General features: G+C 34.3%; 10 protein-coding genes, 1 long non-coding RNA gene and 2 pseudogenes across 23 annotated transcripts; 6 read left to right on the top strand and 7 right to left on the bottom strand.

Moving 5' to 3' along the window:
* The first annotated feature begins 10,857 nt into the window (after nt 1–10,857).
* LOC18109904 (receptor-like protein kinase HSL1) lies at nt 10,858–14,388 on the top strand. Its single transcript, XM_024604091.2, has 2 exons — nt 10,858–13,638; nt 13,763–14,388. The coding sequence occupies exons 1-2, from the start codon at nt 11,007–11,009 to the stop codon at nt 14,173–14,175; spliced, it is 3,045 nt and encodes a 1,014-aa protein (XP_024459859.1). The 5' UTR covers nt 10,858–11,006; the 3' UTR covers nt 14,176–14,388.
* A 248-nt stretch (nt 14,389–14,636) lies between these two features.
* On the bottom strand, nt 14,637–38,275 carry LOC7462286 (nuclear poly(A) polymerase 4). 13 transcript variants are annotated; one of them, XR_008059555.1, is made up of 14 exons: nt 37,886–38,275; nt 37,724–37,801; nt 37,486–37,593; nt 36,326–36,388; nt 36,092–36,253; nt 35,328–35,441; nt 35,183–35,245; nt 34,771–35,100; nt 34,515–34,679; nt 33,859–34,343; nt 16,200–16,751; nt 15,997–16,100; nt 15,330–15,376; nt 14,637–15,208 (listed from the first exon to the last, which is right to left on the bottom strand). XR_008059555.1 is itself a non-coding variant. In XM_052454084.1 (13 exons), the coding sequence occupies exons 1-11, from the start codon at nt 38,000–38,002 to the stop codon at nt 33,078–33,080; spliced, it is 2,367 nt and encodes a 788-aa protein (XP_052310044.1). In that variant the 5' UTR covers nt 38,003–38,274; the 3' UTR covers nt 14,637–15,208; nt 32,415–32,461; nt 33,076–33,077. The 13 variants fall into 13 exon arrangements, 4 of the variants coding, with proteins under 4 accessions (XP_052310044.1, XP_052310045.1, XP_024459861.2 ...); XR_008059553.1 differs by lacking the exons at nt 15,330–15,376; nt 15,997–16,100; nt 16,200–16,751 and adding exons at nt 32,415–32,461; nt 32,595–32,658; nt 33,076–33,179 and having other exon boundaries at nt 33,279–34,343; nt 37,886–38,274; XR_002982567.2 differs by lacking the exons at nt 14,637–15,208; nt 15,330–15,376; nt 15,997–16,100; nt 16,200–16,751 and adding exons at nt 31,776–32,293; nt 32,415–32,461; nt 32,595–32,658; nt 33,076–33,179 and having other exon boundaries at nt 33,279–34,343; nt 37,886–38,274.
* LOC7470732 (receptor-like protein kinase HSL1) lies at nt 27,928–31,503 on the top strand. The gene is given in 3 exon segments (XM_002309493.4): nt 27,928–30,391; nt 30,393–30,735; nt 30,860–31,503. Coding segments are annotated over 3 exon segments (3,048 nt in total). The 5' UTR covers nt 27,928–28,099; the 3' UTR covers nt 31,273–31,503.
* A 2,438-nt stretch (nt 38,276–40,713) lies between the features above and the next one.
* On the top strand, nt 40,714–42,841 carry LOC18100656 (endoribonuclease YBEY, chloroplastic-like; annotated as a pseudogene).
* A 5,335-nt stretch (nt 42,842–48,176) lies between these two features.
* LOC7462285 (profilin) lies at nt 48,177–50,221 on the bottom strand. Its single transcript, XM_002308555.4, has 4 exons — nt 49,964–50,221; nt 49,693–49,830; nt 48,488–48,630; nt 48,177–48,379 (listed from the first exon to the last, which is right to left on the bottom strand). The coding sequence occupies exons 1-3, from the start codon at nt 50,084–50,086 to the stop codon at nt 48,496–48,498; spliced, it is 396 nt and encodes a 131-aa protein (XP_002308591.1). The 5' UTR covers nt 50,087–50,221; the 3' UTR covers nt 48,177–48,379; nt 48,488–48,495.
* Nucleotides 50,222–60,676: 10,455 nt separating this feature from the next.
* LOC7470730 (ATP-dependent 6-phosphofructokinase 6-like) lies at nt 60,677–65,561 on the top strand (annotated as a pseudogene).
* Nucleotides 65,562–66,158: 597 nt separating this feature from the next.
* LOC7462284 (serine/threonine-protein kinase Aurora-2) lies at nt 66,159–69,088 on the bottom strand. The gene is made up of 9 exons (XM_002308554.4): nt 68,920–69,088; nt 68,614–68,730; nt 68,211–68,357; nt 68,027–68,122; nt 67,710–67,805; nt 67,511–67,607; nt 67,165–67,282; nt 66,752–66,824; nt 66,159–66,508 (listed from the first exon to the last, which is right to left on the bottom strand). Exons 1-9 carry the CDS (start codon nt 68,953–68,955, stop codon nt 66,407–66,409), a joined length of 882 nt encoding a protein of 293 aa, XP_002308590.1. The 5' UTR covers nt 68,956–69,088; the 3' UTR covers nt 66,159–66,406.
* Nucleotides 69,089–74,127: 5,039 nt separating this feature from the next.
* LOC7470729 (oleosin Ara h 15.0101) lies at nt 74,128–75,053 on the top strand. Its single transcript, XM_024602824.2, has one exon. The coding sequence runs from the start codon at nt 74,399–74,401 to the stop codon at nt 74,846–74,848; it is 450 nt and encodes a 149-aa protein (XP_024458592.1). The 5' UTR covers nt 74,128–74,398; the 3' UTR covers nt 74,849–75,053.
* A 368-nt stretch (nt 75,054–75,421) lies between these two features.
* LOC7462283 (uncharacterized) lies at nt 75,422–78,801 on the bottom strand. Its single transcript, XM_024602823.2, has 4 exons — nt 78,430–78,801; nt 78,210–78,338; nt 78,024–78,114; nt 75,422–76,207 (listed from the first exon to the last, which is right to left on the bottom strand). The coding sequence occupies exons 1-4, from the start codon at nt 78,652–78,654 to the stop codon at nt 76,038–76,040; spliced, it is 615 nt and encodes a 204-aa protein (XP_024458591.1). The 5' UTR covers nt 78,655–78,801; the 3' UTR covers nt 75,422–76,037.
* A 939-nt stretch (nt 78,802–79,740) lies between these two features.
* On the top strand, nt 79,741–81,752 carry LOC7470728 (uncharacterized). Its single transcript, XR_002982283.2, has 2 exons — nt 79,741–80,100; nt 80,682–81,752. It is a non-coding gene; the product is annotated as an uncharacterized LOC7470728 (long non-coding RNA).
* Nucleotides 81,753–82,442: 690 nt separating this feature from the next.
* On the bottom strand, nt 82,443–86,082 carry LOC7470727 (signal peptidase complex subunit 3B). Its single transcript, XM_002308552.4, has 6 exons — nt 85,721–86,082; nt 85,576–85,623; nt 83,892–83,954; nt 83,363–83,416; nt 83,022–83,108; nt 82,443–82,917 (listed from the first exon to the last, which is right to left on the bottom strand). The coding sequence occupies exons 1-6, from the start codon at nt 85,844–85,846 to the stop codon at nt 82,786–82,788; spliced, it is 510 nt and encodes a 169-aa protein (XP_002308588.1). The 5' UTR covers nt 85,847–86,082; the 3' UTR covers nt 82,443–82,785.
* Nucleotides 86,083–87,380: 1,298 nt separating this feature from the next.
* LOC7470726 (uncharacterized) lies at nt 87,381–102,303 on the bottom strand. Its single transcript, XM_024602821.2, has 22 exons — nt 101,236–102,303; nt 99,840–99,955; nt 98,553–98,761; nt 97,449–97,568; nt 95,814–95,942; nt 95,608–95,733; nt 94,816–94,871; nt 94,635–94,734; nt 94,430–94,547; nt 93,920–94,129; nt 93,255–93,588; nt 92,071–92,164; nt 91,539–91,647; nt 90,890–91,161; nt 90,596–90,723; nt 90,229–90,463; nt 89,702–89,890; nt 89,282–89,571; nt 88,532–88,748; nt 88,193–88,435; nt 87,939–88,027; nt 87,381–87,830 (listed from the first exon to the last, which is right to left on the bottom strand). Exons 1-22 carry the CDS (start codon nt 102,078–102,080, stop codon nt 87,683–87,685), a joined length of 4,377 nt encoding a protein of 1,458 aa, XP_024458589.1. The 5' UTR covers nt 102,081–102,303; the 3' UTR covers nt 87,381–87,682.
* Nucleotides 102,304–104,271: 1,968 nt separating this feature from the next.
* LOC7462282 (RNA polymerase sigma factor sigC) lies at nt 104,272–109,792 on the bottom strand. The gene is made up of 7 exons (XM_002308550.4): nt 109,437–109,792; nt 108,822–108,982; nt 108,131–108,700; nt 107,814–108,044; nt 105,566–105,706; nt 105,269–105,469; nt 104,272–105,025 (listed from the first exon to the last, which is right to left on the bottom strand). The coding sequence occupies exons 1-7, from the start codon at nt 109,528–109,530 to the stop codon at nt 104,744–104,746; spliced, it is 1,680 nt and encodes a 559-aa protein (XP_002308586.1). The 5' UTR covers nt 109,531–109,792; the 3' UTR covers nt 104,272–104,743.
* Nucleotides 109,793–120,627: the final 10,835 nt, after the last annotated feature.

Here is a 120,627-nt window from a genome sequence, read left to right as displayed (position 1 = left end):
ACATTTTAGTTATTTTTTTTTTTGATTTACGTGGGTGTCCGGGCCAGCTTGCGCGCACCACGACTAATCCCACAGCCCACTGAACACCCTGCAAATCCAGTGGGCATGTAAAGCACCGCGGGGGTGACAGGTGTGCATATGAGGACTCGAACCCAGGAGCAGCAGGAGGAGACAAGCCCCTCCTACCGCCAGGCCAAGACCCTCGGTGCGCATTTTAGTTATTTTTATGAAGATAGGTGAGTGTGCAGAGAGATGGGAACATGTCTATAAATAACACTGTAGAGAGGTCTCATTTTCAAGTTGAAGTCAAAATATCGTCCCAGGTTACCACTTGCTAAGGTAATTAGTCAACTTCATGCAAATTTCATAGTTTCTTGTTTTTATGCATGTACGTTTATTTAATTTCCTGTAGAAAACGTTCCTCTCCAAAGAGATAGGAGAAGTTAATTAGGCAACTAGAAGATGGTGAGTTTGGTAGATCAGGAATTTCAACACGAGTTATGTGAATTTGGCCTGTATCCCCACAAAGTTGCTGATGTAGATGACGATGGAAAACCCAGAAGAACTGGTATCGCTCTTCTCTCTCTCAAACACACAAGCATGTATTTATCTGCCAAAACTCAAGCCAGCTTGCAATTTTTGTACACTGGATCATGCCTGTATGCTATCAAACTCTGCATGCAAAAATTGTTTATATATATGATAATTTAGATGATATTTATGTAATCCCAGATGAATAAACGGGAGAAATCATGCTTAATATTTCTTCATTTTTTTATTAAAAGAGGTATTTTTTGGAAATAACACGTTGATGCTTACAAAGAGAGAGTAGATTTAGATCCAACATGCAGTGTGTGAATCTGGTTCCGATCCTCGCACCATTTCAGACGGGGAGGTGGATGATGATGGCAAACCAAGAAGAAACAGGTACTCCATCTCTCTATGTTTCTCTCCTTAATCAACTACAATTCTTGAATTTCACAATCTTCATGTTGTCATGCATATATGGTTGCTGTAATAATTACATGTGTAGCCTAGTCCACTTCTTGTAGTTGTCAAATGTCATTAACTAAGCAATGGACAAGCCATGCATATGTATTAGTTTGATGACAGCTACCTTCAATTTCCCCCCCCCCCCCCCCCTTTTTATCCAATATATACACACAACTCATTTCTATTTAAGAGAGAAAACAATTGGAGACTGGGATTCTTTGTTCTTCAACTTGTTATTGATGAAACCAGATCCAGTAATTGTTTTTTAAACCGACTCCACACATGAACCATATAATTTATTCATAAAAAAACAATATATAAAGCATTGTCTATGTAGCTCGAATTCATGCAGTGCGTCATGGTATTTAACGAGAGTGGTCTTAATACATTTATTTATTGTTTTTGATTCACGTGAAGTGTCTGGGTCAGCTTGCGCGTACCCCGACTAATCCCTACGAGTCCTGAAGTTAACGACCAGGTAAGACTCCAGTGGCCATCAATATTAGCAACCACAAGACTCGAACCTAAAATCATGGAAGAAGCAAATCTCTTGATCCTCATCTCTTATTATTGGACCACATACTAGTCTATTGCATATTTTTGTTTCAAGGAGAAGATGTCAAAATAGTTCAACTATTACATAACACAAAATCTTCTCCCATCATGTTATTTACAACATAACTCAGGTTAATCTATTTTAGTTTTTTTTTTTTAAATCAAATGATGTTGTTTATTTTTTTAAAATCAAATTAAATTTTGATAAGATCATGAATTGGCCTTCAAGTCAATCAGGTGAAACACTCTAAATTAACTTTTTTAAACTCAATCCGAGTACCGAATCAGGTCCGCTGAGTACCGAATCAGGCATCAGCTCGAGTTTTAGAACTACAGTCAAGATATTCTAGCTAAAACATAACTTCAATAACTCTAATGCGTGTGAAAACGCAGGGATAATGTGGACGGCAAGTGCCCATATAATAACAACAATTATAGGCTCCGGGGTTCTCTCACTAGCCTGGGGCATGGCCCAGCTTGGATGGATTGCTGGCATAGGCATTCTCTTAACCTTTTCAGTCATTACATATTACACCTCTAGTCTCTTGGCAGATTGTTATAGATTTCCAAAGCCTATATCTGGCAAGTGAAATAACACGTATATGGCCGCTGTCAATGCCTTTTTAGGTATGTTTTTTTTAGAGTATAATTAAAGGCACAATTTAAACTTCATGTAGATGTCATTAAAGTATTACATGACTTTTTATTTCAATAAATAGGTGAAAACATGTGCAAGGTTTGTGGGCTGTTCCAATTTCTCATTCTTAGTGGGGCAACAATTGGCTACACGATTACCGCATCTGTTAGCATGATGTGAGTAAACATTTTCTTTACATACATAATGATGTAAGCAAACATCTATACAAAATAGTTGATAGATATAACAATCTGTAAGCATATGCACAACAGCAGTGAAATGGCCCTTGATTTTAAAAAAAAAAAAATATATATATATATATATACTATAACTGAAAGGGCTCGGTATTTTACCGTAGAGTGAGTTACTGTGAATTGTGATTGATTTCACTGTGGATTGCATTGCTTTGAATCACTGTAGATTGTGAGTATTTTCACTATAGACTGTACTGTTTGGATTTGCTCTTTGCTGGGCTCTTTCAAAACGCATGGGAGTGGACACAGACATATTGCATTGTGGATGACATTGTAGCCATAGATTGTATTCACTGTGGATAGCACTGTAGCGCCCTGGGAAGCGTTTTTCTGCTATGTTTTTCGTCAAAAATTGCAGCTAAGGGAGTGTTGCCTTCTCTGCCAAAAATTGTTGGGTTTGGCTTGGCAACGGGACCCAACGCTGTTGGGTTTGGCTGCCAAGCCAAGCCTAAAACACTTCCAAAAAGAGCCAACAACGTTGGGTCCTGTTACCCAGCAGGACCCAATAGTGTTGGGTCTCGCTTAGCCAGACCCAAAATACTTCAAACAGGGACGGGGTCTGGCTGCCCAGCGAGACCCACCGATTTTGGGTCTAGCTGTGCAGCCATACCCAAGGATATTATTATTTATATTTTAAATATTTTAAATTTTATTATTATTAATTTTAAAAATATTACTATTTGTATTATAAATATTATTTTTTTATTATAATTAAAAGTATTAATATTAAAAATATTATTATGTATGTTATAAATGTTATTATTTTTAGTATAATGAAAAGCATTAATATCAAAAATATTATTATTTGTGCTATAAATAATATTATTTTTATTGTCATTAGTAGTATTAATACTAAAAATAGTATTATTCGTGTTATAAATATTATAAGCACTTGGGTCGGGCGAGTTTAATATTATTATTAATATTATAAATATTATTAAATTTGTAGGGATTAAAAACTATAAAAATTTAGGCCGGATAAGTTTATTATTATTATTAATATCATAAATATTATTAAATTCATTAATATTATTAATTTTGAAATAAATTTTATTACTGTAAAATATATATATATATATATATATATATTTGATTTGAAAGGTAAAATCAATTATTATTATTATTATTATTATTATTATTATTAACTTAGGCTGGCATGCCCTTCCAGACCCAAGAAACTTAGGGTTGTAAAGGGGTGCCTGACCCAAGTCGCTTGGGAGTAGCAGGGCAGCAGACCCAAGTCTTTTGGGTCTTGCAGCCCACCTTGGCCCAAGACACTTGGGTTAGGCGTCCTCACCTAACTCTAATGGGTTTAGGTTAAAGTCAGACCTAAAACTATTGGGTCTAACATTCGAGAGGGCCTAAAGGTGTTGGGCCTGAGCCTGTTGTTAAATCCAGACCCACTTAAACTTTAGTAAGTTTAATATTATTAAAAATATTATTATTTGTATTATAAATATTATTATTTTTATTTTTATTTTTATTATAATTAATATTATTAATATCATAATTAAGAAATTTAAAAAATATATCATTAATTTAAAAAAAATCATAGATTCGATTTGTAGGGTAAAATTATTATTATCATTAAATAATAATATTATCATTAATTATAACTAATATTAATAATTATATTAATAATAGTAAACACAACGTTCCTCTGCTGTGTTTTTGGTCAAGAATTGCGGCTGGTGGTGTTGTCTTCTCTGTCAAAAGCTGTTGGGTCTGGTTTTGTAGCTGCACCCAACGTTGTTGGATCTGACTGCCAAACCAAGCTCAAAACACTTCCAAAATGTGTCAATAGCGTTGGGTCTTGTTGCCCAGCAGAACCCAATAGTATTGAGTCTAGCTCAGCCAAACCCAAAACACTTTAAAAAGAGGTTGGGTCTTGCTGCCTAGCCAAACCAACAGATATTGGGTCTGGCTGGATAGCAGGATCCAATATTCTTAGGTCTGGCTACACAGTCATACCCAAAGATATTATTATTTGTATTATAAATATTTTAAATTTTATTATTATTAATATTAAAAATATTATTATTTATCTTATAAATATTTTTATTTTTATTATAATTAATGTTTTTAATATTAAAAATCTTATTATTTTTATTATAATTAATATTATTAATATCATAATTAAGAAATTTAATAAATATACCAGTAATTTTGAAAAACAACCATAGATTTAATTTGAAAGGTAAAATTATTATTATTATTATTATTAAATTTGAAGAAAAATATTATTACTGTCAAACAAAAACATAAGTTTTATTTGAAGGGATTAAAAACTATAAAAATTTAGGGCAGATAAGTTTAATATTATTATTAATATCATAAATATTAATAAATTTATTAAATTTGAAATAAATTTTATTACTATTGAAAAAAACATAGATTTGTTTTGAAGAGTAAAATCAATTATTATTATTTTTTTTATTAACTTGGGTCTGACTTGTCCTTCCTGAACCAAGAAGCTTGGGGCTGTAAAGGGGCGCCTGACGCTTGGGAGTGACAGGGAAGCAGACCCAAGTCCCTTGGGTGTTGCAGCCACACCCAACGCTCTTGGGTATTGGCTGCAATGTCAGACCCAAGATCGTTGGGTCTAGTTACAACTTCGGGCCCACCAGCTTTGGGTCTAGCTGCAACGCCGACCCCAGGCTCTTGGGTTTTAGATTTTTTTGTTATTTTTTATATAATAAAAAAAGTTGGCATGTGGCATAGTGCAAACATCTAACTAATAAGAACTATTAAAGGACACTCTTGTGTCACCTTATCAACATTATTTAAGTAGTGTTTGGCACTACGGTTGGAAAGTGCTTCTAAAAAAATTTGAAATTTTTTTTTGCTTTAAATTAATATGTTTTTGATGTTTTCATATCATTTTAATGTGCTGATGTCAAAAATAATTTTAAAAAAATATATTATTTTAATATGTTTTGGAATAAAAAACACTTTAAAAAACAACAGGTACCATATTCTGAAATACCTTTTAGGATAATTAAATTGTGCTACCATCAAAATTTGTAACAAGAGAATACCCTCTGGCACTTGGCAATAAGAAGTTGGATCGTAGCATTAACTTTTTAAGGCTGATAGTCATTTCCTATCTTCAATGTCATGCCTGCACTCTTTGGAGCCGTTGTATATTGGTATGCGAAGGAAAAAATTGGAAGGGTAAACTGAATCCATATTAATATTATTTTATATTAATAGGGTCATGAAAGTCATACCCTAACAATAACTATCAAAAGTTAATAACTCTTCTTAAATATGTATGTTAACGGTAACAAACAATAATTCAAGAAAAAGAAACGAATAAATAATAAAAAGAAGAAATAACTCTAGTTAGAAAACTCCTTGTAAATTCTCAAAATAAATTATTTTTACAAACAAGATACGCTTAAATAATGTAAAAAACATAATTCATTATTATTTAATATAATTACACTTAGAATAGTAATATAAGTTCTCGAGAACATATTTATCCTGTTTTGTCTTCAATTTTCTTGTTTTTTTTCCGACAACCTACAACAGTCTATTTCCCTAGGGAGATGTACATTGTTGAGGAAAAGATAAAACGGCTAAGCATCAAGTGATTGGGCTTCCGGTTTTTTAAAATTGGTTGGCTTCCCGGTGTCCATACTGCAGGCAGTGCGGCCGAGTGTCAGGGTCTCCGAGCCTCAGTCTTATCCTGTTTATTTTTATATTTTAAAAATATATTTTTTTTATTTAAAATTATTTTTGGGTACTTTCATATTGTTTTAATTTAAAAATATTTTTTTAATATATTTTCATTTAAGAAACAATTGATATCATATTTTTTTTTTTATTAAAAAGTAAGATGGAAACAATGATGACATCATCCGAACGTGTTTCACCTTTGCACTTCCTTTGCTTTGTTTGAAAGGGGAAAAGTCGTGATGGGAGCAATTATTATCTATATTGAATATTGACTTCGTGTATGGTGTGGTTGATGTGCATCAGAGAACGGTCCCAGCCAGCAACGAAGGAAAAATGTGTAGCTTTTGAAAATTTGAACTGCAATTTTCCCTGTCCTATTCTAAAAGGCATAGAAATTGGGCAAGCTAAATATCACTATCTTCTAGAAAGAAAGAAAGAAAGAAATTAGATGGGAGTGGTGAGTTTCAAGTCTTTTTTTTTCTTTCCATTTTCTACGTTCACATTCTGTTTTCTAAAGCAATCAAAATATATTTTCTTTCTTTGATGATGCATAATATGACTAAAATTGATCAAATAATCAGCTTACCTACCATCTAAAATTTAAAAAGTTTTGAGCTTTACTCATCCACCAGCATAATTTCTTTTTTTTTAATTAACGTGGGTATTCGGACCAGCTTGCACGCACCTTGACTAATCTAACGGTTCCTGAAATTAATGACCATGTAAGCCTCCAGTGACCCTGAGGTTTGTGGGACTCGAACTGATAACCTTTAAGAAGCAAACATAAAACCTGATCAGTTAAGTTATACCCTTCAAGATTCCACTAGCATAATCTTTAATAAGGCCTTCGTTTACCTAGAGGCTAGTGCAACACTCATAATCTAATTAACCTTCTAGCTAGCTAATTTAACCAAATTATTTTATTGATAGTATTCTTATTATAATAGATATGATTGATATTGGTTCAAAAATACTCTAAATGTTGTTTATTATATATATATATAAAAAAAAGACATGAAAATATTTCGCCAAACCTCATATTAGTTTCTTAACTATCAATCTTCTCAGTTGGGTCACCAAAATATTAGGCATTTTACAATTGAGCCCTGTCTATATTGTTAATGGTTTTCATGTAAATCACAATAAATAGGCTTTTTGGAGGAAAACTGAATGTTTTCTGTAATATATATATATATATACGGAACCTATCAAAATATGCATGATACATTAGGGATCCAATTGAAAAAATTAATAGTTTGGGTCCATTTTGAAAATCAGTTTACGAGGAATAATTTGAGGTTTGTCAATAATATTTTGGAAGACAAATGGCAATCCAAACAAGGTTTACAAGTTAATATATATAGCTTGTACAAACAACATCAATACTGTAACACAATTTAATGGTAAATTATTTCCTTGCTATCAAGATTTATAGGTCTTATCGTAAGTTTAAAGTGCATCCTCTTATATTCTGAAAAAATTAATAAATTCTGATGGATATTAATTCAAGATTTAAATTAAAAAATTAAAAAAAAACATATTTAACCACAAACCAACCCTTAAAAAAAATTCATCGGAAAAACACACAGCATGTGAAGTTGACTTTATGGGTCTCCATTCAAGCTTTTATAGTGAAAATGAAACGCCTTAAACCGCACGCAGACATCTAGATAAGCAAAGGTATAGGATTTTAAATTTCTACTAATTATTGGGGAATTCCCCTTTGGTTTAACATGCTGAATGATGATTGTTCCATTTTGTTTTGTTTTATTAAGGTCACTAACGACTATTATTATTATTATTTTTTTTTGGTGTCCGGACCAGTTTGTGTGCACCTCGACTAATTCCACGGGCCTTGAAGTTAATGACAATGTAAGCCTCTAGTGACCTTGAGATTTGTGAGACTCGAACTAGTGACTTCTAGAGAGCAAACTTAAAACCTGACTAGTGAGTTATACCCCTCATAATTTATTATTATTATTATTATTATACTGACACAGTGATCCAGCAAAAATCCACAAACAATATTAAAAAAAATTGTGACATATAAATGTAGACAAGAAACATGAACTGGTGTGCGTGTAATCAGGCGCATGATTTGAGATTACTTCTGATCAATATAGATGTCGTATTCCTTATAGCTAAACATGCATACCATCAAATTGAAACTCTTAGATTCAAGTACAAAAACCAGCTTGCATGTGGCAATTTCTACTTAAACAACTCTAGCATTCATTCAATAGTCTGGGGGATTTCTTTGACTTGAGATGTTTCTGTGGGCCGGGCAAGGCTACTGTCAGGCATTTGCGACTCTAATCTTATGACTTGTCCCCAGCCATTGTATCTGGAGGCTAGCGTAGACTCTTGCACTTAACAAAGTCAGTGGTAGAACACACCTAATTACCCATAAATCTAAATTCAATGGACTCAGAAAGCAAGGTCTAAAAAACATTTTACTGGCTCGGGCTACCATATATGAGCTAAATTTTTACCAAAATGTTTGGGCTCAGACATGATAGTTCATGTCTCGGTTTAATTCTTGTCAAAAAATCATCTCAACCCAATAGCTTAAACTGTTAATTGAGGTTCCAGGATATGATTTATATTATTCACATGTTCACATTACCTTATGCTTAATTTTTAACAAATAAATAGGGATGGTGAGATTCGAACTCATGACCACTAGATCATCAAGGCTTTGATACCATGTCAAAGAATCATCTTAACCCAATAGCTTAAACTGTTAGGTGAGGTTTCAGGATATGATTTATATTATTCTCTAACAACTTTTAAGCTCATGGGATAAAATCAAATTTCATTGCTATTAATTTCAGTTTTTAATTGGTGGGTCTATGCTTTCACTAATTTAGTGAGAGTTGAATCTAGAATGATTAAAATAGATTTTCTAGCTTAGGCATGGAAAATCTATCTTGGAAAAAATTAAAAAGAATTGCACCCATTAATATTCTACAGTGATAAAATATTATTCCCATAGAATGCCTCCTTATTCTTTCCTTCATTCATTAAGAAAATAACATACGGTCCAAGACATGGCCACCACCACCATTAAAGAGAGAGTGGATCTTTGCATCCTTCCAGATCACCTCAAGTGGAAAATAGATAGATACATCCAAAAGCAATACAATGATTTTTAATTTCAGAAGTTTGACCGAAGACTTCAATAAGAATAGTCAACATTGTACAACGAATCAAGGCCATTGAGTAAAGGAAACGCCAAGGCATGAACCTTCCTTCCTTCCCCGTCGCTGCCTCGTGCCTATTTTACGTCACCACACTAATCCATGTGTTGACCGGGGAACCCATCTGTGTACCAGCTCATTACAAAACTGCCCCTGAACATCTCAAGAACTACAGAATTATCCCTTGAGAATTTAAGTGTACCGCTGTAGTAATTACTAGTTAGTTAGAGCAGCTTGGTTAATTAGCTATCAGCCTCAGTCAACAAAGAACGGGATCTGGGGGGAGATTGTAACAAACACAAATACTATCTTCTTTGCAAAAGTTGTTACCTTTTACAACCTAATCCATGATAGTGCAAGGAAACCATGGGCTTTTCCTCCATTATCCGTGTGATCCACTTTTGTTTAGTGCGTGCGTGTTCATTTTGTACTGTAGTAGTTTTAAAAGTTCTTAAAACTACTTTTAGTTATAGTTTTTTTTTTTTAAAATATATTTGGTTAAAAATATTATGGGATAATTTTTTACAATGTAAAATAAATAAAAAATATATTATTTTAATTTTTATAAAATCAAGATTTAAAACGTAATTATATATAAAGTAAATATAAAAAATAGAAGTTATTTAACCAATTAAATAGTTTTTTTTATGGTAGAGCAAAAAGTAAAAACTACAACAACGATGTAAGCATTTGTTTATTCTTTTTATAATATTAATTTTTATTCCTTATTTTTACGATGAAAATTCTAATCATGTTAGTCTTGATGAATAATATTTTTTTAAAGAAATTGTACTCTAAAAGACAAAATAAGTTCGAGAAATGCAACAATGACACGACAATAAAAAATATTTTATAAAAGTTATTATACATGTTGTGTCTAAAGGGTTTTTAAATTTAAATAAAAGGAATTTTTTTTAGAGAAAATTCTAGGAAATTATCATGTAGATTTTTTAAAACTTTCATGATCTCATGGTATCATTCACTTTCCAAGTCCACTCAAAGACAAGTTATATATATAAACACGTCTTTTTATATCCTTCAAATTAACTTTCACTTTTGTTTTTTATTTTTAAAATGTTTTTCTAAAAATTAATTTTTTTATATTTTAAGATTATTATGAAAATATTAATATCAAAAATAAATTTTTTTTAAAAAAAAATTATTTTAATATATTTTTTAAAAATAACATTTTAAAAAATAACTGTTATTACAATACACAATACTAAATATGTAAAATGCAGGTGTTTTTTTAAATTAATTTCTGTTAGGAAAAACATTAAAATATAATTTCTTTTCATAATTTCTCTTATTTTTAATATCAAGCTATTAATATTATCAACAAAATATCTAAAAATATTAATTTAACATTTTCATACTAAATATAATTTTAAAACTATTTTAAAAGCACAGAGTATCAAATGACAAACGGGCACTTAATTTAAAATAATTGATCAGTGAAAGAACCACAAACTTTTACTAGTCGTTGACTCATCAAATCACTTTCAGTGGTGTATATGTAATTATTGTCTCTTTGAATGTCATTTCGCTCACCGGATTTATACCCAACATCTCCCCTCATCTTCCTTTGCCAAATGCCAACCACATTTCAAATCCTGCCGTTAAGCCTCGCCCTTCTCTTCCCGGCAAAATAAACCCAACCGGAAAAACCACCTGAAACCCTTCAGGATGTCCGAATTAACCATCCTATTTCTCAGAACTTCACCCCTCCTCTGCGTTCTAGTCCTACTTTCCCTGCCCTTCAGAGTAATTTCCCAAGATGCCAACACTGAAAAAACTATCCTTCTAAAACTGAGACAACAACTTGGCAATCCATCGTCCATTCAGTCCTGGAACACATCATCCTCGCCGTGCAATTGGACAGGGGTAACCTGTGGAGGCGATGGCTCGGTGTCTGAACTTCACCTTGGTGATAAAAACATCACAGAAACAATCCCAGCAACAGTTTGTGACCTGAAAAACCTGACATTTCTCGACATGAATTTCAACTACATTCCAGGAGGATTTCCAAAAGTTCTGTACAGTTGCACAAAGCTTCAGCACTTGGACCTGTCACAGAATTTTTTTGTCGGTCCAATACCTGATGATATTGATAAATTATCAGGTCTCAGGTATATAAACCTTGGAGGTAATAACTTCACAGGCAATATTCCACCACAGATAGGGAACCTGACAGAGTTGCAGACATTGCATCTGTTTCAGAATCAGTTCAACGGTACGTTTCCTAAGGAGATTAGTAAGCTTTCCAATCTTGAAGTGCTGGGATTGGCGTTTAATGAGTTTGTGCCCTCTTCAATTCCTGTGGAGTTCGGTCAGCTAAAGAAGTTGTGGTTTTTGTGGATGAGACAATCGAATTTGATTGGTGAAATACCGGAGAGCTTGACCAATCTTTCAAGTCTTGAGCACTTGGATTTAGCTATAAACGCTTTGGAAGGTAAGATTCCTGATGGGTTGTTTTCGTTGAAGAATTTGACTAATTTGTATCTCTTCCAGAATAACTTGTCTGGTGAGATACCTCAGAGAGTCGAAACGTTGAATTTGGTGGAGATTGATCTTGCAATGAACCAATTAAATGGTTCGATTCCAAAAGATTTTGGCAAGTTGAAGAAATTGCAATTTCTGAGTCTGTTAGACAATCACTTGTCCGGTGAGGTACCACCAAGTATAGGCCTTCTTCCTGCACTGACAACATTTAAGGTTTTTAGCAACAACTTGAGTGGAGCCTTGCCACCTAAAATGGGCCTTTCTTCAAAACTTGTAGAATTTGATGTTGCAGCCAATCAATTCAGTGGCCAACTGCCTGAGAATTTATGTGCTGGAGGTGTCTTGCTGGGTGCAGTTGCCTTCGAAAACAATCTCTCTGGGCGGGTGCCTCAATCTCTTGGAAATTGCAACAGTTTGCACACGATTCAACTTTACAGCAACAGCTTTTCAGGTGAGATACCTGCAGGTGTTTGGACAGCCTCCAATATGACTTACTTGATGTTAAGTGACAATTCCTTTTCGGGGGGACTTCCGAGCAAGCTGGCATGGAATTTGTCAAGGTTGGAACTCGGCAACAACAGATTTTCTGGTCCGATTCCTCCTGGAATCTCTAGCTGGGTGAACTTGGTTGATTTCAAGGCGAGCAACAATCTTCTTTCTGGTGAAATTCCTGTGGAAATAACGAGTCTGCCTCACCTTTCAAATCTTCTGCTTGATGGAAATCTATTTTCAGGTCAACTCCCATCCCAGATAATATCCTGGAAGTCATTGACTAGTTTAAATCTCTCAAGAAATGCACTTTCTGGCCAGATCCCAAAGGAGATTGGGTCTTTACCTGACCTGCTTTATTTAGATTTGTCTCAAAACCATTTTTCTGGTGAAATCCCTCTTGAATTTGACCAGTTGAAACTGGTTTCTCTGAACTTGTCCTCCAATCATCTATCTGGGAAAATCCCAGATCAGTTTGATAACCATGCCTATGATAACAGCTTCCTGAACAATTCTAATCTCTGTGCTGTTAATCCAATTCTAAACTTTCCAAATTGCTATGCTAAACTTCGCGACTCTAAAAAAATGCCCTCTAAAACTCTTGCCTTGATTCTGGCTCTTACTGTGACCATTTTTCTAGTCACTACGATAGTCACCTTGTTTATGGTTAGGGACTACCAAAGAAAGAAGGCAAAACGTGATCTGGCAGCATGGAAGCTGACCTCGTTCCAGAGATTGGACTTCACAGAAGCAAACGTTTTGGCAAGTTTGACAGAAAATAATCTGATTGGAAGTGGAGGATCGGGGAAGGTATACCGGGTGGCCATAAACCGTGCAGGTGACTACGTTGCTGTCAAGAGGATTTGGAATAATGAAAAAATGGATCACAATCTTGAAAAGGAATTTTTGGCAGAGGTTCAGATACTGGGAACAATTAGGCATGCAAACATAGTTAAATTATTGTGCTGTATTTCAAGTGAGAGCTCAAAGCTTCTTGTTTATGAGTTCATGGAGAACCAAAGCCTTGATAGATGGCTTCATGGGAGGAAGAGAAGTTCATCAATGGGAACAAGTTCAGTCCATAATTCTGTCTTGGATTGGCCCACAAGGTTCCAGATTGCCATTGGAGCTGCACGAGGCCTAAGCTACATGCATCATGACTGCTCCACTCCTATCATTCATCGAGACGTGAAGTCTAGTAATATCTTGTTGGATTCTGAATTGAAGGCAAGAATAGCAGATTTTGGACTGGCCAGAATATTGGCTAAGCAAGGAGAGGTTCATACCATGTCTGTTGTAGCAGGTTCTTTCGGTTATATGGCCCCTGGTAAGATCATTCAACAACTTCAATGTGCTTTATCAAGTATATTCACTGTTCATTTAATTCCAACTCAGAATTTTGAGATCACACCACACCATTTAAATCTATTTTTTCCTCATTTTTATGGCAGAGTATGCCTATACGACAAGGGTGAATGAAAAGATAGATGTCTATAGCTTTGGAGTTGTACTCCTGGAATTGGCGACTGGAAGAGAACCTAATAGTGGAGATGAGCATACCAGCCTTGCAGAGTGGGCATGGCAGCAGTTTGGACAGGGAAAGCCTGTTGTTGATTGCCTTGACCAGGAGATTAAGGAACCATGTTTCTTGCAAGAAATGACCACTGTATTCAACCTAGGACTCATTTGCACGCACTCCTCGCCATCCACCAGACCTTCTATGAAGGAGGTTTTGGAGATTCTGCGTCGAGTTTCTGCAGACAGTAATGGAGAGAAAAAGACAGGTGCCGAGCTTGATGTTGTTCCTCTTCTTGGAACAGTAACTTATCTTTCTGCCACAACGCAGCACGAGACGGCCAGATGATAATAGCAGCTTAGTTTACAGCCTATGAGTATCGTAGCTCTTCCTCTCTCTCTCTCTCTCTTTTTTGGTAATATAACGCAGCATAGTCAAGAAATAATACCCGGTCTCCTCTCTTCCCAGTCCGAAGCAGCCACTCGTTTCTGATGATTGTATTAAATTTGTTTCAGACCCTTAATTTTAGTGTCGAACGACTGCAAAACCGGATTCAATTTAGTGCAGCGAACCTTAAAAGAGTAGCTTGCTCATGGAGATATTAACTTGTTGGGTACTGGATAGTGAAACACTTCCACAACACTCCTGCACTATTTCAGACGGCAAGCCATCCACAACTCTAGAGACAGGATGGCCGTGCCTAAGCTGTTCTGCACTATCCCTCTCCACCAAACTGCAGAAAGATGCCTAAGGTTTCGCATGGAAAAAATTCCACCATTCGTCCACTTTAATGGGAGATAGATAGAGAGTACTAAAAAAGCATGTCCAGTCCAATGGGAGATGGAGAGGGATTACTAAATAAACTTACATACAAGAAGTCGAGTATACAGAGACAAAAAAACCTTGTATAAATCACAAAAACCAAGTTGATCTTGTTTGCAGTATAGTTGATTCCAAATAGACATTTCATTGGAAGGAAACTATCCTCGCCCACCTGGGGGGGGGGGGGGGGGGGGACTGCCTAAGTGAATTCCCCACGCCCACAAGGAAACAACAATTACAACTATAACAACGCACAAAGTCTTCAAAGCACCAGCATGCTCAACAGCTTCTTGGCACCAGGAAGTTTACAGCTTCTGCCAAACGCAGCAAAGGAACGCACACCCATAACTTGGCCAAACCACTGAGCTATTCACAGTTTAATTCATGGCTGACCTGTCCCAGTCCACAGGGTACTGCCAAACACACACCAAGAAACCCGCAACGAAAGCCAGCAATTAATGTTTAACTTACCAAGTTGCTGGTCCTTTCCTTTATAAATAGTGATTAAATTACAGTGTTCCCCCTAGCCCAATGCTACGCGGTTGACTTCAGACTCAACCTGCAAAGAGAGAGCCATGCAACCAACCAAACAGGACAGCATAAAGATACCATGATTAGCATGATGAAAATCAGGGTTTTAAAATGCATGCCTTATCATTGGCTTCTGCAAAGATTCTGACCTTGCACCATCTTGAGAATTTAAAACTTTCCCAATTGCAGTCTTCGGCTACATGATACAAAAGAAAGGCAAGGAGGTGGGTTAACTTCCTGACAAATATTGGAGAAAAAAAATCAAAGGAAGGGTTAATGTATCTGAGCCTTAGACATAAAACATGGTCAGGTTCTTAAGCACAATTACTGGAAACATAGCACTATAGTGGTGCAGGACCTGTCACCACACATGCACCAGTTGGGAGATACTCTGTGCAAAACAATTAGCATGGTAAGACTATTGAACAAGTATTAATTACTGAACCTTACAGAGTTACAGTAGTTGTACAAAAATGAAACCTAGAATATAAAAGAACAATTCAGACGTTTCAAATTCATCTGCTAATTTTGGATCTGCCAACAGTAAAGATCTCGTTGCGTGGAACCATTCAACATTAGGTCCTGATTTCCTACTGCAAGGATTACAAGGCTGGAGGTCTCTAACAAATTTCTGGAATCCAAATGCAAGATTCTCCACATAAAATTTTCATAAAAACAGAGTCATTGTCGCAATGACCCAGTTCCAAGGGAAGAGGAGGAAAGAAAGAGAAATGAACGGGCAACACAGTGAGTAAATGTCGAAAATTCTTTATTAGATAGTAATAGTAAAGTAAAACAGCAATTCAGAGTTTAAACCTCTAATTCTTCTGGCAAGCCATTCTGCAATACTACTCAGATCCGCTCACATTCAAACATCCACTTTCCAGAAGTGAATCCGCATCCACAGCACACACATTACCCTGCAAAGACCCCCACTCTCACTATTGCCGGAACTTCTAGTATTGCCACAACTATCCACAACAATCTTTAATCCAAAAACTTCAAATAGAATAACTCACCTCGTAGTTGAGGTTCTGAGAGCCAGAATGTGAACTTGTAACACTTTCAGCAAATTCTACGACAGCTGTCTGACTACATGGTTTGACAAGCTCTTGGTCAACCTCCATGCCTCGACTAGCACCCCCAACCCAATTTATCAGTTTCCTTGAAGATCCATTCTCCAAGAAATTTGACCCCAAATCCTCAATTATGTCATTCACACCAACCTTATGTTTTTCCCCAGTTTCAAAATTTGGCACTTCATGTGAACTGACCAGCTCCTGCTTTGTAATTGGATCAAACATCAATCCCATTGGCTCTGAGCCATTCATATGAGCAGCTGGTTCTAGCTCATTCCTAACTATTGGTGAATCATGTACATCCATTGAGGTCCGCTGATTTAAGGGTGACTCCTGATAGACAGTCACACCCAGCTGCTCTCTAACTGCCCACTAGTTGACCTAACCTCGGAGTTGCTAGCAACATCCTCGCAGTTGCTAACAATGTCCCCAATGGTTGGACGCCCTAATATAACCCCTTCACAGGAACTAGCCAGAGATGTCACACCAGACCTACCAGCACTACTAGAAGGAGAAACAGACTGCAGTCTTTGTGGGCTTGTACGGTTTAACTGGCTTCAAATTTGCCATTTCACAATCATTTTTCCGCTTAACATGTCTCTCAGCAGACCCAGACTGGGATCTTGCAACATCTTCACTAGTCCTGTTAGTCTGTTGGTTCATATGTCGTGATGGTCGGGAACGCTTGTACCCATCAGGGAAAACAAAGCCCGGAAGCTGTCTTCTACGAACATGAGAGACATAAATATCCATCCCTGCTTTCCAAGGCAAGTACATGTTTATATCTTGCCTAAACTCATCAACGGTTTCCCGTATATCAAATTGCTGGCCCTCCTGGCCAGTCACTCCCTCTTTCCTCTGCAAGCCCATGAAGAAAGCACAATGTGCGCATTGCTTGGACGGATCGATATACTCATTTGGATAAGGATGGCACTACAGCATCCCATCGGTGTCCCGCTCTATCTGAGAAATGTCACATGGAAAGGACAGCAAGTAAAGCAAGACAGCTGTCATACTTTGTTGGATCATCTTGTCTTCAAATAAGACAAATACTCACTACTACGTTAGAAAACATGGCAAAAATCTGAAAGGAGTATATCAGCAACAAGATTACAAGGTAAGATGCTTACCTTCAAGGTAAGTTGTCTAAGCCGAGACTCTACCCAGCCTTTCCAAGCTAGCAAATCAACAGCATCTGCTGCAACTATGTCAACTTGCAGGTAATTTTTGTATGCCTCAAAGAAAAGATAAGGCTCAAAAAGAGCACTCCACTGTGCCTTGTTCAGCTCAATCTCCTGCAAAGAGAACAAAGTGACAAGGCAACAAAGTATCAATAGTATAATGTAGGAAAGTAGAGGAAAATAGATTGCTACTTGTGCTCTCACCTCACATATCACGAAGAGTACTTGTAGACACATTATAGCTAGAATTCATTTAAGGATATGCAGGAGTTATTATTGGCATATGATGAAACCGGTCTCGAGGATTTTTGCGAGGATCCCACACAGGAAACCCAAGTGCATCTTCTTCTATTGAGCATAGCATCACAGGATTCGGCCAACGCCATTGTGTATAAACTCTGAAGAACCGAGAGACTAGCATACTAGGAATAGCATTAGGATAAAGCTGGCACACTCGGGCAACTAGAAGAGCCCAGCTTACTCCACCAAGGAAACCAGTAACCTAAACATTTTAGCATCAACTTCTTAAGGCTAACTGGGAGAACAACCTTTGTTGTGGTAGCAACTTTGCTTGCAATGGCATTGCCTTTCTTCAATGAAATACTTGCACTTCTTGGGGCAATTTCATATGGGCCCATGACAGTCTATTTCCCTGTGGAGATGCACATTGCCCAGAATAAGATTAAAAGGCTAAGCATAAGGGGGTTGGCCCTTCAGCTTTTGAACCTGGTCTGCATCTTTTTTTATATAGAACAGTTCAAAGGTAATTTTTAGTAACTACTCGTTTACTCTATTCTATACAAAGTAACTTCAAGTAACTATACATTCACTCTATTTAATTTTTTATTTTAAGGATGTTGCAGCATGTAGATTCTTTATATCATTTTTTTCACCACTCATGTTACTGTCAATTGCTCAAAATTGTTCAAGCCCACTTCTTTATTTTATTACTGTATTTTTTAGATGATATGTTATTTTATACAAGTCTGATCTTTAATCAAGTTTGGGTTATTTTTTCCGATCCAGATTTCATAAATTTTTGGTTAATTTTAGTGTATAACAATATAGTTTGCTTCATATCATACTCTTAGATTTTCCTAATGTTAAAAACAATATGCCTACGAAAAGCAACCCAGATACATATGTTGCGTGCTCTTTCTACATCAACATCAAAAGTGCTAGAGTGGAATTTTGTTTTTTTTTTTTGTGTTTTTTTTTTGGGCATTCCTTGAGGCTCTTTATATAATTGTGAGGTGTAGATTTGTGCTTTTTAATTCATCTACACATTAAGCATTAGAAGTAGCAGGGCCATTTGTTTTAATTTACCAATCTAACGTAGATTTAATTTTATAATTCAAAACACGAGGGAATTCAGTAGATTTTCAAGAATCTGGTTTGAGTGACCGTATAAAAATTTACATCTTTCTAAAGTTCTCACATTAAAATTTTCCACTTTATTTTCTGTTAATTATTAGGACACACTAAGATCATCCCCGCCTGAAATTGAAATGACGAAGAAGGTGACAAGATAGGTGGAGTAACTTTGACCACTTTCTACATGATTCGTGCTTTAAGCATTTGAAAAAAAATGCACTAGGAAACATGATAGGTGGATTTCACCCAAGGTGATTGACTTGACCTATATGTGCATTATGCTATGGGATGGAGGTTTTTTTTTTATTATTTTTGGAAGAAATTTGCTAACTTGATTATTATATTTTTATGGACAGTTACAAGTGAAGATGATAATTTCTCTCGAATCTAATGGATATCAACTTCAGAATGGGTGGATTTTTTTTTTTTAGATAATTATCTTATCTAATATATAATAGATATAATATGTATATTATCAAACTTTATAAACATAATATAAACTCGAAGATATATATATGGTAATAGAAATATAATTGAATAAATGAAATTTAATAAATTGGATATAAATATCTAATTTTTATACTTGATAGCTAACTGTGAATATCCATTATGATACTAGAATGGTATGAATATTGTAAATAATAAGTCACTCACAAAAAAAAAAATGTTTTTGTTCACCACTCTAAGGTACAAAACCGAACCATTCACAAAGAAGATACATAACTTCATAGGTTATCAAATGGCCAAGTCAAAGACTTTTAATTCAATTTTTTTACCAAAAGATCTCGATACATGGTCTGAATTATCATTATATATTTGGAACAACCCTCCAAGTATACAGAAGCACCAAAATGACATCATTGAGGCCCATAAATGACATTGATAAAAAAAAAAAAAACCTAGATAAATATTAACTAGCATATATTTTTTACTTTTTAAAAATACAAACGGACACTTATAAAGCTTAAAAACTAAAACAAACATAACTTTTTATAGAAAACTCTAAGGCATGCATGGTTGGTGAATATAAAAAGATCATATTCTGAACTTGAAACTCACGTATGATAATATTATTTTTCCATATAGTGAAGAGATGTAAATTCAGGCTCAAAGTTGGCCCATGGGCTATTAGTGAACATCATCAAGGACTTTATTCATTTGTATTACTAACCCAACATCAGTAGGACCATTAGAGGATACTCATGTGTCATGTTCTCCTAGTTGAAAAATACTCATCCTTAGGTCATATGTATTATAATCACCATAGTAAGAACCTAAGTCAGCCACATTAAAATTGTGTAAAATGTTTAGATGTGTGGGTAGCTCAATCTTGTAAATATTTTCATCAATCCATTTTAAATCCTTATACGGACCATCAACCCTAGATTTGAGCTTTGCAAACTTACCATATAGAAACCTTTCTTTGTCAAGATATACCCAAACCAGATCACCTTCTTTGAGCTCTACATATTAGCTTGAGCTTGATACTTCTAATTTTGCCTTTCAATCTTTACATGAACTTGTTCATGCAACTTTTTAAGCCAATTGGCCATTTCTTCAGCGTCACCACTAAAATTCTAGCTTTTTGGAAGAGAAATTAAGTCCAATGAACTCAGCAGATTCTGACCATATATAACTTAAAAAGGAATACAACCAGTACTTTGGCTGGTAAAATGGTTGTAAGAAAATTCAGCTTGTGGCGATGCAAGATCCTAGTCTCAAATATTCTTCTTCGCCAAACTTCTAAAAAGACTCCCCAAACTCCAACTAATGATTTTAGTTTATCTATCAGTTTGTGGATGATAAGTTGTTTTGAATTGAAGATGAGTTCCAAGTTTCCTCCAAAATATACACCAAAAATGACTCATAAACTTGGAATCTCGATCCGAAGTTATTGTTTTTTAGAATTCTACAAAGTATAACAATCTTCTTGAAGTATAAATCAGCAATATTAGTGGCATTAAGTGTTTTGCTACATGGAACAAAGTGTGTCATTTTTTAGAAAGGATCAACCACTACTACAACTGAATCTTTGTTCCTTGGACTTCTAGGCAAGCCTAACATAACATCCATATCGACATCTTCCCAATAAGCTTTAGCTATCAAAATTGGAGTGTATAAACTTGAATTATAACTATGTGATTTAACAATACGTCATGTCCTACAATATTATATAAACTTTGTAACATCTCTTTCCATCTTCGGTTAGAAAAAATTATCTTAGATCATAGTAAGTGTTTTGTCTCTCTTAAAGCGTCCATCAATTCCACCGTTGTAAACTTTAAAGAAAATGGCTTCCTTAAAAGAATCATGAGAAATACACAAAAGGTTTCCTTTGAAAAGATAACCCTTCAGCACAATAATATGCTTGGAAACACATCTTTTGCATTTATCCCATATCTTGTTAAAATAATCATCATGTTTGTAGAGATCTTTCAACACTTCAAAACCTGTCACTTCCATTTGCGTATTAGTCAATAACAAATATCTTCAATTTAAAGCATTAGCAACAACATTATGACTCCATATTTGTGCTTCATAGAGAAACTAAAAGTTTGTAGAAATTCAACTCATTGGGCATCTCTTCATAAGTTTCTACCAACTTGACATTGAGATGGTATGGATATCGCATAGTAACAAGTCACTCACACAAAGAAATATTTTCGCTCACCACTCTAAGGTGAAAAACCGAATAGATACAACCATGAGCAACGCACCACTCTAAAGATACAAATTAAAACACTATTTTAAAGATACTGAGTTAATGGATAAGCAACTACACACAAAAAAGATACAAAACTTGATAGTTTGCCAAAGGACTAAGTCAAAGACTCTCAATTCAAACTTTTTTTGCCAAAAGATCTCAATACATGGTATGAATCATCATTATATACTTGGAACAACCCTCCAAGTATAGGGAGGCACCAAAATGATATAATTGAAACCCAAATAAATGACCTTGATAGAAAATTAGACAAATATTAACTAGCATATATTTTTTACTTTTTAGAAACACAAACGGGCACTTAGGAAGCTTAAAAACTAAAACAAACATAACTTATTGTAGAAAACCTCTAGGTATGCATGGTTGGGCAATATGAAAAGATCACATTCTGAACTTGAAACCCATTTATGATAAGATTATTTTTCCATGTAGTGAAGAGATGCAAATTCGAGTTCAAAGTTAGCCCATGGGTTGACAATAAACATCATTACGGACTTTATTCATTTGCATTACCAAGTCAAACTCAAATAACCCAACATTAGTAGAACCATTAGAGAACACTCTTGTGTTACCATATCAGCCTTATTTAGTATAATTAAATCTTGTGCTATCATCAAAATTTGTAACAGGAGAATACCCTCTAACCCTTGGCAAATCAAAGTTAGATCGTAACATCAACTTTTTAAGGCTGATATGGAGAACAATGTTTGTGGTGTTAGCAACTATTATTTCCATGTCATTTCCTATCTTCAATGTCATGCTTGCACTTTTTGGAGCCATTGTATATTGGCATGTTAAGGAAAAAATTGGCTTTGGGTCACCTATGATGGTCAACCAAATCCATATATATTAAGGCCCCGTTTGTTTGCTGGAAAGTAGTTTTTTTTTTTTAAGTGAATTCCGGGAAAGTGAATTATTTTCTGATGTTTGGTAGTGTAATGGAAAATAAGTTGGAAAACATTTTCCAGTGTTTGGTTATGTCATGGAAAATGAGCTGAAAAATAACTTATTAATGTTTTATTTTTCTCAAGTGTATTAAAATAATGAGGAACAAATCTTACAAATCAAAAGGTTGAATGAGAATGAAATTGAAAAAAATATAATTTCATAAATTATCTCAAATAAAATAAATAATAATCAAAATAATAGAGATCAAATCTAAAAAAAAAAATTAAAATAATAATAATTAACATTTCATAAATTATTTCAAATAAAATAAATAACAATCAAAAGAATGAGTATCAAATTTGATAGATAAAAAATTTCAATAAAAAAATGATAAGAAAAAAGCAAATAACAATTATAAAAATGAGAACCGAAGTTAATATAAAAATTAAATTTTAAGAGATGAAATTGAAAAATAAATATTCAAAACAAAATATATATAGCAATCAAAAGTTTGAGGACCAAATTTGATATAATCAGCAAATAATATGATATTTTTAAATTTTTCACAACTTCTGGAAAGTGTTTTCGGTTTAAATTTTTCAGGAAAACACTTTCTTGGAAACCAAGCCAAATTTTTCTTTGACTGGAAAGTGTTTTCCATTGACCAACTTTTCTAATGGCAAACAAACATAGAAAAGTTTGGAAAGTGATTTTCCAGAAATCACTTTCCGGGAAATAAACATGGCTTAATATTATTTATATTAATAAGATAATATAAGGAAAAAGATGAAAGTTGCATCCTAACAATAACTGTCAAAAGTTAGTAACTTTTCATTTTTATAATTATGTATGTTAATGGTAACAGACAACAATACAAGAAAAAGAAACGAATAAAAAATAAAAAGAAGAAATAACTCTGGTAAGAAAACTCCTTGTCAATTCTCAAAAATTTATTTTTACAAACAAGATACACTTAAACAAGGTAAAAAGCATAATTCATTATTATTTAATATAATTATACTTGGAACTGTAATATAGTTTCTCGAGAACATATTTATCCTGTTTCCTCCTATTTCAATTTTCTTATTTTTTCAGACAGCCTACAACAGTCTATTTCTCTCGGGAGATGCATATTGTCGAGGAAAAGATAAAACGGCCAGGCATATCTCAAGTGATTGGGCTTTCAGTTTTTGAACTTGGTTGGCTTCCCGGTGTCAGGGTCTCGGAGCCTCTAATCCTTTCCTGCGACTATTTTTTTAAAAAATATATAGTTAAGGAAAAACTAAATTTTTTTTTATATTTTCAGATTATTTTGGTATGCTGATATTAAAAATAATATTTAAAAATAAAATAAAAATATTATTTTAATATATTTTTAAATAAAAAATACTTTTAAAAATAATTATTATTATATCCATAAAAAAGTAAGATAAAACAATAATGACATCATCCGAACGTGTTTCACCTTTGCACTTCCTTTGCTTTGCTTGAAAGGGGAAAGTCATGATGGGAGCAATTATTATCTATATTGAATATTGACTTCGTGTATGGTGTGGTTTGATGATGCAATTTTCCCTGTCCTATTCTAGAAGGCATAGAAAGTGGGCATGCTAACTAGTAAATATCACTATCTTCTAGAAAAGAAAGAAAAAAAATTAGATGGGAGTGGAGAGTTTCAAGTCTTTTTTTTTTTTTTTTTTTTCATTTTCTATGTTCACATTCTGTTTTCTAAAGCAATCAAAATATATTTTCTTTCTTTGGTGACGCAGAATATGACTAAAATTGATCAAATAATCAGCTTACCTATCATCTACAAGTTAAAAAGTTTGGACCTTTACTCATCCACCAGCATAACCCTTAATAAAGCCTTTGTTTACCTATAGATTAGTGCAATATCCATAATCCAATTAAACTTCTAGCTAGCTAATTTTACCATATTATTTTAATGATAGTATTCTTATTATAATAGATATGATCGATATTAGTTCAAAAATACTCTAAATATTGTTTATTAAAAAAAAAGAAAATTAGACATGAAAATGTTTCGCCAAACCTCATATTAGTCTTTAAACTATCAATCTTCTCAGTTGGATCACTAAAATATTAGACACTTCACAATTCAGTCTCGTCTATAATGTTAATGGTTTCCATGTAAATCACAATAAATAGGCTTTTGGGAGGAAAACTGAATGTTTTCTAGGAAAAAAAAAGTATTTATAAACGGAACCCTATTAAAATATGCATGATACATTAGGGATCCAATTGAAAATTTTAATAGTTTGGGTCCATTTTGAAAATCAGTTTACGAGGTATAATTTTAGGTTTGTCAAAAATATTTTGGAAGACATCTAGATAATTAAGCAAAGGTATAGGATTTTAAATTTCTACTAATTATTGGGGAATTCCCCTTTGGTTTAACATCCTGAATGATGATTGTTCCATTTTGTTTTATTTTATTAAGGTCACTAACGACTATTATTATTATTATTATTATTATTATTATTAGACTGACACAGTGATCCAGCAAAAATCCACAAATAATATTTTTTAAAAAATTGGGACATATATATGTAGACAAGAAACATGAACTACCATTTGAAACTCTTGGATTCAAGTACAAAAACCAGCTTGTAAACAACTCTAGCATTCATTCAATAGTTTGGGGGATTTCTATGACTTAAGATGTTTCTGTGGGCCGGGCAAGGCTACTGTCAGGCATTTGCGACTCTAATCTTATGACTTCTCCCCAGCCATTGTATCTGGAGGCTAGCATGTAGACTCCAGCACTTAACAAAGTCAGTGGTAGAACACAGCTAAATTTCATTATTAGATGACAATTTTTTTTTTTTTTTTGTTTCCGGACCAGTTTGCGTGCATCTCGACTAATTTCACGGGCCTTGAAGTTAATGACAATGTAAGCCTCCAGTGGCCTTGAGATTTATGAGACTCGAACTAGTGACTTCTAGAGAGCAAACTTAAAACCTGACTAGTGAGTTATACCCCTCATAATTTATTATTATTATTATTATTATTATTATTATTATTATACTGACACAGTGATCCAGCAAAAATCCACAAACAATATTAAAAAAAATTGTGACATATAAATGTAGACAAGAAACATGAACTGGTGTGCGTGTAATCAGGCGCATGATTTGAGATTACTTCTGATCAATATAGATGTCGTATTCCTTCTAGCTAAACATGCATACCATCAAATTGAAACTCTTAGATTCAAGTACAAAAACCAGCTTGCATGTGGCAATTTCTACTTAAACAACTCTAGCATTCATTCAATAGTCTGGGGGATTTCTTTGACTTGAGATGTTTCTGTGGGCCGGGCAAGGCTACTGTCAGGCATTTGCCACTCTAATCTTATGAGCTAAATTTTTACCAAAATGTTTGGGCTGGATGTTCGGGCTCGGACATGGTAGTCATGTCTCACCTTAACTTTTAAGCTCATGGGATAAAATCAATGTTAATTTTAATTTTTAATTGGTGGGTCTATGCTTTCACTAATTTAGTGAGAGCTCAATCTGGAATGATTAAAAAAAAAAAAAAAGATTTTCTAGCTTAGACATGGAAAATCTATCTTGGGAAAAATTAAAAAATTGCACCCATTAATATTCTACAGTGATAAAATATTATTCCCATAGAATGCCTCCATATTCTTTCCTTCATTCATTAAGAAAATAACATACGGTCCAAGACATGGCCCCACCACCACCATTAAAGAGAGAGTGGATCTTTGCATCCTTCCAGATCACCTCAAGTGGAAAATAGATAGATACATCCAAAAGCAATACAATGATTTTTAATTTCAGAAGTTTGACCGAAGACTTCAATAAGAATAGTCAACATTGTACAACGAATCAAGGCATGAACCTTCCTTCCTTCCCCGTCGCTGCCTCGTGCCTATTTTACGTCACCACACTAATCCATGTGTTGACCGGGGAACCCATCTGTGTACCAGCTCATTACAAAACTGCCCCTGAACATCTCAAGAACTACAGAATTATCCCTTGAGAATTTAAGTGTACCGCTGTAGTAATTACTAGTTAGTTAGAGCAGCTTGGTTAATTAGCTATCAGCCTCAGTCAACAAAGAACGGGATCTGGGGGGAGATTGTAAAGAACACAAATACTCTTACCTCTCCTTTACAAAGTTGTTACCTCTTACAACCTAATCCATGATAGTGCAAGGAAACCATGGGCTTTTCCTCCATTATCCGTGTGATCCACTTTTGATTAAGACACATGTTTTGTATTGTTGTAGTTTTTAAAAAATATTTTTAATTATTAAATTTGAAAAATATATATTTAATTGAAACGGTTGTGAGATAAATTTTAGATATAAAATAAATAAATTTTTTTATTATTTTAGCTTTTATAAAATTAAGATTTGAAACATAATTATATATTGAGTGAGTATGAAAGTACAGAACTTATTTAACTAATCAAATAAAAAAAATTTATGATTGAGTAAAAAATAAAAACTACAATATTAGTATTTTTAAAAAAAAAATATAAACTTTTATTATCCATTCTTCCTATGAAGATTCTAATAATCATGTTAGTCTTGATGGATAATATTTATCTGAAGAACTTGTATTCTAAAAGACAAAATAAGTTGGAGAAATTTCACAATGATACGACAATGACAAATATTTTATAAAAGTTATTATACATGTTGTGTCTCAAAGGGTTTTTAAATTTAAATAAAAGTAATTTTTTTTCTTAGAGAAAATTCTAGGAAATTATCATGTAGATTTTTTAGAACTTCTATTATCTCATAGTATCATTCACTTTTCAAGTCCACTCAAAGACAAGTTATATATATTTAAATTAACTTTCTTTTCTACATTTCAGCGAGTAATTAAATTCTCCATCACAAAAAAAAATCCATATTTAAATTGTCGTGGGCTGTATCTAGAAACAATGGCATGTTTATCATCATACTTTGAAGGTTACCATTTGCTCAATTGCTCATACCTAGTGGACTCAATTGCAATGGTTCTCTACGAAATCATTCATTTTTATTTTTGTATTGGAAAATATTAAAAAAAAAATAAAAATAATAATATTTTAATATTTTAAAATTGTTTTGAAGTGTTGATATCAAAAATAAATTTAAAAAATATATATTTTAAAGTAAAAAATATTTTAAAAAACAATTGTGATTATAATACTAAACACGAGCATCTAAAATGAATCATAACATAATACAGGTGTTTTTTTAAATTATTTTCTTATTGGAAAAACATTAAAATATAATTTTTTTTCAAAATTTCTATTATTTTTAATATTAAGTTATTAATATTATCAACAAAATATCTAAAAATATTAATTTAACATTTTCATACTAAATATAATTTAAAAACTATTTTAAAAGCATAGAGTATCAAATGACAAACGGGCACTTAATTTAAAGTAATTGATCAGTGAAAGAACCACAAACTTTTACTAGTCGTTGACTCATCAAATCACTTTCAGTGGTGCATATGTAATTATTGTCGCTGTGAATGTCATTTCGCTCACCGGATTTATACCCAACATCTCCCCTCATCTTCCTTTGCCAAATGCCAACCACATTTCAAATCCTGCCGTTAAGCCTCGCCCTTCTCTTCCCGGCAAAATAAACCCAACCGGAAAAACCACCTGAAACCCTTCAGGATGTCCGAATTAACCATCCTATTTCTCAGAACTTCACCCCTCCTCTGCGTTCTAGTCCTCCTACTTTCCCTGCCCTTCAGAGTAATTTCCCAAGATGCCAACACTGAAAAAACTATACTCCTAAAACTGAAACAACAACTTGGCAATCCACCGTCCATTCAGTCCTGGAACTCATCATCCTCGCCGTGCAATTGGACAGGGGTAACCTGTGGAGGCGATGGCTCGGTGTCTGAACTTCACCTTGGTGATAAAAACATCACAGAAACAATCCCAGCAACAGTTTGTGACCTGAAAAACCTGACATTTCTCGAAATGAATTTTAACCACATTCCAGGAGGATTTCCAAAAGTTCTGTACAGTTGCACAAAGCTTCAGCACTTGGACCTGTCACAGAATTTTTTTTTCGGTCCAATACCTGATGATATTGATAAATTATCAGGTCTCAGGTATATAAACCTTGGAGCTAATAACTTCACAGGCAATATTCCACCACAGATGGCCAACCTGACAGGGTTGCAGACATTGTTTCTGTATCAGAATCAGTTCAACGGTACGTTACCTAAGGAGATTAGTAAGCTTTCCAATCTTGAAGAGCTGGGATTGGCGATTAATGAGTTTGTGCCCTCTTCAATTCCTGTGGAGTTCGGTCAGCTAAAGAAGTTGAGGTATCTGTGGATGAGACTCGCGAATTTGATTGGTGAAATACCGGAGAGCTTGACCAATCTTTCAAGTCTTGAGCACTTGGATTTAGCTGAAAACGATTTGGAAGGTAAGATTCCTGATGGGTTGTTTTCGTTGAAGAATTTGACTTATTTGTATCTCTTCCAGAATAAGTTGTCTGGTGAGATACCTCAGAGAGTCGAAACGTTGAATTTGGTGGAGATTGATCTAGCAATGAACCAATTAAATGGTTCGATTCCAGAAGATTTTGGCAAGTTGAAGAAATTGCAACTTCTGAGTCTGTTTGACAATCACTTGTCCGGTGAGGTACCACCAAGTATAGGCCTTCTTCCTGCACTGACAGCATTTAAGGTTTTTAGCAACAACATGAGTGGAGCCTTGCCACCTAAAATGGGCCTTTATTCAAAACTTGTAGAATTTGATGTTGCAACCAATCAATTCAGTGGCCAACTGCCTGAGAATTTATGTGCTGGAGGTGTCTTGCTGGGTGCAGTTGCCTTTGAAAACAATCTCTCTGGGCGGGTGCCTCAGTCTCTTGGAAATTGCGACAGTTTGCTCACGGTTCAGCTTTACAGCAACAGCTTTTCAGGTGAGATACCTGCAGGTGTTTGGACAGCCTCCAATATGATTTACTTGATGTTAAGTGACAATTCCTTTTCGGGGGGACTTCCGAGCAAGCTGGCATGGAATTTGTCAAAGTTGGAACTCGGCAACAACAGATTTTCTGGTCCGATTCCTCCTGGAATCTCTAGCTGGGTGAACTTGGTTGATTTCAAGGCGAGCAACAATCTTCTTTCTGGCGAAATTCCTGTGGAAATAACGAGTCTGCCTCACCTTTCAAATCTTCTGCTTGATGGAAATCAATTTTCAGGTCAACTCCCATCCAAGATAATATCCTGGAAGTCATTGACTAGTTTAAATCTCTCAAGAAATGCACTTTCTGGCCAGATCCCAAAGGAGATCGGGTCTTTACCTGACCTGCTTTATTTAGATTTGTCTCAAAACCATTTTTCTGGTGAAATCCCTCTTGAATTTGACCAGTTGAAACTGGTTTCTCTGAACTTGTCCTCCAATCATCTATCTGGGAAAATCCCAGATCAGTTTGATAACCATGCCTATGATAACAGCTTCCTGAACAATTCTAATCTCTGTGCTGTTAATCCAATTCTAAACTTTCCAAATTGCTATGCTAAACTTCGCGACTCTAAAAAAATGCCCTCTAAAACTCTTGCCTTGATTCTGGCTCTTACTGTGACCATTTTTCTAGTCACTACGATAGTCACCTTGTTTATGGTTAGGGACTACCAAAGAAAGAAGGCAAAACGTGATCTGGCAGCATGGAAGCTGACCTCGTTCCAGAGATTGGACTTCACAGAAGCAAACGTTTTGGCAAGTTTGACAGAAAATAATCTGATTGGAAGTGGAGGATCGGGGAAGGTATACCGGGTGGCCATAAACCGTGCAGGTGACTACGTTGCTGTCAAGAGGATTTGGAATAATGAAACAATGGATCACAATCTTGAAAAGGAATTTTTGGCGGAGGTTCAGATACTGGGAACAATTAGGCATGCAAACATAGTTAAATTATTGTGCTGTATTTCAAGTGAGCAGCTCAAAGCTTCTTGTTTATGAGTTCATGGAGAACCAAAGCCTTGATAGATGGCTTCATGGGAGGAAGAGAAGTTCATCAATGGGAACAAGTTCAGTCCATAATTCTGTCTTGGATTGGCCCACAAGGTTCCAGATTGCCATTGGAGCTGCACGAGGCCTAAGCTACATGCATCATGACTGCTCCACTCCTATCATTCATCGAGACGTGAAGTCTAGTAATATCTTGTTGGATTCTGAATTGAAGGCAAGAATAGCAGATTTTGGACTGGCCAGAATATTGGCTAAGCAAGGAGAGGTTCATACCATGTCTGTTGTAGCAGGTTCTTTCGGTTATATGGCCCCTGGTAAGATCATTCAACAACTTCAATGTGCTTTATCAAGTATATTCACTGTTCATTTAATTCCAACTCAGAATTTTGAGATCACACCACACCATTTAAATCTATTTTTTCCTCATTTTTATGGCAGAGTATGCCTATACGACAAGGGTGAATGAAAAGATAGATGTCTATAGCTTTGGAGTTGTACTCCTGGAATTGGCGACTGGAAGAGAACCTAATAGTGGAGATGAGCATACCAGCCTTGCAGAGTGGGCATGGCAGCAGTTTGGACAGGGAAAGCCTGTTGTTGATTGCCTTGACCAGGAGATTAAGGAACCATGTTTCTTGCAAGAAATGACCACTGTATTCAACCTAGGACTCATTTGCACGCACTCCTCGCCATCCACCAGACCTTCTATGAAGGAGGTTTTGGAGATTCTGCGTCGAGCTTCTGCAGACAGTAATGGAGAGAAAAAGACAGGTGCCGAGCTTGATGTTGTTCCTCTTCTTGGAACAGTAACTTATCTTTCTGCCACAACGCAGCACGAGACGGCCAGATGATAATAGCAGCTTAGTTTACAGCCTATGAGTATCGTAGCTCTGCCTCTCTCTCTCTCTCTCTCTTTTGGTAATATAACGCAGCATAGTCAAGAAATAATACCCGGTCTCCTCTCTTCCCAGTCCGAAGCAGCCACTCGTTTCTGATGATTGTATTAAATTTGTTTCAGACCCTTAATTTTAGTGTCGAACGACTGCAAAACCGGATTCAATTTAGTGCAGCGAACCTTAAAAGACTAGCTTGCTCATGGAGATATTAACTTGTTGGGTACTGGATAGTGAAACACTTCCACAACACTCCTGCACTATTTCAGACGGCAAGCCATCCACAACTCTAGAGACAGGATGGCCGTGCCTAAGCTGTTCTGCACTATCCCTCTCCACCAAACTGCAGAAAGATGCCTAAGGTTTCACATGGAAAAAATTCCACCATTCGTCCACTTTAATGGGAGATAGATAGAGAGTACTAAAAAAGCATGTCCAGTCCAATGGGAGATGGAGAGGGATTACTAAATAAACTTACATACAAGAAGTCGAGTATACAAAGACAAAAATACCTTTACAAATCACACAACCAAGTTGATCTTGTTTGCAGTATAGTTGATTCCACATAGACATTTCATTGGAAGGAAACTATCCTCACCCACCTGGGGGGGAACTGCCTAAGTGAATTCCCCACGCCCACAAGGAAACAACAAATACAACTCTATAACAACGCACAAAGTCTTCAAAGCACCAGCATGCTCAACAGTTTCTTGGCACCAGGAAGTTTACAGCTTCTGCCAAACGCAGCAAAGGAACGCACACCCAAAACTTGGCCAAACCACTGAGCTATTGACAGTTTAATTCATGGCTGACCTGTCCCAGTCCACAAGGTAGTGCCGAACACACACCAAGAAACCCACAAAGAAAGCCAGCAATTAAAGTTTAACTTACCAAGTTGCTGGTCCTTTCCTTTATAAACAGTGATTACATAACAGTGTTCCCCCTTGCACAATGCTACGCGGTTGACTTCAGACTCAACCTGCAAAGAGAGAGCCATGCAACCAACCAAACAGGACAGCATAAAGATACCATGATTAACATGATGAAAATCAGGGTTTTAAAATGCATGCCTTATCATTGGCTTCTGCAAAGATTCTGACCTAGCACCATCTTGAGAATTTAAAACTTTCCCAATTGCAGTCTTCGGCTACATGATACAAAAGAAAGGCAAGGAGGTGGGTTAACTTCCTGACAAATATTGGAGAAAAAAAAATTAAAGGAAGGGTTAATGTATCTGAGCCTTAGACATAAAACATGGTCAGGTTCTTAAGCACAATTACTGGAAACATAGCACTTATAGTGGTGCAGGACCAGTCACCACACATGCACCAGTTGGGAGATACTCTGTGCAAAACAATTAGCATGGTAAGACTATTGAACAAGTATTAATTACAGAACCTTACAGTAGTTGTGCAAAGATGAAACCTAGAATATAAAAGAACAATTCAGACGTTTCAAATTCATCTGCTAATTTTGGATCTGCCAACAGTAAAGATCTCGTTGCATGGAACCATTCAACATTAGGTCCTGATTTCCTACTGCAAGGATTACAAGGCTGTAGGTCTCTAACAAATTTCTGGAATCCAAATGCATGATTCTCCACATAAAATTTTCATAAAGACAGAGCCATTGTCGCATTGACCCAGTTCCAAGGGAAGAGGAGGAAAGAAAGAGAAATGAACAGGCAACACAGTGAGTAAATGTAGAAAATTCTTTATTATATAGTAATAGTAAAGTACAGCAGCAATTCAGAGTTTAAACCTCTAATTCTTCTGGCAAGCTGTTCTGCAATAATACTCAGCTCCACTCACATTCAAACATCCACTTTCCAGAAGTGAATCCGCATCCACAGCACACACATTACCCTGCAAAGATCCCCACTCTCACTATTGCCGGAACTTCTAGTATTGCCACAACTATCCACAACAATCTTTAACCCAAAAACTTCAAACAGAATAACTCACCTCGTAGTTGAGGTTCTGAGAGCCAGAATGTGAACTTATAACACTTTCAGCAAATTCTACAACAGCTGTCTGACTACATGGTTTGACAAGTTCTTGGTCCACCTCCATGCCTCGACTAGCACCCCCAACCCAATTCATCAGTTTCCTTGAAGATCCATTCTCCAAGAAATTTGACCCCAAATCCTCAATGTTTTCATTCACGCCAACCTCATGTTTTTCCCCAGTTTCAAAATTTGGCACTTCATGTGAACTGACCACCTCCTGCTTTGTAATTCGATCAAACATCAATCCCATTGGCTCTGAGCCATTCATATGATCAGCTGGTTCTAGCTCATTCCTAACTATTGGTGAATCATGTACATCCATTGAGGTCTGCCGATTTGAGGGTGACTCCTGATAGACAGTCACACCCAGCTGCCTAGCATCCCCCAAATCACTTTTTTCACTCTCTAACTGCCAACTAGTTGACCTAACCTCGGAGTTGCTAGCAACATCCTCGCAGTTGCTAACAATGTCCCCAATGGTTGAACACCCTAATATAACCCCTTCACAGGAACTAGCCAGAGATGTCATACCAGACCTACCAGCACTACTAGAAGGAGAAACAGACTGCAGTCTTTGTGGGCTTGTAGACGCCCGTTTCTCTGGTTTAACTGGCTTCAAATCTGCCATTTCACAATCATTTTTCCGCTTAACATGTCTCTCAGCAGACCCAGACTGGGATCTTGCAACATCTTCACTAGTCCTGTTAGTCTGTTGGTTCACATGTCGTGATGGTCGAGAACGCTTGTACCCATCAGGGAAAACAAAGCCCGGAAGCTGTCTTCTACGAACATGAGAGACATATATATCCATCCCTGGTTTCCAAGGCAAGTACATGTTTATATCTTGCCTAAACTCATCAACCGTTCCCCGTATATCAAATTGCTGGCCCTCCTGGCCAGTCACTCCCTCTTTCCTCTGCAAACCCATGAAGAAAGCACAATGAGCGCATTGCTTGGACGGATCTATATACTCATTTGGATAAGGATGGCACTGCAGCATCCCATCAGTGTCCCGCTCTATCTGAGAAATGTCACATGGAAAGGACAGCAAGTAAAGCAAGACAGCTGTCATACTTTGTTGGATCATCTTGTTTTCAAGTAAGACAAACACTCACTACTACGTTAGAAAACATGGCTAAAAACTGAAAGGAGTATATCAGCTTGCAACAAGATTACAAGGTAAGATGCTTACCTTCAAGGTAAGTTGTCTAAGCCGAGACTCTACCCAGCCTTTCCAAGCTAGCAAATCAACAGCATCTGCTGCAACTATGTCAACTTGCAGGTAATTTTTGTATGCCTCAAAGAAAAGATAAGGCTCAAAAAGAGCACTCCACTGTTCCTTGTTCAGCTCAATCTTCTGCAAAGAGAACAAAGTGACAAAGCAACAAAGTATCAATAGTATAATGTAGGAAAGTATGAGGAAAATAGATTGCTACTTGTGCTCTCACCTCACATATCCTGTTACCACTTTGGAATTGCTCTGTCATAACACGAAGAGTACTTGTAGACACATTATAGCTAGAATTCATGCAAGGATATGCAGGAGTTATTATTGGCATATGATGAAACCGGTCTCGAGGATTTTTGCGAGGATCCCACACAGGAAACCCAAGTGCATCTTCTTCTATTGAGCATAGCATCACAGGATTCGGCCAACGCCATTGTGTATAAACTCTGAAGAACCGAGAGACTAGCATACTAGGAATAGCATTAGGATAAAGCTGGCACACTCGGGCAACTAGAAGAGCCCAGTTTACTCCACCAAGGAAACCAGTAACCTAAACATTTAAGGAGAAGATGAAAACCATAATTTAGTGTGAAATGGCAATTGGAATAACTCATCAAGATGCCCAATCTTACATTTGAATAAACACCGCGCCTTTTAGCCCAAAACTTCAGACATCTGAGTGTTGCCCGAAAGTGCTACAATTTTTTCAATGGTTAAAATGACTGTCAAATCACTGAAGCACTATAGTAAAATAAGTCAGAGAATACAATAAGTCACCTCAACATTTGGAACAAGTTTAAGAATTTGATCAGCAACCCTGCACCCATTTAGACTTCGAACAGTTTGCTCATCCACTTCGTAGAGCACAGACCCATTGGAGATGTCCAGGTCCTGTTGACAAGTTAGTTCCAGATCAAATTGAGCAAGCAACAATAATCAGTGCTTCGAATGTTAAAATGCATCAAATCATAGGCTTTGCTACCCCAAACTCATGACAGGAAAAATAATGCTAGAACTTGAAGCTGACAAGACCCAATCAGATAAGAAGCTTTAGACAAACCAACAATACACTCCAAAAGCTGATGATAGCGGCTATACAAGGCAAACCCATCCCCGCAATCCATGCAAAACAAGATTCTTACAAAATACATATAATAATCACCAAGCATATTTTACAAAAACCTACAAGACTGTCAAAAGTAGCTACTATTGGGCTAGAGTGGTAAAACAGGATGGGAGGAGCAGGTCTTAGAAAATTTTACCAAAACACGGAGAAGAGATTTTTTATGAGTTAAAGCTTAGCATTCTCAGTATTAAAGTGCATCTCAAATCACAAAAAGAAGAAACACTGGACTCCAGATTTGCTACTGAAGTTCATTATCAATGAGAGAAACAACACATGAGGAAAAAGAGGAAAGAGGGGGGGGGGCAAACCATACCAAGTGATAAATGTTAAAACTTTTCTGCATGTGCCACAATAAAATTAAAGAGCATAAGAAAATAATGCATAACATGGATATTTCAAAGACTAGGGAGCTTACTTCTGGAACAACCAAAAGGGATATACTTGCATAAAGAAGGTCAATTGATATTCCCTGGAATTTAAACTTCATAACCGGGACATGAGCATCTGGAACTGGCTGAAGTTCAGTAACTTCTTCCATCTCAGCCAGCTTATCATGCAAGACAATAAAGAAGTCTCCCTAAAAAACAACTTAGCATGTCAGTCAAAATACCATAGAACTAAAAGAAAATAAGCCACGTTTATGAGTCACCTCTCGATTCACATATGATGGTCCAACACACAAGGTGTCTATGTCAGCCCCAGGACCATGCACCTGTTAAAACAGTAATCATTGCCATAAATGCAACAGAAAATGTAATTAGATCACTAAAGTAACAAAAACATAAGATTACATCATATTCAGAAACAACAGCCTAACAATTCTAGTGTACTTTTGAATGATTTTTAAAAAGCCCACTTTGTTTCATCTGGGCAGACAAGCCAGCAGTATCCTTTCACCACAATATTAGCTAGAACTAAACTATAACAGCACAGAATGAGTGTTGGTTGCAACTAAAACCCCAAGGATTTAAGTGAAGCAGGACAAAGCAGTTGGGCACACAGCCACTGCTTTAGGTATTTTCTAAGGACACACTTGCAGCCAGGTGGCTCAAGCAAGACTATGAAAGGTTCTAGTGGGGACACCAGACCCGAGCCATTGTTTACGCACTCGTATGATCATAGACGATGGAGGGTAGCCCACACCATTGAGAGATTGGGCTTTAGCTTATGTTTTGGTTTAATTTATTTTAACTTTTAGTTGAGATTATTAATTAGACTTTATTTGTTGGGCTTGATTTAATTATTGTTGAGTATTTTATTTAGTAGGCTATAAGCCCAATTGCTTGTTCTAGTTAGGGTTTTAGTATTTATAAATATCATACTTTTCTAAATGTTAGGGAGTTTTTGATGAATTGAATGAAAATTGCAGAGTTGCATACTTTTCTAACTCCCATTCTTCCCTTTTCTGGCTTTTTATTCTCTTTATTTGCTTTTAATTCTTAGCTTCTTTCTCTAAAGCTTCTCTCTTTCCTGCTTTAATTCTTTTTTATCATTGTTCCACATCAGGTTCGTGCTTGGAATAATAGGCCAGCTTAAAGCTATAAGTATAACATCATATTGAATCATTGAATTAGCAAGAAAACAATTTTCCTAGGTTCATTACCGCTTCCATACATTAACAAACATAAAAGATCACCATTTCATTTTCCGATCTGCTAATCTTATTGCAATTTCCTATTGAGCTAAAAACTACAAATTGGCAATCCAAAAGCAACAAATATATTCAAGCATTCATACAACTGTGCAGAAATAACTACAAAAAGAGGAGGAAACAGATAAAGTGATCATAAAGCACAAGAAAACATATACCCCAAGACGATAAGACCCGAAAGTAAAAATAACAGCATTGGCTTCCTCTACCATCTGATCAGTATATCCCCTTTGACGCGTCAATCGCTTAACCCAGTCTTTCACAATCTACGGCAACAAAAAATTAACTTCTTCACAAAACCATAATAATTTCTACAAAAAAAATCCCATCTAATTAAAAAACAAATCAGTACACATAAAATACAATAATAAGAAAACTGATTTCGAATATTGTTACCTGATCGATACGGCCCAGAACATCTTCTCTCTTCATAGCCTCTTCTTTGCTCTCGTATAAACCCGAATCAACCAAAAACTACCAAAAACATCATTGGATTAATAGTAAGTAAAATTAATTAAAAGAATGAAGAGCAAATTTTTCTGATTATCCACCAGTCACCTTCTCTAATTCCGCATTTCGATGGAGATCAGGTTCAGTAGGACCCGCGACGGAGATTGGTTTCATTATTCCGTACCTCTTCGCCGCAGTTCCGTTAGGACTCTGAGAACCCACCATTCCGATTCCCCCGTACAAATAAAATAAAACACAAAATTGAAATAATAAAAAGATTAGCAGATCGGGAAAAAAAACCCTAAAACCCTAATCTGTTGATTTTTTTTTCCTTTTTTTTAATTAAAAACCCTGAATTGAAGTTAATAAAATTGGGAATTTTTGAGATCCGGAGAAAAAGTCAAATAAAAAATTGAGAGAGGGAGGGTGGGGATCGAGAGGGAGGGGAGAAAGCGGTGGCCTAAGGAGTGTTTGGACTTTGGAGAATCTAATGATATTAGTGGGTACTTGAGATTTTTTATTTATTTATTAGTAACAGAAAAGAGCGCTGCATAGCACGCGCTTTCCCTTTGTCTTATCAAATAATCAAATAGTATTTGAAGCTTATTTTTAAAATTATTTTTTATTTAAAAATATATTAAAATAGTATTTTTAATATTAACTAATAAAAAATATAAAATTATAAAAAAATAACTTAAAAAAATCAGGATTTTAAAAAATTCAAACTGAAACATAGGACCAAACACCACATCACTCATGGAGTATTTATTAATTTTTTCTTTAAATATTTTTTATTTATAATTTAAATCTATTAAATAATATGATAAACATATTAAAACTTTGTTTGTTTTTATATTTAAAAAAAAAATTGAAAAAAATATTTTTTCTTTGCTTCAAAATAATATTTTTTATATTTTCAAATCATTTTGATGTGATGATATCAAAAATAATTTTTAAAAAATAAAAAAATATATTATTTTGATACATTTTCAAGTTAAAAATACTTTAAAATATAATTATAATTATACACTCAAACACCTCTTGAAAGAAACAATGAAAACACAATTTTTTCTATTAATGAGATTATTGTATTATTCTTGACTTTAAATATTATCTGATTTTTTTTTAACAAAGAAGATTAGTTGATTGAATTTGATCTAAACTAGTCACTTTTAACCAATTTCATAAATTTAAAATAATATTTTACAATCTAAAAAAAACATAAAATTGAATAAGCTATTAATTCATCAAGTTTAAATCCAATTGAAAATAATAATCCAATGATTGTAGTTGCGGAAAAATTAGTGTTGTGAGTGTGAACATTATAATATATTGATTGGTTAAAGTAAATTTTTTAACTTATTGGGAATGACTATTTCAAATTTGGCTGGATTTAATATTAAAGTTATTGTTAAAATCTAATTGAAACGAGTTTTTTATATATAGAATTGATTTCGAGTATTATAATATATGGATTGACTTTGAATATTATTTGAGTGTTTTGTTTTGTTTTTTTTTTTAACAAAGAAGATTAGTTAGTTGGATTTGATAAAACCTACTAAATTTATTTAACTAGGCTAATCAACTTACATGATGAACTGATCTAGATATAAAATTAAATTGAATGGGCTATTTGTTTGTTTATTTGAAGTTTTTGTGTTTGCGGTGTTAAAAACGCAGTAAGGTATTTGATAACACACCAAATTATGTTTTTTTATTGTGAATCCCACTAAAATATTAGGTTTGAAACGTAGTTTTTAAGAAGTAATTTTTACATGTTTTTATAATTGAGTTTCGCAAAACTCTGTTTGTTTTTGTATTTCAAAAGCACTTTTAAAAATTTAATTTTTTTTACTTCAAATTAATATTTTTTGTGTGTTTTCAGGTCATTTTGATGCATTTTCAAGTAAAAAGTACTTTGAAAAGCAACCGCAACCACACAACTATCAAATATTTTATACATGTTTTTTTATGCACATAAATCTCAACCATAATTTTTACCAAATACGTATTTAAATCTAACAAACCACTCCTAACCATACTTTTTAAAAACTTATTTTTTAAAACCACAACCACAAAAGATACCTAAAAAATAAACGCACTCTAATTTATCAAATTAAAATTCATTTTAATCCAAGTTTAGTGATTATAGTTGTAAAAAGATTGATAGTAGGCTAAGAGTGACAAGCGTGACACTATGATATATTGATTGAAGTAAATTTCTTAATTTGTTGGGAATGATTATTTTAAACTTGACTAAATTTTTTAATTGTTAAAATCTAAATTTTAAATTTCACTAAATATCTTAATTGTTAAAATCTAACCAAGATGCTGTTTTTACATAGAAAAAACTCAGAATACTACTTGAATTGATTTTGAATATTATATATGAATTGATTTCGAATATTAGCTGGGTGTTTTTTTTTTCAAAAAAGGAAATCGGCGAGTTGAATATTTTACCATCAAAATTAAATTTAAATGAATACATCAATCAAAGTTTAATGATTGAATTTATTGTTAAAATGTAATTGAAACTCCTTTTTTATATAGAAAAGGTTCGAATACAAAACTTTCCCGAGAAAAAAATATTAACATCGTTTATATTACAATTCATTGTAAAATATAAAATGAATTAATTAATATTAAATTATTAAAAAATTTACCGGGCTAAATTTTGCACCGACTACCATTGTAATTACAACAATAAATCATCTCTTCATTGTTTGGTTTGCAAGTACCTTATTGACAGAAAAAAAAAGAAAAAGAAAAAGACCCTCCAATTAGTCCCATTGTCACTTATCAACATTAAACACACACTTCAAAAATAATTTAATTTCCAAATTAAACATTTAAAAATTAAAATTATATATATAAAAAGAGCAACTGACCTGTCGTTCAAAGCTTGAACACCCTGCCAACAAAAAAAAATTCTCTAGATGCCTCCCATCACCATACTCCTTCCTACGCTGGAAGAGGCAGGCAGACAGAAACTGTGGGACTTACCCGACACACCCAAAAAAAAATCCGACACAACAAACTAAACTAACCTCGCATTCACCCAATCAGAAAAAATTCCAGCTATATGCTCCCTTGCCTCTCTCCTATCCTCCGCTACGCTTCAATGGCGCGTGCCATTTCACGCGCAACTGCCCCTCTCCCTCCCTCTACTCGCTCACCGGCTTCTACTCTCTCCTCTCCTCACCCTCCTTCGAGCCTTTCCTTCACTACAAAACCCAACAATTTTAATCTCCCTTCGTTTGCTAAAACTGGACTCTTGATAAAAAGTTTGAAATCTTTTCTCAAGATAACTATAGGTGCACGGTTTGGGCCTCACAGAGCCTCCGGCGGCGGAGAGGAGGAGTGAAGACAAGGACTTAGAGCTCAGTGTTAGCATTTGCATTGAAGAAGGCATCCCAATGACCCTGAAATACTGGTAATCTTAAAGAAAACATCTTTCTTTTGTCTGTAAAGATAAACTTACGTGTTTTGATGTTTGATTGGTGATCTTGACAATGGGTTTGGTGTCTTTTTGTGAATGGTGGTGTTGTACAGAGCATAGCAGAGTTGCTAAGACTAAATGTGCCAATGGCAATGAAGCTTGCATTTGATAGTTTTAAAAGTTCAACTTTCAAAACGAGGGATGAAGCTGTAAGTGATTTTGGTGGATATGACAGCATTGAGTTGTCTGTGATGCTTTGCAATGATGAATTTATTAGAAAACTCAACGAAGAATGGAGGGATGAGGATCATGCAACTGATGTTCTTTCAATGTCACTACACGTGCTTGGCCTTAACGTTCCAATTGTAAGTGAGAAATCTATTGTTCTAGTTAATTACAGGATTCATTTAGAGTGACAACTTGGGCAAGTCACTTTTTGTTTTTAATTATTTGCAGCTTATGTTCGGTGATTTAGTGATTTCTATTGAGACTGCTGCACGACAGGCAGAGGAAAGAGGGCATAAGCTTATTGATGAAATTCGGGCTCTCCTGGTTGGTGCAATTTTGTTTCAGTCTTCACTTGCATGTTTTGGCATCTTTTTTTGGCTGTTATGATTTCTATACATAATTTGGATGCCTGAACGTACTGTATTAGTGTAGTTGCTTGACTTCATATTATGTTGTCTGACTCCCTTGATTACTTTATGCATGTCCAGGTTCATGGGTTGTTGCATCTTTTAGGATTTGATCACGAAATTAGTGAAGAGGGCTGGAGCGGAGATGGAGGAGGAATTGAAGAGGGGATTCTTTTGGAGAGTCTTGGGTGGAAAGGAAAAGGACTGATTCAGAGTGCATATAATGCAGAAACTAATATGAACCATCATATGGAAAATTCAAATGGTAATTTACTGTGTTGATGTTTTATTAATTTACTTTTTTGGATGCATACTTCATTTTTTTTTTTGGAGGCACAGTGTGCTGCATATACGTGCATAGATATGTATCCATGAGCATGCAATGATATCATCTTTTACACTACTGTGTTAAAAGACAGGTAGAAAGAAAGCAGTCTTCGATTCTATAAACCAAAGTTCAGCTATATCTTCTGCGATGTGGATGGTGAGGTGACATTTGCTTCTTGATGGGATAACCACATGTTTTGCACGTTGGATTCTATTGTTTACTTTTTCTTCCCCCTTTTCTGATTGCTATGAACATTGCTGAACAACAAAAGTTTAATCTCCTTGATCAATGCATAGGCATTAAAAGAGGCTTTGTCAAGGGGTGTGAAGGTGGTGATCGTAACTGGAAAAGTAAGAAACTGTGCAATTCTACCTTTTTATCTCCAGTTCATTGACCACCAGCCAGGGCATTTTTTAAAGGCTTATGCTTTTGCAGTATTTGACATCTAGCTATATATTTTTCATGTAATGCTGTCATGTTCAATCCCTAGCTGTTGATTTTAACTCATTTATTGTCGCTTATTGGTGGTTTCTGTTTTATTTCAGGGGTTAATTGTTTACGGTGGACAGGGTCGGGAAAGTTTTAGAAGCAATTTGGGTCTGAGTGTCTGCATAGAGGTAATAGTTTATACAGAAATATCATATGATAGCAACTGGGGTTGAACGGTGCTTGATTTTATCAGAATAATGAAGAAAAAGAAAAGGAGGCTCTCTCTCTCTCTCTCTCACACACACACACACACATACACAGAGACAGAAAAAACTGCTGGGTGGTTGAACTTTTTTTGTCTCCTGGTCACCTGGATGTGATATATTATGTTGTTCCACGGTAGCAAGCAGCTACCAGTTACTGCCAAGTTGTATAGGATAGCTATTTGCTCATAGTTGTTCATAATGCCATCTAAGTTACAGTAGCAGAATGTGTTTATTCTTAATCTTGTACGGTGGAGTTTTGCCTGATTTGTCCTGGATTGGATATTCCTGGCTCTCAGGTGATTGGATGCAGTTGCAGCTGTATTGAATTCCTAAAATTTCATTGGAGTTGCCCACCCTTTTCATCTTAGTATCAAATTACAAGTGTTTTTTTAAGCAACAGGCTGTCCCATATATTGTCGTTTGATTGACTTTTTGTAAGGCTGTTTTTTAACAATCTCACTGAAGGGACCCCCCCCAAAAAAAAAAAAAGGTGTCATATTGTTAATCAATAATCCTCACTCTTTTCTTTTCTTCTGTTGGTCTGAAATTTCTAAGAACCTCCCATGTCAAATCAAACCTCCCTGATAAGTAACCATTCCAGGCATAATAATCTGGTAAGGCACTCATGGGGTTCAAAGTAATCAAGTCTCAAATAAGTTGGAGCTTCGGACCACCTGATGGAAAAGCCCAAGTACCCTCCCTTCAATGATGTCTAAGACCTTAGCATTCCACAACTATCCAATAGAAGTGAGCATCCTAAAAGGCACTAGATCACATAATCGTTGCCCATCTAACAACCAATAATTTAACCATAGAGAGGTAGTAGTCTCATTATCAATACTGGAGACAAACTTCCCTCTACATCAATCTCTGCTAAGAAAAATATTCCTATGTGACCAAGAGAACACTAAAGGAGGCCTGACATGCCTAAAGGATCTACCTCTAAGCAAAACAATATTGACCTATCTTGACCAAACTAATTATCTATCTAAAAGCAGTTGTCAAACATGCTTGAGAATAGTCGCTTTATTCCAAGTTTGAGCCTTTTTTTTTTATTCCTAGACCACTCTCTTTAAAGGTATAACAAACATAGGCCTAGGCCACCTTAGCCCCTGAATGGGAGAGAGAGTAGCCTTTCCGATGGAAGGCAACCAAAATACCCTCAATCCTCTTAATAATAAAGCAAATGAGAATAAATATGGAGGACTAATAAACCTGGATAGAAAAGAGAACTTATTTGATCAGTTGAAGACCCCCATCATAAGTAAGAGAAACAAAGGTCATCAACAAAGCACAAGTGAGTAATAGCATTATGTTGGCATCACTAGTGATAACGAAACCTCGAGTTCTGTAAGGCCTATCTAAGAATGCCTTATAAACCCTCCATAGCCAGAACAAACAAATAAGGAGATAAAAAGATCACCATGCCGAAAACCCCTAGAAAATGGGAAGAAATCATGACTCTCTCCATTCATAGCCACAGGGAAATGAGTTGTAGACATGCATACCTCAATCCATCTAACCATAACATCATGTACTGCAATAGCTCTTAAACTTGTAAGGATAAAATCCTAACTAACAATATCAAAATTTTTCATGATGTCAATTTTCCAAGCATATCTGGTCATAGAACTAATTGAGTGATAATTATGCATTAGCTCTTGAGTTAACAAGATAGCATTAGATATTTGCCTTTCCGGAACAAAAACAATCTGAGCAGGTCTAATAACATCCGAAAAAATCCCTTTTAATCTATTCACAATGACTTTAGATATGTATTTGTACATCACATTACAACATGAGATATGTCTAAAGTCATTCATAGTGGTTAAAGTTTCAACCTTCGGGACCAAGACAATCCTAGTAGCATTGATACACATAGACAAAGTAACAAAGTAGAAGAATAAAAAAAATACCTCACAACAACAATGAAGTCTTCACCAATAATGTTCAACTTGTCTTGAAGAATAAAGAGGTATAATCATCTGGTCTAGGAGCTTTATCATCCAATATGGAAAATAAAGATTCTTTGATCTCATCATCAGTGATGTGTGACTTTAAAAGAGGAACATTATCGTGAGAAATCATGCTAGAGAAGTATCGAAAGGCATTCTCTGTAGTGATTGTTAAGCGTGCAAAAAGTAAACCCTTGAAAGTAACGGACTACTAACTGACCCAAACCTTGTTGATTTTAAACCCGAGATCTTGTCACATCAGTCAACCAATGGATTATGTTCCTCACTTGTCTATATAGTGGAGATCTAAGAAAGAGTTTGGTGTTTTTGTCTTCCAAGTTTAACCATTGAATCTAAGACCTCTGCTTGTAAAAAGCTTCTTCATCCTTACTCAATTAAAAAAAACTCATTTGCAAGCTCTTTTTCTGCCCGCTGATACTTATCAATATTAGGAGAATCGTCAAGTACAAACTGTGTTGCAGTCCATCTAGTTTTTGCCTCAATCACATGACTAGTTATGTGGCTAGTGTGTTGGTGGTGCAGAGACTTTAACTTAGGCTTTAGCAGTCTAAATCTCTTAGTAAACTTGTACATAGGGTTACCATCCATAAAATGTTGTCATGTATCCGCAACAAAACCCAAGAAATCATCCCTATCAACCCATAGATTCAAAAACTTAAAGGATGCTTTAACCTTGGTTAGAGGATTAGTGAATTGAACAATCATAGCACTGTGATTTGTGTAGTCTCTATGAAGGAATTCAGAACAAATAGTTGACCAAGCAGATAACCAACATGTGTTACTTAAAACCAATCTAGCTTCTCAAGAATAGTACCTCTGTCATGTTGACTATTGTGCCAAGTGTATTTCAAGCCTAAATAAGGAACTCTTACCAGTTCTGCAGCTTGAACGTAACTATTAAAATCATCAAGGTGGTTATACCAAGTGAGATCACCCCTTATTTATCGAAAGAGCTCTTCATATCACTAAAATCTCCTAAAACTAGTCGCGGTGTAGATTGAAAGTCAATAGCATGCAAACCCAAGTAATCTTATAGGTCTAGACACCCCAAAGGTGAATTGAAGCCATAAACAAAAATGACCACAAAGGATCACTCATCAACCAAACTAGTTACCTCACATGTTAACCACTGATGAGATGAATGCAAAAAACCAACATCATATATCATTGGATCTCATCCAACTAGAATACGACAATTAAAAGTAACTAAGACATTAGAAAATAACTGTCATGATGAAGGATTTATAGCTACCTCAAACCCCTATATGGTTAGATGCAATCTTAGTCTCCAGAACGGCTACTAAAGTGAGATTATGTGATTTAATCAAAGTCTTTATAGCTTTATGTTTCGGTGGGCCATTAAGAACTTTAATATTCCAACTTTCTATTTTAAACAAGTGCATAAAAGAAGTAAATCACAACAAATGAAAAAAAAAATTAGAGGGCTTTAAGCTATTTTCGTGCTTTTTTCCTACTTTGTCTAGTTTCATGACTAGAAGGATCAAGTTTATTTGTTTCACTTGGCTGAGGAAATGCCGATATAGAGACTGCAAAACTCTTTGTTGGTGAAGTTAATAAGTTGTTGCTCCCTTTTAAGAGGCAATATATCATGATCTGAGTCAGCTTCTGACCCCTCATCATCAATAATTGTTGCCCTCTCAGCATCAAAAGGTTTGATTATTTTTCTAGCAGCTTACAGTTTTAATCAGTCAACCAATTCCTCTGGAGTTTGAACTAGTTGATCGTTTTCAAAGATAGTAGCTCTCGAGACCTCTGTTGTGTTCAATCGGTCATGGATTTCCCCCCAAACATCCATAGTCCCTTTTCCATAACCGAGTTAGCATTATTCTCACTTTTGAAACGAAAGATCAAGAAACCTTGTTGTGTCATCATGACACTCTCAAGGTCATAATTCTTTCATACTCAAAATGGAATAGAATTGGCTACATGATAAGGCATCTTATAACTTGGGAATAATCCCACCAAGCATCAGTTTCATTTGGATGCACTCTCATCAATGATATTATCCGGAATGTTCAAAATGGTGCCAATCTTTTGCTGTAAAAAAAAGGGTTATCTTGCTTGGGGTTAAGTTGAGGGTGGTTGTGTTTTTGTGGGTCGTGGTGGTGTTTTGTGTGAGGGTAGTTTGGTTTTTTAATGGGGTTATTTAGGGTTAGTGTTGGTGTTTTGATGTGGTTGGTGAGTGGTTTTGCTTGTGGTTGTGGTGTTTGTGGAGGTGTTAAAGAGTTTTTTTAGTGGCTATGGCTGGGTTTGTAGCAGGTTGTGTGGTGAACCGGTTGATCGTTTTCTAGTGAACCGGTCGAACAATTTCTGGGTGATTTGTATCAATGTTTAAGCAGTAACTTCAAAACAGCAGTACACACAATAAAGATAAAAGTAACTAAAATCCAATGGCTCAATTCAAAATAAGCAAGTATAGTATAACATATCAAAGAACTAGAGTGATTCAACGGTTAGATCAAATGCAATCTATAAAGAGATGATCAGATCTAAAGATTGACTGGAGATGCTCCGAGGTATAAAAATCTTTCCAAAAATATTGGAATCTGATCTTCATCGTTTAGAGCTTATTGGTGCTTTTAGAAATATAGAATCCCTGTACACGACGCTGCTTCCATTGATGTGGATTAGTACTCACTTGTTTAAAAATGGCATGCAGTAGAAAACAGTATTTCTAACCATTGAACATCAGGCATGTTTGGATTAACTCTTATCATTCCATGGGATTTAACTCGGAGGTGAAATGATTATTCTTTTTTTTAGCATAATTGATTTGCTTCCTCTCTACCCCTTCGTCAAGGGATTGTGGGAATGCAAAATATTTCTCCACCAACAATGCCAATACTGTAATCGTTCAAAATGATGGTGTATTTGTTCAGATTCTAAACCGAGCAGGCTGCAACTGCAAGCATCCCTTGTTTAAAAAAGACCTACCAGGGGCGCGTAAAGGTGATTTCGAAAATACCTAAATGGTAAAGTGGGTTCCTGTCTCTATGTCTAGCATTTCCAAATCATCATGTCTAGTGTGACTTGTCAGCTCCATCAATTAATCAAATATATTATGTTAAAAGTAATTTTTATAAAATAAAAAAGATTTTTTTAATATTTTTTTTTTAAAAAAAAACATTTTTAAATCAATACCACGTCGTGACCATGGTGGCAAGGTGCACTCTTTGGGTCTCAGCAATGATATGAGGCAGGGCTTTGTACGATCTGTTTTCCAAAACCATTAACATATATTTATTTATTTGAAAGGAAATGAGGAGTAAAGAGATGCTAAAATTAAAAATCAAGAAATACAAGTGTAACAAAAAACTTCAATCTCAAATCCATTAAATCCCTTGTAGGTCCACTATATAAATCAACACACTTCCATTCAGAAGTTTGATATTAAGAATACAAATATTTCATACAAGAGAAGCCATGACTGTCACTTCAGAGAGTGCAAAACGAGTTCAACCTCACACTTGGACCCCCAACAAATCTTCAACTTTAAACACGAGGGCAACTGCAAGAAATTCCAACTTCGTGTGGGTTCATGCAAGCCTCCAAACCTAAAATCAACTTCCCAGAGAAAGAAAGGGGATAACAGAGATAAAAGAATCAAACCACATACCTAGATGACTAAAGACCCTGGTCATATAGATAATCACCAAGCCTCTCCACAATCATGTTGCATTGACCGGGAGCTAGAGGCTCGTCATACACACCAATGACAAGTGCCTGATTGGTCTTCTTGATGGTGACACCGCCGGAACCCTGATAAAAATAACGTCAATTCAATGGAAACACATAAAGGAGAGACAAATAAAGAAAGATCATGGTAAATAAAGGCTGAACGCAGCGTACCATGCAAGAAGAACTGTAATGTTAGTCTTTCCTTTTCTTTAAGTTTATGTACAAAACAACCGGCTAATGCCCATTCCACAAATTCAAAATTAAGATTCAAGTTCAGTAATGAGTCTCTACAATATATATTCAGCAAGCCCCTAGCTTTCATACATTTAAAGCCATCTTTTCATTCAAACATCTTAGCTGCAAACTAGGAAATGCACAACAACAAAAGCCAAATTTGCATTTCAAATCCACATCCAGGAATCACTCCATTCTTCCTTTGTTCCATCCCCAAAAACACCAATGACAGGGACTTTAGATAACCAACCGATCATTACATTTCAAATGCCAGCTTAATACTAGCTGTTAATTAAACCATTGCCAACTTGTACATAGCAAATCTAAATCAATAAGAAAGCAGCTTTTAAACCAAATAAAACACAAAACTTCTTACAATTTGATATGCCAAGTAATAAGTGGTAACATCCGAGTCTCAAAAGCATTAAATAATCAGTCAAATTTGGAGAAAGTTTGATCTTTACGAAAATTTTAGTCCATGTGCATGTTTATTAGCATTGCAACGACTGCAGATGCAAATTGACAATAGGAAGAGCTATCAGATTGTAATGATAGTTGTTGGTAGTTGTCGTCAGTTAAACATTGTAATGATTAAACAATTTAAAATTTCAAAATTTTCATATCATCACCATTTCTAACCTATGCATTAAATGCCGTTGGATATTTGATCCAAAAAGTTGGGAAAAAAAAAGTTGGGAATTCAAATTATCCAATTATCACAACATTTAACTAACAACAACTAATCCCTTGCAAATGCCCTAACAACACCCGTTAATCAGAACCTTACAATGTGGTAATTGTCAATGCATGAAGATAATAATTATTATTATTAGTTAAGATTGGTAAAAAAAGATTCAAGATTTCAAAATTAGCAATACAATTACTGAATAAAAAAAAGGGAGTCATCACCTTCTTTCCTCGAATAACAGCTCCAGCTTCACCCTGGATCACCATGTACTTAGCGCCACCAAGGAACAACCCCGTTGGTGCAAGAGATCCAGGTTCATCAAAATCTTTCATAATCGCAGCCACTTCTTCTGCAGTAAACTGCAAAAATTTATTTAATCATTGAATAGCTGCAACAAATCAGGCATGCAAGATGAAGCAAACGACATGTCGAGCAACAAACCAATCCGATCTGAACCAGATCGGAGAAATTAAGAACTGGATGAAATAAAACCTGAGGGAAGGTAGCGCTTTGAGCCCAGACGCTACCGTCATGGCCGATGATAGCAGCGGAAGTGAGGGTATTACCGTCAATATCGCACATCAAGTGCTCATCAACGTACTGCTGCCACGACATTTTGTTTCTGGCTTTTGCGGTGGTGGTGCCGCTGTTTTGATTGATATGACAAGTTTCTAGTAGTTATGGGTTGAGGGATAGGATGCGTGAAGAGGAAGAGAAGGGGAGAGAGAGATATAGGGTAGAGAGATGAATGAAAGTGGGCTAAAAAAAGAAGGTTGCGTTATAACTACGCTGACGACAGCCAACGCGATTGCCCACCGTGGATTATTTTATTATGCGGTGTCCCCCTTCTCTAATTATTAGCTTCTTAATTAATTGAGATTAATTTCATCCCTATATTTAATTTTTTAAAAATAAATAAATAGAATAGAGTGATGAAGATATTTTCAAATTAGTTAATACTAGATTGTTCACCTGTGCTGCGTCACGGATCGGATCAAATTATTTTTAACGTGCGAAAGAAACATCCAATTATTTCTAATATTTTTCTAATAAAAAGATTTTAAATTATATAAGTTAATCTAATATGACATGATCAACGTGATGAATCTAGAAACATCTTAGAAAAATTAGTAAAAATATAGTTTGATTCACAAAAATTCAAGACAATATCTTTTTTTAAAAATAATATTGAAACGGTAAGATATTAGATTGATTCGGGTCAACTTTAGGTTAATTAGTCAACTCAATGATCCAGATCATAAGACCATGATAACCCCATATAAAGCAAATTAAAATAAATTATGAAATTCAATTATCAATAAATCCAATGTTAAAAAATAAAAATGAAAAAAATTAATTAAAAAATAATAAAAACATATTACCCGGGTTAATCTGCCAAACTTATGACTCAAGTCATGAGATTGGGATAACCTTATAGAAAGTAAATAAAAAAAATAACTCGGGTCAACCCATATTAATACCAAACCCTTGACCAAGGTCATAACACTGTGATAACCCTATAAAAAAACAAATTATGAAACTCAATTTTCAATAAACTCATTGTTGAAGGTTGAAAATGAAAAAAAAAAGATCGATCTAAAAAGAGGACACAATAAAATAACATAAGTCTATCTTGGTTAATCTGCAAAACACGTGATCAAAAAAACTATTTTTAACATAAGAAAGAAACATCCAGTCATTTCTAACATTTTTCTAATAAAATATTTTAAATTGTGTATAGGTTTACTTGATGTGACATAATCAATTTGTTGGATTTAAAAGCAACTTAAAAAATCAGTAAAACACATAGCTTGATTCACAAAAATTCAACACAATATTTTAAAAAAATTATAATATTGAAACAACAAGATATTGAATCTATTTGGGTCAACTTAAGTTAATTCAACAAATTTATGATCTAAATCATAAGACCATGATGATATATAAAGTAAATCAAAACAAATTATAAAATTTAATTACCAATCAACCCAATGTTGAAGAATGAGATTGATTTTTTTTTAAAAATAACAAAAATATAACTCGGGTTAACCTGCCAAACACGTGACTCGGGTCATGAGATCGAGGTAGCCTTATAGAAAGTAAGCAAAAAAATGACTCGAGTCAACCCAAATTAATCTGTCAAACCCACGACTAAGATCATGAGACTGTGATAACCTTATAAAAATCAAATAAAAACAAATTATGATGCCTAATTTTTAATAAAGTCATCGTTAAATGTTGAAAATAAAAAAAATCAATCTAAAAACAGGACACGATAAAACAACAAGAGTCTACTCGAGTTCACCCACAAAATGTGTGACCCGAGTCATAAAACCGCGATAACCTCATAGAAATCAAACCAAAATAAATCACGAAGCTTAATTCATAATCAACCCAACATTAAAAGGTGAAATAAAAAAAATACCAATTAAAAAGACAAAAAAACTCGAGTCAATTGGGTTAACCCGTCAAACATGCGACTTGAGTCATGTCACCAAGATAACCTCATAAAAAGCAAATCAAGATAAATCATGAAGCCTAATTCTCAATCAATCTAATTTTAAATGATGAAATTGAAAAATAAAAAATTATCAATTAAAAAAACAAAAATAAAAACCTCGAGTCAATCCGCCAAACTCGTGATACTAGTTATGAGACCGATCTAACCAAATATAAAACAAACCACAGGAAATTATGAAATTTAATTTTCAATAAACTAAATATTGAAGTATGAAATTAAAAATATAAATATAGATTTAGAAAGCAAAAAACTATTAAAATGAATAATATTTTGTGAGGTGATAAACAGTAAACAAATCATTTATTTTAACTTATACCATAATAATATTGGATTAATAATTTTATGGAAAGCTTTATCGCTCACATCTATCTCCCAATATAAGTAGTAACGTTGAGAATTAAATTATTCTTTTTATTAATATACTTTTTAAGAATGAGAAAGCAATTATTCAATCCCAACGAAAGTCCACATATATATTGAGTGTGACAATGTCTTGACTAGCATTTAAATTCAAGTTTTATTCTTCTAATCTTCGAGAGTATTGATTAACTTTAGAATTTGATGGTGATCATAAGTGGTCCTGCATTTGATTATGATAATACCCTGTAATCTTAATCTTTTGAGGAAGTCACTGGTTGAAATGTTACCATGTGATATTTTAAATAATAAGAAAAATCAAAAAAAAATTTATTTTAAATAATTAGCTTGTTAATTTCAAAATTTTCTTCAGCTCCTATTCAGGAGTTGTAATTTTATAATGGGGAATTTAGGGTTGTCCTCGTGATTAAGGAAAAAAAAATTCAAATTTTTTAGTCAACATCTAAGAAAAATTATTAATTTTTTATAAAAGTATTAGATTTTTATCAACTGAGGACGCTCTCTTGAAATCATCTGGATAAAGATTTAATATCGGTCAACATGGAAGCTTGCTTAACAATGTTTTTATCATAAAAAAAATCATAAATAACATCTTAAAATATTATCTATCCGGTCTAATACTAATTTATACATGTATTATTTTTTTATTAAATTAACATGGGTGTCCGGACCAGCTTGTACGCACCTCGACTAATCACACGGGTTCTAAAGTTAATGACCATGTAGGCCTCCAATGACCATCATATTAGCAACCATAAGGCTCAAATCTAAGACCACAGAAAAAATAAACTTTTTAGTCTCAAATTTTTATTATCAAACCACCTATTATATGGTTATGTATTATTGTCATGGATAATGATCATCCATCGTATCAAAATTTATAAATTATATATATAAAAATAAAGAGGGAGGTTGAATTTAAAAAGTGGGAGAAAAGACAACTAGGTTAAAGATTTCGATAGTGACAACAATATTATTTCTTGGTATTTGCATGGAGTAGATAATGAGGACATTTGTTTTATTAGGGAACCAACAGTTTTCTGGATACCGAGATTAGATAGAAAACTAGTTCAAGTGACCGTGCTGTATTGCAGGCTATACCAGAATTCGATTTAATCATAAAATAAAACGGACACTGTTAATTTAAATTCAAAATACGCACTGAAAGCTTGATTAGTGTGTTCAACAAAATTAATTGAAAATTATATACATAAAAAAAACATTAATAACAAATAAAGATTAGACCGGAACATTAAGGAAGCATTTGGGAACGCGGTTCAACCTGCGTTCCTAAAAAATTTGAAATATTTTTTTTTGTTAAAATTTAATATGGTTTATACGTTTTGGATTGTTTTGATGTGCTGATGTCAAAAATAATTTTTAAAAAATAAAAAAATATCATTGGCATGTATTTTGACACAAAAAATTATTTAAAAAACACTCACAACCACACTGTCAAACACACTCTAAGTAATGAATGTAGATAAAGAAACATGATACCGCGATGTGGCTCCTCCAAGATCCGATAATGAGTCATCGTGTTTAGATAGTGCGTATAGCTTCCCTATATAAGACACAAGACACAGTCCCAATAAGGCTCATCTTAATAATCTGGAACTCTCTTCCATTCCTTAAACTCTAATTTCCATAACCATGCCTATGATAACCCATAAATTCAAATGTAAGATATTTCATTTATATATTGTATTATTATTGAAAGTACAAGAATTTTTTTATTTTAATATTTATTTTTATTAAAATTTCAGTAGAGTTTCTTTTATATTTTTCAACACCAAATTATTGACTCGATCAAATTTCACAACCTGTAAATAGAATTTCTTCATATTCCTATAACCCGGGACTTATATATATAATTTCATTTACACAAGAATAACTTTTTTTCTCTCGTATTTCCTCAACAAAATCAATCATTATATTAACTAAGAATATCTCAAGTAATAAAATAATTGATAGATTTATGACATAATTCCAAAAACATATTTGGTTTAATGAAAATCAAACTTGAAATTTAGTCTACATATTACAGTCATATGTTTTCAAAAGAAACTAATAAAATACATCGTTCATGGTTAATTTAGATTTATACACTTCTTTAGTTACAAAAATTATTCTACATAGCAAAATATGCATTGATTATACAAAATACTAATGCAATTTTCACTACTCGTCCCGACTCTGTGAAATACCTGAAATTTTATAAGATAATTAATGTAATTAGTTTACGCACAAAGATTATTTACTATTATCATCACTTCTACATGTGTAATTATCCCAACTTGCACAATTTATATATTTTAATAACACAATATCTTCTCTTGCCAAACTGATATTTATTCCAATTCTACATTAACAGTTTTCTTCAATTGCCCATTACGCTAGTCCTAGTAATCTCAGGGATCGGTTTCTCTAATAACTCATTAATCAAGGAATCATCTTATTAATTAGGAAACCAAGTTCTCATATGCCCATTAACCATGGAATCATTATCTTCATATGCTCATTAACCAAGACACTAGTCTTACTTACCAGGATAACTAGTTTCTCATTTTTCCATTAATCAGGTCACTAGTTCCATTTATCATGGTATCTAGTTTCTCCATTGCCTATTAATCAAGGAACTGGTCTCATTTATCAGAGTAGCTAGTTTCTTTAATAATTTATCACTTATCAGATAGGGTTACTTTTCATTTAAGGAAGAATTACAAACATAATTAAATAAAGCTCTAGTTGTAAGATGTTGAGCACCTACCTGAAGTCTGGGTGTGTGAACCTATCTTATGTTGTTGAGTAGGTCCTACAATCTCTCATGTACTAACATGAATAATATCATTTACTAGTTTATCCTCGGTTACTTCACATTCTAACTCAATAGACCATTATTTTATTTCTTGACTTAATATAATTCAGTACTATTCTATATCTTCAAGCTAACCCTTGATTAAAACATAACTAAAACTAAAGTTTTAGTTTAAAGTATAGTTTGTTTCTTTTGAAAATTGAGTTATAGGCTACAACTCCACAAAAGGAAGGAACTCGATTCTTTTTATCGACACGTCCAAGACTATTCTTAATTGCAACATCAAAATTGTTTGGACAATTTTAGTATGACCTTCCTTTGTTTTTTAATTTATATCTGGAGTTTTATAACTTCGATTTAAGCGAGGTCAATTTTGTTGGAAAGATGTCATCCCTCACTTCTACTGTCATGTAAAACTTATTCCAATTTTTAAATTACTATCGAGTCCTAAGTTCGACTGGAAGTAAACAATAAAGTTGTCTGATTTTCCAATTTTTTTCCTTTGACATATAATGAAGTATTTTTTTTTTCATTTTTCTCACCATTCAATGCAATTATTTTTCCTACCCAAATTTCATAATATTCCTTCATCATAATGTAGCAAGTTTTCTTCTCTTTTTTTTGGTGCAAAATTCCATAATTCTCATAACTTAAATATTCATAATTTAAGTTTAATCAAGTCTTTCCATTACAATTAAACATAAAATCCCTATTTCTTTTCAATTCATTCTTCATGTTTCAACACAAGCTATAATAATAATGACAAAACAATATTATGCATTTCTTTAAAAATTTTCCCAAATTTCTCTCTTTATGGCTGGTACCAAATCCTTTACAGCATTAGGATTTTTTCTTCAATTACTCATTATTTTAAGTTTTTTCATTATTTTCCATCTTAATTTCATCAAATAAGACAAATTTCTCATTTCTTCTAATTTTTCTAATGAACCCTACCTAGAATTCATAATTAAAGCTTAAATTCTAAAGAGAATTCAATATATCTTACTAAATCAAGCTTTAAACCCTTTACCTTGTGATAAAATGAGTTTTGATCATTAACTAGTCAAAAAATTTTAGCACTCCTCTTTTCTCCCTCTTGGCCGGTTCTAAACCCCTTTTATTTTCCAAATTCCTTCATTTATTTTTGCCTTGATGTTGTTTCCCCCATTACCTGGACTAATCTCACTCAAATCCTCTTCAATTTTAATGCATTTCCTCTCAATTTTTAATGAAAAAGATTTGAAACCTTCCCCTCTCTTTAGTTTCAACACAACCTTCCCTGTTAGACCGGTTCAGGTTTGTTAAAAGATCAACCGGTACAACAACCCAACAAAATCGAGTCGACCCATCACCCGGACAAGAGCCGGTGTTTTTTTCTTTTTAAATGTAGTTTCTGTCCCTCGACCCCCCTTCTTATTTCTTCATCTTCTCTACAATGAGCTGTTGTTAGCAGCGGAAAGGAAGGGAGAGTGAGGGACGCTGCTCTGTTTGGCTGCCGCTAGAGGCTGGTCGAAGGAGAAAGAGCTGGGTCTCGGTTTAGCAGAGATGGGGGAAGCTGGAGACAATGTCTGTGGGGTTGCTCTCCTATGTCAGTGGGCAGCGATTCTGGTTTCGCCAAGAGACAGAGACGACTGGGGAAGAAGGAAGGGGCTCTCTAATTTTGACCAAAAGGCCAGGGGGGTGACTGAGAGAGAGATGGGGAAAGTTGTGGTCGGGCCTCTGTGGCAGCTGCTTTGGCCTGGCAAAAAGGGAAGCTTTGGCTGGTTCTAGAAGAGAAAATCCAAAGCTTATATTCCTGAGTTGTTTTGGCCAGGGGGGTGGCCAAGAGAGGGATGAGGGAAGGGGGCGGCAACTTGTTTTTTTTTTTTTTTTGGTAGAGATAGAGAAATTTTTAGAGCTTTCTATGTGCACTTCCTTCAAAAAAATTTTATTTTTAAAAATGATAACATAATATCTTTTTAATGTGGGATAATTTTTTTTTAAAATATTCTTTTAAACTTCATTATTTACAGCATGTATAGCCTATATTCACATGGATTTTTTCTTAATTTTTTCATAGAAAATATTAAAACTTTAAATATTTTTTTAATTTTTTCGGGTTGATTCGGGTTGACCCATGAAACCTGTGACCCGGCCACTTGGCCAGGTAATCCGGGCCATGTTTGATAACTATGGTTTTTAGTCTTAACTCTAGGTAGTTATTTTATTAGTTCCATTAATTTAGTTATTTTATTTGTATCCCTGCCTTTTTTTTTCTAGCAACATCTGGTATATATATTTTTTTAATTTTATCTTTTATTATTTTAACTCTATATCTTTGGTTTAATTTAACACTCAATTTTCTGGTTAACATTTTATTAACTGGATTTTTACAATGCCCATGGTGCGAACATGATGGGCTATTGTTCATTTGGATATGATTTCCAAAACAGTTAATACCTGCAGATTTATCGGGGGGCGGCAGCTATTTTATATTAAAATTTGTTAAATGTTTCTATGGGTTGAAACGAAATGGTTAATGGGTTAAATATATATAAAAAAAAATCAAAGACTTTTGTTTTTTTACAAACTCAGCATTTACTTTCATTTCTTTTGCCCACGTATAACCATCGGATCAAATACATATTCTATATTATCTTCTATTGTTTTTAATTTAAATTTCGATTTAAAATTTATTAGATGCTATCATCCTACCACTGTATATAGTTTTTACGGGTCATTTTTTTTCCAAATACAAAAAAATATTCAAATATTATTAAAATATTTTTCTTTTTTAAATTAATCATGAATTCAAAATATAATGCATACTAATCAATGTCTTTTAAAAATAATTAAAACAAAAATACATTGGACAAATGTCCTTTCAAAATATTGAGGCGACAAATTAATGAATTCACCTGGGTTGACCAAATTCATTACATGATTCATGAGATTATGATAACTTTATAAAAAAATCAAAATAAATTATAAAACTTAATTTTTAATCAAATCAATAACGAAGGATGAAATTAATAAAAAAATATTTAATTCTTTAATATTTACAACATCTCTATCAACAATAAAATATTGTCACTAATAATTTATAGTTTTTCTTAAACTTACTTTTTTAAATCATGACCATACAAATTACTATAATGTCAAACACACACTAGATCCATATTAACTTGTGTATAATTTTTTATTATGGAATATATTTATTTCTTTACATCTTTTCATTTATTAATTGAGATAATGATAAAGCTTTGTTAATACTCAAAGTATATTTTATTTATCCTTTATTGAAGAAAATAAAGTGATTTCTTAACTTTAAAAAATGATTTTTCTTTTTCTCATTGGATTCAACCAAATGCATCATACACATATTTCATAGGGTAAAGCCAAAATCTTATATTAAAATATATTTCATTTTTATTATTATTAACTTATCCTTCTAGTAATTTCGAATAATTTATGAATTTCCAAGTTGCTCCTCTAAAATTCTAGCATCTCGGAGTGTCACTATCTAATTTAACTCTTATATACAATGGGATGCATCTCAAAGTGTCACTATCTAATTTAACTCTTTTATACAATGGGATGAATATGCGGATGGACGAGTCTTGAACTTCATAATTATTAAAGTTTGGTCTCTTTTTTTGTTCATAATTCAAAGGCTTTTTACTTCGAGAGATATGGTAAAGTTGATATAAAATGGTTGTTAGAATTGTATTTGATAATTTAATTTTTTAGATTAATATAGGTTTTTAAGTACGATGTTGGTTTAAAAAATTATCGGACAACTCAGATATTTGTTTGTCCATTATAATCAAATAAAAAAAAATCATGCTATGTCCTAATTGATTTTTAACTTTATATTTATAAATTTGAAAACTTTCAAGAACTTCATATTTTTCATATTTCTTTATATATTAAATACATGTAACTATAGAAAAAGAAAAGCCATCTATAAATAAGAAGAAATATTTCAAACATGAATTTTTACATTCAAAAGACCACATATCAAAATGAATAGTTGTGAAAGACCTAAAGATCTTAGTCATAAGCACCAAATTATATGCTAACATTAACAATTAAACTCATATTTATCATTGTTTTCATTTTATTCTCATTAATATGTACTAAACCACAAGTGCTATAAAAAAGAATCATCAACAGATGATACATAAAGAATTTATGTAAATAGAATAATAGATTAATTAACTAGATTAGTGCTAGTGTTACACCGCGTAACTTTGTTAAATCTTTTCTAATATTAAAAAAAGATATTTAAATGATACTAATATTTTTTTTTAAAAAAAAGATTTGAGATACGAGTCATTAATTATTTAACTGGGTTCAATAATATTGATTAATTTAATAACATGATTTAAAAAACATTAATAATAAATAAAGTAAAAAAAATTGATAATAATTAGTTATAAAAAATGAGTTTGCAACATCATACTTATGAAAAGACGAATGAAGATCTTGTTGGAGACTCACTGTCACTTCGCCGTTGACAGTGCCCCACCATCAGAAAAAGTTCAACGAGATGGTTATAACATCATCGTGAAAGGTTGCATGAAGGCACCAAAAAAAGACATCACACATTGTCGGAGCAACAACCTGGAAAGCAAAATATCATGAAGTCAGTATCTCATACTTATATCTAATCAATTAATTTAATTTAATTAAAAAACAAAAACTCTTTTAAAAAAATAAATTTAATAAACAATAACATTAAAAAAGACATGATATAATTTAAATTATTTTCAAATTTAATGAAAAATCCTATGTAAAGTAAAGAAAAAAAATGGAGCTCAATCTTCAATTATACAAATATTAAAGGATGAAACTAAAAAAACATGGTTTTAAAAAGAGGGGCAAAGCAACCCTGGATAAATTTTCTAAATCTTTATTAATCTTCTAAACTCGCAATTCATGGAATTTTAGACCCGAGTTCAACTAAAAAGTTTATTTTCCAACCAATTTAATGTTGATTAATAAAATCTAAAAAAATATTAAAATCTAAATAAATTGAAGACCTGTGAAAACGTGAAGATTTAAGCGCTAAAATTAAAGAGAGTCAAAATAGTAATATCCTCACAATCCCACATGTACCGCCCAGTAATGGAGGATTTGCCAAGATGATTTGATCGCAACTCTAAAAGCCACCATTTAACCACCACAATATCCTCATACGCATTGTCCAAATGATGTTACTTGAATTTATGTGCTAACGCGTCCGATTAACGTATTAATTATATTTTTTTTAATAATATTTATATTTATTTAATTATAAAAATACCATCATTCAACTTGATAATAAAAAAAAATCACGATGAAAAATGATAAAACCCCCGAACATCAGTTAAAGAATTAAGTGAATTCCCATTTGGTTTCAAGGTTCTTAAACCGACAAGACACCAAAACCATCCTTGATAAACCAATTCCAAAACCAGTTGGCGTCCTGTCTTATCAAATGACTCCTCAAAACCCACGCCACCTGTTTCGTCATACCCCCGCCCACAAAAACCCCCCGACACACACGACGTCGCTTATAGACACACACTCCCTTAACAAACGCAAGCTATGAAAAGCTACTTCTTAGTAACTTAGTTCTTACTATGCTCTTCTTTCTTTCTGCCACCTCTTCTTCTTCAAGCACCCATAAAAGAGATCAGAGATGGCTGGAGTTTCACAGATGAAAATAGTGAATGGTGTTGCTGGTTATGTGCTTGAAGATGTGCCTCATTTAACCGACTATATTCCGCATCTCCCTGTAATGTCATCCTTCTCTTTTCATTTCTCTTACGTCTATATCATAGACGCATGATTATACGTATTTTTATCAATGTGCGAATCTGTGCTTTTGGTTGTTTGCTTCTGTTCGCTGTACTCCAAAGCACTAAACCTTTCACTTCCTTTTCCTTTTGTTTAACAATCGTGTTTGCTTGCTTAATCAGTAAAATGAATTTGAGATTTACTATTTAGGTTTTTGATAGTTGAGATTTTTTCTTTTGCATAATTTATAAATTTCGTTGTGTGATAAATAATAACTCTATTTTCATTTATTTTTGTGGCAGACGTATCCAAATCAGTTACAAGACAATCCAGCCTATGCAGGAGTCAAGTGAGTAAAAATTTTGATATGCATATATTTGACTTATAGTTGGCATGAATCATGATTCGGTTGTTGTCTTAAGGTTATTGTACTAGTTGCTGGTTTTTTTTATTTTTTATTTCAATAAATAAAATGGAATGATTTGATTTCAGGCAGTACTTTGTTAATGTGGATGATACTGTTGCTCAAAGGGTTAGTTGCTCTTGTCAATGTCGATTTCATTTTGTTAGATGTTTATAACTTTTGATAAAGATATTGGCTGTTAATGTTTTTGTTGTAATGAATGATTTTTAGATTGTTGTTCATAACAGCAGTCCAAGAGGGACACACTTTCGACGTGCCGGACCTCGTCAAAAGGTATGGTTACCCTTTACAGATTGCTGTCTGAATATGTTGAAACGCTGATATTAATCATGTGTTTATGGTGTTTATGTCCTCACTGATAGGAGCTTGTTGTTCTGCTCAGGTGTATTTTAAGTCAGATGAGGTGCGCGCGTGTATAGTAACATGTGGGGGTTTATGTCCTGGCCTCAACACAGTGATCAGGGAAATTGTGTGTGGCCTTTACCATATGTATGGTGTCACCAAGGTCCTTGGGATTGATGTGAGTGATTGATTTCTATTATATTTGATGCCTAAACATGGTTTTGACACAAACAAAGTTTTGTAATCCAATTTTTGCATTTTTCTCCTGCACAGCATGCATTCAGGTGTTTTTCCTATAATTGTTAGAATTCTTTTGTTTACAAGGTAAGAATTTGAATGTATTGGTAGTGAATTCAAAAAATGAAATGTATCGAAGTTTGAGATGTTGTACTTCAAAATTTGGTAATGTCACACGCTCAATGGCATGAATCTGTTGTGTCGCATTGTAGGGAGGCTACAGGGGTTTCTATGCCAAGAACACCATTAATTTAACTCCTAAGGTAGTTGATGACATCCATAAACGTGGCGGTACAATCCTGGGGACATCAAGAGGTGGTCATGACACATCAAAGATAGTTGACAGTATTCAGGATCGGGGGATTAATCAGGTTGGTATTGGGTGGGACTTTCTTTGTAGATTGAAGTTGCCAAACAAAAAAATGAATTTTTGAGTGCATTGTTAATTTAAATTTCATTTTTCACTGTAGTGTAGGCCTACACTTTCCATGTGAAGGCACTGATCATCTCCTCTTGTGGTCCAGGTTTATATAATTGGAGGTGATGGAACTCAAAAAGGAGCAGCAGTGATATATGAGGTAAGCTTTATGTGTAACAGTTGATTTGTTCAATGGCTTCTTTGATCTACCGAGCATAACATACCACTAGCTGAAAATGATATATTAGACACATGGGGCACATAGTTTGAATTATTATGGCTGCTTGAATAATAAGGAATTCTTGAATGTGTGTTGAGCCACACTTTTCCATTGAATTTTTTCCTCTCCTCTAGTCAACATATTTTTCAGCAATTTTGAGCTACTGTCAGCATAAAACTGTTTTTTGATGATTTAGCTTGGATGGAATTACTTTATTATCTTACCAATTAATTCAATGCTACCATCCTTAGCAGGTTGCTTTTTTTTTTTTTTGAGAATGTTGGCGGGTTCCAATTTTGACACCCTATCATGTATTTCTTTCCATGTTCGACCCAAAAAACTGCTGCTTCAGGATAAAAGGAGGTTCTGAATTCAGTATACATTTAGCTCTGCTACTCCATGCCTACTGATGTTCTTAGGCTGTGTTGACAGATCTTTTTAACATTCTGGCATACCATTTGTACATCTGTGATATTGCTTTTCATTTCGCGATGTGATTTCCATCTCTCAATGCCTTTGATTATCTGACTGTACACATCATTACCTTAATGTGTTTGCTAAATTTTGAACAAAGTGCTTCTTGATGTTCAGGAAATTAGAAGACGCGGTCTCAACGTTGCAGTTGCTGGAATTCCCAAAACCATCGATAATGACATTCCTGTACTTTCATTGACACATCTTTAGTTGTGATATCGTTGAATTCTTTCCTGTCATGTTTCTGCACAACCCACATTAAGTATTGGAGAAATATGTTGCATTGAGTGTCCTTATTATGATTCAGGTCATCGACAGGTCCTTCGGTTTTGATACTGCAGTCGAGTAGGCTCAACGTGCAATTAATGCAGCCCATGTTGAGGCTGGAAGTTTCGAGAATGGCATTGGCATTGTGAAGCTGATGGGTCGCCACAGTGGTAAGTTGAGGCATAGACAGATACAATCTCTGACAACCATGTCACACATTAGACCTCTCCATGTGTTGTTTTACCATCTCTCCAATCTATTGGGAATTATGGATGCAGGTTTCATTGCAATGCATGCAACTCTTGCTAGCCGGGATGTGGATTGCTGTTTGATTCCTGAATCACCCTTCTATCTTGAAGGAAAAGGTGGACTATTTGAATTCATTAAACGTCGAATTAAAGAAAATGGACACATGGTTATCGTTGTCGCTGAAGGAGCAGGACAGGATCTTCTTGCAAAGTACTTGCAATCTATGAACCAGCAAGATGCTTCAGGAAACAATCTGCTTCAAGATGTTGGGTTATGGATATCTCATAAAATTAATGTAATACTTGACAGAAAATTTAGAGATAATCTCATATTATTATCACTTTTGTTCCCTGTTTTTGTGATTTCTTGGTGACTTTCAATTTCATGGCTATCTTATGAAATCACAATAGGTTAGCCTTGTTAAGCAATCAGTAATTTACTTTTCCCGTTTTCTTATGCAGCTGATGAAGCAATCCTTTTTTATCTTTTCTTTTTAATCCTAGCAAAGGTCTTTTAAATGATATGTTACTTTTACAAGAAAATCATTCTAAGTAATGCTTAGCATGATGATCATTTGATTAACATATTATACATACAAAAGATAGAAATTTGTCAATTAATAGTTGTTGTCTACTTCATGATTTGCTTCTATTCCTGAATGGCTTCATAAACATTTCACTTATTTTTGTGTGTGTGTGTAAGAGCTCTTCTTTTATTGAATTTTAAATCTATATATACCATGGTATGATGACCTCAAGCTCTTAGAATTTCAATGCCTCTTCGTATCTTTGATAAAGAGTCATCATAATGTGTTGATCTTCAAATACCATATACATTTTTGTACTCTCAGACGAGAAGTTCTGATGATGAACATTCTTTGCAAATTTTATGATTTATAGGAATTTCTCCACTGGCTAATTTATTGTCCTCTTTTAAACTTCTGTGCAGGATCATTTTGCAAGAGTACAGAAGATGGCCATCACTCTCAAATATATAGGTACGTGACTTATATTAACGTTCTTTGTTTATTGTTTTTATGCTATATCTCAATTCAGGTGCAAAGGCGTAACTTTGACCCAACCATCTTGCAGATCCTACATACATGATTCGTGCTGTTCCAGGTAATGCATCCGATAATGTCTACTGCTCACTCCTTGCTCAAAGTGCAGTTCATGGAGCAATGGCTGGATATACAGGCTTTACAGTCGGACCTGTCAATGGTCGACATTCTTACATTCCTTTTGAGGTAAATTCCTTTATGTACCAAAATAACAATTATACTTAATATTGTGGAAATAACTGATAAAAAATCATCAGCTGTTATAGATTTTTGTTTTTTTCCTGTCAGAAGCCCACTAACTTGACACTGACTGGAAATTTTACATTGTTTGCCTCTGCCTCTTGACTACTACCATAAATTCAAAGCCTTGCAATCACAGCTGCAAGTCTCAGCTCTCTCTTCCTTTGTTCTGTATCATTTACTTTGATCAACTTCTATCTGTGATAGGATGTCTTTTGGAAAAGATGTTGATTTTTGACACCAATGCTTACTGTTGGAGTTATTTATTCATTTTTGTTTTCAGCGCATTAATGAGAGGCAGAACCAGGTTGTGATTACTGACAGGATGTGGGCAAGACTCCTTTCTTCAACTAACCAACCAAGCTTCATAAGCCCCAGAGTTGTTGCCGAAAGCAAGAAAAATCAGTACAAACCTCCAACCCAGTTATTGCATGGTGACAGATGTGAGAACAATCACTAATATTGAGAGATTCCTAGAATGATATCACCATCAGCCACTTCCAACCAACATCATACAAGCTAAACCTCAGGTCACAGGAGTTGTTATCTTTGGATTTGCATCGTAATATTTATTTGTTGTGTGGGCGGATCTTTTCTTAAACATGTTCTTGGTGGGAATTTCTCTGGATATGTCTGATCAAATCTTAAGATTTTTAAATCAAGTTGTCCTTGCTGTTTATCTTTTTGCGATGTTTATATTCAGCAGTGGCCACAGGCCCGTGCAGAAACTTTTTAACAGCGTAAAATAGTGAGAAAATTATTTTGCTCAAGGGGGAAGTTTCACTTTCTGCTCTGTTTCTCAGATGCAGCCTTTGTTTTGATTGATTTATAATTTTTTACAAATTTTTTATCTAAGATGATTTGTTTACATGATTATATATGCGGCTTGGTAAGTTAATTAGGCATATCAGGTCCTAGTCATCCCCCAACAGAAGAAAAAACAAATAAATCTCGTTGCTGTTGGCACATGCTGTGAATAGAAAGCTGTGTTAACAGTTCGCAAAAAGAGCAATTGCCTATGAAGTTGCAGTACTGTTTCATGCTGTTGAAATCAGAAACAGGCATGGTTAAATGATCAACAATAACGTCTGAATGGGTGCCAAACGGGCACCCATTTTCTGTTTTTTTTTGACCTTTTTGCGTTCTCTTCCCCGCAAAGTCGCACTACTGAATACTGTTCTAAAACAATTGTGCTGTACATGTCACAAAAAAAAAAGGTGCTGTAATTTAGAAAGTGTAGTGTTGTTGGAACTGGAAATGGAAAGAATGGAAGATCTAGAAAGAAGAGAATGTGCCCCTATATTAACATAAAATTGAATTGAAATAGATTCAACAAACCATTAGTTTTTTTTGTTCTATAGAGCTTGGAGACAACATGAGCAATGAGCTCTTACAAGAAAAAGTTACAATGATCCGGTTCTTCACAAATTCACACAGACCTCTCGCCTGGAGGTTCTTTGCGTTCTTCTCTATGATCTTGCACCATTGGTCCTTGAAACAGTTAGGCATCTAGAGAAAGACAAATCAACCCCTAAAGATGCCAGAGGGATCAGCATTTTGAACAATCCAGGGATGATCAAGTAGCTTATGTAACGGTAGGCGCTCTGCAGAATCCTTTACAAGCATCTATTGTTCGAAGAGGGAAAAAAAATACAAAAGAGAATGAGTACAGATCCTTCTAAAAGTGATAACATAATATTATTTCCTGCATTGTTAATTAATTCTGCTAGCAAGGTCTAATCACAGCTTTCAATCCCATCTCCAACGTATTTTGGGTAATTAATTTATAATGTTGAAATTCAAATTAAGTTCTACCATGGAAGATGCAGCAGCCACTGTGGGTTAAAAAAGCAAGAAATGATTTTTCACCTGACTAATAAGGTCCTTTGCTGCAGAAGAGACAATTGGTTTTGGAGGGAACTTTAGATCCACTTGCACAATCCTATTGATAAGGTAACAGGTATCAGCAACACAGAGTAAAACGAGGATTATAAGTTTGCTCTAAATAATGCCACAAAAAAAAAGTAAAATAGAAATAAATTCAATAGCAAAGGTTTCAACAAATCACACTTTATTCTTGTTTCTTGTTTATAGCACAGAAGCAAGAGACTCTTAATGAGAGAACAATATGAGAAATGCAATTAGCAAGTGATCAATATAAAAAATGAGAAGCATTTAGGACCCTTCATTGCCTTTAAATTGGATAAGTATTTATGTATTCTGAACGAAGGAATATTTTGCAGTTTTCTTCATTTTCTTTCATTTCTCCAATTCATGCTTACCTTCTGTATGTGTCTGAGTGTTCCTTGGCCTCAAATGGAGGAACACCATATAAAAATTCATAGCACAAAACACCCAGGCTCCATATATCAACACTCGCATCATGCTCTACACTTTCCACTGCACCATCAACAGAATACCATAACAATTATTTTTCAATGGAATCAGATAAAGTTATTGCTTTGGAAGAGCTGTTTCAAGATTATTCAAAAACCATTTCCTTCACATAATCAAATGGTATATGAATGCCTTCACTCAAATCAAACCATACAAGTGACCCCAATACAAATCCAAGAATAAAAACAGGAAGCTCCATTGGCCTTTAAATCCAATGGCTTACATACATACCCATCTCTGGTGGGAGGTAGTCCAATGTACCACACATTGTCTGCCTGCGGTTAAAAGTGTGCACTGACCAACCAAAATCTGCAATCTTGAGCTCACCCTGATAACAGAAATCAATGTTAACTTTGTTTATGAGCACATATAATTCAATCAATCATCTAATAGATATCGGAAATTCTATCAAGAATAGCTGTCATATCACCTGTGCACCTATTAACAGGTTCTCTGGCTTGATGTCTCTGTGTATTACATGCTTGCCGTGACAATAAATCAGTGCCCGGGCTAATGACGCAACATACTGCCACATTTACCAAATCCACACCCAACATGACTAATCAGTATTCGCATGATCAGACATGACAGTGCAAAATGTAATTTTCGTGTCTCAAATAGGAAGTTGAAGGAAAAATCATGGTTTGAAGCAAATTAACTGAAGGTAAAACATGCTGGCACAAGGGTATTAACAGTAGGACAAGTAAACTGAAGATAATTGAAAGAGACGGCTTAAAAATAACTCACAGTAGCAGCACGTCTTTCGCTGAAGTATTTACACTTTTGCAATTCTTTGTAGAGTTCACCTTTGGCTGCATATTCTAATATCAAATAAACTCGTTTCTGCCACAATTTCAGGTAGAAAAAACACAAATCAGTCAAATTTACCAAACACTTTCAAAAAATCAAACGAGGATCGTAAGAAACACACCTGATCGTAAAAGTAACCATAAAGGCGCAATATATTGGGATGCCTAAGATGACTTTGGATTTCAACTTCGCGACGGAGCTGATGTTCAACCTGTGATTGCTGCAACTGACTCTTAAACAGAACCTTCAAAGCCACAATATGATTGCTCTGAACCAGCAACAAACATTAAAAGATCAATTGATTGTACAATGATCAGTTAAAACAAAATCCTGCTAGTTTCCTTAAATTTTCTAAGGTAACCCAAAAATCAAAAAACCTAAAAATTAAAAATTCATTTTAACACAAGAGAACCCAAATAAATTCACATATAAGCTCCAATTTATGAACAATAATAAGCACAGATTTCAAATTTAATTAGATAAAAATAAAGGGTTTTTATCATCAATGAAACTGAAAAACTCACCCTTTTTTCTCTGGCTAAGTAAACATGACCGAACTTTCCACGTCCAAGTGGCTTTCCTATATCAAAATCATTTAGCGTCCATCTCTTCTTCTCTTCTCCTGATACCTCAGTACTGGCCTGTACCAAAATTAAAAATAAAAAAAACCCACAATTCAAAACCCTAAATATAAACTAACGAAAAGATTCAATTTCGATCTATAAAAGAGAAATTAAAGAAAAGAACCGGTTCCTTTACAAGATGAGAGAACAAAAACCCTAGATTTTGAAATCAAGTTAAACTGGTCATGACCTTTTACAAGAAATTACCTTCTCTTGGGGTTGGGTATCTGAAGCAATCGCCATTAGAGAAATATTTTTAGAGAGAGGAAGAGAGAGAAGAGTTTTTTTCAAGAGAGAGTGAGATTTTGCGAGATCGATGAGAGACGGAGAAGAAAATGGGGGGTTCCTAAGAACACCTTTTTTTGCAACGGTCGAATTGGTACGTGGGACCAATCCCTCTTATTTTCCTTTTTCAAATTGTTTTGACTTTTTTTTTACGTATAGGAGCGTTGGCTTGGATTGGGTCTTGGAAAGCGGAAAGTCTAATGTGACAGAGCAGTGACATTCATGGTTACTGACATGTGAACTGTACGTGTGATTGGGCTTTTTCAAAAGGTTAAGTGGAGAATAAGACGTGAGTTAGCACTAAAAATTCTTTGGACGGCCCGACGGCATTATATTTTATGGGTTCCACTGTGAAGGCAAAAAAATACCTGTGTTTTGGGGCATCTTTTTTCAAAAGCCAACTGATTATATAATTACATGAGTGTTGAAGGTTTCTAACAGGGTAATTGTGCTCTTCAATTGGTGTAACTTAATTAATTTTCGTTTGAAAATTACGTTGGTTTAATTAAAAGTTAATACTTTTGTGTCAATGATTCGTATTCATAAAAGGAAATGGTGTTTTCCATAAATCCGCCCATTTAGGTTTTTTTTATTAGTTTATTTTTTTATTTTTAAAATGATTTTGAAGTGTTTTAAAATTAGAATTTAGTTTATTAAAATTTTATTTTTGACAAGTTGAAAAATAAGTTTTTAAAAACTAAAAACTAGAAACTAAAAATTTGTGAGGAGAGAAACTAAAAATTCTGGTCTGCCAAATTTTGGTTTATAAATTTGTCTTTGAGTGAGTAACTTATGAGTAAGTTTTTTTTTTTTTTGCTATAAACTGGGTTATAGAGGTTCAAAAACATTTATTTTATATTTTGAAATTCTTAACATAAAATATTAAAGTTAAATATATTAATCTTTTTACACCTCTAGTTGTATAAAAGTTTTAAGAAGGACCTGTAATTTTTTCTCATTAATAATGTGTAAGATGAAAACATTAGGACAAGATAACATTCCGACATGTTCTTTCTATAAAAAAAAGACAAGATTCATGAATTATAAAAATAATGTGAATCCTTCAAATAAAGCAAGTTCATAATCCCTTTACTTTCAATAGTTTTGACATATATATTTTTATAATTTATCTTTTTAAAATATCATTTTTCTCTTTAAAAATTATACCTGTTTGAACAAAAGAAAATCCTAATATATATATATATATATATATATATAAGTACCAACCATTAGCCATTTTGGCCTATCAAGTATCGGCCACCTTAATCAAAAGAAGTAAATCAGATTGTTAAAATTAAAATATTAACCGATTATTCAATATATAATCCTTGCTCCTAAACTACTTAGATAATAGATCATATTTTTTCTGTAATATTTAAATCATTACATTTATGCCAAAACTTTATTGCTGCCGACATTAATTAAATATAAATTTTATTTTTAAAAGATAAAAAAATCTCTATATGCATCTATTTTTTAGCTTTTCACTTTAAATTTTAACTACCATTAACAACTATTTTAACAATTTGTTAATTTACATAATTTTAATTTTGTTTTATTAAATGCACCCTACAACTATTCAATTCTTAACTAACAATATAGTTATGTAAAAAAAATACGTCTATCATATTATCACATTAATCTCTTTTTATGTTAAAAGTTAATTTAAAATCTCTCCAGCAGCTGAACTCCTCCCTCCCTTACTTTGTTGCCGAACTCCTCCCTATGCTTCAAATCACTTGATCTCCCAAATTCGTAGTATCAATTAAGCCTACAACCAAACACATAAATTAACTGTTGATAATGTTTGATCAATCAAAGCCAGCGTCCCGCCAGCCTGTGTTGAGGCTCTTGACAAATATCCGCAGTGGGTGTAAGTGTAACTCTCTTGTTTTTTTGCCGGGATATGCTATACCGGGGCATGTTTAGTTCTTTCTCATCATGGCCACCCCGGTACTAGTTAGAATATGTTTGGTATTGCGGTAGCTATTATGGTTATGATTTAAAAAAAATTATTTTATAAAAAATATTTTTAGTTGAGGTTAGTTTGAAAAAATAGGTGTTTGATTAAAACTGTGGTTGAAATTGAGGTTGAAGAAAAAGTAGTTTAATGTGTTTGGTTAAGAATGCTTTTGAAATTGAGGTTATAAAATAATTTTAAAAAATATATATTAATATTGATAGTTTTTAATTTAAATATTGTAGATTTAACTTTTGTTATTACATCATGAAATAAATAATACTTTATATAAAATATTTTTTATTGTTTCATTAAAATATCTACAATTCCATCACGTATGAAATACATCCGACAAGAACTACAGTTTTTTTGGTTTTTTAAGCGCGCAATAACATCAGGTAAAATATAATCAAGAACGAAATTAGGATTGCGATCAAATTCTACAAATGCTATTTTATCAAGCGATCTCTGTCTAATTTATGTAGTGTCATTAAATAATGTTAAACACTAGTTTTTCGAATAAAAAACAATTAAAAAATTAAAAATTATTTTTAATTTACTGGGTTGAACCTGATTCAATGTATTTTAAGTTTTGAACCGGAACCGATTTGGCCGAAACCGGTCTAACTGGAACTGTATGCATGTTACACTGTTCATGCGAATTAATCAGCATGAACAGTGTAACATGCATACAGTGTGCAGTGTATGCAAGTTACACTGTGCATGCTAATTAATTAGCATGCACAGTACGTAAATATATGTTACCCATTGTTTACTGTTGAAACAAAAGCAGCCTCCTGCTACTTCGCGATCTCAGCTGGAATCGTCATGTTTTTCATCACCGCTGGCTTCTTTTTTTCAGGGAGGTGTGGCATGGCTACTATAACTTCATTTTTATAGTCAAACGCTGTAGCGGGAGGCTATATTTATCATCCAAACAACTTCGCATGTATCATCAATTTTTTTTAATAATATTTTAATATATTAAGTTACAAACAATCCCTTAAACCAACATGATAATAACAAAAAGCTTGAGTGCAAATACAAAAATACCCCTGAAAATAAGATATAGAAAAGCCACTTTCAAGGACATGCAAGTCATTTTACTGTTATTTAAAAATAAAAAATAAAAAAACCCCTGAACATAATCTTTAAAAAATTCAGAATCTAAGGGTTAATGATCATTTTACTATACATTATAAAAGCAAAAAATATAATTGCCTCTTTTAATGTTGACAATAACAAATGGATCGTTATGAAATTACTGAATTGTCCTCGATAACATGTTTTTTTTGGGTTTTTTGGGGTGTATTTCACCCTAAAGTTAAAAAGCCACAATTTCCTTTGTTATTTATTCACTTTGGTCCCTGTGTTTTGAATTCATATTCTCCTTATAAATTAGCTTAAATTCACATATAATTTGGATCTATAAGGACTAAAGAAAAAAAAAGGATAAAAATTGTTGTGAATAGTGGATTCATAGTATTTTGTGAGGGGATCCACAACATGTTTTGCATAATGAATCCTCCACATCATTTATATTTTCTTATAATATCATGACTTTGCAAACATAATGTTTTGAACATGATTTTAAATCAATTTTTAACATGAAAATTAAAAATTTATCATGATTTTTTTTAATTTATAAACAAAAAGATGTTATTTGTACTTTATAAAATAAACTAAAAAAAATATGAATTTATAAATAAAAAAATAGTTGTTAACACTAATCAAATATTACAGCAGGAAGCTAATAATTATAAATGCACTTTTAAGTATTTTATATCAGATGTCTTTTTTAATTATTTTTATTTATTGTACCTTAGCGAATAAATGTTATTGCTAATAAAAATTAATCTCTATTTTTATAAAAACTCCATACTAATACAATTAATTCATATAAAATACAAGTGGAAAAAAATCAGTACAATTCAAATTAATTTTTTTGAAGTATCATGTAACTAAAAAACATTTTTGAATAGCGGCAACATATCATTGACTAGTCACCTCATTGATTGAAAAATCATAGTTTTTGTTCTTGAAGCATCAAAATTCTATTTTCAACAACTTATTATTATCTGAAAACACCTCCAAAATATCATATAAACAAAAAAAAAAAACACTTAACAACCCTAAAACACTCTAAAATCACTTAAAAAAATAAAAATCAAACAAATTAAAATAAATCAAATGGAAGTCAAGTTACTTTTTCCACCATGTTTAGAAAGAAAGCTTACGTCTATTGAACTCCTCTTGAGAATAAGAACTTAGTAACATAAATATCTTTATTTTTGATGACGAGGACGTGACCAATCAACAATTTTCTCTCTTCTTCATCGTTAAATGACAAGTTTCTCTCTCATCTCTAAAACTCATAGACTGAAAATAAACAAAATAATAAACTTTTGGACTAAAATGAAAATTTTAAAAGCTTCAAGATTGACCGTGTATTTTCTTCATGTTTTATATTTTGTCCCTCGTCTTTTAATTTTATCCTTTTTATTGCAATCTAAAATTTTGGCTCATGAAATTTGATCAGAAAAAGATTAAATTAAAAAAGTCAACAAACAAAATTAAAAAAGAAGAAGAAAAACGACTTCGCTGTTTATAAACAATGATGTTGACTTAAAAACACCCTAATTATTTTAATTGTTTAATTAATACTGATTGAAATGAAACTCATAATTTTATACGAGTATATGTATACTCTATGTGTGTGTTATGATTCATATGATTTTTTTATTGTGAAATTTTTTTATTATAAATAGATGAAGCAAATACATCACATGATTGTTTCGTGATTTAATTAAATCAATATAATAATCTTCATAATAATAATAATAATAATAAAACTTGAATTTGTGAATAATAATAATAATAATAGGAGGAGGAGGAGGAGGAGGAGGAGGAGGAGGAAACCATGATAAAATCATATACGCTGATTCTTATAAACTATAATCTCTCACGTTTATAATGAATTTAAATTAATGTAATGTGCGGTGTTTACTGTTTAGCTGCTAGGCTATTGGATAAATCAATAGGACTCCAAATAAAATACTGGACAGCTGAAAATCCATGGGCTCGTTAATTTGTCTATGAACGGGCCAGACTGGACTCCTCAAAAACTTCAATACTGAGACGTGTCAGGCATTCTTGAATTTCACATTACATGCAAAGCTGCCCATTCCCCGAACAAACGCCACGAGACTATCCACTCCACACCACCACGGACCGCCTACCATCCCCGCACCATCTTCAAGGCGCCACCTTACCCTTTAGTACACTTCACGAGGTGATACACCTTCACACCCTGCCACGTTCCTTATCTCCGCCTCCCTATAATACCCGACACCCAACACAACATCATCATAAGAAGGGTGGGAAAACGTTTGCTCTTATTTTCCCAGTCATTGCTGTGTGTGTCGCTCACGAAAGGAAGTCATGCCTGATCGATCAAGGCCCATGTCGAGGTACGAGCCATCTTCAGGACAACCAACTTCACGCAAGGCGGTGAAGTTTATGACTGCAGGGACAATAGGTGCAGCACTGTTGGTGTTGTCCGGGTTAACTTTGACTGGGACAGTTATAGCCTTGGTCGTGGCCACACCAGTTCTGGTGCTGTCTAGTCCAATTTTAGTCCCGGCAGCGATTGTTGTTTTCTTGGTAGCTTCTGGGTTCTTTTTCTCAAGTGGGTGTGGCTTGGCTGCTATAATGGTATCGCTGTGGATATATAACTATGTGACTGGTAAGCATCCACCTGGTGCTGATAAGCTGGATTATGCTGGAGGGAGGATAGCAGAAACGGCCAAGGATATGAAAGATAGAGCTAAAGAGTGCGGTCAGAATGTGAGACAGAAGGTTCAAGAATCTAGTCATACTCAAACTTCTTAATTAATTGAAAGAGGTGGTGGGTTTGCCTGGGTTAATGTGTTTTGGTTGTCAGTTTCTTATTACGTAGTTGTAATGCTCTCCTCGTTTAATTTGCAGCTGATGATTTCGGTGTGTCAATAAATCCCACTTCTGTTTGTAATAACAGGAAATAATCAAGTTTTATCTTAAAAAAAACAAGCTGCATTGTGTAGATCTTGCTTTCCTTCTCTTTTTTTCTCAATCTTGTGTACAAAAGCGAAAACCCACGTTGGGTGGCAGCCTCTTGGACCTAAAATAACGAGAGATCAAGGTGGCGTCTTTCTGCATTGCTATAGAATGACCATTCTGCATCAAACCACAGAACGTCTATACCCAAAGGAAGACTGCACCAACTAATCTCGAGAATAGTCATTTGCTTAAAAAAAAACACCATGATTTTAAACTGCAAGTTGTATATAGAAATCGAGAGGAATCGTGGCTATTGTATGAAACCGCCAAAAAACTTTCAAGACAGAAGTTATTACATAGATGCTGTTGTATTCATGCCTCTGTTCAAAATGCAAATCATAGTGTTCATTCTTATGGAAATGGGAATGAAAAGTAAGAGATACTTTTTCTTGAAATACGGCAATGTTCAAATGCTTCACAAGTTTCAGAAACATGAGAAGTCATAAAAGAAAAGTTATCTAATGGAGGCCTAATGTTTCCTGAAAGAAAAGGAGACTAACGGAAGCAAGAACAAAGTGCTCTGTCCATTGCAATTGCAAAAGCAGGAGAAATTACTGACCACCTTGCTGGAGGAGCGTCTTGTGAGGAGCATTATATGCTTCATGGTTGAGAGGAGGCATGTACATTGTGGAAAGTTCATGACATCCAATCAAAATTTCCCCAAGGAACCTCACAGATGCATCAGAACTCCAATGAAACGAATTGAAATATTCAATAGGACAGTACCAGAGGTCATGCTAAACTTCCAACAACAAATAGGATTTACGGGGGAGATTGTCTGCTCAAACTATTACTGCCCGAATAATGAAAACATCAACCGAGTAAAACTACACAACAAGGTCATGCATGACATGTTAATCTCCTATTCCTATGACCAAAAACAAGCAAATGACATGACAATTCTACATCAAAAGCAGTGAACACGCCACTAGAGGACATCCGTTACCTATTGCAAAACGTAACACAGGCAATGATTCTGAAATCAAGATTCTTTGGAAACACTCTGATTCAATGTTTCTCGCCTTCTATCCCTCAGCAGTAGACACGATGGAAGAAAATGAGGAATGATGAATGCCACTCCCAAACAGAGCACTACCAAGACTACTACCCACCAAGCCTTGTGTGGGATTCCCAATAATAGTTCATCACAAACTGTCATACAAAAGAACTATTAAGAATATGGAAAGGATAGAAAAAAGAGTTATTGGTCAGTGTAATATGTAACATGTCTTTATTCGTGAAATTGTGAGATCATAAGCATTATGGCTGAAACATAAGCTTCACAATATAGAGCGATGAAACATAACAAATTTCATGCAGTATCTGTAAAGGATACCTTGGCTGTATGGCAACATTAGGAATCAAGAAGCATGACACCCAACAATTCTTGCGATGAAAAAAGCACAATCTCAGTTAACTAATGGGTAACACGTCTGGATAGCAATGGAAATAGAAAATGAAACAAGGAAGCGGCTATTGTAAAAAGCGAAGCTTGTTGACATCTTGTGAAAAGATACAACAACGAAGTAAAGAAAGCAAATGAAACCCAAAGATAACAAGTTGTCTTAGAAGAAATCTAGCAATTTCGAACCAACTCCAAATATCACTCAAAATTGCTCATCTTGGAACAAATTGAAAACTGTAATGAGTAACAAATCAACTTAGGTCTGCTCAGAAGGCCCTAAGATGTTGATGGTGCAGGAATTTCTTAAAAAAATATTATTAAATTCCTGGTTGTGCTAGGATTTCCTGGCCTGAACGACCACTCTCTCCTCTCTCTCTCTTCTCTCTCACCCCCTCTCTTTCTTTCTCTCTCCCACACATTTTCTCTCACCCACATTCTCTCTCTCCCTCTCTTCTCACACACCTTCTCTCCCCCTCTCACCCTTTCTCACCACACAGGCTATCCAATACCAAACTCGGGCATACACCTCAACGTATTTTCGAGTTTTGAGAAGTCAGAATGCAGCGGCGTGCACACAAAATTTTCCATGCAGAGCATGTACCTCCTCTCTCACCAATGGTTATTTCCTGCTCATATGGCACCGACAATCATCAATCTCTCCATCAATGACAAAGTCAGACACTACATTCTATCTACAACTAATCATTTGTACTGCAACTCCATTCGCCCTAAGGTAACGATAACACCAGTCTCCATGCTCGCCTTATGAGGTAAGGTAACCAAGGTCTCTAAATACCCTAGGTCACTAGGTAAATAGAAAAAAAATTGGACAATTCATTCTTGAACAAGTTAAGAACACATACATTCTCTCATTTCTCTCATACATTACTTCTTCTCCTACACCTGCTAACTTAAGCATCAAGGACAACTACACTTATACTTAAGCATCGGAGTGTCCTATATCCAAAGAGGATTTGTTTTTCAGGTACAACCCAAATCAGAGGTAAGAACCTATATTCAAAACCAGTCACCAGCCCAAAACACAGCCATGAAAAGCCCAATTTATATCTGGAGTTTTTTACGACTTCAACAGAAATCAATATTGTTATGCTGGTGGCATTAGCAAAATGCAATGTGAACTTGCTTCCTTAAAGCGATATCACAAAAAAAGTTTGCAGATTGAAATGACACATAAAGTGACACTACCACCACTGCAAATATAATGATTGCCTAAAAAATGTCACAGATGAAACCCCAAGATTGGCAAGATAGATAGATTGACAAGAAAGGTGGAAAAAAAAACAAGAATCCATGTGAACTTAAAAAAGGGTCACAATCATCAATTATAAATGAAGAAACTAACAAATGAGAAACCGGTTAGCTTAACGAAATTCCGAAGCGACAATAGACAATAATTCCAGGAGTTGTTATATGAAGCAGACTTCTATTAAAATGCTGTGAGCATGCAGTGCCACTCATATTCAAATTTCAAAGAGCAAAAACAAACACTCAAAATAGAGAATTTTATCATTATGCAAATTACATGAATCTAATTTGCCTTACCTATATTGAATGTGATGTCTTTCCTCTCCTCTACATTTGGTATTGCCACTACCCCCTCTGGCTCCACCCTCACCAAAACACACAATTTACTCTGCATGAAAAAAAGAAAAAAAGATGAAGAAAAACCACCCTCCTAATCAGATCATGATGTAAGAGTGAAAAAATGTATTAGAAAAACCAACCAACCTGATTGCTATCAAGAATAACATCAGTCATGAAAATCAGTTTCTCAGTATTTAACAATCTTCTTGCAACCCGGTTCATTCCGGGGTCAGAATCATCTTTCTTCAATTGTATAGTAAAGCTAGCAGGTATCTATTATTCAACAAATTGGAAATCAACGACTCACAATCAGAATCAGAATCATGAAAAAAACCAACCAAAAAGAAAAGGAAAATATACATACAGAAGCTGGATACGATATCTTCACTTCATACCAAGTATGTGATTTAAGCCCTTGCAGCTCGTAAACTCGAGAACCCAGTTGCAAAGGAATAGTTTGCTTCCACAGTTCCTCCCCTACAATCAAAACCTTCCTGTCGTCTCCTCCTCCATTTCCGAAACCTGGGCTGCTGTTGATGCTGCGACTAAACCCAACAATGCAGAGCACAAGCAGCAGATGTGAAAGCATGGCAGTAAGGAATTGAAGCCAGCAATCTATAGAAGATGGAGAGTTGAATCCATCAATTGGGTCTGCAATAGAGTGGAAAGGAACTAAACGGTGTATAGTGAAGAATAAACCACAATTGTTTTAGTGGTCTTATAATCTTATTAGTAAGACCACAATAGTAATATCATTTCGCCCTAGGAATGGCAATGGTTAGCAACTATTACTGTTTGTTTATTTTGTTTTAAAAAGTGAATTTCAAGAAAATAAATTTCAGGAAAATAAATTATTTTCTGATGTTTGATAGTGTAATAAAAAATAAGTTGGAAAATACTTTCCAGTGTTTGGTTATGTCATGGAAAATGAGCTGGAAAATAACTTATTAATATTTTATTTTTTTTCAAATTTATTAAAATAATGAGGAATAAATTTTACAAATTAAAAAGTTGAATGTGAATGAAATTGAAAAAAATATAATTTCATAAATTATCTCAAATAAAATAAATAATAATCAAAATAATAGAGATCAAATCTAACAAATAAAAAAATTGAAAGATGAAGAAATTAAAATAATAATAATTACCATTTCATAAATTATTTCAAATAAAATAAGTAACAATCAAAAGAATGAGGACCAAATTTGATAGATAAAAAATTTCAATTAAAAACTGATAAGAGAAAAGCAAATAACAATTATAAAAATGAGGACCAAAGTTAATATAAAAATTAAATTTTAAGAGATGAAATTGAAAAATAAATATTCAAAACAAAATATATATAGCAATCAAAAGTTTGAGGACCAAATTTGATATAATCAACAAATAATATGACATTTCTAAATTTTTTACAACTTCCGGAAAATGTTTTCCGCCCAAATTTTCCAGGAAAACAGTTTCCTGGAAACCAAGCCAAATTTTCTTTTAACTGGAAAGTGTTTTCTGTTGACCAACTTTTCTAATAGCAAACAAACACAGGAAAGTTTGGAAAGTAATTTCCTGAAAATCACTTTCCGGAAAACAAATATAACCTATGTTAGGTTTTTTTAGCCGAACCTATTGGGTATTAATCAAACCGACCTTTTGGATATCCATTGTACATCCCTACCCGACCTCCAAAACATTGATACAACATTAAGCACAAAAATAAGGATATTGCAAAACCTAACAAAAACATAAAATCAGCACTGAGCAAATACTTACCAATCGAGCGGAAATTAAACTATATTCAAGCCAGAACACATTTATACTGATAATAAACAAATATACAAAAATAACTCAGGACTTTTAGCATCTTCGGGGAGACAAAATAACTCAGCTGCTGCCTGCTAGTGACATCTGCTGCTGGCCGGAGAAGTGGAGATTGGAGAAGAGAGTGAGGGGAAGAGGCAGAGAGCGAGAGACGGGTGACTGGTGAAGGCTGGAGCAGATTGGAAACCTAAATTTTCAACATATATATCTCTTGGTACAAAATGTAAGTCTTCTAAATTTTAAGGTTTTTTTTTATGTAGTTCGGGTCGGGTAGTACCGAACCTATCCCTAACCTGAACAAGGAAAATAAAATCTTACTCGTTCATGTCGGTTTGGATCAGTATTTATCGGGTTCGGGTCACCATCTCTAGTTAAGGCGTAATCATATGATTCTGTTATTTTGAGTATTTCTCTCTTTTTGGGTTCTGCCTGTTGCATGGTCATCATTCTTTCCATTGTTACTTATCGTGCTTGAAGAACGGCAAAATCATTCCCACTGGCAGCATCGGCGATATTCAGGACTTTTGTTGCTGGCAGTCATGTGCCATGTTGCAAATTACTTCCCTAAGAAATCTTCTGAGCCAATTGATTGCTGATGAAATGGAAGAAAAGCAAAGTTGCAGCTTTGTTTACGCAGGCATTGCGTTCTGCAAGCTTCAACATCTTGTCCTTACCATTCCTGTTAAAAACCAAGCTGTATTTTTTAATGAAAAATGAGAAACATTGGATGTGAGTGCATCATCAATCATTCTCGTTTTTCTTCTTCTCATAGATTTTTCTTGAATTTCTTACTTCCAATCCTAGGTTGAATTGATTGTTGCAATCCATGACTTACATGCTGAGCATGGTCTCTGCTGTGCTGGTGAGGGTGGCGAAGGGGAGGAAGGAACATTTCTTAAATTTGCAATAAAGCATCTCTTGCCTTTGGACATGAAGCTTAAATCCAACTTAAACTCTTCCAACATTGAAGCAATTCAACATGATGAAGAGCTTTATTGCCCGAACAAAACATCTAAAGTGGAGCCAATATCAAATACATTGGGAGTGGAGATGGGTGCAGCTGAAATGGATGAAATAAGTGCTCCTGCGAATGATGGTTTTGGAGGAAATTTCTTACGAAGTTATATCATCTCCTGCAGGACTGGAGAACGACAGTGCAAGTGTAGAATGCAGAAGCGGTGATGGGGGCAAGAACAAAGGAGACAAGCCGATACAATGTATCGATGAACTTAATGAAGATGAAAGGGAGGAACTTGAGTTACTAATTGATAATGCTTTGGATCAGTGTTTTTTCTGCTTACATGGTCTCAACATTCGATCTGATTCTTCTAATGATGATGATGATCTAGCCACTCACAAAAATACTAGTCGTGGAGATTATCAGACCAAGGAACAATGTGCTGATGTTTTTCAGTATATACTGCCAAGTGCAAAGGCTTCATCTGTGATTATCCTCTCTGTCAACTTCATCTGTATATGCATCTGTGCATCATTATCAGACTTGTTTAATTATTGTCAAGGGGTCTGCACGTAACTGCAGTGCTTGTTTATGGTATCTCGTGCCTACACAATAGTCTTTTCCAGGCATAATCAACCATAGAAATCCCAAGGCTCGTATAAATTTCTGATTTCATTCCTTGTTACGTTATATTTATTTGAGTCTATTCATTGTGAATATTCCATGCATGTCAGAATTGCTTCGTAGCACTCCTTTTATAGAAAGGAAAATAGAAGAAATGACAGGGAAATGTATGAGCTAACTCCACATGTAACTCAATTCTGAGGCCCTATCGAGCTATGTAAATCAACAAGGAAAGTCATGTGTTGTAATTTTTGCTTGAAGCCAAGTAAATAAATATGAGAATTAGTTTTGTTTACTGCACTGATTGGTAATTGGTTGATATTTGTAACTTGCAAAGCTGGAGGACTCCAGCCTTTTTACAATGGAATTGGATTATAAGCACTTGAAGAAAACAATTTGGACATGCGTTGAATTCTTTGGGTTGATTGTGAGTACGGTTAAATTGTATTTTCTAAAATCTTTGAATTTTTTTGTTACTATCTAAAATTAAAAAAATATATAAAAATATATTATTTTAATATACTTTTAAACAAAAAAATACTATAAGACTTCAAAATAGATCTCCATCTCCCGTCTCAATTTCAACACTCATGCTAATTATTATAGAAAGATTCCAAATCAAAATTGATTTGAGAAATAAAATTAGATATATACGAAATGAAGAATTGGGGCTAAATATCATCTGATGGAAGGTTGGGAAAGCCCAAAAGACCAACACTTTTGTAAAATGCCCCCACATTCTAAAATAATTGGCCATGGTTAAGAGAATTTATTGAAGTGATGAAAAGGTGAAACGAGAACAAACAGATATGTTTTTAAGAAAAAAAAAACAGACCTCAAATGTCAAATTATATTTTGCAGGCAAAATAAAGAGGAACACAAAGTCAAACAATTTGATTTAGTGGTGGAATACTCAGCTAGCAGGTGGTAATTGGGCTTCAAGCCTTCCCATGTTGGATTTTGATTTCTGGTTGTTCAACTCGTTTGATCAATTAGAAATGTTAGCATGCATTCCATTTCAGCAATGCGTTCACAGGTCTCTACATTCTTTAAACAAAATTATTGATTGGCGATCTCTCTACAGCTCACAGAGATTATGGGGTTTTACGGCGCACTTAATAGACAAGTGGAGAAGGAAACACCCAAAACCAAAGACAGAATCCAACAAGACCAAAATATAAACCCAAGTGCTCAAATTTCTCTGTCGTCCCCATTCCCACCTCGGTCATGAAACTTTTTCCCCGTCTGTTGTTTTCTTAATTTAGCTGACCTTTATCATCCCATATAATGGCTAAAGTTAAAGCAAAAACATACACCAAAGATGCCCTATCCTCGCCTATGCTCCTCAGGTAAGCGGAATCCAGACAAGACTAGTTTGTCAGCAAACATCTTGCCAGTCTTAGGCATGACATGCCAGTGCAACGTTAGATTGAATTCTTTACCGCGAAGATTGCTTCCCTGCACAAGAAAAACTAATGTTTAGTTCTGAAACATAGCAGTAGCAGCACATGAGGTGGCTCGTGGGTGTGAAATGAAAAGAAATCACTCCATGCAGATGGTACCTGATCAACAAAACGGTACTTGTTCTTGGTCTGGATCCAAAACTTTGCATGCTCTTTGGCAGGTATAATAGCGTCCCAAAGAGACACCTATCACAAGACATTCAAAAACATTTAAGTAGTGAACATAGTCTTATGCAGTAGACCCTGACATTTGAGGACATTAAATACAGATGCCTCAAGAGGCTTGTGTAGTGCCTGTACGTGTAACAGGGAAAATGGAAAGGGAAACTGATTCAGCTCCAAGCACGCCTCGTAAATTTTTAAAAATTAAAGTTCAACGTGTGAAAGATGAGAACCAAAATGGAAAAGAACATACTTCTAATTTCAAGCACCTAGAGTACCTGGTTCAATGAATTCTGGGGAGTTTCATACTCAGCCGCTACAAATATGAAAAGCTGCAATAAATGACAAGTTCATTATTATTAAATGTTTGAATTGGCTATTATGTGATCATTATATACTTGAATAAGCATTGAACAATACCAATACATTTAGGCGCCCCATCAATTCAAAATCCCTGGTGGACAAGACCAAGGCATAAAAAAGATTTGTTTTTTAATTATAAACAAGTCAGTTTAAAATTCAAGTCATTCATCCCAGCAATGTCCCAACTATGTAACATAAGAAGTTTTACATTGGATTTCCAAATTGTCATAGGGCATCCAAAACACAATTTGTCAGAACATGGAAACTATAATAGAGAGCGATTGGTTCAGTAAATGAAATGTACTCGCTACTCGGATTACACTCATGAAACAACCAGATGGCTTGCCTTGGCATGAGGGTTAAATATTTACAGCTCTGAAATGAAAAGACTATAACACCTATCACTGAGGAAAAACAAATATACTCCTACTTCAAATTTCGTACCTGCTTTGTGTTCCATGTAAACAGTGACTGTAAATCAGCTGTTATATTCATGGTCAGGCTGACCTGCATTAAATGATGGGCAGTTCAATCAGTGTCGAATTATTGCTAGCTTATCAAGTAGTCCAGAATAAAGTGCCTGCATCTACACTAATGCATAAAAAATGGAAGATGGTTTGACATCATACATTATCTTAAAATAGTTAAGATGAACGGGGAAGAAAGAAATATCAACATTATCAAGCAGGCCTGTCTTCTGGAAGAAGAAATTCCACCATCTTGCAAACTTACAAGCATCACTCTATAAGAAGTTATTTCAATCAAAATTCCTTCCATCTTAAAAACATGCATAGCCACAGAAAAGCCAAGAAGCTGATCGCATATTAACTCAGTGGTTAATAGGTACAAGGTCATCACTTCCCCTAGTGTATGTTTTTGGCACTTATTCAACCAATAACTAAAATTCTAGCATGATGAAAGTAGTGATCAACTTTTGATATGAATTTCTTGAAGCAGAAAAAAGACGGAATTGTAATAGGCCAAATCCAATATATAAGCTGAAAAGTTAAAAGATGTAACACTGATTACAGAAGTTCAGTTCTAATATCATTTTAACCTAAACGTTCATGTATCAAGTTGTAAACTACTTCAATTTTGTATTGAATGATTTTTACTACTATCAGAATTTTCTGCAAAATTTAGCATATTATGATCAATTTCAGCAAAGTAGATAGTACATACATGAAATATTTCCGAGATATGACTTTTGACCAATGATGAGACTGATTTGGCAATTTCCTCCATGGGATTTTATAGTCAAGAAGGAGAATTTACCCCAAATATTGAATCTCTCTCTCTCTCACACACACACACAGGAGAAAAAATGCAGGTTGAAAGCAGGATGTCCATAAAGGAAACACAAAGGATAACCAAAAAAAAATGTCTGTGGGGTGTTTGGGACACCCGTGAAGTTAACATCAAAAGCCTTTGGGACTAAGTTCCTCAACAACAAAGATTCATGGCCAGGTCATCTTATGAGCTGAAAACAATTTTATTTTTTTAGATTTAGCAATTACAATGTTCTTGAATGTCAACAATTGTGAGAGGCAAAATCAAGTCTAAACCAGCATGCGGGAGAGACCAAATTGTTCTACTCAATTTTTGAAATCTCTACCTAAGTGAATCTTTTAACATTAGGGTTTTCAGAAAGTGAAAACCAAGACAGTATCTTTAGTCATTGGAATCAGTCAGACATACTAAAACCTGAGCACACTAACAAACAGAAGATCAAACCAATAAGGAGAATGCAAACCTCTAAGAACAATACTTATAACATTAACCAAAAAATAAATAAATACACTTGAGCTACATATCATAGAAATACTAAAAACCCAATTCAACAAATAAATAAAAACAAATTTTAAACTTTAATAAAAAAAAAAATCCATTCAACCCAGAATTTGAAACCTGCTCATAAACAAATTTATCCACCTTTTAAAAATCCACGTAGCTTTTTATATTTAGCAACAGTAACTCTTTTTTAATAAAAGATTCCACTTAAAAATTTAAATAATAATAATAATAATAATAAAAAGCACAAATTATTATTAATCCCATCAATTTATTTTTTATACAGTTCAAACTCTTAAAAAAACAAAATAATAAAGGTAAAGAAAGAATCAATTACCTCATCATTTCCGGGTGGCTTCTTTTGAAACCCATTGAATTTCACTATCTACAAAACCCCAAATAGAAAGGGAAAAAAAAACATGATTTCAAAGTTGGAATTAGATCCACCAAACAACAATAAATCAACAAAAGAAGAAAGAAACCTGGATTTCGGCAGAAGGAGAAGGAAAATTGAAGTTGTCGGAGAAAGAAGCGATGGCACACATTAACGCCAGTATAGTGAGGGCGAACGTTAGCAACACGTTCGCTCTGTATACGAACGAATGCATTGTTTCGATGTCGTTTATACAAGAAGAATCTTATTATTTTGACACAAGTAGTAGTAGTGCTATTGCTATATTTCCTTCTTCCTCTTCTCTTCTATTCTGTTGAATTGAACTGATTTCTCAGTGTGTTTGCGGTTTTTGGTCTGAAATCAAGGAGGCGTTTTGTTTTTTTGAAAGAAGAAGAAGAAACAGGGTGAGTTGGGTGTTTTGGTGCATTTGATTGGCTAGTGCACGTCTCCTATGCAGAGGCCTCTTTGCTTACATGGCAATTTTAGGCAAGCATCATTTATCTGGGCTAATTACAGTATCATCCCTGTACCATGCTACTTTGATTGATTGAGCCCCTATATTGTTTATTTGATGTATTGAGTCCCTTTACTATCTATTATATCTGCAAGGGCCCTCCATTTATATCCATTTGAGACGTCAAGTCTAGGTAAGAGCTAGTGTCAAATTTGTTAATTAATGGATGGAAACTTACAAAATTTAATTGTGGAAGGTCAATTTTGATTTTTTTAAAATTAAGATATCAATTTTCAAATTACTAGATGTTACGAGATATTACGAATCTTAAAATTAACAATCATAATCCTAAAATTTATGAACCAGCCTCCAGCTTGCATATTGTTAGAGTTTTTATTAGACAAGCTGGGCAATTCACTCTTTCGCAAGGTCATGTTGAAATATATTCCCCTCAACCATCTCAATACAAAATTAATTTTAAAACACATTTTTAAACGACAAATCTAAACTACATCTCCCGAACCCATTGATGGAACTATATAATTTATATATATATTAATTTCTTATTATAGGAGATTCCATTTGCTGGTATTGTTGATCGAAATTTTCTCCCTACTCACTGCTCTCTCTTCTTAATATAATCTTTCTATTATAATTTTCTTCTATTATATTTTTTAGCTTTTAAATTTAAAGGAAAAAATTCATTTATATTAATCGTTCAGATCTTATGATGGGATAGAAATGAAAGTTACAAAAATTTTAAAAGCACAACACTGAAAATAAAATATTCATATGAAAAGATTCTAGACATCTCTTTACGACCGAAGTACAACAAATTGCTGCGCGTAGCATTTAAAATTATAATAATAGTTACTTTTTAGAATGATTTTTATTTAGAAATATATTAAAATAATATTTTTAAAAACATCAGCCTATCAAAATCATAAAATAAATAATTTAAAACAAAAAATTAATAATTTTTTTTTAAAAGCACGTCAAAAGAAGAAGTAAAGAGGATCCGATGATGAGTTAGAAATGGAAAGTACCGAGATTTTTAAAGCAGAATACTTGGAAAAAAATATTCATATAAAACGATCCGGAACACGTACGTACCTTCTGCACCTCCTATGAAGGCAGGAAATTTTGCCTATTGGCTACCCTGAGGACAAACAAAAACGGAATTTCATCCGTCGGGTTAATTTTTGGCCCTCTCCCCTTTAACCATTTCGAGTTCTGGTTATTTTCTATCCTGAAGACAACACGAGCATAGCTTTTCCATCACATTAAGCTAAGCTTGTGAGAAATCTGATAGAGCTTTATGGTATTAGAGATCAGCACATATACAAACTGAATATAATAACGAAAGGGTATTACCCCTTCATATTTACATTGAACTCTACAGGGCAAAATGACGAGAGAATGCAACTACAATTCCAAAATAAATTACGAGTGTTCACACTATTTATATATTTTTTTTCTTTCTATTTTCTATTCCTACATCTGTGTCAGCCATTTGCCTAGTGCTCTCAAAAAGCATACAAAAGGAGAAGAAAAGGAACCTTCATTGTCAATGTGGAATATGTCTTTGACATATTATCATGACTGCCAGAATAGCTCAAAATCGTTACTATACAGTGAGCGGTCTTGAATCTCCAGATTTGCAACGTGCCAATTTATAAGTTGAGACTGTAAGATTTTACACACAACCAGTCCAGCTGGAAAAATCCACCATTCACTTTCATCCCTGCACACAACCGCCACAGAGGGATCAGTGTGGAACCGTGATATCAGTCCTCTCTCACTCCAACTTGCCAATTAACTAAATTTTCTGGAAGCTATAGAATCAACTTACATGCTAATACTCCATGTCTGAAAGGGGAACTTCTTACTCGAAGATGATTGACTGTTATAGTGAATATATCCACAAATAAAAGCAACCACCTGGCAGAAAATCAAAGTAAAGGTTAAGGGATTTATTCCTTTCACAGAAGATGAAAAACAAAGCACATGTTCGGCAACTGAATAACTAGCAGCAAACATTATGTTGGGTTGCTCATATGATGAAAGAATGAAAGTCTGACCAACTTGATATATATGGCAACTTACAACATTAATCAAGGATGTAACAATCCACAAAGCATAGATACGTGCAAGGCCTGCAGAGCGCCTAGGTCCATGACTGAATAAAGCATTGATTCCCGCAGGAAAGGGCATAAGAATGCCAAGAGGTAAAATAAACAAAACCAGAAAGACACCCGCCAATGAAATTGAATACAGCTGGAGTAAAGTAAGCAACACTAAGCTAAAATCTCCTAAAAGAAGAGTAGAGATGACCAAACCAACAAGATCCTGCAAGAAGACAAGAACGAGCATAGATGAATTTGAATTGCTGGTAAAATTAACAAGATAATGAATACGTACAGAACTCATTGATACAAAAGCTACCTGATGGCCAACAGGTTTAGTGTTATGAACTATGAATGAGATGAGGTAAAATAAATCCCTCTTCTCTTCCAGCATTCTTAAGCTGTTAGTATCTATAATCCCCCCATAAATCCTTTTCCGCCGCATGTAGTTGTCCCTGTTTCTGTGGGCTTGGGATACAAACACCTCTTCTCTCCAATGACCAGATGGATTTTCTTGGTTTGTGTTCTTCACGAGGCTGGAAAAAACCAAGTCAAATGACATTCAAAATTAAACGCATGGATATAACCATACAGAAATAACTATAAATATGTGCACCTTACAGCTATTTTCTCTAGAATCTGCTGAAAGCTCACCATAAAGGTCAAAGTGTTATTTAATTGACATGTACTAGTATAGAAAACCACAAGGTATATGTCATACAACCTCATACTCCATGCATGTTCTTTACTGCCCCTGCAATGAATGCATGTCTAAATTTTCTACTACCATATACTCTAATCTGCTTGTCATAACACACAAATTGGTTTATAGCTTTTTTATGGCAAACTTGAAAAATTGCAATATAGTCACCATTTCACCACTTCCACACTTGCAATGATTCAGAATAAGGACAGCCCACCACAATATTATACACCTTGATTGACACAAATTTCCATACTGAACACAGACTAGTTGGCTCCTAATATTGACAGGTTATCGGGATAAAAAATCAGGAGGCTAATCAGATAAATGGAAATTATACCCCAATAAAACATAATAAACCATTACCGTGAGTCTTCTTCAATTTGTTTTGCACCATCAATGCCTTCAACAGATGTATGTTCACTTTCTTCTTCAACAGCATGAACCAAAAGTCCATACTGGCAATGACCAGAAGTAGTAGCCTGAAACCACGCAAGATCAACATGCACTCCATGGTTTCTCAAAGCTGGATTAGCATGCGTTTCAAGCCATCTAAGGACAGGTCGAAAAGTTACTATTAGCCGCCCACGACAAACCAAGCGCAGTTGTGCATTCAAACCAGCAGCTATTCGATACCAAGTGGTAGAAGGGACCATCTGCAAGCCATAAGGTAAAAGGTAAATCAATTTTGAGCTACAAATTGCAACGTGTTGATTAAGCTCCCTAACCTTAAAAGTGTAAATGACAAACTTGTTAGCATTGAGTTCTTGGAAGCAGATGCCAAACCTGGCTCATGAGGCTGGTAAGAATATTGTCACTTTGAATTGAGAAAGGAGCCATGTAACTTCCATCACCTCCAAAAAGTATAGACATTGGAAATCTTTGATGTAGGCGAGCAGGAATATCAGTTCTCTTCTCATCTCCACCAAGGTAGAAATCCAAGTATCCGAGCATTAAATCAGAGGTTGCAGCTACCTAGAGAACAAAGACCATATTTGAGCCAAATATTTATGATTCTTTTACACAAGGTCTTAGGCTTTTGAAGGAACATAAAACATGTTTTAAATCCTGAAAAAAAAAGTTTCAAATTGATACACAACAATAAAACATATCACCCTCTCCATTCACTTAAAATAATATTCAAACAAAAATGTACAATAACAATAAATGGCTAAACTTTTAATGTATGTGCAACAAAATTTGAAACTAATAGAACCAAAAGTAAGCCACATGGCATGCACGTTTTGAAGGGAAAAGGAATAGAAAAAATGGGAGGTGTGAATGGGCAAAAGAAAATCACCACACAAACAAACCTTAAGCCCTTCATAGAGAGCCCGTGAACGGCAAGAGCGCAAGCAAGCATGGTCATACTCCGATCGAACAAACTCTCGCAGTCTTTGCAGTTTAATTCTCCGTCTCCATTGCTGCCATGACCATGCAAGGGGGTATGCAAGAACAGACACTAAAATGTAAATTGCACCTTCCCACCATTGATAAGCAGCTATACCATTAATCTCATCCACAAATGTATTGAATGCACCCTCATATCTGATAGACCATCATAAATAAGGTGAAAACATAGCTTTGCAATGATAATTGATATCAAAACCCCAAAGTTTGGCAGAAGAACTGAGCCAACTGAGCCATTCCTGTAAAAAAACAGTATGAGAATTAACTTACACAATCTCTTTTATTTGCTCAGGAGGGGTATGGGGAAGATGCCAAGGCTCACTGAAAGTATTACGGCCCATAAAATACATTCTGTGCACATGACTCTGAGACTCCTCAGCTCTATTTGTTTCCAAAACCTGAAAAGTGATACGCAACTTGTCAATCTATACATAAACTAGTGAAGCCCTCCCTTCAAATTCTTCTATATAAAGATCAAGGGAAGGGAGATATCCAAGGCCTAAGCTGGGTTCTAAATACAACTTTTAAATGAACAGAAATTAACATGCTGAGACATGGAGAAACCTCATTTAATGACTCTAGGAAGGGAAAAGAATGATCTATCTGAGAGCCATGTTGAGTGGGAGCTGGACCAGGTAATTCATCCACCCCAACAAATTTCATCCGAGCAACGCTGAGCACCAGCGCTAAGAGGATGAGGAGACCCAAAAGAAGAAGACAAAACAGCCATGGCCCACCAAACGTGTAAATCAACTCTTCTAGGGCTGTATAACAATGTGGCATGTGAAATCTCTCCGAAACACATTTGTAAGGACATGGAGTTTCAGCAATACCACCTGGTAAAGCGGACAAAGTGAGGATTTGCACTGTTTAGCATTATGAACACAAGTATAATGCATGTGCCTGCAAATGCATGGTGTCTTCCAGCATTGTGTGTGAAATCATGCATGCCCGAACCTCTGCAACCCCTCCCTCCAAATTATTTGTCCATCTCAAGAAAATTCAACTTTAGCATACGTTTGTTGCTTTGACATAGAATAAAAAAGTTTGTGCGGTCTAGTATCTCCTTTGCATATAAAGATGAATTTAGGAGATGGTAAAATTTCAGAGATTAAATTTTACTATGAAATTATACAAGTTTCAGGCAGCCAGCCACCCCAGTATGTCGTTTTAGATCAGGCAAAATGCTTAAGAACTCCCAACTTTAAAATACCTCGAACAGCAATATAAGCAGCACGACGAGGAAGATCATCAGCAGGGCACGAATGACAAAGCACTCTACTAGATCCAGTTACATTCTTATATGTGCCAACTGGACATTCCTGAAGAAGTACAGAAAAAAAAGGAGGAGAAAATGAAGACTGGAGAATACAGCTTTAAAGTAGTTAATAATTGTTTTAAACGAGATGTCTGAAACTATCACCAAAAGGATTATCATATCAGAACACCCTAAAAACCTAATACCATTTGTCATGAAATTGATACCTTATTTCTGATTAGATGATTGCATGGTGCATTTATATGGTCTAAAACAATTCACCTTCAATTTTTTTACCTTGCTACAAATGCAACCGACATTGAACATCACATTATTTTCTCAAATACGATTATATTCAATGATAGCAAGATTATAATTCCTAACACCCACGCATATACTCTCAACATAAGACATGCCACTTGCAGTAATTAACTCAAGAAGAGACATGCGCAGATGAAATCACAAAGTCAAGAAATCATGACACTACCTCACAAAATATTCCATACAGCCCCTTTGGGCAAGCTTTTCCCGTCACTGTTCCGTTTTCCCCAGCATGACCATCATCTCTTCCCAATCCTCCCCTGCAATGAAGAGTGAAACCCAATCAGATCAAGAATGCACATCTCAGAGCCAACAGTTAAAATTAACATCAGTAGTTCAACGTAGATTATACATTCACAATGCTCAAGGTGCAGAGGGCAGACTGCATTTAGTAAAGGATTCAGTCCCTCCAAGAACTCAAAACAAAAGATAAAAATCTGTTTGTGATGGGCTGAAGGGAAGGTGAATATGTATGCTATTTGTGATCTTTGGGAAGAGTCAAGAAAAAGCATATGGTAAAGATAACCTAATACTTGCTCACACAGCAATTTATAGCTTCCATTCGGTTAATGCCTGAAATATAATATTAACAGAAACATTAACGAGCAATGTTTTAGGAGGATCATACAAGCTTTCTCGGTAATGAGTTCAGCATATGACATGGAAGCTCTATTTGTCATCCTTGCCTAGTTTATGCCAGTGCGTGCAGAAGCCCCACTATATCTTCCTATAAGTTTATGTGAGTGTGCAGATTCCGTATGCAGATTCCCCACTATATATTCATATAATCAATGAGCAATATAGTCCCTTACCACATTGGCTGGTGTCTTTAGCTATGTTGAGACAGCAGGTGGACAGCACCCACTCAATTACACAGCCAGTCACTCAACATCTCGTATCAAGTAGCTCATATTAAATATCTTAAATTCATAATTATTGTTTATTTGACCATTCAATAACCAAACTATTCAGCATCCTTGTTAGTCTTTAAATTCCTGTGGTTTCAGACACTGAATCCTTCTCCTTAACATTTGTCTTTCCTTCAAAATGGCTTCTAAACTTCATTAAAATTCATAATAAATAGCTTTTGAGACTAGACTAAACTAAACCATAATTCTCAAGTTATTTTTTTCCAACAGCCTCTTGAAAACTTAATATTAAGAACAAATTAATTTTGAACATCAGGCAAATCTAATGATCAAAATATAGAATCAATTAAATAATCAATATTATCTGATAAATTTTCACTGTGTTTTCCAATATTTCTTGGAAAAAGAAAACCTTGTGGATCAGAATTATCTGGCACCACCAGAAAATGCAGTGTCTAAATAGATCATATAGAATACAAACCAAGTGTGGATGCTTCCATTCACACGAGCAATGGGCTGGTACATGTCCCCAGTTGGAATGTCTGACCAATGGAAGTGAACTCTTCCACCACCACCTCCACCGCCCCCCTTTGGACTACCATATCCCCCAACACTTGAAAGTACAGCATGCTCCCCAAGATCTAGTGTATGCAAGAACAGAAGAATAGTTCCTCCAGAACCACCGCCAGGACCTCCAGCAGTACCTTTCATGACAACCAGTTGGTCTCTAGTGATTCCTTTAAAACTTTCACCATCAACTCTGACTGAACCTTCAACAGACAAACTTGACAAAGGATGCTCCAATGAACCCATTACTGACCAGACAGGTAGACCAAATGAATGAGTGAATCGGTTTTTGAAGGTAAAATAGCAAAGGAACACAAACACAACCAAGTTCCCTAAAATGCAAATGGGCAACTTAACTATGTTAAAAGTTGCAAACTTGAATGCACAAATATTATTATTTTTAATATATCCAGGAAAGAGGTGATCCAAATATCACTCTGTTGAGAGAGATCCCTTACCATATTTCATGCAGAAGGTGACCATTTTCGAATGACACGGATAAAAGATAATACATCATATGTATGTCAAAACAAAGCTGAAAGTTATTAGCTGATAAATTGATCCAAAGCACAAGCTTACCTATAATGCCACCACCTGCAGTAGAACCAGAAGAGTTTTCCTGTCCACTTCCACTACCAAGTTCACAAGGTAGCTCTGCATCACCATATGAAACACCACCATCAACACAATTATCATTGTAACATGCAGACCCACCTTTGCCACCATGGCCGCCACCACTGCCAATCCCATTGCTTAAACCATTACCTCTACCCACACCACCAGTGCAGCCTGCATGAGTACAATGTTATCAGCAATTCTGTCTAAATATGATTCTTCAATGTGAACACAAACTTATCTTATCTTTATTCAAACACAACAAATGAACTCAAGAGTCTTCTCACACTATCCAAAATGCAGCTTAAAAGAATGTGGGCATACATGTCTGTGCGAGGGTATTCAATAAATCTATTGTGTGCAGGGAAAGGTGGAACAAGGAAGGATGGGGAGGGATGAGATTCCATGTAAACTGAAATAGGTAGACAAATGTCCATTAAAAAATATTGTACAAAGAAAAAAAGAGAGTATTACCCATGCCAGATGCACTTATTGTTCCAGAAGATGGAACAGATATTGCTCTTGCCTGATTAAAATGGACAACAGATCCTTCTATAAGTCCCTCAACTGTAATATCCTCCACTCGGCATATCTGAAATATATGGGAAAAAAAGTTAGATAAGCTGGAATAAGTAAATTCCAAACCTTATAACATGCACAACTTCTATTCAAGGATCACCTGAAGGGTAAAAGAAAGAGATGAGTTCACATTGCAATCTTCAGGAGGATGAAAAAGTTCTGCAGGGCACTCCTCAAGTTGGCAATGGAGCCTTGGCGTACTACAGAAGTAAAACCACAAAACTCTGTAAGTTCAAACATAAACCAGAGAGAGAAAAAAATCCAACAAAATATGGACTTACATTGCATCACTTGTTGCATTCTCCACAGGACCACGCAACACAGATCCAGGTGCAACCTTGTGAAAAATTAAAAATGCATAATTAGTCATCAATAATTAGAACACAAACTGGTCATGTCCGCACAAACATTGCACAACAAAGGTTTCCGGGATTAGAACCGGGCTACAACAACATTACTATCAGTAGAACAAAGAAAGAAACAAACAAACAAACAAACAAACTTATTGCCACAATAGCTCTCACAAAAGAAATACTCCATCCCACAGTCCCTCAGAAATATACTTGGCGAGAGCAGAATGTTTTAGGAAGATTGCAATTAATACATTGACACAAACTTTCCAAAGTTAACCCTAGTCCACTTGAATATTCAACTCGAAAGTTCATTTTAGCATACAATAAAGGCTATGGGATATTATTGGAAAACTAAAACAATTTTTGTTGACTTTTAAAAATTGACAAAAATATTGAACATCCAAAAAAAGCATGTGCTATTGAGTAAGAACTAATGAAATTAACTGCACCTAATAAAAATACATCTCATCCCAGCAGCCCTGACTGCTAAAGACAGATGAAACAGTGGAAACACTTTTCAAGTACTGCAAATCAAACCAGTTCAGCAGGCAAAAAATTACTATAAAACTGAGAAAAGAGAACAACCTCAACGTGCTAGAATCACAGTTTTCTTCTAAAAAAAAAACAAAGATACTGAACCACTAAGTAACCAACAAGCAAAGTGAACTTGTAAGCCATCAATACAACTAATTGTTACTGTTATTATAAAACACAGCTTACATGAATACTATAAAAAAGTGATAGAACCAAACGTTGAGCTTCAATCCAATTGCCTGATCCAGACAAATTCAATAGACCTTGACCATGAACCCCCAGATTGGCATTAGAATGTATGACAGATGATTCCTGTTTAACAAAAAAAGGATTAGCATATCATTTGCAAAACACAGCACAAGTAAAATATGCCAGTCACAATGAGAAAGTACCTTAAGAACAACTAGATTGCTAGCCTCAAGCAAAGAAGTCGCAACAGTTACATCTTCACCGCCATCTATGATCATTTTGGAATTCCACATTAAGAACATTTTCACACTCATGCGTAGAGCCCCATAAACCTGATGTGTGAAAACCAAGGATCATGCACATCAAAATCATATTACATACAAGCACAAATAAAAAATGGTATACATAGATATAACAGAATGAAAATCTAAACAAAGCATGGATAGAGTGTGGAATAAGCAGAAACTTAAAATTCTCATTGACACATATATGAAAAAAAAAATACCGTCAGACTAGAAGTGATGATTTTAAAAGCCATAATTATGAAACCATAATTTCACTAGAAATGAAGAAAAAAGCATATTAAAAAAGGTTAGAATAATACTAGAGATGAGTTTCAAGTTTTAGTTTTTATAAAAGATTAACAAATGAGTTCAAAGCCTAAAACGGTACCAAAATGTAGATGTTTCCATGCATAGACAGAGAGTAATATGTGCATAAAAGAGCATACAAAGGCATAATTATGCAAGGCAAGAGCCTGCAAAAGGGGAAAAGAATGACGGGTCAATTACTATAACATGGACAAGTTGAGAAGTGATGAAATCTCCAAGACTGATGTGGTGCTGTAGAAGCAATTTCAGCTCTCAAACAAATTCAACAGAAATCTGAAAGCTATTCTTTTTTAGGCATGGACAAGCTGAGAAGTGATGAAATCTCCAAGATTGGTCCAGTGTTGTAGAAGCAATTTCAGCTCTCAAACAAATTTGACAGAAATTTGAAAGCTATTCTTCTTGAGGCTTTACTACAATATGTTTCTTATTTAGAAAAACTAGTTACTTCAGGTTATGATGAATTTAGGGTTGCTTGGGAGCTTTATGATTTAGAAATTATTTTATTTCCAATTTAGTTTTTGGTATACTAGGGTTCCTGAAGGTCCAATAGACACCACAGCATGTTCTGTACACATTCAATGATGCAATTGAAGATGAGAAGGATAAAAGGAGTTGGGATAAGTATGTAACTTCAAGCTATTGGCAGAAGAATGGAAGCTTTTGTACTGCTTGAACATTTCAAAACTTGCGGTCAAGTTTTTCCCAACAAAGAGAGAATGATGCAAGGGCTATTGAAGATCTCAAACAAATTACCTTTTAATAAAAGCTGTAGAATTTATTTTTCTCAAGTTCTTATTCTATGTTATTTGTTTTTCCCCAGGACATCTAGTTATCGTAATCATTGCGTATTTAGTATTAATTACGAGTTCCATTGTCGGGACTTCACTCCCTAATTGTTATGGTCTAATAGAGATTTTGGGGGAGCATCTATATGAGGAACCATATTTTGTCGTGTGGAATAGAGGGTTTTGTTGACAGAGAATTGAGAATTTATTTCATTTTTTACTTATTCTTTCTATGTTACCCTATATTCTGTCCTTATTTCTTATCTCCTTTCTATTCCTTGTTTCCTATAAGAGAAACCAAAGAAATGCACATACACAATCAATGTATAGTTGTGGGTTTTTCTCAATGCTGGCTGAACAAGTACAGTAGTAAGTGTGGGCTTTTGCTGCATTCATGAATTCATCAATGCATATACACAATCAATGTATAGTTGTGGCTTGCCTTGATTACAGAGTCACTCATTAATAGCTCTTCCGCAAATAATTCAAACTCTGACGAAGCATAATGAGCTAGCCCAAAGCTTAGGACTCCACTGCATAACAGACTTATTTGTCCTTGGACCTACATATTCACCAGGATTAGCTTAAAATGCAATTATATCAACAAAAAAATTACTTAGCATCTTATCAAAAATCCAAATGCAAAAGATTGTGGCAAAAAAAGATAAGGATAACTAAGATAACAGAAGAGTGCAACAAGAGATATATCCTCTCCTTTGAGAATTGATGCCTTAAACCCACTCTCTCAAAATTCTAAGGTGGGCCAAAGAAAAAATAAAAAAAGCCTCACCTAGAGCTCCAACAGATCCAAGAGCCAGTGCAAACTATCTTATATAGACACGAAGAATGAAATATAAAAAAAGCTTCACCTAGAGCTCCAACAGATCCTACAGCGAGTGCAAGCTATCTTATATAGACAGATATACAAGAATACAATAGACATATAAACCATGGAAACGAGCCTCTCAATGTGGGAATTCCTGTAACTTTCCAGTTACACCATTGTTCTAAGCTTTTCATCATTCTCATCAAGTACAATTTTAAGAATTTTCAGAATAGTTGTGCCTGAATGATGTTACAAAGCTGAAAACTGACAAACAATGGGACAAATGGACCAAAAACGTTTGCTGAAGTATATGATATATGCATGTTTACATGTTATGCAGGAATTGGTTATATGTCTGGGCCTGTATGCATGCACATATAGTTTTTAGTAAGAATTCATCTTTTCTGCCTATCATCATATGCATGGGACACAAAGTATTGCACATTCTAAAACCAGCACTTCAGATACTTCCTATTTCTGCCCTCTATTCTTTTCCTTTAAATGTGATCACCAACCACCCTAAAAAATAAAATTTCTTAATCTTTGCAATTTCAGATCATTCATGTTTCTGCACTTAATATTGTTCCCATTTCTGCACTCTATTCATTTCCATTAAATGACACCAACAACCCCTTCAAAAAAAAATGGTCCTAATCTTTTCCCAAGGCTAACAAATTTTCACACATATAGAAGCTAAAAAGTAACTCGAATTTCAACAACCTGAACACGACTCCAGAGCAATGGAACAGTAGCCCTGGCATGATTTCGAACATAAACATTTGTCCAGAGAGGCTGATAAGGAAACTCCAAAATAAGTGTATCTGTATCTGTTGACATATTGTGATTGCTCACAGTAAGGCTCCGGGCAACAGCATCATATAAAGTTCCAGCACCACCTGCATTTTCTGGACAACCGAAACTATTCCCTCCTACAAACATAACAACAAAGCACAAAGTTTCAGTATTTGCCAATTGAGAAGTACAATTGAATTGAACCATAATAAGACAAGCTCTCCAAACAATTCACATTGTCACACTTTTTAAAGTCATCTGATACACAGCTAGTAATCACACCCCAATAATTATATCCAAACAAAAATGAGTTCAAAATAGAAATTTTGAATTATAGGAAAAGCGTTTTGCAAAATTTTTGGAACAACAAAAGTATAAGGCCAGGAGAGAAACAATATAATAAACCCAGTACCATGTTCCATCCTCTCACATTCATATAGTGACTACATTTGGCTGACATGAACAAGAGAAAGACAAACAGAGAGAGAGAGAGATACAATGGATCTAGTGAATGATTTCTCAAACCAAAAGGCTTATAACTGGACAAGACAAAGACTTCAAGAAAGCAATTGGGCCGTGAACGGAAAAATACAAGTGTTGTTTAGAATATACACATTGAAAAGCAGATGATAAGAGGTGACCAAGATGAGGAACAATGAACAACATCGTCGAAGGTAACAAAGACATACAATGACAAAGAGAGCAACATGTTCTGTGCTTCAGATTAACGTGTGCAACACAGAACAATCAACATAATTGTCCAGCATCTACAACAGTGAATGAGATACTGTGTGGTATATTAAGACATTTATGAGGAATATTTTGTCCAGGATGTACTATTTTTCCTTTTCTAATTATGCCAGAATACTCAAGTCCATTGCTGTTTCAAGGCATCACTTTCCTTGATTGATAACATATATAAATGAAAAGAAAAAAAAACCCAAATGCAGATTCCTACCTCCAAGACCACCTTAAAGGAACTTTTGACATAATTCCCATAATAGAAAACGAAAAATGCAAATGCTATGAGCATGAATGAATGTTCAAACTACCTTTTAGTTAAACTTGAAGATTTCAGTCTCTGATAGGAAAGCACCCACTCAAGACATCAACAAGTAATGGCAACTAAAACCAGGAATTACTATTCGGACAAGTTTGTTCACAAGATTTCACCATAAAAATCTACCCGTGACAAGGAAGTATGATGGGTCTCACCATGCACAAAAATTTGAGGGTCGTCATGCCTACTGAAAATGTCAACTGAAACTCTTCCACCACCGCCACCAGCAAAACCATTGCCTCCACAAGCGCTTATCCTGCCACCTCCAGTCCTGCTCTTCAAATAGAGATAAATCATAGAGACATTAAAACCCAATGGTGATACCATGACTGCAGAAAATGCAAGTTGAGAAAGACATGGTCAACATTGTAACTGCAGCTGAGTCTACCATAAATACATGGATAATATGATATTAAATAAGTCAACCTCTCAAACTTACTCCCCATGCATGCATGGATGCTCACACACATGCAGATATTCTTTTAAGTTACAAGGCATTCATGAATAAACAGACACATAAAGATGCAAAGCATATATGTACATTTGATGGCCTTGGTTATCAAATCCTTGTATAGTTAACTCCGTCTCCACCAGCACATAAATTGTAACTGCATTTGACATGCAGGAATTTAGAGTCTCGTTCTCCATAGAAACATCATAACTAAAGGCAGGTATGGATAAGTAAACTATCCAACTATCCATGCCATCCAATGCATAAGCCACAAATATACAGGCAATTGATTGAGATAGCACAAAACAGCATCCACTACTTTGCTAAAAATCACTTCAGAATCAAGTAAGCAGGGCCACAGAATAGCTAAAAACTGAAAGTCAGTAGACCAAGCAAGGCCACTATATGATAAACATTCACTTATATCCGGCCTGGATAATACAGTAAACAAACATAACCAAATGGAGAGGCGGTCACTGAATTCTTTCAAGTAATCGATAAAGAAAGGACATCTATGAAAGGAAATCAGCAGATCTTCCCTTCATTTAACACAAAATGTTTAATTAAAGCAATATGTGAGGTCTATTTTATGGTAAAAATGGCTATTGATTCACATTTACCCTTCGGAGCTGATGCTACATCTTATATTGCATAAATGAGTAGGATAACTATAACCTTAAAACACTCTTGATTTTTCCATAAAAAGGCTAATGTTAAACTCCATTATCTTCATTACAACTTACTTTCCACAAAACTCTTTCACCAGCCGTCCATCAGCTGTCCATTAAACAATCTCCATTAATTCTTTCCAACTTCTTAAGCCATTAAACCCTAATCTCCTCGGCAACCAAAACTAAATAATTTCAAATTAAGAACTCTACATTATTGCACAAGGCTTTTCTAACAACCTTTTCATTAATCAATCTTTTCATTTATTGTTTTCCAGGATTTAAATCCATAAAACTCCAACTCCTCCAGCCACCAAAATTTCCCAATTACCCAATTAAAAACCCTATATCATCCCAAAATAAAACAGAATCTTAACAATAAATCTAACACAAAATAAAGTAATGAATGCAGTTGGTAAGCAAGTAAATTACATTTTATAAGCCTTCAAAAGTATGCTCCCACCCGAACCACCACCTCCCTTGACACCCCCATAACCACCATCAGCCAATATAGCTCCATCCACAGCCAAATACTCCTTCACTTTCATTTTCACTCTCCCACCTCCTGCCCCTCCATAATCCACTTCCTTACTCGTACTCCCTCCTTTACTCCCATAACTCCAAGGATCCTGCAAACTTGACCAAGAATACGCATCTCCTCCCCAAATATCCTCCGGCAACTTCTCTTTATCCACCAAACAACATGCCCCTCTCCCTCCATGCCCTCCGCCCGCCCCTTCTAAGCCCTGTGGTGTTCCACTCGTTTGCGGGGGAGGATCTCCAGCTAATCCCGTCGTATTCACAACCGAACCATTAAAAAAACTAGCGTTATTCGCCACAAGCTCAAAAGTCCCAGTCACAATAGACGAATTGACTGATAAATTGAAATTCCCTGAGACATTTATCGTTATTGAACATCCAAAATTAGGGCAATGAAACCTCACACCAGGATGGATATTAAAATCTCCTTTCCCTTCTATGTACACGTCACGAGTGAGGTTCACATCAGCAACTATTTGACATACAGTATCAATCGAACCGATGCCTCCGAGATCGTCAGTGCAAGATGCCGACGGTGGATGCGGCGGCGGTGGAGGTGGTGCTGGTGGCGAGTAGTCTTGGTGGAAGAGGAGATTGGAATCGAAATCAATTACCGAAAAGGAACCCGATTCCGAATCCGAATCCGAACCCGAACAGAGAACTCTAAGGTTTGTGGTTAGGGTTATTATTGTAATTAAAATGGGTATAAAGGTGAAAATGAACTGAAACCGAGCCATTCACTGGTCGTGAAAGACATTAGAATTAGAAATTAGGAGTTGAATGTAAATGGAAACATTGGATTGTGGAATTCAATATCATCATGACAAAGAAAGCGATGAAATTTCTTCCTTTTTTTATAGACGATTGAAAACCCTAGAAATGGATTCTCTGCAAGTGGAAAGGTTTTTGGAGAGAGAGAGGGAGAGAGGAAATGACAGTACACAGCGGACAGGATGCGAAGAGAGAGAAAGATAGAGAAGAGGGGCGCTTTATTGGGTGTGGTTAGATGTACGATAAAATCAACCTCATGTTGGAATTGTGTCGAGTTTTTATTGATTGAAATTGTGATGGTTTTCCGTCGGTGTTGGCTGATTAGTGATTTGACCAATGGGACATGCTATGTAGACTATTTTGATGAGATTGAGTGCGTGCGAATTTTTTGGTTTAGTGGATTCCACGCGTATGAAAGAGCGTCTGACGTGCTTGAAATTTTGATCTGGTAGAGAAAAAGGAGTGCGTGTAAGGGTTTAAGGCCCTTTGCGATCAAATTCGTTGCTTTGGGATTTGAGGTTTGTTTTCACACGCGGTTATGAAACAAAGGAGCGTAAAATGTAGTGCCCAAAACCAGTAAAATGAGTTGAATTCGTTAAGGCAATATTAAAAAATAAGGGAAAAAATTAAAAATTAAAAATGTAAATTCAATATTACTCATTAAGGTGTTGTTTGTTTTCATAAAATATAAAATATTTTTATATTTTACTATGATTGTTTCTTATAAAATATTTTGCAAGAAAATTATTTTATATAAAATAATATACAGTTAATATTTAAATTTATTTTATTTACTATAAAACATTTCCAACTCGTAAAATTTAAATTTACAATATTATTCAATTATATTAATAATTATCTTTATCTCACTATCGTCATTATCTCCTTCTTCACCGTCACCTTTTCTTTTATCACTATTAGGATCATTTTATCATTATTATCTTTTTTATTTTTTTATTATTATCATCACGACTATCATATCACAACTGTCACGACTACAACCACCTCATAATTATTGACATCAACTCATCATTACTATTATCATCATCATTATCTTACGGCAATCTTTTTCTTCACCATCATTATTATATCATCGTAATCACCATTATTATCTTGGCATAACCATAATTATTAAAAAATATTTTGTATGGAAAATACTTTTTGGCTAAACATTTAAAAATATTATACAAGAAAGTAATTTACATGTAAAATCCATCTATAAAATATTCATGCAAAACAAACGAACCCTAGGACAATAATTTAAAAGAGAAAAAAATGGGTTGGGGTTTAGCATATGGACTCGGCCAGTATGTACATCAAACAGTAATTGAGACCTCATTTTACTTTCTCTTTCCATATGATAATTGTTATTGCAATAATATTTATAAGTCACACATCTTGAATTTATCGGGAGCACTTGGAAATGTGAATCAACTTATATTTTTAAAAAGTTAATTTTTTTATTAAAATTAATTTTTATATATATTTTAAATCATACACTAATTTAAAAAATATTTTTTAAAAAATAAAAAAAATATTATTTTAGCATAAAAAATATTTTAAAAAATAATTGTAATTAAACTTTCAAACAGCATCGATGATGCAATTCACCTTATTCCCACCACATGTTTTCATAAAACTAACCTTTAATTAGCTTCTATGATTTCCATAATTACATTTAAAGCAGGTAACCCAACAAAAAAAAATTAGGGTTCTTTGTATCTTAACCCTATTTCAGCCAATTTTATACATTTTTATGCTTGTTGATGTTTTCATTATGCTTCTGCCAGCATCACCATGCAGTAACGACCATGAAAACAATTCAAAGCTATGCCCTCCCCGGCATCGTCCCACACAGAAAGAAAGAGTGCTGATGAAAGCAAGCGATCGCAATTCAACAATGGATTGAAAAATCATTTAGAAACTTTACTTGAAAAACGAGTAGAATTAAATCAGTAAAGACTATAAAATCAAATTCAAAACTCCACTCGAAAATAAATAGGAATAACTCAACAGTAAATTAAAAAATAACCCGAAAACTCTGCTAAAAAACGAACAAAACCAAATCAGCAATAACCATAAAGTCATCTCGAACTATGTTTGAAAACAAGTGACGTGAAAGTGGTGTTGAATTTCTGGATATAATGGCCGTCCAAGTGATGTTGAATTTGTCGTGTACTTCATAGAAAATAAATTGATAGCTCTCCTACACTGCCCCAGCCAGGCAACCATCCCAACATTTCACAGCACATGGTACTAAAATTCGGAGCTCAAGTATAGCTCCGAGAGGAACTGTATAAACTGTTTGTGGCTTCGAGAAGGACTATAAATATACATGTATCAGTCACTATCCCCCTCCCAAGAAATTGAGCGTAAAAGAATGAAATATGGAACATGTATAATGTAGTTCTTCCTGTCTGGTAGAAGTAAGAGATTTACTGCAAGGTGGAGCCGGTGTGGCTGGTGAGTTAATTAGAAGATTTGTAACGGAATAATGTGGAGTCTCGGGAGACTCAAACTCAGTCAGGCAGCTTTCCATGTATCTTCGAATCTCTTCGAGATAGCAATGCCATCAGTGCGTCGAGGGCAGGTCAACTGGCCTATTTTGCATGGAGCAGTAAAGACGAGACTACAAAATCATATAACGACTTAGATTTCTGCGGATTCCTTCATCCCTTAGTTTTATCATGATTTTTTTCTCAATCTTCCTCACACGCTCTTTGCTCACACGGAATAGCCTCCCGATCTCTGCAAGTGATTTGGGTTGATTGTCCTTGAACCCGTATCTCAGAACCATCACTTGCTTCTCTCTTGAATCCAAACCTCTCAAGAGATCATAGATTTCTTCTCTCATGTGCTGCCTCATGACAGCCTCTTCAGGATTCTGAATTGACATATCAGGGATAAATTCCTGCGTCATGAAACAAACATCATCTTGGAGTCAAAGAGGAGGTCTCAATAAATTGAAACAAGTATTGACAATTAATATGCAGGGGTGCCTCAAATGGTTTTCATATCAAGCTTTTACACTCAAATGAATAGGAATACCCCTTCTGCACCAACCCAAAATGTTATCAAGAACTCCTATCATTACAGCATCCCCCGATGCAAGATATCGATATGAACAGGATACACGCAAGCAAGATAGCCTTACCGAATATTTAGCATAGTGACCTTCTCCTATTTTCTGATCAAGTGAAGCCACGACTCTGAGACATTTCTGAGCTGATTCAATTTTAGCCAAAGATAGACCTGTGAATTTAGCAACCTCCCAGTCATCCGGGTATCTGCCATGGCTGTTGCTGAGGGCTTTTCGAGCTTTTTGTATCTTGTTTATTGACCGGCTTAATGCATACTAGAAAAACAATGAGCAAGAAACCAGTTATCAGATGAAACTCCAGATTTCACTAGTACGATTCCGTTTCTCAGATACATAAAAGAAATAACATACAGGAATTTGGATCCCTCTAGCATGCCGCTCAACAATCTTTAACATAGATTTCCTTATCCAATACTGGACATAGGTTGAGAATCTGTACCCCCTTGTGGGATCAAACCTTTCTGCACCTTGTAAGAGACCCAAATTTCCAGCCTGAAAATTGGAACTTGAAATTTTTTAGCAGAGCAAACTAAAGGCAAGAGTATGTTTACAGACACATCTTCAAGTAATTATTTTTTTTGTCTTCTTCCTACTAAATACTTGACCATGTTTATTTTTATTTTATTTGATAAAATGAGATGCAATATATTAATAGAAAAATGAGCCAATTGCTGTTATGGAAGCCAGGTAACAAATAAGCCTAAAGGCAACACAAAAATAATGAACACAAAGGAAGGCAACCAAGTCAAATATGGTCAGCCAAAAACAAGCCTAAGAGATCTAGAATTAATCAGCAGAAAATCAGCACAGAACATTCAGCAGAAAATCATAGTTCCAAGCAGCAGCATTCCAATCTCAAAACTCGAGTAAGAGATGTCAACAACAAGCCTTGTATAAAATAAACCTTTTCAAAAAAAATAAATTAGCACCGAGGCTAATTGACTATCCAAAGGGCGTCAAACTATTAACTGGATTGGATGTTGAATTAGCAAAATGCAGCCATCAATGAAATAAGCAAAATGCAAGGCGAAATGAAATAAGCATAGTGAAGCAACCCAAAATCATCAGCAGCATGGAGAGAGACCACCAGAAATATTAGAGCAGCAGCACAGTCAACACGGACCACCAGAAATCTGCAGCAATGTCATAGCACCCTTTCCTACCTCAGCAAATTCATAACCTCACTGAAGCACACTACAAGCAAAAATCCTAGAAAATAGTAATAATCACATCTCGCAGAACCAAAGATATATCAGACTGAAAGTACCAACAACAGCTACTAAAGATAGCAGCAAACCATATTGCAGACACATGTGATCGTCTGAATTCAGCAAGAGTCTTACAGGGACAGCAGCATGGGATGCTCAGGATTTGTGGGATAAAACTAACAACAAAATCATCCTTCCTAGAAGAATCTGATTTCGCACACTGACATGGAAAGCAGAACTATGCCGCATGAGGATTAAACCACCAAAATTACCAAATGAATACATATTTTCTAGCAACGGAAGATCAATTCCATAACACAAGCTTTTGATGTAGAATCATCAACACAGTCAGATTTGGTTTCGCGCAAACAAAAACCTGAGACTACAAATCATAAATCCAAGAAGAAACCTCCCTATGTTTTCAAGAATTCCTTAAACCTCTTACACTCTAAATAAGGAAAGTAGCTTCTAGGTTTTCAAAAAAAGAAACACGAATTAAGCCTTCCTGAGCCTCTGTTCCAACTTTCTCCGTAGAATAATTTATTGAACCTTCTACATTATACGATCAGGATCATCACGCCATGACAAACCACACGAGATCCCAGGCCTTAAGCAAATAGCTTTCAAGATTCTAAGAAGGATCACCATCAAGTGTGTTACTATCAAGATCGGAAAAAAAACTGTCTGATTGACCTTCCAGTAGCATCACGAATGGCAAAATCCTTTATTATTATTTGTATTTCGAAGAAACTCCAGTGAAGCATCTACTGCAGTGTGATAACAGGCTGCACCTTGAGATTTTTGCACTAGAAGTGATGGTTGGAATTAAGGTTGTTCTACATAAAGTAACCAACTTGGCAATTGAACCGACAATGAAATGAAAATAATCAAAAATATAAGCGGCCACACATTTTGGCAACCCAAACTAACATATGAGGTTCAAGAGTGGTTATCCTTATTAGAACTTCTGGAAAGGGCAGATAGAAGATAAAGATGGTAGGTATCAAAATATTGTTATCACCATAGTTTACTTTTTCAATGGAAACAAACAAAGAACCTAGCCATAGCTTTAAACTAAAATGTCATCTCTTTGGCTAGATCGTGTAGCTATTATATAGTCAAAGGTTCAGTCATTCTGTATGAGGAGGAGCTGATTTCCTTGTCAAAAATCGAAGTCTTCAGTTTTACTTCCATATAAAGCCATTGTCTCTCTTATATTTCATGATCTAAATAAAACTAAAGAGTTATCAGGAAAAAAAGAAATGAATTTTTTTCATTCAAATTATCTAGAAGATGTTCTAGTTCAGAACCCAGAATATATAAGCTGCTATTCTTTTTAATGCACGATGCTACACGATTCATGAAGAAAGATCGAGATAAAGTTGACAAACCTGAATTAAATCTTCCATGGCTATTCCCATTCCCCTGTAGTTTCTTGCAATGTATAAAACTAAGGAGTGAGTGTTCTTTATGAGCTCATCTCGACAGTACCAACCAAATTGCAATTGCTGCTGCAGCACCTTTTTGTCAAGTCCAGTTGCTTCAGCCCAGCAACTTAAACTGACTACTTGTCCGGTTTCTTCCTCTAAAGTTGTTCTGATTCTCTCCAAGTCTGAAGCCACCTGAAACACTATAGCATGAAATGGAAATGCTAATCTTTAAAAAAGGCAAAAGAAAACTGAGCATATGTTATGGAAGTTCGCACAACCTTGACTCCCCTTGTCATTTTTGCCTCATTTCTTGCTATCAAGGATCGTCTACTACTAGAGCTTGATGTTCTTTTCACAAAGGTAGGCTTCGGAAGATTATTTTGGACAGTCTTTGAAGGCAGAGACAAAGAAGTAGTTTTTTTTCCGTTGTCTGAGGCAGCTCTTTCTCTTCTAAATTTTCTTTCTTCCTTTTTCCCAGTGCGAACAACAGTTTTGCCTGTGAGATCACCTAACATGCCATCTGTTTTACTCTCTCCTGTATTCTCTGTAGGAACAGCAGACAAGTCCAAAACATTGGAAGTTTGAAGGGTCCTTGACAGACAGGCATTGAAAAATTCTAGAGCGCCAAGTCTTCCTAATTGCAGCAAAATGTCCCTTTCCAACTTCAGTGCATCCAAGTCAGCAACCAGCTTCTCTAAAGTATCAAGATTGTCCAACAAAAAGCTAATACGCGATGTCATTCGCTCTCTCAAGCGTGTATGTGAGGTAGAAATTTCCTCTTCAACAGACACTTTATCATTACCCATCATGTTATTTATGCTAACATGAGACGTCTTGTCCACATTCATCTGTGAGATTGAAGATCTTGCTCGTCAGAAATCAAATAGCTAAGAACGCTACGAAAATAATATGAAAACAAATCTGAAATATTAAGTAATCCTCAACTTGATGAATGTCTAAAACACAAACCTTCAGTCTTTCCATTTGCAAGCAATCATTTTCCACGTTTTGTGCTGCAGATGAACAAGCAAAAGACTTGAAAGAATGTTTGTTGAGAATATCACCCTCTTCGGAAACAACAGACAAAAAAGACAGCCTTGCCTGGTTGACAGAAGCCTCCATGCCTCTAGCTGCACCATATTAAATCAAGATTCACTAACATGAATCAAGCATGAAAACTAAGAAAGTAATGATTGTTGGTGGACATAGGTAGCCAACAATCAATCAATGAAAAAGCAAAATAAATCAAACATTTTTCACTAAATTGGAATCCTAACATAAAATTGTAATCTCAGCAGCCCAAAATCAATATCCTACATTTGCATAAAACTATCATTACTCAGGACATGAACTAGTGAAGCCTCAGCAACCAAGTAGACCAAAAAACTGTTCAAGTTCAAATGATAACATTGCAACAACATTTTCAATAAGAGCTATTAGCATGGTACAAAAAGCCAATCTCACATGAAAATTCACATCATTACCAGGGCTATTTAGCTGGCTACATGATTACATGCAATTGAATTCTATACTGAATTGGCTTTAAGACACAGTGAAAGAGGACAGTGAAGCTAATGAACTCACCAGAAAAGGATGAGAACATGGACGTAGAATTGGTGGCAGAGTGAGACTGCATAGGAGAACCCCACTTAGGAGTTAGCCTAAAACCCACACCCATTTTGGTAGAGAAATATCTGAGTCCATCAAGTCCTTGTGGACTTATCAGAACTTAAGGATGGTAGCAGGAAGGAGAGGAGAGAATTCGTGTACAGAATTGGACACAAGTCATGTTGTCATTTCTCCACCACCGGTTCTTGATCCTCCAAAATGTGTCACGAAGTGGAAAAGGTGTCTAAAAATCTGTTAGACGTTGCAGTTATTGACTATTCTGTCAGCCCACCTAAAAATATATGTAGTTTGGATTTGGGTTCGATTTATGTGGGCAGTGACAAGTTCTGTCAGCAAAAACTCTTATACATGGATTTTGAAATAAGCCCAGGACTGAACCCACAGCTCTTCACGACTTCACAGTCACATGTTCGGCCCGGTGTTGTCAAAAAGTAATTTACGAGTGCTACCACCCAAAACCGCGCTTAAAGGAGCTTTTCTCAACGCCGTGATATTATTTCTAGCTATATTTTCCAAATTTTGAAGTATAGACAAAAAGAAAATTTACCTTAAAAAACACGATTTAGAGTACGTTTGACATGACTTGTAAAAAATAGTTTATGACTTTTGAGTTATAATTTCAGTTGTTTTCAAAAAAGAAGTATGTTTTCTTGAACTAACGTGGAAGAAGCCCAAGTAAAATATATATATATATAGGTATAGGTATCCAGCTAGCAAACAATACAACAGTGAATGCCATTTTTACAAAGCTATTTTTACAGTGGATGAACAGTAAAAATAGGTCTAGATGAACTGTGAATACCCATGTTGTTTTAGTTTCTTTTTTTTTTAATTGTTAATCTAATAAAAATATTATTTTAAAAATAGGTCTAGATAAGTTAGAGCATTCGCAGAGAGGGTTTTTTTTTGCCCAGAAACCTGGACAGTGGAAATCTTGAAACATTAGGGCATGCTTTGAGCAGAAGATCGATGGCACAGTAATAGTAATGGAATGATCGTGGGTATGTTAGCAACATAGCATGCTATCACAATTCAGAAATGAAACATTAGAACTCATGATGGACACCTCCCCCAAGATCGAGAGGTCCTGGCTTCTAGCATGTGCTGTAGCCTTTTTCTTTCACTCTCTTTAGTTTTTAGTGCTGAAAATAAAATAAAACGGACACCTCCATCTTGAAGGATGTTCACGAACTGTGCTGTGATTAGGGCATGAGTTTTCTCTTTTATAGAAATAATGAAAACTGGAGTTTGATTTCTGCGTGTTTCTTCGGTGCAGTGAGTTAATCGAAGGGGAGATACGGATTTTAATGGCGTTTGGGTCTTGGAAATGCCAATTATTCGGACAAAAATAATAATTAATGTTATTGTTGATAGTGACTGCATGGAGATATTCAAGTGGCTCCAATAAGACGTTGATAATGATGTGTCTAGGCAAGTGGTAAATTGCTTCTCTTAGGGTGACTCTTGGTGTTTAGAATTCTGGTGATGTGAGGTTTTCAGATATCTTTTTTAATCCACAATATATTAAAATAATTTCATTATTATTATTATTATATAGCGTCGTTGTTTTCTTCCCCGTGAGTTTTAAGAAATTGTCTCTGATTTTACTTTATTCATCCCTTTTCTTCGCTTAGGGTTAGAGTACAAAGCTTTTTTTCTTGTAGTTGGAAAACATAATCTTTGGCTGGCCTGGAATAAAGTCAGAGTTACGGATTGGAAGGATTTATCCCAGAAAAAATAATCTGATGCTATTATGAATGAAAAAATAATTTTTCAAGAAAAGTTGATGATCAAATTTTCATAAATCAGACATGTATTAACTGGGTTAGCAGATCAGCCCATATTTTTTTCTTCTTATATTTTTTCTTCAATACAGAACAATTTAGAGCTCAGACATGTCAAGTTTCAGGTTGCCTTGTCCGACCAGTATAGGTTTTACAACTATGTTTTTCGATGGATGTTTGGCTATATACTATAGTCGAATAGGATCCGAGAATGATTAACTTGTTCGTTCAAAAAAAAAAATTCTTAGTCTGGTTATTGGATTTTAAATAGTAAAAAAACAAAAAATCATTATATTTCAAAAGTTGGACTCCTTTTTAATAAGGAATGTTTGTTTTTTTTTTTAATTTCAAACTGTTTTTCATTAACAAAAATTATAAACCCCGTCTAGAAAACATTGTATACCTTTTTGTAAAAACTATTTATTACCATAGTTAAATTGCTATTTTGCTCTTTAATGAAAAATTGGGATGCATTGGTCTTTGAAGGTAAAATGATTTTTTTCCTAGAATAAAATTGTCGTTTTATAATTATTAAAAGGACACCCCGTTATTTAAGCAATTTTTTTAACAATTGAATACTTTGTTACCATTGAAAGAAAAAAAACTTAGCTATGATCTAGAGGCATTTTTTATATTTTACTTTTTTAATTATGGTATAATGACTTTATTACCTTTATATTCCAAATTTTAAAAGCACGACTTCAGGTGTTTATTAGTAATTTCATAATGTTTTTTTCATAGTAATCATCTGGTCCTAACTCCTACGGGGAATGTTATTTTTTGATAAATAAAATCATGAAAAAAGAGGGGGGGGGGGGGGGGTGATGACGCATGCGTTACAAGTGCTAGTCGCTTCTCCATCTTTGAGCGGTGCATGCGTTACAAAGATGTTTTTTTCATAGTAATCATCTGGTCCTACGGGGAATGTTATTTTTTGATAAATAAAATCATGAGAAGAGGGGGGGGGGGGGGGGGGGGGTGATGACGCATGCGTTACAAGTGGCTACCCTTGCTGGGAGAACCATTGTTTCGCTGCCTCGTTTAATTTGTCTTGACATCTTCCTCCTCCCCGCATGGCGTGCACTGTGATTTCTTCCGGGTTGACACTAGTTTGATTTTCTTTTTTCTCTCTCGTCTATCTCTATTTGCGTGTTGCTCCTTAAAAAAATTACAGCAGCCCTTTAGTTTTTTTCCCTTAAGATTTTTTTCTCTTGGTTGCAATTTTTTATTTTAAAAAAATATTTTAATTAAAAATTATTTTCAATTTGATTCTCCTTCAATCATATAGTTGCTCATATTTAGTTCTTATTCTTTTTATTATTATTTTTTAAAGTGAGATTGTTTATAAAAAAAAAAAATTGCAATTTTATCCTCTTATATTTTTTTTCTATCAGATTTAATCATCATTATTTTCAATAAAATTTTCATGTTTTTACAAGTTTTTTAGATTGATTTTTTTTTATATTTTGTGCTTCAATCTTAAATTGATTGGGAATTGGATCTCTTGATAAAGCTCAGGGCAGAGATTTCATGAGTTATGATTTTCGAGTATTAACTCAAATCTAGAAGATTTAGCCATGTATACTTTTCTTTTTATGTAATTAAATTAAAGTTGCCCTTTTTATATTATCAAATTAACCAAACATGTTCTTTGCTTATTTTAAAATCACAGCATCGCCTTAAAAAAAAAATTTCCATGTCCATAGAATTTTTCCCCGCCTTATGGCATCACGCCAATCACCGATATTTCTTTACTCGAGTCACTTTTCATTCTTATTTTTTAAAAAAAATAAAATCTTTCTCACTTTTATAATTCAATAATGATTTTATTTCAATTGAGTTTCCCGATTTATTTTAATAAGGGCTTCGTGGTTTTATCACAATCTCAAATCCCTAAAACATAAGTTTTATAGGTTAATCATGGTTAATCCAGGTTGATATAACATGTTATTATCTTAATATTTTTTTATAAAAATATATCATTTAATATATTAATATTTAAATATTTTTAAAGTGTTTGTGCCCACGCACATAAAAAATTTCTTCCTAGTATTTATTTTAAAGATTAAAAAATAAATCTGACTCAGAACGTATCGGATGTAACTAGAAGAGGCCACGCAGGACAACCCATGACCGTTCAGCACGGCAAAATTATTCTAGGGAAAACACCAAGTTGTCCTCTATTTTACTCGGATGGCAATAAAAATTTGGTTCGATGTAGCTCTCCGAGGAGACATTCGCTAAACACAAAGATCAGAAAACATGGGCCGATGGATTTTATAATTGAACAAAAAGCATTATCCTTGTAACTGTTCTTGTGACGAGGACAACCTAACACACCAGCTTGGATACAAAATACCACTCCACTTGCAATGACTGGTTTCAATTAATTAGTGGTGATTAATTCCGTAAGCCTTACACTAGAATAATAATCAAAATTTTATTATTTATTTCACACCTCGTTAGATTTGACAATGCTTCATGTGCTTTTTGCAATAACCAAGGTTTATTAAGCCTGGTCAGTACCAGCAGGTCAATTCAATAACTCCTGGTCTGATTCTTGCCCCAAACCAAGTCTTAAATCGAACAAGGGAAAAGTTAATTTGATTAATATGGTGGTTTAATACCTGGTTGGATTAGTCAAAATCTAATTTTATTTTTAAAAAGATTAAAAACATATAATTTTAATTATTTTCTAACAAATAAATAATATTATTCTCGATTAACTTCAATTTACTTACCTAATTTGTATTCTAATCACAAGCGGATGTTTTTCAAGGGTATTTTTTATTTAAAAATGTATTAAGATATTTTTTTATATTTATATTTTATTTTTAATAAAGTATATTAAAATCACCATAAAATACTACAAATAATATTCATTTAATATTCTTTCTAGATAAATATATATTTACAAAATATTTAAAAATAAAAGCTCTCACGCTTTCAAAGGCAACGACCAGCATACAAGTCTATGATGCTTACGTGGGTGGAATGTGCTTCAGTACTCTCTCCTCCCTGAATAAATAAAAGAAATGCCAGGAATTGCGGGGTAAAAGATCCATTATGTGATGGATGACAACACGATGGATTCCAGGTGAAGATATTTTTTTTAACTTTACTTTGAAAATCACTATGTACTATTTTTGTAAAAGGAAATTATTGACATGGCTTGAATTTTATTAGATAAAGAAAATATAAATAAGAAAGAAAGTTAAATTACCTTGTACAGGCTTCTCAATGCGAGAAAAAATAAAAATAAAAATAAAAATAAAATGTTTGTTATGAAATGGTTAAAAACTATTAAATTAATCAGATTTATTTTTTATTTTTTAAAAAATCTTACTACGCCCTTAACATTTTTCTTTTACTTATCTGAATTCATGTTTTACTGTAAGGTATTATATTGATCATCGATATAGATTTATTCAAGTTTTTTTTATAATTTAATATTTTTATTTTTAGCCTTTAATATTATATTCACTATAATTAAACTTTTTAATTTATTTTAAAATAAATTCTATAATTTTATCATATCTTATATCACAGCTATTAGCTTTCTTATAGGAAAACGTTGCCAAGCTTGTTATTTAGTTTTAAGTGGATAAGTAAAGCTAACAAGTGGAGCTCTCAATTCCAAACACATTAACAAAGTATTCTGACTTTCTCAGCGATAAAAAGTAACTTCCTTTCTTGTCCCCTAGTGATAGTAACATTATATATATATATATATATATATATATATATATATATATATATATTATCTTTGATTTTTTTTAGGCCAGTTTGCACGACTAATTCCACAAGCTCTGAAACTAACGATCATGTAACAATCACAGGACTTGAACCTGAGATCACAAATGGAGCAAATCTCTTGATCCCAAACTCTTACGACTGAACCACCACCTAAATAATTTATTATCTTTGATTCTTGATGCGTGTTAATGAACACTCTTTAAGAACAATTATCGTGTCCAGTATGCATGAAAAAATAAATGGCAAAGAGAAATCAAAATAACTGATCAGTAGAGGGTCCAAGATTTAATAAAAAATTGTAGTTCCGTAAAATATTTTCATATGTTACTGTTAAAATGGTTTATAATATATATGAAAAAAAGGTAAATTATCCTAAGAAAAAGTTCTTTTTATTATATATAGCGTGTTTAGAAATGTGATAGCGATTGTTTTTTAAAATACTTTTCATTCTAAAATATATTAAAATAATATATTTTTTTATTTTTAAAAAATTATTTTTGACATTAACATATCAAAATGATATGAAAATATCAAAAATATATTAATTTAAAATAAAATAAAAATTTAAACTTTTTAAAAAATATTTTCGAAATATAATGTCAAACACACCTCTAATGGCTCATAAAGCAATGCTGAGTATTAAAAAATAACAATATTAAAAAAAAAAAAAAAAAGAATACACGTAAACCGTTCATGAACTTTAAAAATACACATTTATTGGGTTAATTGACTGTTGAATCACACTTTAAGCTCGAAATCTGTGTCTCGACGTGTACTCTTGTGGTTCTTCCTTTATTTTTTTTCAAAATGTTTTAACATTTTTATAATTCACATGTAAGTGTCATGGTTGACGGATTTTCTCTTATAGATCTCACTGCAGGCCTCTTTACGAGTCATTTATATATATCGATAGTATTAATTTCAAATATTAGCAACTGGCACGTTTAAATATAATTATTTCTCCTTAATAAATAACAGAAGTTAAATTGTTAGTCATCCAACAGTCATGTTATTTCAAGTTGTAATAACCTATATTATTATTTTTTATTATTTATTAACGTGGATGTTCGGGTTAGCTTATACATACCTCAACTAATCTCATCGACCCTAAAGTTAACAATCATATGAGGCTTCAGTGACCTTAAAATTTATAGAACGCGAATATGATTTCTTTTCATAGTAATCTCTAGGGAGCAAACTCATACTTTAATTAATTAAGTTATATCCTTTCTTTTCACTTAACTTATGAATATTTACGGTTTCTTTGAAATTTTTATTTCTCTATTTTCTTTGCTCGATACCTTTCACGCTAATAATTGTATATATTTTTTTATTATCAGATTTATTATATCGCATTGGCTAAAAACTAATGTTTTAGTGGTTTATATAGTTCAATATATGTTTAAATTCATTCCGCGATTGAACTCACTTCAACTATGATAATACTTATTAAAAAACTTAATGTACATTATCACTTACATTATTTGTGAAATCATCAGTCTTAGTGAGCTACCAGTACGTTTTTTATAAGTAGATGATGAATAACTTAATCTCTAGATTAAAAGAAAACAACTTCTGTTCATTTGAAAAAAAAAACATTTTAATTACTTTTGAAGTTTGAAGATTTCAGTATGTTCTACTGGTTATCATTGAAATGTAGAGTCCAAAGAAGACGGCCTCGTTATATGCAGTAATTTTGGTCCAGACCATGTTATGATCCAAGATTCGAATTTCGAGGAGGTTTAAAGAATAAAAAAAACCGGGTGCATAGCCCATATTTTATGTGACACTCTTAGCATGTGATTGGAAAATAACTTATAATTTCGGTGTGCGAAAGTATCCGAGAACACTTGCCGCTGCCACAGAAAATTTAAGAAGAACTGTAGCATTTCGAGGCCCTTTTGCCGAGCGTAACCTTCCTCCATGGAAGCAACGCCACATTCTTTTTTTTTATTATTATTATTTTAATATTGGTGTCCAGGCCAGCTTGCACGCATCTCGACTAATCCCACGGATCCTGAAGTTAACGACTATGTAAGCCTCCAGTGGCCATTATATGAGCAACCACAGGACTCGAACCTAAAACCACAGAGAAAATAAATCTCTTAATCCTAATTTTTATTATTGAGTCACCACCTATCTGATTAGCAATGCAACATTCTAAATGAACCAATGTGAGTGACAAAAGATGTATTTGTTATCAAATTCCATTTGGTAACGATTTAAAAAAGAGTTCAAATTATTTGATCATCATATCAGCTAATGAGTTTTAGTCTTCTTTGCCAGTTGTTTGTCTTAAATAAAAACAGAGCCATTTTGTTTTTTATACCGACTTGATAGATTTTTCAAGCTAGTCAGTTTATTAAAAATTTAGTTAAGTTATTTATTTTTTATCGTATTAATTTCTTATCTAATTTAACTAAATTAGCTCGGAACAAGGTCTCAGTCTCAAGTTTTTTATTAACTTGTATTTCAAAGCCTAGCGCAGCCTGATGATTTGACCCGGGATGCAAACGATTCTAGACCTTGACCTCCCTGGTTGAAAAAAAATACAAAAAAACAAAAATCTCAGTTGATTTGGTGACATGATAACCCAGTCAACTCCAACTTCATCCGCTAAAAACTTTACTATCAACTTATTAATCTTTTTAACAGAAAAAAAAATTATCATCTAAATAATATTATTTTAAATTTTTTTAAAAAAATGAGTTGATTCAGATAAGCATAAATCGACTTTTCTGACTTATATCTTAAATCTTGTCCTGAATTCACATCAACATCCACGTTGAGTTATAAAATTGTTGGGTTTTTTTTTTCTGGATAAAATTAGCATAATTAACGTAAAACATTAGCAGAATAACATCATCTTAAAATAATTTGATGAAATAACATAATTTGATTACTTTTCTGACTTATATCTTAAATCTTACCCTGAATTCACATTCACATCCACGTTGAATTATAAAACTGTTGGTTTTTTTTTTGGGGGTTAGCATAATTAGCGTAAAACATTATCAGAATAACATCATCTTAAAATAATTTGATAAAATAACATAATTTGATTATGTCGTGATTTGAAAGCACGACTACTATAACCATATTTAGTAAATGTTTTGCTTTTAAAGCGTGACATGATCACACACTAACCTTCTATTTTAATTGGTCAACTGGTTGGATCAAATTATATTAACCGATCGACCATTTCATATAAAAATTATAATTTTATAAAGTTTTTATTTCAAATATGTTTTATAAGTCAAAATTATCTTGTCCAAACCGTAAATTTAAAAATAGACTCAAATTAAAATTTTAAAAAGTTATATCTAGAGCAGTCAAGTATGAATTTGCCATAACTAAATGAGGATATACTTCAAATAGCTTAGGTAAAAAGCCTAATATATACATTTATAAACTAGTGAGACAGATTTAAGCCTAAGAAGAGATATTGCAGTGCCAAATCAAAATAAAATTTCAAAATAATCATAATTTTTTTATCTAAAATTTGGATCGTGTTCAAATTTTACAGGAGTTTTTTTATATTATATTTTCTAAACTACCACTGTGTCATTACGCAAATCATCAAATATTTAGATATTAAATATCTCATAACCAGTAAATTTGATAAGCTAAAAATAACATATTTTAACCCTATCACATTTATAAAATACAACATCATTCATTAAACTATGATTTTTCACCCATTTCTTTTTTAATTTTGCCATCTAAAAAAATGCCCAATTTATCAAAAACTATACTATTCATATGGATAATCTTCAAGTTTTCTCCTCCTTTTTTTTTTTCCAAACAGTAAAGGCAAGAGATAAAGCAATGTCGGCATCATGAAGATTTTGTTGTTGTCGTCGTCTAGATTCATGGAGTGTCAGTGAGGAAACAGCAATATTAACTGTGATACCAACCACGTGTACATCCCTTTGACCGTAAACGAGGTCGGTGTCACGTGATCGTTCACATTTTTCTCTTTAATTTGTTTTTTATTTCTAGTTCGTGTCCGTGCAAGATTTCGATATTCTTGTACGGAAGGCTCATTTTGTCTGGCTGTCTCACAACTTCCCACGTTATCTAACAGATGGCTGTGGTGCCCTGCCATTCATTTCCACGGATCATGGAGTTGCAAATGAAGGGATTTTATTCCTTGCAATCAGCCTTTCCCTTGACAGGGTAAATCTTTGTTTGGAAGAAAGAAGAGGTCAGGAACGAAAGTTCGGTGAAGGGATTTTCATCCTCTTGTTTGGATAAGAATGAAAAAAAAAAAAGAGGAAAATAAATTATCGCCGAGAGACTAGTTGTAGAGAAAAATAAAATTATGTTTTAAAGGTATTATAAAATTTAGAAAATATAAAAATATTATTTTATTATTTTTCTTCTATTTTCTATCTGAATTGGAGAGAAATATATGGTTCGTGTCATTATGTTGGGACTATGAAGAAATTAAATTAAACCTTCGGAAGACGATCAAGAAACTTACCCTTACTCCATGATCTTTGCATAAAAGGCTTTATTCGAGATATATCGAAGGATGATTTTTCTTCTCCTTTTTGAAACAAAAAAGGATAAGGGTGACAGCCTTCTTCTCATCAGATTTTTTAGCCATCACATGCTAATTGAAAAAAAAAAAAAAAAACTAGATCTTGATCTTACCGACCAACAATGCAAAAACACTTTTAAAAAAAACTCATAGTGTTGAAAAAGCTACCAAGTATTTCAATTTCTCAACCTTAATTTCATTAAATTTGCTGTTAGTGCAAGATATATAAGCATGCTCGAGAATAAAATAAGGCAGAACTCTTACTTTTAAAAAGAAGATTCACGTCAATCCCAAGAAGGATATCTTCAAATGATATTTTCTAAATAAAATAAAATAAAGCAAAACTAGCTCCTAGTTCATAGAATTTTAATCATACGACGAAACAGTTGATATTTGTATTCCAGATCCTGATAAAAAAAACAGAAAGATGAACCATCTGTTAGTCTGCACTGGTGGTCGAATTAAGCCTGGCGATTTCTCAATAACATGGTTTTAATTCTCCCTTTTCCTTTCTTGATCTGCTATTACGACGTCGTATCATCGTAAATAAATATCTGGAGCAGAAGCGCAAGTTAAAGAAGGTAAGGAAGGAATGTCTACAATGCACGAGGGTGCCTCGCTTTACTATGCCACCATCTTTGGCGGGCCCGTAACTGCCAAGTAGCTCATGCGTTCATAAAAACAGCAGAGATGTCGTGACAGGTGGCAGCAGTGCACCCACCCAACTTAATGCTCCCATTTCCGCATGGCTGCCACTTCCTGCTTGCCGTCCACGTGTTCCCTCACTCCTTTAGTGTAAGGTCTCCACAACCCTGCAGGAACATGCTCGATACTTCTCTAATTTATCAACCCATGAAGAATGATCTAGACTTATCGCGATATTCCGTGATTTTTTGGCCTTGTCGATTACTTTTTAATCTCCGTTTAATTTGTTTTATCTATAATAAGTATATATAAAAACATGATTTTTTAAAAACTTTTGATTTACTATTGTAATAATAATACTTGAATATCATAATATATTTTAAATACTAATGTATAAAATTTTACATTACCTCTA

This window comes from Populus trichocarpa, chromosome 6 (assembly GCF_000002775.5).
Source record: "Populus trichocarpa isolate Nisqually-1 chromosome 6, P.trichocarpa_v4.1, whole genome shotgun sequence".
Taxonomy (NCBI): domain Eukaryota; kingdom Viridiplantae; phylum Streptophyta; class Magnoliopsida; order Malpighiales; family Salicaceae; genus Populus; species Populus trichocarpa.
Note: the sequence above shows the minus strand (reverse complement) of the source record. Positions and strands in the feature narration are given on the sequence as shown.

Excerpts from the sequence above, each read along its gene's own strand:
- LOC18109904 (XM_024604091.2), top strand. The coding sequence starts at position 11,007 with ATGTCCGAATTAACCATCCTATTTCTCAGAACTTCACCCCTCCTCTGC. Across the intron at positions 13,639-13,762 it reads TTTCGGTTATATGGCCCCTG|AGTATGCCTATACGACAAGG; the intron begins GTAAGATCATTC and ends TTTTTATGGCAG.
- LOC7462282 (XM_002308550.4), bottom strand. The coding sequence starts at position 109,530 with ATGGGTGTGGGTTTTAGGCTAACTCCTAAGTGGGGTTCTCCTATGCAG. Across the intron at positions 108,983-109,436 it reads CATGTTCTCATCCTTTTCTG|CTAGAGGCATGGAGGCTTCT; the intron begins GTGAGTTCATTA and ends AATATGGTGCAG. Across the intron at positions 108,045-108,130 it reads AAATGACAAGGGGAGTCAAG|GTGGCTTCAGACTTGGAGAG; the intron begins GTTGTGCGAACT and ends ATAGTGTTTCAG.
- LOC7470726 (XM_024602821.2), bottom strand. The coding sequence starts at position 102,080 with ATGGCTCGGTTTCAGTTCATTTTCACCTTTATACCCATTTTAATTACA. Across the intron at positions 94,130-94,429 it reads AATAAGTGCATCTGGCATGG|GCTGCACTGGTGGTGTGGGT; the intron begins GTAATACTCTCT and ends GTACTCATGCAG. Across the intron at positions 88,436-88,531 it reads CTAAACCTGTTGGCCATCAG|GATCTTGTTGGTTTGGTCAT; the intron begins GTAGCTTTTGTA and ends GTCTTCTTGCAG.
- LOC7462286 (XM_052454084.1), bottom strand. The coding sequence starts at position 38,002 with ATGGTGGGTTCTCAGAGTCCTAACGGAACTGCGGCGAAGAGGTACGGA. Across the intron at positions 37,594-37,723 it reads TTCTGGGCCGTATCGATCAG|ATTGTGAAAGACTGGGTTAA; the intron begins GTAACAATATTC and ends TTGTTGCCGTAG. Across the intron at positions 34,680-34,770 it reads GTGGTAACAGGATATGTGAG|AAGATTGAGCTGAACAAGGA; the intron begins GTGAGAGCACAA and ends TTCTCTTTGCAG.
- LOC7462283 (XM_024602823.2), bottom strand. The coding sequence starts at position 78,654 with ATGCTTTCACATCTGCTGCTTGTGCTCTGCATTGTTGGGTTTAGTCGC. Across the intron at positions 78,115-78,209 it reads TTATTCTTGATAGCAATCAG|AGTAAATTGTGTGTTTTGGT; the intron begins GTTGGTTGGTTT and ends TTTTTCATGCAG. Across the intron at positions 76,208-78,023 it reads AGACATCACATTCAATATAG|TTTGTGATGAACTATTATTG; the intron begins GTAAGGCAAATT and ends TTTGTATGACAG.
- LOC7462285 (XM_002308555.4), bottom strand. The coding sequence starts at position 50,086 with ATGTCGTGGCAGCAGTACGTTGATGAGCACTTGATGTGCGATATTGAC. Across the intron at positions 49,831-49,963 it reads AAAGCGCTACCTTCCCTCAG|TTTACTGCAGAAGAAGTGGC; the intron begins GTTTTATTTCAT and ends AAATTTTTGCAG. Across the intron at positions 48,631-49,692 it reads CTGTTATTCGAGGAAAGAAG|GGTTCCGGCGGTGTCACCAT; the intron begins GTGATGACTCCC and ends TATTTTTATCAG.
- LOC7470727 (XM_002308552.4), bottom strand. The coding sequence starts at position 85,846 with ATGCATTCGTTCGTATACAGAGCGAACGTGTTGCTAACGTTCGCCCTC. Across the intron at positions 85,624-85,720 it reads CTCCTTCTGCCGAAATCCAG|ATAGTGAAATTCAATGGGTT; the intron begins GTTTCTTTCTTC and ends GGGGTTTTGTAG. Across the intron at positions 82,918-83,021 it reads AGTACCGTTTTGTTGATCAG|GGAAGCAATCTTCGCGGTAA; the intron begins GTACCATCTGCA and ends TTTCTTGTGCAG.
- LOC7470729 (XM_024602824.2), top strand. The coding sequence starts at position 74,399 with ATGCCTGATCGATCAAGGCCCATGTCGAGGTACGAGCCATCTTCAGGA.
- LOC7462284 (XM_002308554.4), bottom strand. The coding sequence starts at position 68,955 with ATGGCGATTGCTTCAGATACCCAACCCCAAGAGAAG. Across the intron at positions 67,806-68,026 it reads GCGAAAGACGTGCTGCTACT|TATGTTGCGTCATTAGCCCG; the intron begins GTGAGTTATTTT and ends TAAATGTGGCAG. Across the intron at positions 67,283-67,510 it reads CTACCTCCCACCAGAGATGG|TGGAAAGTGTAGAGCATGAT; the intron begins GTATGTATGTAA and ends TTGATGGTGCAG.